Here is a 144,179-nt window from a genome sequence, read left to right as displayed (position 1 = left end):
TTGGAGGTGCTTTCCTGGGCTCAGGCAATTTATAAATCAAATCAAATCCTGCCCTCCAGTTGCAGTTTTTCCATTCCAAATTCTCCCTTCTGAATTTCCTCTCTGTCCCCAAATAGTAGTGGAGTTTTCCTTATATATGTTTGTGCAATATGCCCTTAATCTACAATCTCCTTAGTAGTATGCCTAATGTATACCTGTAATGTATACGTCCTATCCTAAATTACTATTGAAGCACCAACATTTTTCATTAAAAAAACAACTGTTTTACCGCAACATCTCCTCTCTCGGTTTTGACTCTTGGAATGATTTCATTCCACGTTCACCTTCACCAAAAGAAAATTTTACACAGGTTGAGAAGCCTTGCCTCTCCTATTTTTCTCATCTATTTTTTTTTAATGAATTGCAAATGTATTGTTTAAAGTTGGGGCAAACAATATTATGCCTTACTTCCAGGAGCTGTCTCTCTGGAAGCACCTTCTGCCTTTTAAGGGAGAAAAAGGCAATACCAGAAGATATTCAACAGGTTGAGACAAGCATCAGAGACAGATGTGTTTGTTCAAGCAGTGGAGAATCTCTTGATCTGCATTGGGCCAAGCTGGTGAAAGTGCTGGTTGGCTATACCACAACCATCTTCTCTGACCTGAATTATTCTGCTTTTAAATATGGAGAGGGAGACTGGCAGGCTTATATTTCTTGCCACAAATGCAAGAAATAGATATTATCTTTTCCGACAAACAATCTCCTCAGAGCAGAATAATATTCTCCTATTTGCTTCTGAAATTCCAACAAATGTTAGCACTGGGCATTGATGATCCCCAGTTCTGAGTTTAGCTGTTAAATTAAGGCTATTGCAGCTACATGGAGGGATGTATGCAGTGGGGTATCCTAAGCAGAGGTGAATTCAGCACATTCTGACAGGTTCTGGAGAACCATTAGCGGAAATTTTGAGTAGTTTGGAGAACCGGCAAATACCACCTCTGGCTGGCCCCAGAATGGGGAGGGAATGGAGATTTTGCAGTATCCTTCCCCTGCCATGCCCACCAAACTACACCCACAGAACTGATAGTAAAAAAAAATTTGAATTTCACCACTGACCCCAAGTCTCTTTTAGGCCCATTACTCTTCAACATCTTCATAAATGATTTGGATGAGGGGATAAATGGGGAACTCATCAAATTTGCAGATGACACCAAGCTGGCAGGAATAGCCAGCACTCCAGAAGACAAGCTTAAGATACAGAAGTATCTTGACAAACTTGAACATTGGGCACTATCTAACAAAATGAAATTCAATGGTGAAAAGAGTAAGGTTCTACATGTAGGGAAGAAAAACAAAATGTACAGGAACAGTATATGTGGTAGTAACTGCGAGAAGGATCTTGGAGTCCTAGTGGACAACCATTTAAATATGAGCCACCAGTGTGCAGAAGCTGCCAAAAAAGCCAACACAGTTCTAGGCCGCATAAACAGAGGGATAGAATCAAGATCACGTGAAGAAGTGTTAGTACCACTTTATAAATGTTAGTACCACTTTATAATGCCACACTTGTAAGGCCACACTTGGAATACTGCATCCAGTTTTGGTTGCCATGATGTAAAAAAGATGTTGAGACTTTAGAAAGAGTGCAGAGAAGATCAACAAAGATGATTAGAGGACTGGAGGCTAATATGAGGAAGGACTAGGGGAGACATGCTAGCAGTGTTCCTATATCCCAGGGGCTGCCACAAAGTAGAGGGGGTCAAGCTATTTTCCAAAGCACCTGAGGGCAGGACAAGAAGCAATGGGTGGAAACTAATTAAGGAGAGAAGCAACTTAGAACCAAGGAGAAATTTCCTGACAGTTAGAACAATTTATCAGTGGAACAACTTGCCTCCAGAAGTTGTAAATGCTCCAACACTGGAAGTTTTTAAGAAGATGTTGGATAACAATTTGTCTGAATTGGTGTAACGTTTCCTGCCTAAGCAGGGGGTTGGACTAGAAGACCTCCAAGGTCCCTCCCAACTCTGTTCTATTCTACTGGAAAATCCAACCTTTTCACATCTTGCAGAAGACTCCCCCCCCCTCCACTCTTTCCTTGCTGCTTTCCAGGAAGGCTGAAATAATCCTGATCTCCGCCCCCCCCCCCCCCAGAGAGAGAGAGAGAGAGAGAGAGAGAGAGAGAGAGAGAGAGAGAGAGAGAGAGAGAGAGAGCCAAAGAAGCAAGATTTAGCTCCAATCTCTGAGCTTCTGACTTGGACTTTTAATATTTTAATTGAGTGAATTGGCCCAGAGTAGTCTATTGAACTCTACCTGACCCTTTAAATAACAGGTCAAGGATTTAGCTTTTGTGGCTTTGACCCCTTCCCTTATCTGCTAAGGCTGCTCCTCTCTCAATTAGCTGCCTGCCCCTCACTTGGCAAAAGTTTGAATCTCTTTGCAGGCGCCTGAATGGCTTCCCATCGTATGCCACGTGGGCTGTATACAACTGTGACCGTGCAACACCAATAATTCACAGGGGCCTGAGTGGTTTGCTGCTGCTGTTTCCTAGGCTCCAGTGATGGAACCCACCCATTTCAAGTCTTCCCAACTTTCTAGCTTGGCTGCAACCATGAACATTGGAAGATACAGAGGAAGCCAAATATTTTCACTAAACTGAACCCATCATCTTTGGTGTTACATGCTCTTATTCAACAGGTTTGTTTAGTATGATTTATTTCATTTATAACCCATCAATAAACCAAGACGAGTTCTAGGGTTTGACCATCCATTTTATCCTTAAAAGGTTTTGGCAGGGTAGATTAAGAGATAAAAATTGGGCTAAAATGATCAAGAACCTAAAACGTTGTGGACTTGATGCTGGGTAATCCTCAACTCCACTCTGATCTATTCAAGCTGTGTGTGTGTGTGTGTGTGTGTGTGTGTGTGTGTGTGTGTGTATGTATGTATGTATGTAATGTAATGTAATGTATGTATGTATATATATATATATATGTGTGTGTGTGTGTGTGTGTGTGTGTGTGTGTGTGTGTGTTTTATTTGTGCTGATAAATAAATAAAGGGAGACTTATCAGCACAAATACAACACAAATGTAACAAAGGCAACAGTAAAAATATTGGGTTTCTGTCGTGATGGTCTCTTGTGACGAGCCGATAGACAGATAATGGAAGCAGTTAGCTTCCTCCCATACCAGGGGTTGTGACACTATATATATATATATATATATATATATATATATATATATATATATATGTATGTATGTATGTATGTATGTATGTATGTATGTATGTATGTATGTATGTACGTACGTACGTATATACATCACACACACACATACACACACAAACGCACACACATTTTGGTATTCTGAAGGTTGAAATACACTTAGCTGGTTAGGAAATCATCAGGGTTCTCTTTAAAACTAGTTTTGCGTGGTGGCATTTTTTTTTTTTTTTGCAAGACATTCGTCACCTAACACAGTAAAAATTGGCTTTCAGCTATGGGATTCAAAAGAGAGCATAACATTTTATCCAGCTCTGTTTCTCCATCTCAATTTATAAAACTAGTGACTTTTGGACTAACAGATATTTTGCTGGACAACTCATGAGATAGACATCATCACAATGTCTGTAAATAGGGTTTATAGCAGGTCTAAGTTTGCAAGTGAAGAAACTCAAGGGGCAGAGAACATTTCTAAGACAATCCAATTTGGAGCTAGCCTTTGAGCTGAATTGCTTCATCACTCAATTTTACTATTAATGTTTTTTTACAAGAGATGATAAGACTGAACATCAACAGTCTCTCTCTCTGTGTGTATGCTGGTCTTGTTGTATTCAGGTCTTTTCCCGTGTAAGATCGAGATTGAATATATATATTGTCAAGCATGTATAGGATAATAAATATAAGTATATACATGATTATGAGTACATGAAATGGATACAAATAAATGGGGTGGTTAGGACAGGGACGGTAGGCACATTGGTGCGCTTATGCACGCCCCCATACAGACCTCTTAGGAATGGGGTGAGAATGACAGTAAACAGTCTAAGGTTAAAGTTTTGGGGATTTGGGGAAGAAACCTCTGAGTCAGGTAGAGCATTCCAGGCATTGACCACTCTGTTGCTGAAGTCGTATTTTCTGCAATTGAGTTTGGAACCATTTACCTTAACATTTGTATCTATTGTGCACTCGTGTATTGTTGTGGTTGAAGCTGAAGTATTCATTGACAGGTAGAACATTGTAATAGATAATTTTATGTGCTACGCTTAGGTCAAACTGAAGGCAGTGTAGTTCTAAGTTGTCTAAACCCAAAATTTCAAGTCTGGTGGCATAAGGTATTCTGTTGCGAGCAGAGGAGCAGACGACTCTTCTCGTGAAATATTTCTGGACTCGCTCAATTGTATTAATGTCCGATATGCAGTGCGGGTTCCAGACAGAAGAGCTGTATTCAAGAATTGGTCTAGCAAATGTTTTGTATGCTCTGGTTAGTAGTACAGTCTTACCAGAGAAGAAGCTCTGCAGGATTAGGTTAACAACTCTTAATGACTTTTTGACAATGTTGTTACAGTGGACTTTGGGGGTTAAATCATTAGAGATGAGTACTCCAAGATCCTTGACAGAGTGGGGGTTGTCTACAAGGTCGTACCCACCCAACTTATATTTTGTGTTCTGTTTTTTTAATTTTTTTCTTTAACTATTTTTTAATTTTTAATTTTAAAAATCCATTGACTATTAATGAAGAGCAATGCAGATCCTCTGCACATACTCAATCCTTCTTAAACATTATTCATTACTTCAAGCCATTAATCATACATTTAAAAAATATTTCAAGTAGAGAGGTCCACGTTATTAGAACCAGAGAAAGTTTCAATCTCACCATGACAGCCATTGTCCCGATTTTACTTATCACCTCTATAGACACTCCTGTTATGAAATAAGATCTAGAATATTAGAGTTTGATATAGAAACTTCCTCTGTGAAGTTTGATTGGTAGCACTGGCAGAGTTGTTGTTTTCAGCACCGAGTATCATAAAGAGTGGTAGGCAGCATAAGCTGCTATACTCATGAAACTACTCGCAAATCTGTTTGTTGTGAAGTTTTCTGATGGATCTTTAAATGGAAGTTCATAGATGGGGAAAAGTTGTGTTAAAGTTATGGTATTGCCATTGTTTTTGGCATTCAGATACTTAAGAGAGATCTACCTATAGTATGAGAATCCTCTTGATTAGGAAAATAAAATAAAAAATGCACATGTATGGAATGCAATACTCTATTCCAGAAGAATTATTGGTACCTGTTTGAAGACTGGTCACAGGCTCTTCCATACAACTGTATGGATGAATATTTATCTAGTCCCTAACTTGTCAGAGAGTAAACTGAATTACCCCAGCATACTGCCTAATAACGATGAAAAGATCCATTGTGCAGCTTTGAGGTGGGATAATTTGAGGGCAACAATCGATAAATTCTCTTGGTTGTGCTTCTCTTCCCAACCATCTGTGATCTGCTAATGGGAAAAACAATTCTCGGTTGCAGTCCTTAATGTTTGGTAGGATAGGTTTGGATGGGCACACAGGGGCGACTTGAATGGAGGGTTCCATCCCCCACCCTCGCTTCCGATTTGCCCAACTGACAGGAAGCCAATACCGAGGTTCTCTACACAGGTGTTTATCAACTTTGACCATTTTAAGATGGGTGGACTTCAACTCCCAGGAGTTCTGGGAGTTGAAGTCCACCCATCTTAAAAGTTGCCAAGGTTGAGAAACACTACTCTACACTGATGCCATTTCATTCTGGCTAGAGATTCTGGAAGAGCACTCCACTCATGTTCAAAAATAGCCTGGCTGATAAGTTTGTGGAATGGAGCACTTGAGATATATCATCTGTATGTTTTAGAACTATCGGGTGAGGTTTCAACCAGGGAGTCCTGTGTGTGGCTGTATCTTTTAGGGAGAGAGTGCCACGTGGCCACATTTATTTGGGATCCATAACAATCCACAAATATTTTTGAGTGCCATCAGCCATCAGGACAGAACTAAACCTGTTGGAGCATGAGTCATAGATAAAACTTGCTCATTATCTCTCACTCCCTCTTGCTTCAGAATTATTAACAGCATAAGTGGAAAGCCATTGGAGAGATTAGGGGCTCAGCCAACAGGAAGATATAACAAGATCACAGGAGAGGGCCTGCAGGAATATTGGTGGCGGCAGTGAAAGCTACTGGGAAGAGCAGAGAATACATCCAAGCCAGTTGCTGATTGACTTAAGCAGTCTGCTATTGTGTCTTCCATTTTTCAACAGCTACAAACAATATGTACACTTTTGAAACTTGTACAAAATTGCCATCTAATCTTGATGATTTGAGGGATCCAAACTGGAAAGTTAAAGATGAAATCCTCCTATAGGGTATAAAGATAGTACAGTACTGTAAAACATCCCCTTAAATGTTTCATCTGTCTTCTTGGAACTTCTATATAAGGATGGCATCAGTTGCCCATAAGAAGGGATACTGTTGTTTCACTGGAAATGTATAACTTGTTGTTAAAACCTTTTGGGAGAACAGTTGTGTAGGAATGCCCATGTTTCCTGGAATCGTCAGGGCTCAAAGCTCAGAAAATTATCATACTTTTCATAGTGTTCTCATTTTACAGCCTCTCAGGCCCATTTTAAAAATTGCATAGTTCAATCTGTCTTCTCCCCTGAATGCAATTGTGTGTACATGTGTAGTGCATCTGTACGTGAAAAAATAAAATACGTTGCAGAAAGCGTTGAGCTCTCGACAGCAGAAAATGAGATTCTCATAAAATTTAATAAGATTTGCTTTTTTTGTACTGTTATTAAAAGTTTTAAAAACAACCAAACTAATACCAACTAATAAAAAGTAAAAAAAGAAAGCTAAAAGTCTGCATTTAAATAAAATATTTAATACACAATTATTTCTTATTTCTTATTCACAATTATTTCGTATTTCTTATTCACAAAAATGTATTTATTTATTTCTTATTCACAAAAACAATGCTACCTTCCACATTTCTGTTATGGGCTTGTCAGAGTCTGGGAAAGGGTAAAACAGTTTGCCAAAATTACTACTTTGAAACATTTGCATGAGCATGAAGATGAAGAAAGAAAGAAAGAAAGAAAGAAAGAAAGAAAGAAAGAAAGAAAGAAAGAAAGAAAGAAAAGGGATACAAAGAAGTGGCTTCTGATCTTTTTAAAAAATATGATTATAAATTTATTTATTTCTCTAAAGTCAAGTCATTACTCCCTTTCTATAATATATTCTGTCTGATCATTAGAACCATTCATCCTCAATTTACATTTTTCTGTTTTATGCAAAAAGTCTATAAGAGGTTTTCAGCAAGAGCAATAAATGTCGATTTCATCTTTTCTCTAATCAAACAAATCAATTTGGCCATCTCAGCAAGTTCCATCTTTATAGCAATAGCAATAGCAGTTAGACTTATATACCGCTTCATAGGGCTTTCAGCCCTCTCTAAGCGGTTTACAGAGTCAGCATATTGCCCCCAACAACAATCCGGGTCCTCATTTTACCCACCTCGGAAGGATGGAAGGCTGAGTCAACCCTGAGCCGGTGAGATTTGAACAGCCGAACTGCAGAACTGCAGTCAGCTGAAGTAGCCTGTAGTGCTGCATTTAACCACTGCGCCACCTCGGCTCTTTACCAATCATTCCTCCATTGTAGGAATTGCCAAAGCTTTCCATCTTTGTGCCTACTGCACAAAGCAGTAATCTCGCTGTTCTAATATAGTTCTAATATATATAAAAACAAAGTTCCATAACTTTTTTTATTTTTTAATTTTTTTTAAATGAACACAGACAAAAAAAAAAAATACAAAACCATTTTCCATTACAAATTGTAGAAAGTGTGATGGTTGGCTACAAAAACTTCCGTGTGTCCCTTCCACAGTCATCACCTATAATTCATATCAAATCACATATTTTTAAATCAAGTATGCAGTATTTATATACATTGCTTTCATCATACCTCAGCCTTTGACTGCAATTGTTTTTACATCCTTTTATATGAAATATTCCAATTTAAAGCAAAACCACATAATGGCATTCCATTAACTCCTCCCAACATCCTACAATAAAATTGCATCTTTATAACCAGTGACGTGCAGTGAGGTTTATGGCTGGTGAGGCACTGACACAATTTTTTTTAGACTTGTGGACTTCAACTCCCAGAATTCCACAGCCAGGCATGCTCAGTTCCGATTTAAAGCAACAGCATTTGTTTTTCTCCTTTGTGAAATAAGTTTCCTGCTTTCTTTTTCTTTTTCTTCTCCCTTCCCCCTTCCTCCCTCTCTCTCCCCCCTCACCCCCTCTCAAACACACACACACACACACACAGGGAGAAGTTGGATTGGACTATCTCTCCTACCCCCTTCCCTCTCTCACTCAAACAAACTCTCTCTCAAACAAGCACACAGACACACAGACACACACACACACAAGTTGGATTGGTGGGAGTCAGGGAGACCACAGGAGGAGGCAGGAAGCCAGTCAAAGAGCCATACTGGAGTGCACACACACTTTCCCCCAGCCCCGGAAGGATCCAGCCCAGCTTCACTGATTACAGGTTTGAAAAGACAATGTGGCTCTGCCTGCAATCAAACTACACTTGGGGAGGGAGAGCACTTCCCTTCAGCCTTTGCCCAAAGCCCCACACCAGGAGGATGAAGTTTGAATTCCTCCCCCTCCCTCCGACCCACACGTACCTTTTCCAGCTGTTTCAGAGAGGATTTCAACTCTGCTCTTGCCTGTCATCATGAAAAGAAAAAAAAAAGTAAAAGGAAAAAGGCGAGAGCTGAGGTCAGGCTGAGCTAGTTGCTCCCTCATTGTGGATGACTCTGCTTAACTGTTTAAAAAAGTCTCTAAAAAGCGCCCTCTACAGGAGGAGGCAGGAGAACGACGTGTCTCACCTACATCAGGAATTTTTAGGTTTTTAACCCTTGCTTAACTCTGCTCAAGTGATCATAAAACGCCTAAAGTCAGATTAGATGATGCACATCGTTCTCCTGCCTCCTTCTGTAGAGGGCACTTTTAAGATACTTTTTTAAACAGTTAAGCACTAAGCAGAGTCATCCACGGTGACTCTGGCAGCAACTAGCTCAGCCTGACCTCAGCTCTTGCCTTTTTCCTTTTACATTTTTTTCTTTTCATGATGACAGTGGTGAGACTCTACCTCCCCTGCCTCCCCTGACTTCACGTCACTGTTTATAACATGTTCTAAATAAAAAAATTGATTATGTTTAATTTCTAAACTTCCTTTCATAGTCTCCATTTGAAATTTATATAGAATTTCCTCTTATCAAACCAATACATATATATGCATTATTATCATTATCAATCATTTATTTAACTATAACCATTATTCATTTTATACATAATACTCTAAATTTAACTAAATTTTACTTAATTTTTATTATCAACTTTCATTATATCAACCTGTGTCTTTCCAGTAAAAGTGCAATCTTATGTCTTTTGCCATTTGTAGCATTAGCATTCTGATTAATTTCTTGGTAAGTCTTATATAGATTTCTCTTCGCAAGTTATTGTTCATTTCATTTCTTATGTAAACTCGAAACCCTCCATTTGTTTCTTCAATCAGCTTACCTTTAGTTATCACTCATGCTTCTGATAAAGTTTCTCTCCTTACTTCCATCAATTTTTCTCTCTTTTCTTCTTCTGTACTTTGAAATCTGGGATAGAGTTCGAGTCCATCTATCTCCCCTTTCTATATTCCACTCTTTTCATTTCCAGCCAGGCTCAGTTTACTCTCAATATCAACAGTTTTCTTGTTTCTTTGATTATTTTTCCCTTCAATTTTTAGAACTCTGTCCTCCACTTTTTCCATTTGATAAACATCCTCAATTTTTTCATCAAATTTTACAGTGCTGCGTTCTATATTCTCCAATCTCTTCTCAATTTTTTCTGTTACTGCTAAGATCTTTTGAATTCCAAACATAATCATTTGCAATGTTAAAGTTTCTTTTTCTTGTTGCACCATTTTCCAATTTGTAAACACTGCCACTATAATATTCAAAGCTTTTTGTTAGATTTGAAGTGAGTTCATTTATAATCTTTCAAAGTCAAGGTCTCTCCTCTCTCCACTCCAGCTATTGAAAGAGCTCCCAAAGAGCAGCTGTATAAACAACCCATGCTCTTCCCACTATCACTCACAGTAAACAAGCTGAGAGATCTTGAAGTGTAAAACAAATAATCAAAGGGAAAAAAACAATATTTCCAGCCTCCAGTCTTCAAGTGGCAGTGTTACTTCCCTTCCTTCTATTGTTACAGACCTCTTTGTATTCCTTTTAATATCTTCTTTATAATCCAAACTTACAGAGAAAAGAAAACAAACTTCTTAAATGAAAAAACAACAACATCCAGTCCAGCATTGTAAAAATAAAGGAAAAAATTCTTAATCCATTGGTATATAAAAAGAAATAAAAAGTAGTAGAAGAAAAACTAATCCATTCAGTTTAAAAAATAGGAAATATTTGCAAAAGTTCCATCCATGAAAAAGATTTTTAAAAAACAAGGATAACACTGTCTAACATAGTTCAATTTTGCCGCTTACTTTCTTTTGTTTTCAAATTTAATTTAACTTTGATTTTTTGGGGTAATCTCTTGTCTAATAATAAAATTTCCTCACCAAACGGCACACTTCCTCTTTCCGCTTTCCTCCCATTCCAGAGCTGTCCCAACTTCAGCAGCTTCAGTGGCTGTGCTTCTGTCGCCAGCAAGAAGAGGTTTTCTTGGATCAATCAGGGACTTTGCGGTGTCCCTGAGATCAGCAGGATGTACTCTTCCCTATCACCATCTCTTCAGGATGGTTTAGGTCCAAAAGGACCATCCAGCGGCAAAAGTATTGACTGCAATCTTGGAGCTCTAAGATCACACGTCATCTCAGCTCCTCCTCTCAAAGTTTCATGACTTTTTTTGTTTTAACTATTTGCCTATCAGTCCCAAGAGGAACACTTCTGGTCTCAAAATACTTATTAATTAGATCTACTGAAAGGAAAAAGGATTCAATTGGAGATATCTCAGAACCTGGATACTTTCAAGTTTTCTATGGCAGAGAATTCTTCATTCTCTTGCAAATGTTCCAAGGTAGTAGAGCCCTGGGCTGCACCACTCAATCCTTCCTTCGAGCTTGTCATATTTATAATAGATTAACAGAGTTGGAAGGGACTTTGTAGGTCATCTAGTCTAACCCCCTGCTCAAGCAGGAGATCTTACACTGTCTCTGAAAATGGCATTCCAATATCTTCTTGAAAGTCTCAAGATATGGAGCTCTCATAACTTCTGAAGGCAACTTCTGTTCCATGGGTTGATTGTTTTCACTGAAGTTCCTCCTTATTTTTAGGTTGAATCTCTCCTTGGTCAGTTTCCATCCATTATTCCTTGGCTGGCCTTCAGGTGCTTTTCAAAATAGATTGACCCCACTCTTCTCTTTGGCAGCTCCTCAAATATTGGAACACTGCTATCATCTCTCCCCTGGTCCTTCTCTTCACTAGAGTAGCCATGCCCAGTTCCTGCAACTGTTCTTCATATATTTTAGTCTCCAGTCCCCTAATCATCCTGGTTGCTCTTCTCTGCACTTTTTCTAGAGTCTCAACATCTTTTTTATAGTGTGGTGACCAAAACTGGATGCAGTGCTCTAGGTATGATCTTACTACGGCTTTATAGAGTGATATTAGTGTGTGTGTGTGTGTGTGTGTGTGTGTGTGTGTGTGTGTGTGTGTGTATGTGTATGTATTTATGTATGTGTGTATATGTATGTATGTATGTGTGTATATGTATGTATGTGTATACATATATATACATACATACATACATACATATACACATACATACATATACACATACATACATATACACATACATACATATACACATACATACATACAGAGACACAGACACAGACAAAGACACTTTAGCATACGGTAAAGCACTCTATCCCAAATTTTGCCATTTTCTTAGAATCTCATTGGAGGCTTTGTCAAATACGTTGCTGAAGTCAAAATATAATACGTCCCATGGTCAATCATATAGGTCACTCAGTTAGAAAAGGACTATCATTCCTCTCCAAGTGTCAGTCTTTTTGAGGTAGTCCACGCAAGAAGAACCAACTATGAGTACTAACGTTATCATTACTGTAAGATTTTACTAACAAAATGTTACAAATCTGAAAGTACCTTTCCTATTGTGAAGTTCCCAGAAGATGACCTAATTAATTTATGAGCCTCAAGACAAAGTTCAAAAGAAATCCATTCATTCATTAGAATCAACATTCTGGCGTGTACTCCTGCGGCACCAAAACTGCTTCCGCTTAATTGCGTTTGAACTTTACTCCTCTATCTCCTTCCTTCTCTCATGCATCATAGATCATATTCACGAACTAGGTTGTAGAAATATGAGATCCAACTCTGGCCGAAGGTATGCATGGAATCCTCCCTCGAATGCCAACCTGATAATAGTTATGGCAATGCCTTACAAATTGACATCTGGCTCCCCTCACTTCCCGAAAGCCACCTATGTAAAACCAAGCAATTTGAGTACAGGTGTACAACTTTGGGATGCATTCCTCCCCTAGCAGGAGCTTCGCCAACCGCAGAAATGTGCCCTGAGGCTGGGATCCAAGGTGCGTTTAACTAGGCGAGGAACTTGTGCAGACCCGCCGGGGTGTGGGAACTGAGGAAAAGAATGGAGGGGAGGGGGCGCGTGTGGAGAAGAAGAAGCGTGTCGAGCTGTTATCAGGGCTGCTGAAGCTTGCGAGGGAGATCTTGAAGCAGAGGATCCCAGGGCTGCGGACGCGGAGCTTTGATCTGGTGATTCTGGGATCAGCAGCCACGAGAAATTGGCGAGGATGACCGGTGCTTTTTTCCTCAGCTATGAACTGGGTTTGATTCCCAGCATGCCTCTTGATCGGCTGAAGAGAATGTGATCCAAAAAGAAAAATGTCTGAATTAGGACAGGCAAAGACAAGAATTCCCGCTTGAGGGAAGCCCGGTGGGTTTAAATTGAAGTTCACCTGTTCTTCGTGGAAGCTGCCCTCAGTTAGTGATCCCATCTAATTCAAGAGATCTTAATCCATTAATTGGCCATTTTAATGGCAGATGGGATCCCTGGGTGGGGAAGCTGCTTGTTTGTCAGTCTGGGATTCTTTGGTGTGTGTGTGTGTGTGTGTATGTGACGGACATACCGCCAGAGTGGCCAAAAGCCTCTTTCTTGACAGCACTTGACAGCGTTGTTGGGGCCTGCAGGCGAAAGAAAGCACTTTAATCAGTGGGGTGCATGCTGGGAGGAATCTCTCCTCTCCTCCTGGCATGCACCCACTGACTAAAGCAATTCCTTTCTCCCGCCCGAGCTCGGCTGCGGGCGAAAGAAAGCACTTTAATCAGTGGGGTGCGTGCCAGGAGGAGAGGAGAGAGTCCTCCCAGCACGCACCCCACTGATTAAAGTGCTTTCTTTCGCCCGCATCAGAGCTTGGGCGGGCGAAAGAAAGCACTTTAATCAGTGGGGTGCCGGGGGAGAGGACTGCGTCATGCATTCTTTCCAAAAATTGGGACTTTTTAAAAACGCCGTGGGACACGGGACAAATTGTTAGAAATCGGGACTATCCTGACAAAAGCGGGACGTCTGGTCACCTTAACTATAAGGAGACTTCACATTTTACACTGCAGCCATTTTGTAGCTCCATTCAGAATACCCCCCCCCATATTCCTAAAGTATCCATGGCACCAAATGGTTCAGAATGTCTAACCCAACTGATGGTGCCTATGACAACCCGTGGATCATCCAAGACCTGGTTTGAGTGCCTCCCCCATTTCAGTGGCTGTTGTGCTTTGTCAGCCCAACCAAAAAATCACCAAGACCCCTCCCACCAACACTGATAGGGCAAGCCACTAGTGACATATAAAATAAGAGCAAGCCCCACTCTTTTTTTAATAAAGTGTTTTATTTATTTTCAATTTTAAAAATATAAGCAATCCAACTTTCCATAAGCAGTGTGTCGTCAGTACAAATATTTCTGTGCAACATTCTTCCATAAGTTATAATACATTGATTATTTAAAACATTGTAAAGCTCTAGTTAACAATTTCTTCTTAACATATCTTCTAATAAAAATACAATAATAACATTAAACAAAGTTATTCTCATAATACTGGTACTAACAATTGTCATTTTACTCTTATCTCTATCTTGATATATTTTCTATTCTTCTTTTTACCTTTTTTTATTTCCAATTTCCTTTTTTATTCTCTAACCATTGATAAAACACTTCAGGTATCATATAATAATCATTGCTCTTTCTCCGATGCCAATATTAGTCTATTCATTTCTGCACATTCTAATATTTTCCTAATCACCTTCTCCCCACTCTTTAGTTGCACTGATGATGTTACCTAGTTTGGGTAATGAAATGTCTGCAAAAAAACAACAAAACTCAGAGAGCACCAAGGTTGCCTCCTCATTGTCAGAGACAATATTGGTTTTGGAAGATTGAAGATGATTCATTAGAGAGAATTGCCTTCTTGCCACTGCTAGATAGGTTTGATTGCAATTTTTGAATATGATTTCAAAAACCTGCCAATCGTTTTTTGATCCAAAATGGGGATAAAAGAAGTAAACATCTCTTATTTATTTTGAATTGCACCCCCTCCCTAATGCTTGTAAGCCGCCCTGAGTCCCCTCAGGGAAAAGGGCGGCCTATAAATCCTAATAAAATATTAAATATTTTTTAAAAAATTAACCACTCCCCTTCTTCCATGCTGCGTTTCTCTTTTTGTGCAATTTATAATCCGGCATTTTTACTTAGTCTTCACCCAATGTTCATTTCAAAAGGTGACTCAGCCAGAGGCATGAAAGCTATCTCGACCTTTTAATAGATCACATTTGCAGTTTATAGATTCATTCTTTCTTTATGTATTTTTTTTTTAAAAAGAAAGGCAAATAAGCTTTTAACTTATAAGAGTTTGGGCTATTTGACTGTAAGCAATTATTGCTGCCTTTTTGGTCAACATCTGGAAAAAGTCCTAAGTAAGAAAATAATAATAAAAAGTGGAGGAGGAGGGGGGCACATAAATGTTCTTCTTAGTTGCGGCTCCTGTGACAAGCTGTAATAATAAATGCTGTGTGCTGATATCCATGACATCTGGGCACCTCTGTTCATCTAGTAAGATTTTTTCCATCAAGCCAACAACAGACCTACTGTGCTGCAAAATAAGCACACTGTATGGTCTCCTGCAGGAGGATGGCGTGGAGGGAGGGAGGGAAGTGGGAGAGAAATCTTTCTCTCCTTTGCCTTGGGCTTTCCAGTCATGCTGCAACACTTCCAATTTTGTCTCCATCGCATTTCTCATTAGTGGCAGCTGGCCTGTCCATTCAAGTGGTCAGTGAATTTCCAGGGATTGTCAATTCAGCCTTTTACAGGGGATAGGAGGGAGAGAAGGGGACAAATGCCAGGATTTGTAAGCTCCATAAACCTCGCCTGTCCCAGTTTTATCTCTATGTCAAGCCAGTGAGGAGAGTAGCTTTTGGTCACCCAGGGCCTATTAAATTAGCACCGGGCCCCGCATTCCACAGTATAAATATATGCCATTGTAACGCTCAGGAATGCAAGTGTGTTGGAGTCTAAAATTAAAGAGCCAAGAATAACGCTTCTCGAGTTACCAGAAACAAGACTCCATTGTGTCCCCCTTGGGCTCTGCTGGCCTGATACAGGAGCGTTGCCTGTTCGAGTTTAGAGACCACTCCAGCTTAGAATCAGGATACACATCTTTAATTGAAACCCTCTTGACGCCATGGTTATGCTGCTTGCAAGAACCGTGTTGCCATTTTGGGACACTTGCTCTCAAGCCTGCCATTTGTCACGGTGCATTCATGAATGGCCATGGAAAGGGTGGGTGGATGGATGGTTAAATAGATAAGGTACTGGGTGTCTTTTTTCATCTCATGTATCTTATTGCTCTGACCTAGGCTTCCTGAGACAGTAAAAATCACACGCTTAGTCCCCAAAACCCTCTTTTTATTTCAACGGCTGTGAATTATGTTCATTCGTAGCCCTTAATGAGTCACAAATAGTTTGTAAAGAGTCGGACAGCAGTCTGCCACAGTCTTTCGGGATAAGGCTGATAAGCACCCACCTTTAACTCCCTTGAAACCTAATTACCAATTAGCTTTGCAAGGCCAAACACAGAGTCAAAATGGAGCTTCAGAGTTTAAACTGACCAGAATGAACGAAGTTGCTTCCTGCAAGGGCTCACGTGCCTTTGCTCCTCCTTTACGTCTTATGGAAGGGGCCAATCATCTCCAAGCCTTATTACTGAGTCAGTCCTTTTGTCTTAACTGTTCTTGCCTTCTGGCAGCTCTGTGCATGGGTACACTGGGAAAAGGCTCCTCCTGTTCCTCTGCCCTGCTGATGTCCGGAAGCAGCACATAACTCCCAGATGGCCCTGCCCCCGTGTCTGCCTCCAACACAGAGCCCTCATCCGAGCCTTCCCCAGACTCCAGGACTGGCCCATGTTCCTCCACAACCTCCTCGCTGTCCAACTCTGCTGCCAGCTCCACAGGCTGCTGGTGGACCACAACAATTATAAGATCCTCAATCTTCCAGAAGTAGAATCAAGAAAGCTTCACATCCAAATCATGAAGAACACTTAGAGTCTTTCTGAAACTGATGGACTAATCTATTGCGTTTGGCTCTTTTTCTCCACCCTGAGAATTATCTCTGGAAGAGGTGGTTTTTTTTCTTCAGTTTACAATACTAGCTGGGCTCCCATGCTAATTCTGTATCTCATATTGAAATGGCTCTCCTCCTGTGGCAGGTAGCGAGATAAAATCAGGTGGTGAGTAGAGATCAGTGGCTACTGAAGAGCAACCAAAGGATGTCAGCTCCAAGGATGACAAAGGCATGGGGTCAATATCAGCTCCTCATTGGTCCATACCATACCAGGCCCTGCCATCATTGTGCTAGTCAGAATAGCAGCCAAACGATTGGGTCAGTGGGCATGTAACTTTGCAGCTCAGCTCAGTTGGTTCCTGCCTGAGCCCATCCAGTGTTTGAAGGAGGGCATAAAGGTGAAGAAATCCTTAATCTGTACATTCTGTTCCTTCACCCTTTCCATTTTCCACCTATTTGTATTTCAACCCCCTCATCGTAGCTCTATAGGGACAGTAATTCAGAGGACAGGGGGACTGACACAAAAGGTGACTGATTCTTCTGTTGCAAATTGTTGAAGATTAAATACCACTTATAAACACCATAGCACTTGACCCTGCAAGCATCCTTAGCTATAAGTGTGTGCGTGTGTGTCCGTCCATGTGGGCACTACATGGATCACTAATTGTCAAATCTACTCACTTAATAATTGCTTAGGTTAACGAATTAGTTTAAGCCGAATGCTTTTATAGAGGGTCAAGGACCACCTCCTTAATTAACACACTCTGCCCATTAGTGAAAAAGGATTCTTTGTCTGCTTCTCCATAATTCTCTCTCTCAGTTCAGTTTGGGAAAAGGCAGGCAGTGTGCATTCCTAACTTTCCCCCCATGTGGACCATTCAGGGCCCACATACATCCTTATTTAGATGCCCATGGATGTCTGGAGAACTATCCGGGTTCTCTGGGCTTTGCTGCCCAGATTTGATAGTCCTAACACTCTGGCTAGGCATAGAAACTGCTGGGGAGTCTAGTGCTCCATCCTGAACATTTACGGCATGCATTCCCAGCACTCTGATAATCCTAGCTTGCTTCTTCACACCTCAAGATACCAGGGAATTTTGTTGCAGGTTCACGAATGTTGTAAATTAAATGCCATTTAGCTGCAATCCTGTGGAATTCGGTGGAATTGACTTTTAGACTTGACTCATGCTGTTAATACAGGCTGTCCTCAACTTACAACCACAATTGAGCCCAAAATTGATGTTGCTAAGTGAGACATTTGTCAAGTGATTTTTGCCCATTTTGCGACTTTTCTTGCCACATTTGTTAAGTGAATCACTGCAGTTGTTAAATGAGTAACCCAGTGGTGGAGTCAATCTGGCTTGCCCATCGACTTTGCTTGTCAGACAGTTGCAAAAGGTCATCACATGACCCCAGGACACTGCAACAATCATAAATATGAGTCAGTTGATGGGCACCTGAATTTTGATCACATGACCGTGGGGATGCTGCAATGGCCATAAGTATGAAAAATGGTCATAAGTCACTTTTTTCAGTGCTGTTGTAACTTCAAACGGTCACTTCAACACACTGTCGTAAGTTGTGAACTACGTGTAATGGCCCTTAAGGTGGGGGGTGGGAGGGGTGTGTGACAGACATACCATATTTTTGGGACTATAAGACTCACGGGTGTATAAGACACACCAAGATTTTGAAGAGGTAAGTAAGAAATTTTTTTTTTTGCCTTCCCCGTTTCTGCCTTGCCCCAGCCCTACTGAAGCCTGGAGAGTGCTGCTGGGGACTAAGGGAAGGCAAAAAAGCCTCAGTTTTTGCAAAAAAAATGCCTTGTTTTTTGCAAAAATGGGATACGGGGGTGGGGCTTCAGGAGGCCAAAAATGGCTGTATTCAGACTATAAGACGCCCCAACATTTCCACGCTCTTTTAGGAGGGGGGAAAGTGTGTCTTATACTCCAAAAAATATGGTATATACCCACAGATACACCATTTTTTCCCCGCAGCCGATTTCCCCTTCCGTGCCATTTTTTTGGGTAAGCCCCAAATTTCCAAAATTACTGCATATGCATACACATTATAAATCGATACTATACAGTTAGCAAGCTGTGCTTTTGAGCCTTTCATGAATTCTTCAGATATTGGAAGCAAATACATAGATGAATCATGAGTAAAGGAACCATTTGAAATACATGAAATCAGATCAGGCCAGCCCGCTTCCTTCTTCTCTGGCAGTTCTATTTTAAGTTGTACAATTGAACTCTTATTCATAAAGCCATAAACACAAGTTGGTCATGTGCATTCCAGAAAGGTTCTTGGTTCCTATCAACATTTTTTGGGGGTGCTACCTTTGTTTGCCTGTTTTCCAAAGGCTGCGACTTCTCGGGGATGCATCTGTACTTCCAGGGCCTCTGGCTTCAGCATTCTGCTTTATCAGTGTACTGAGAGGTTTATTTCCCTCCTCTCCCCCCCTCCCCTCCTTATCTGCAAGGCAGCGCATCCTCCCCCATGAGCTACATGCATTTTAAGTACAACCAGATGTGTGAGGTGAGGCTGATGAACCCCACTGCTTTCTTGCCTGCTCTCTAAGGAGATTCTTATGGGAGAGTTACGGTCTCAAAATTTTCTTCTCTTACTTTTTTTTTCCTGGGGTGGGGGGTGGGGAGGTGGAGGTGTTTAAAATCAGAAACTTTATTCATTCCAGAAGGCAATGAAGCCGGGTGTATATATTGCCCTGACAGGAACAGAATTGGTTCAGGATGTTTAAAAACGGCTGTGTGGGAAAAGTGATTGTTTTGGTAAATGCAATAGATACATTTTTAAAAAATGAGTTGAATAGCTCAAACCAACATACTTTTTTTTTTAATGTACGTATTCGAATGTTTCACCGGAGTAAACGTACACAAAACCAGACCAAATCAAAATAGAAAGTAAGAAAAAGAAAAGAATGAAAAGAGAAGAAAACATATAGTCATGCCTTCTGCCCTTCTTTCTATCACATAATTATTTTATTCTTTTCCTCTATCATCTTTGGTCATTTTAAATGTCCAAATCCAGACACCATTAATTCAGAATAACATGCATTGGCAACGCAGGGGATTTATTCACAACCTTTTGCTTTGCCTCCACTATTTCTAACTCAACCGCACGTTTTTATTAATGGAAATTCCTTATAATGAAAGGACTACTGAATTATTATTTTTTTAAAGTCCCCTTTGAAAGCTAGCATATATTAGTGGATGAAATCACACTTGTAAAAATCACCCAGTGTATAGGGTTATTTTTAATCACTATTGTACATGTGTCCCTTTTTTCATGTTTTACATTATTCCCTCTTTGGATTCACACAACCATGGCAAGCTTTGCAAAAGTCCAAATGACAACTAACTGCTGCCATCTAGAATTTTACCCAGTTTTGCCACCCAACATGGTAGATCTACACATTATACTTATTGGGTTTTGGCTAGCCTGTTGTATCTACTTAACTACTATGATCATATTGCCTCACAGATTATGTCTTATTCAACAAATCATGGTTAGAATAAATCCTGCTGAAGGTTGTATTAAGGTATGCAATGGGTGTTATTTACTTCCTGCTTGATTGTTTGGGATGTCCTCAGGAAGCCAAGTTAAGTAGCTCTATCATCTGTTCTCTGGAGATTATGAACATGTTTCTCCCCTGCTTAATCAAAGAATGACTGAATTATTTTTTTTTAAAAACCCTTCACCACTCTTGCCCTTTCTGAAAATCAAAATGATATTTTGGGAGCTGTGTCTATGGAAGAAACTGAAATAATGATGTAGATTGCTTGAGGGCTAATGGAGAGATGGCAAGAAAAGTTATTTATTTGACATTTTATATATAGGAGGTTCCCCTTCCCCACCTCTACTGCATTGGGATAATTGTTAAAAACATGCAAATCTACTTTTGCCTGAGTCTAAAGTCCACAGGTAGTTTCATCTATATGGAATCAGTAAGAAGAAACAGAAAGCTAGTATGGTGTAGTATGGTTAAGGTATCAGGCTAGAAATCAGGAGACTGTGAGTTCTAGTCCTGCCTGCCTTAGGAAGCCAGCTGGGTGATCCTGGCCCAGTCCTTCTCTTTCAGCCTAGGAATGAGGCAAGGGCAAACCACTTCTGAAAAAGCTTGCCAAGAAAATTGGCAGTCACCAGGAATCAGCCCACTGGCTTGAAGTTGTGTGTATGTACACACACACACACACACATACATGTGCGCACACGCACGCACACACACAAACACAACTTCAAGACAGTGTGTTAACTCCTGGCAACTGCCAGACAAAAGAATAAGAGATTATTTTCAGTCAGCCAATATATCTCAAAACAACTGTGCTCTGGTATGCTTCGGAAACCAGCCCTAATGTTTAATTTTGGAATAAAGTAGGAAAATGTTTAATGTACCAATATTATAGTAACATAATATTAATTAATATATTATTTACATAATACTAAAGTTATATTTTTAAATTATAGTTATATAAAGGTAAAGGTTTCCTTTGTCCAGTCGGGTCCGACTCTAGGCGGCAGAGCTCATCTCCATTTCTTAGCTGAGGAAACAAAGTGTTGTCCCAAGACATTTTTGTGGTCATGATTATATGCCAAGGGACACGGAACACTGTTACCTTCCCACCGAAATGGTACCTATTTATCTACTTGCACTTGCATGCTTTCAAACTGCTTGGTGGGCTGGAGCTGGGACAAGTAATGGCAGCTCACCCTGTCTTGCAGGGTGAATACGGGTCTCGAACCCATACAGTCTCGAACCCATACCGGGGTCTCGAGCCTATACCCAGGTCTTGAATCCGTACTGTCAACTTTCCCGCATCTTTAAATGCTAAGCCATCACACCCACACTTATAATTGTACATATATTTTCATATCAACCACAGTATAATTAATTAGGGTGTATTAATACAATCTCTTTGCTTTATTTTTTTCTAATTTATCCAGCATCATTTAACCATCCCCTAGGCCAGGGCTGTCAAACTTGCAGCCCACGGGCCAGATACATCATGCGCTGCCCATGCCCACGTCCAGGTTTAGCGAAGGGGAACAAAATCCCGATACGCCACATGACACTGCTATGATGATGAGTTGAGTTTGACACCACTACCCTAATCCAAGGGAAATTTCACTCAAATCTTTGATGAAATGTAGCACCTTTTAAAGATTTACACAGTTCTACCAGGTTTTTTTTAAAAAAATTCCCTCTATTATGTATGCCACTTCAATTCTAGACAATCATAGTATAATGGCAGTTATCTTCCTCTTGTTTAAACATGTTTCACCTTTAGAGATTGTCCAAAATATACAGAACAAAATATTTCCAGTTCTAATTTGGGGGCTGCATTTAGTAGTTAAAATTACTACATTTAGAATGTAGTATACAACAAACTCATACACAACAGTGTAATTTATCTGCTTTTGCCTTATGAAATTCATCTATGTATACTTAATTCAATAAAAGATGGTTAAACACTGCTGTGATGTGCAATTCAGCCCAAATGTGCTGTCCATGTCATTTCCCCCTCTGCAGTCAGACTGACCATATATATATAAGAATGATATCCGCAGTTCACTTGTGCATGTAGGAAACAGCCCATTGCAACCTCAGCGTTGAAATAAAATGATTTTTTTTTTTGCTTCTAAAGGCAAATTATTTTTCTTGCAATTGTAATGTTGCATTTTACAGGATGCACCATCGATGAATCTGCTTGCATCATTTAAGCATCTTCTGAAGTTTGGGCATCATACCAACTTGGCTTTAATCAAGCACAATAGTTGAGCTTGCTGCCAATTTTCACTGGAATGACAGCTGAGTTTCATTTGATTTAGGGAGAAAGGTAACATGAACTTCTTTGCCTGTGAAATGTAGAAGAGTATCAAAATGTGCTTTAAAAAGGGTAAAGGGAAGAGCACATAGTTAGAACCAGTACTTTAATTTCAAAGTCTTTGAAGCAGGAGATCAGCTTCATCAGGCCCATATGTGAACTATTGCTGATGTTGTCAAAGAAATAAATGTATCCAATCAAATTTGAATGGAGGCAAGATTAAGTAGGCCTTACTCCAACCAACCAACTCTTCTTCCATTCTTTCCTTTTTAGAGTCCCATAGGCTTGCTCCAACTTCCTTGCCTCTCTATTTTTTTTTAAACTGCTAAATGATGTGGAAGGTATGGGAGGGAACGTGAAGCTGAGACTGAAGAAAATGGATTTGCTTTCATAACATGTTCCTGCAGGGATAATCCTTCGGCCCTTCAGGATTTATTCCCGTGCATTAAGCCCCAAGTGGTATTCCACAGCATCGTACCTACAGAGGCTGCGGTAGGGGCAACATCAATATAATATCATCCCAGCTAGTACCGAAAAGACTCCTTTTCATCTTTGCTTTCGGACAGAATTCCAGAATGAAAGACAAAGCCTTCTCTGAGATGCTTGCTGAGTTTTTGAAAATGGGAATTTCCCTTCAGGCCCTGCTATGCCGATTAGTATGACAAAGCAGGAATAAGACATGAGGGTTTTAATTTTCCTATTTCGATTGGTTTTGAACTATTTTAACTCACGAGTGTGTTTCCTTTCCAAATCATTTCTCCATCACACAGCATTCTATGGTGATTTTTGTATTAGTGCCCAAACTGATTTGCCCTCTCTTTAGCATGTATTTGATGGTGCAATGTATTGCCAAACTGGGCTGTTTAACAAGTGCAGAAGGTTGGTGGCCCTCCAAATGTTGGTGATCTATAGCTCCCAGCACCCATCATTATTGGCCATGCTGGCTTGAGCTACTGAAGACTGGGGAGTCCTAATATCTGAGTTTCCCCTCCCCTCCCTTTCTTTTTCCTTTTGGAACATCTAGGAAAATTAGACATTTGCTGTGACCTATCTACATCTATCCCCCCAAGGTGTTTTTTTTTTTAAAGAAATCACATATAACTCTAAAGATAACCAATTCAGCATGGACAGATCTATTTGTCTTGCAAGCAACATGAGCAAGTTATCACCTTTTGTTTGCTTTCTTAAAGCAACAGTTTGCAAACTAGATGTCTGACTACTAATTTGATGTGAAAAGGTGAGGAAGTCTTGGATAATTAACATAAAACCCACAAAGCTTGAAAAAGGTGATGTTGCTTTAAGGAATCTATTTGTCAAAGACCATGGAATTCTTAAAGCAGCAATCTCTCTCTCTCTCTCTCTCTCTCTCTCTCTCTCTCTCTCTCTCTCTCTCTCTCTCTCTCTCTCTCTCTCTCTCTCTCTCTCTCCCTCCCTCCCTCCCACCCTCCCTCCCTCCCTCCCTCCCTCTCTCTCTCTCTCTCTCAACTTGGGTATAAACTGAGAAAAATCAAGCTGCTGTAATGAACAGCAGATAGGTGCTATATTTACATATAAGGTAAAGATTCCCCTTGCACATATGTGCTAGTCGTTCCCGACTCTAGGGGAAGGTGCTCATCTCTGTTTCAAAGCTAAAGAGCCAGCGCTGTCCAAAGATGTCTCTGTGGTCATGTGGCCAGCATGACTAAATGCCAAAGGCGCATGGAATGCTGTTACCTTCCCACCAAAGGTGGTTCCTATTTTTCTACTTGCATTTTTATGTGCTTTTGAACTGCTAGATTGGCAGAAGCTGGGACAAGTAACGGACATCCATTACGCGGCACTAGGGATTCAAACCACCGAACTGCCAACATTTCTGATTGACAAGTTCAGCATCTTAGTCACTGAGCCACTGCATTCCCCGATTTACATAAAAATGACACCAAAAGCATTTCTTCTGAACAATCTTTTAAGCAGGCAAGGCCTTACTAACCACCTATTTAACATACTACTGTTGCTGCTACTACTATTAATAATAGCGAAGGCAGTCTAAGTGGATAATAGTTTAAAAAAAGAACTTTTCCTACGGGGAGGAAACAAGATGTTTCATAGAGTTGGTACCTACAATCCCTTTCTTTTTGCAAATGCTTGTTAATGAAAACAAATGTTTAAAATCTGCTATCGATTATCTAGAGGTACTTTGTAAGTTAACTAGGTGATTAAATCTGTTAATAGATCAAACTGAGCATTCCTGATGTACAGAAATGGAAGATCTTGGATTCTTCCAAAGGACCTTGACAGTGGCATCTGTTACCAATCCCAAGGCTGCCCCCCTGAACTCTGAGTCCCAGGATTCCATGAGGGGCGCATCTAAACTGCTTTGAGTTTCATCTTCTACTCTTCCCCTCCCCTCCCACATCTAAATAAAAATCAACCTCCAGGTAGGTAATGATGACAGGTTGGATTCCCACATTGTCATATGCTAAGAAGGTCAATCTATGCATTTGGGGCTTGGGGAAAACATGCAAACTCTGTTGACTGTGCCTCATAAAATAAGGAAGTAGTGTAGTCTGTGAATTAAATTGCAAGGAACCTAATCTAGTCTCCAAAATTGCAAGCATCTGGCAGTGGAACATCTAATTTATGAAAATAAGTAGAATGCTTTGGAAGGGCTAAGTGCTTTATGATTACCAAACGTCACTGCAGTCTCTAGAACAGAGTAGCCGGGAAAAGGTAGTAGCACATGTTGAATCAGGACTGGAGGTATCAAACAGGAATCTACCTATCTACCTATCTACTTACCATCCGACTGACTGATATGTCTGCCTGTCTACCTACGTGTCTGTCTGTCTGTCTGTCTGTCTATCTATATCTACCCAGCTACCTACTACCTCTCTATCCATCCATCCATCCATCCGTCTGTCCATCCATCAATCCATCCATCCATCCATCCATCTCCTGCCTTTATTATTTTTTATAAACAACTTAAGATGCTGAAATCTAAAACCCCTACTTTCTGCTCTTTCCTCCATAACAATGACCCAGTGAGGTGAATTGGTCTGAGAAAGGGACTGACCCAAGCCCACATGGCTGGCTTTCATCCATGGCTTTCATCCATGGCTTTCATCCATGGCTAAGGCAGGATTAGAACTCACACCTTCCCTGTTTCTAGTCTGGTGCCTTAACCACTAGATCAAAATGGTTCTCTCTATATGAAGTCTGGTGGAATAACGGTGCTTTGTGTCCAAAGTAGTTATATTTGGATGGATGAGATTAAGAACAACAATGGATAAACCCTAAGAGTTTCTGGGTCCTGAATTCTTTTAAATTTATTTCTAAAGCAGAAATTAAGCTTGCTTTAGGATTTACAATGCAGTTTTGGTCTGTTGCCACTCAAAATATTGGGAAAATGTTAATACAATTTTCCAGCAAGAATGGGTGTAGAGGAGGCTGTTGGGTCAGCAAAAATAAGGGGGCTAGTTGGGGAAGCAGGCTATTCATATGCTTACTCAGACTGTGTGGTGTAGATCAGTCCTCACTGAATCTCCATGAACAGAGAAGTCCAGAGTGGAATGGACAGATTTGAGCATATCCCCTTCTTCTAACAGAGAATTCCTGATTCCTCTTAAAAGAATATGGTGGGACATGATGGTGATCGCAATCTCTTTGGCAGGACGCAGATTGTTTAAAATCTTCTGGGAAAATTCTTTCGGTTCATTGGAATAGGGCTTCTGACTCCCACTTCAGTGTACTGAGCTCAATGCGCTTTTTTTTGGTAAACTATAAGCAGTGACTCAAGGCCTGTTCTCTGAATAGCTGCACAGCTATAAAGCAGGTCTTAATAGGCTCATCAATTAGCAGAAATGAGTGTTAAGTGTGACCGGTCTTTGACCAACAAGTTAGGAACCTCCTGAGCTAAAAGCGCTAATGTTTGCAGTTCGAACAGAGAAGTCAGAGGCTGTGAAAATCAAAATGATATGTCATCCTCTTTCAAGCCCTTGTCACTGATTCGGTGCCCTCTATATGGAGAAAAAAGACCCATACTTGTACATGATGCTGTACAAGCAAGGAAAAACGGGATTCCTGACAATGTAGCCTCATTTTGCCAGGCAGCTTTGTCATGTCCCCCACCCCCCACAAGGAGCAAAGCTGCTCTTTCTATATAATTTTAACTACCCACTGTTTGCAGAAATGTAATTTAAGTTGTTGATGGGACAATCCCAGGTAAATCAACATACAGAAAAAGAACTGGTAGTGAGGGGGAAAGAATCATTTTACATATGTTTTACTTTCTCTAAAAAGGAAAATAAATGCCATATTTTTAAAACCCTGGAGCTAAGATTGTCATAATTTCTCAGCTAAACCACTAATGAGCTTAGAGGAATGTCAGCTTCCCCATGGGGTCAACTGATGGGTACTCTTAACAGGAAGGTGTCAGCCAGATTTCTGCTGATGGTGTCTATCCCTGATCCAGTAGAGAGTAATTAACCAGGAGAAATGTTTTAACCATTGTTTTGCTTAGGAAGCAGATCAGGGGGAGGAGAAAGCTTTGGCAAATACAGACACACTTCATCCCCTGTTCTATAATGAATTTTTAAGTGAATTGGCCTTAATTTAGTCTTACGTTGCTCTATAGCTACTGATTGTTACCCTCATCTGCAAATTTACGGAGAACCATATCCCATTCACAGGTAACATGAACATTAACAATCATTATACCAACTTTTGAACCAGACCATACATTAATGCTGTTCTACCATCTTTATGAAATTTTCTGTCCTGCTCCCTGCAAATGTCACTTTGCAGTCATTTAGGAGTCCAGGATGAGAAATCCATGGCCCTTCTGGGACTCCTGCTGAATTCAAGACACATGGAATAGATTTTATCAATGGCTGGAAACACAAAGTGGGAGTCGGAAGCCGAAAAAAATAATGCATTGTCTTTTATTTTGTCAACTTTTAGATCTGTAGTTAGGCCAACTATCCCATATCCTGGGAGCTCAGACCAGCAGCTGCCAAGAGCCAGTTCAACATTTAATTCTTTTTATGGGAAGAAGCACCAAAGTTTTGATTCAATACATAATAGTCGAGTGATGATTCATGTTTCGATTGTTTGGGAGAGGATTTCAACAGATCATAAAAGTGACTATGCAAACCTCTGCTTCTTTATGAGTTCTTTCTGGGATATCCTGCTTTTGTACTTTGTCCTCTTGCCAGTAATTCCCCATCTTCCACTTCCAAACTATTTTAGACATGCTGTATGCTGTGTCTTTGTTAAACCTCTAGCCAAAGTTTGCTAAGATGCAGATAAAATGGGGAATATTTGGCCTGTGGGGTGAAGGGCTGGGGATAGAGTGAGATGGGAGCCTGAAGATGGTGGGGTTAGCTGCATTAGAGGAATGGCTGTGGGGCTCAGTTTGTCTTGTGCTCTCCTGCATTTTGGTTGCCTTTTTTTTACTGTTTTGAGCCAGTTAGAATTGTTTTTCTTAAGATAGGTAAAGGTAAAGGTGCACATATGTGCTAGTCGTTCCTGACTCTAGCGGGCGGTGCTCATCTCCGTTTCAAAGCTGAAGAGCCAGCGCTGTCCAAAGACGTCTCCATGATCATGTGGCCAGCATGATTAAATTCCGAAGGTGCATGGAATCCTATTACCTTCCCACCAAAGGTGGTCCCTATTTTTCTACTTGCATTTTTACGTGTTTTTGAACTGCTAGGTTGGCAGAAGCTGGGAAATGTAACGGGGGCTCACTCCATTATGCAGTGCTAGGGATTCAAAGCGCGCCGAATTGCCAATATTTCTGATTGACAAGCTTAGCCACTGAGCCACCGTGTCCCTGTTTCTTAAGATGGATGTCAATAAAATAATCAAAACAATAAAATAATAATAATTAAAAAAACCTAAACTAAAAATCTTCATTATGCAGCTAGAGGTCAGAAATCTCCTGGCAAGACCATGAATTAGAAACAGTCTTTCAGGATATCACTCCAATTGCTCTGTTCTATGGCTGCTTCGTAAGATGTAAAACTCCTGTAGTTTCTGATCATTAACGGAAATGCTACCCTTAGTTATTAATGGGCTCTCAGATTAGGAAGACCCTGTCTTGATGAAGGGCCCAATCACAACTCTTAGAAAATTGTTTGGTATTGGTATAGTTGTTTTGAAACTGCTCATGAAACCAGTCCATCGTCTTCCTTATCATCATCTGTGCTGTTTCACGGACGCCTTCCAGTTTTGCAATATTTTGCTACTTGCTGCTATTATATAGTTATTCTGATGATTTCCCCCTTGGCATAATCCTTCCATGCTCTTTCCCCTGCCTCTCCTTCTGGGGATCCACTCCTGTTTCTATGGAGACAACCCATAAATATGAAGTCTTAGCCTTCATTCATTGAGGCCAGAGGCAAAGCTGCTTCTGATTTTGACTGCAGCAGCACATTACAATCTTTCCTGGTATCCTTCCATGGATGGGAAGACGGTTTCCGTAAAGCACAACACTGATGATTTTCATGAGCATCGTGTGGACAATTCACAATGAACGCAGCTGAAATCAAAAGTGTTGTTTCAGTCTAAGCACTATTAATTTTTAAATTGCTCTTTTTTAGGATAGCAAAGTAAAAATATTTAGTCCAGTGTCTTCTTTAAACCTATCTATTTTTAACACGATTGGTGGGCATGCTAAATGAAACCAGTTTAAAAAAAAAATTCCCTTGGGGGATCAGCAGATACCCACTTCTTGTATTGCTGTGAAGGGTGGTTAAAAGAGGGATTTGCTGTGTTTCAGAGGTTACTTTTCCAATCCTTATTCATTAGGCTTCCAAGCATGTGGGTTGTGTGTGTGCAGTGCAAGCTATAGCCAGCAATGGGGGAGGGGAACTGGAATTGGGAAAAGAGAAAGGAAATCGCACAAGCTTAAACAGGCATCAGTTAAATACTGTATGTTTAAGCAAGCCTAGTTAATATTTTACATGATAATCAGCATTCTAATGAAATAAAATAAAAATGATGCAAATGCCATTGCTTTCTTTTGTGTTTTGTTTTGTCCAGAATACCGTGGGTGGGTTTAAAGTTTGTTAGGGAATCGTGGCACCGAATATAGACCACCATATTTTTTGAGTAAAATCTCTGTTGAAGGAAAGACATTTTACAAAATGAACATTTAAAACCAGGGGGTTGGAACAAGGCTATCCCATCCCTGGCTACCCTGGGAATTTAGCAGAACAAAACGGAGCCAAAGGTAATACTGCAATTAATTTCAACCGCGAGTGAGGTATAATTTTATATTCCGATGTTCTATTCCACCGGGGATATTTAATAGAGGCCTTTTCATCTGCCCCAGCAGATGCTCTGCTAAATGCCATCCGTGGTAAGGAATTTCGCCTGATGCAAAGGAAGGAGAAAGGACCCCATTCTTCCATTCCTTCCCCACCCTCCATTCCACTTGATCAGGTATTGTCTGTGATGATAGCTGGCCTGGCTCCCTTCTGGAAGCCCAACGCCTGGAATATTATTGAAGAGAGTACAGAAACCCTTTAACACTCACTAACTACCTGAATAAATATGAGATCACCTTTAGCCCTGTGGCTTTGACCCCTCTTGAATAGCTTGGTTAGTCCTTAATAAGCTGTCTTGGTCATGGACTGTCCTGAAGAAGATGCTTAAAAAAAGTTAAATGTTTTTTTTTTAAAGGAAGAAAGGCATGGATGGATGGACACAGGGAAAAATGAAAAAAATAACCATATTCCTGATGATATACAGTTTCATTCATAGTCTTTATCAATCTTTCTCAGGGTGAGCTCTTTGGTTCCCCAGAGGGCTATGCCAGACCTTTGCCAGACCAATTCTTGAATACAGCTCGTCTGCCTGGAATCCACACTGTATATCGGACATTAATACGATTGATTGAGTCCAGAGTTACTTCACAAGAAAAGTCCTCCACTCCTCTGCTCACAATAGAATCCCTTATGCCACCAGGCTTGAAATTTTGGGCTTGGATAACCTGGAACTACATCGCCTGTGGTCTAACCTAAGCATAGTACACAAAATTGTCTGCTACAACGTCTTACCTGTCAACAACTTCTTCACCTTCAACCTCAATAATACACGGGCAAACAATCGATACAAACTCAAGGTAAACCACTCAAAACTTGATTGCAGAAAATACGACTTCAGCAACAGAGTGGTCAACGCCTGGAATGCTCTACTTGATTCCGTTGTTACATCCTCAAACCCCCCACAGCTTCAACCTCAAACTGTCCACCATGGACCTCACTCCATTCCTAAGAGCTCTGTAAAGGGGTCATGCATAAGTGCACCAACGTGCCTACTGTCCCTGTCCTACTGTCCTCATTTATTTGTATTCATTTCCTTCGTTCATGTCCATGTTCATAATTATACCTGCTATCTTATGCATGTTTGACAAACTAAATAAATACAATAAAATATATATTTCTAGGGGGCCACCCTAACTTTCAAAGGAGACCACCCATATTTAACTACCAGACCTACAATAAATTTGCTATAATCCTCACATCTCATTGTCTGTGCTAATTTCAGCAGCATAAAACATTGAAAATTACTAATTCACAATAAATAACATTGCCTATGCTGTAATAAGTAATAAGGCTCAGAAGGGGGCCACGAATAAAGGAAGAGCAAGACCTGTAGGGCAGAGCTACAAGATGCAAAAAGCAAAGCAGTCTTGACTCTAGGGCTGTTTCTGCAGTCAGAAGGAATCCATCATCTTGACTGTGTGGGTGTCAACTCAGAATATATTTATTGAAATCGTCTTGTTTAAGTGAGAGATTTACAGTATGCATTGCACTCCTAAGAAAAGAGCATGTCAGGGCTGTAGTCACAGTATGTATGTCAGTATGTATCTCCAATCTGAAGGAGTGTGGTGGTGATTTCTTACTAACTGCTTAAGTATAACTTAAACCAGTGGTCACCAACCAGTGGTCTGCGAGAAAATTTTGGTGGTCTGCTGAAAAATTATTTGCACTTTTTAATATTGCACTAAATACTATTTTTCTTTTAAAAAAATCATATTAGTGGTCTGCGGGATTTAAAATTATGAATTTAGTGGTCTCTGAGATCCGAAAGGTTGGTGACCCCTAACTTAAACCACCCCACACCCTAAACTGGAAATGGAAATTTAAGGACAAGAAGTTCTTTCTTGGTTCCCAAATGGAGATGAGCAAAGTTGAAAGAATGAAAGGCAGCATCCTGCAAGAAAATGCCCTTTTTCATGGATCACAACCACCCTTTCCCATACCAAAAGCAGCTGAGCTAACAGCAATTCACATTTTGGGGGGAAAGCACTCTTTCTGCTTTTAAAACCCTGACTCAAAATAGTGAGAACTTTTGAAGGACTTTTTTTTGGCATTGCTTCTGCACATCCTGGACTCGTGGATGCAAAAGCGCACACCGTGGATTCAAAAGCGCGCATTGTTTCCCACTGTTGCGACTCCTTGGGAGAAACCAGCATTCCCGAGGTGGTCCTCCGGCCTTCATTAGTCAGGTGTGGGAGGCTTGTGCTAAGTTCTGTAGGTGATTGTGAATTTTGATCCTGCCAAGCCCTTTCAGCTTAGGAGGGCCTGACTTCAACCCAGTTCCTTGGCAGATGGTTTCCAAAAGGCCTCTTCTTCCCTAATGGACCTGGGTTTGCATTTTGGGGGGGAATTCAAGAACCCATCTCTTTTTAGAGAAAGAAAGACAGAACATATTTCAATGAAAACAAGATTATTAATAGCAGAATCATAAGGATTGAAGGGTTGGGAAAATATTAAATATATAAAAATGTGATGAACAATGCATTTACATTAAATGCTTGAAAGATCATGGTTGAAGTTAGAAGTGCATATTGAAATAGTGAATAATGAAAAGAGGGAGGATCACCTCTTTGAATGTTGGAGTGATAAGGGAAGGGGGTAAAAAAGCACTAAAACAGAGGTAGAAATAAGAGGGGATAAATAGTAAAAACAGATGTTAAGATGATACAACATATGGCAGAACTATGAAAAGGTTTAGAATTGAAGGAGGCTCGGAGAAGTCACGTGTTAGTGAAACTAAAAATGAAATGTAATTATTAGGAATAATACTGTTATGTTTATTTGTATCAAAGTGTATGACAACCAGGAATCAAACCATTCAAGCAATGGGATGTCTATAAAAAAACTTTATGTGTGTAAAAAAAGAACCCATCTCTTTGCCTGGAACCGCGAGGAGATGAACCGGCGCCTCCAGGGAGCGGGGCCGGTGCAAAGTCTTAGAGATCGTAGAAGGCGGGGAAGGTCAGCGCGGCAGCAAAGAGGAGCCGAGAGCCGAGCCGGAGGGAAGGGGAGGGACGTGGGCAGGGCGCTGGAGACAGGGGGAGGATCCGGGGCGGAGGGAAGCGGGAGGCAGCGAGGGGCGGCGCGCAGCCTGGAACTGCTCGCTTGACTGGCCGAAGGAGCAGCAATCCCGGCGGCTCGGGTGCTGCATCGTCCCAGCCGGGTGGCAAAGAGGATGCGGAGTCCCGCGGCCGCCCACAGCGCCGCAGCGCCCGGCCCCGCAGCTGAAGCGCCCCGGCCACGCGGACCAGGTGGCTGCGCCGGGTTCCGCTAGGGACAGGCAGGGATGAGTAGGTGAGTGGCAGCGGAAGGTGCTGTCAGGGGGCCCGCGGGGACGAGGAACGGGGCTGGGTTGGGAACTGGACGCCAGCTCGGAGGCCGGCCGATGCGGGGATGCGCGCCCGCTCGGACAAGGAGGCCCCTCCGTGAGACGGGACCTAAAGCGTTTGGGCATTTCCCAGGATAACCAGGGAGCGGGGTTGGCTTTGACTTGCGAAAAATCAACGGGTGGGAGAGAACGGTCGCGATTTCTGGACGTGGCTGCCCGAGATGCTGCTGCTCCTACGATCACCCAACCCTCCCCACGGACAGTTCGGAGGCTTAATTGGAAAGTGGAAAACGAGCCGGTTGCGGTGGAGGAGGATCGGGGTGGGTTTTCCTTCGGGGCGCCCCGTGAGAAAGTGGTGATGGTAAGACACACGCGCGCGCGCGCGTGCGTGGGGGGCCGTGAGAGAGGAAAGCGAGGGTCCGGCTGCCCGAGACCCACGGAGCTGATATTCCTTCGGGTCGGGGAGGGGCTGAGATCAGCGTTGAGGAATGCGAGGGTACAGACATAGGAGCGGAGGTATTGTGTGGAGGAAGCTGGTACGCGTCCCTCGCGTGTCCAAAGCGGGCTGAGCAAAAACCTCACACTCTTCTCCCACCCACCCCACCCCATCCCCGGCTCCCGAAAGCACAACCGTTATTTGGTGCGTGACTCAAAGCGTCCCAGCCCTCTGGGACCCCACGGGATCTCCATTGTGTTTCGTGGAGCCTTAGTTTGCTTCCTCGAAGGCTTTTCTTCGGCGCTGGCAGGGGCGGGCCTGGGGGGGGGGTTGCGTTCCTGGAGGGAGGGGCCTGCCTGCCTGCCTGCCGCTGAGGCGTAAATCCTGCCCGCGAGAGCAAAGGTTGTCTGCTGGTGCTTTGAAAAGCAGTGCGTGTACCGGGGGGCTTCGGGGTGGGTTGAGTGTCCACCTTCGGTCTGTGGGGGGGGGGGGGAAGGAGGGGGGATCGGCTTCCCACCCTCTGGACAAAAAAGTTTCACTTGCGGGGAGTTGCACAGGCAGGCTGGGGCTTGGAAAGGGGCCGGCAAGAAAAGCTTGCGGCGTCGCGCGCGTAGCTCCTTTGCCCGCGCTTGGAGAGAGAGAAGGGGGGGGGGGTCGCGCTAAAAAGGCGGTTTGTATATATCGGGGAGCAACGCGAAAGCGGTGCCCTTTGTTTGATGCGGTGACCCCTGGGGGCTCGAGGAGCAGCGTCTCTTGAGGAATTTTGATTCGGCGTGGCAATGGCTCTTGCTTTTTCTATGGCCTGTCCGGGGTCTCTATTTTGCAGGCACAGGGGAGGGAGGGAGGGGCGTTAAAAAGTGGTAGCGCCCTCTCCGCACATACGTTTCCTATTGATTGCCTCGCCCCCCCCCCAAAAAAAAATCCCCTCAGGTTGTCGGTTTAGTGAGCTGTCAATTAGCCAAACTTGCAGGGGGCAAGGCAGAGCGGCTTCTACAACCCTTGTCAGTTTGAGGCAGCGTCGGCCTCATCATCCGTGACGTTTATTTTGCACGCTCCAGAAATGCAACTCCCGGGGCAAGGGACGGGGGTGGAAGGAAGAACCTTGCTGGATTCTCTGCCCAGGAATGGGGCTTCTTTGGATGTTACTCCTCCCATCCACGCATAACCCTTCGGAAATTTGATCCAGGTTGATCCTCAGCGCGTTTGTAAGCCTTCAAGATCAGACACAAAAGCACAGGAGACGAAGCTCAAACTTTAGGGCTTGCAAGAAAAGCTTGGTTTGTTTCAAGCCATGTAATAGCTTTGCAGGATTAAAAGGTAAAGGTAAAGGTTCCCCTAGTTGTTCCTGACTGTAGGGGGCGGTGCTCATCTCCGTTTCAAAGCCGAAGAGCCAGCGCTGTCCAAAGACGTCTCCGTGGTCATGTGGCCGGCATGACTAAATGCCGAAGGTGCACGGAATGCTATTACCTTCCCACCAAAGGTGGTCCCTATTTCTCTACTTGCATTTTTACGTGCTTTCGAACTACTAGGTTGGCAGAAGCTGAAACAAATAACGGGAGCTCACTCCATTACATGGCACTAGGTCTTCGAACCGCGGAACTGCTGACCTTTCTGATCAACAAGCTCAGCGTCTTAGCCACTGAGCCACCACGTCCCTTTTTGCAGGATTACCCTGGCGCTAAGCAAAAATGTCCTAACTTTGCTGTGAACTGGAGGACAGACAGTTCCTCACATTATAATCCTCTTCTAACTGCAGATTAACATTGCTTGCCTTTCTAAGCACACCTGTATTCTTCTTAGCAATTTTCATCTGACACCTGCTGGGTGCATTGAACTAATACTTCTCCCACCATCTTTTAGTGATATGATGGCCAGAGTCAGAGTTGTTGCATTACAGCTCAGTTTGGCCACCACTTTGTTGCGGGGGGGGGGGGCAACTAAATGGTATCCACTCAAATTTCTAATTCCTTTTTTGGTGAGGTGAGAAAAAAAGCAGCATGAAAGCCAACCTTTGGCATCAAAATGCCTTCTCAAAACAGTGGCATTGCTTGGGCCAAGCTATTTAACATGGGTGTTCCCTGCCACTTGTCTTAGCCATGCCTTCCGTTCTTCTCTCGAAAAGGATGGGGACTACTGAATAATTGAGGGTTGTGGTTTATTTTAGCAAATTTAACCCACCTTGAATTGGGTTACAGGTAAACCTTGACTTACGACCGCAATTGGGCCCAAAATTTCTGTTGCTAAGTGAGATGTTTGTTAAGTGAATTTTGCCCCATTTTATGACCTTTCTTGCTACAGTTGTTAAATGAATCACTGCAGCTGTTATAGTGAGTAACAGTTGTTAAGTGAATCTGTCTTCCTCACTGACTTTACTTGTTGGAAGGTTGCAAAAGGTGATCACATGACCTGGGACTCTGCAATGGTCATAAATACGAGTCAGTTGCTAAGCATCTGAATTTTTATTACACGACTAAGGGATGCAGCACCAGTTATAAATAGGAAAAACGGTCATAAGTCACTTTTTTCAGTTTTATTGTAACTTTGGTCACTAAACAAACTGTTGTAAGTCGAAGACTGCTTATATAGAGTCTGCTCTGAAATCAAGGAGGATTGGACAGTAGACTCAATCCAAAGAGATTTATCGTATCTCTTTTTGCTGCCAGCATCCTCGAAGCACATAATTCCAGAGCAGTTTCTCTCTTTGTTTCTGGGAAAGATATTTATGACTCCAGTCAACACCAATATCCAGGTTTTCTTCCTGTTTTTTGGACATGTATTTCTCCAAAGCAAAGGAACACTTATCCTTCTTGCGTTTTCTTAAGGTCAGAGCCTAGACCTAAGCAAAAAAGTAATACAAAATGATGCAATAAAGTTATAGTGATAGAATATAAAATAACAATGATCATGAAGCCAATCAAACATGATTCATTTTTTTAAAAGTCTAGTATTGGAATAATCGGGATGTGGTGGCTCAGCGGCTAAGATGCTGAGCTTGTTGATCAGAAAGGTCGGGGGTTCGAATCCCTAGCACCCCGTAGCGAAGTGAGCTCCCGTTACTTGTCCTAGCTTCTGCCAACCTAACAGTTCAAAAACATGTAAAAATGCAAGTAGAAAAATAGGGATCAGATTTGGTGGGAAGATATCGTTTCATGCGCTTTCGGTCATGCCGGCCACATGACCATGGAGACGTCTTCAGACAGTGCTGGCTCTTCGGCTTTGAAATAGAGGTGAGCACCGCCCCCTAGAGTCGGGAACGACTAGCACATATATGCGAGGGGAACGTTTAGTATTGGAGTATTGTAAATGCGCGGGTGAACAACAATATGATTTAAATCACTATTGGATTTATTTTCAAAATTGATAATGGATAAAAAATTAGAGGATATGTCACTACAATAGTTACTTAAGACTTCAGTTTTCAATGCCTTTCATTCTATTCTCAAATTGGTCCTTTTAGTTTGTTTGAAGAAATGCTGTCTAATATTGTAACAGCACTTCTGATGTAACAGCAACCATATAGCAATTTGGATTGTTAAATTGTGGAACTATTCAGTTAGCAAGTCCACTGATTCAGATTCCACTGATGAAATCTCCTTTGATTGCTTTCAGTGTGACTTGTGAATGCTGAATATTTAAAATTTAGGCTGCAAGCTTTAACTCCTTTAATCAGTAGATTGATCCATAAAAATGTTTTAGTTGATTTATTGGTGGAGCCAATTGTAATCAGTGAGACTCTGGATTAAGGTCACAATTGCCCATTTTTTGAAGTGGCTTGCTTCCGAGGCATCACGATGGTGTAATATAAAAATAGTGAAGATGAATGAAATCATCTACTGTATGTATTAAGTTGAAATGTATTAAGTATACCCCAGTCCCAATCTTTAAACGCATTATAATTATATCTAAAATCAAATTGTTGAAAAGAAGATAAAACATTCAGCTAAAAAAATATTAAATTGAGAGGCACTTTTTCATTGAAAACAGAAGTAATTATGGGCACTCTTACTTGGAAATACATTCCATTGATCTGAGTAAGATTTATGACTGAATAAGCATCCTTAAAATTGTGTTATGAATGCCCCCCCCCCTTTTAAGGACATTTACATAAACGTTTTCTGGAGATAGAGATGGAAGGAATTCTAAAAGACCAGATTTACATTTTGAAGAACGCATATCCCAGAGATTCTGCAGAAAGGATTTCCTATAGTTGGCCCTTTGTTTCTTCAACCCAAAGCATTTTTGGGAAAGCCTACATGGAAGCATTTCTCCCATTTTAACATTGCTCTGAATTCAGGAGTGATCAGTATAGTGATACATAGAATGCAGGCTGCCCTTTAAACTGTATTTAGCTTGTATTTTATTCAGCAACAAAAATATTCATCCTTTGTTGTGTGGCTCTTTGATTGTGAGTAGTGGCAAATATGGGCTTTGCAGCATAAACATGCACGCCTGTGTGCCTTACACGGGCATATCCTTGAGGGCAGAAGAAGGGCAAACATTCCTCTCACAGTCTGGATATTTTAAAACTGTAGTCACACAATCAAAAGTTGCTCAGTTTGTACTCCTTTTTGGTGAGTTTCTTAAAAACTCACTTCTAGATTTCCTGAAAAATCTTGTGTTTGGTGATATTTTTGTGTAGGAAAAATTATTTGGGAGGGGGGCTGTTCACCCTTGGATATTCCATTGAGTGGGAAAGCGGGGGGACAGCTGCTGTTTGTGGAGCGTAAACTGCAAAGAAACAGAATAGGGCAACTCCTTCCGTGTGACTTTTAACTCCACTCTACAGAAATTTTTACTAGCAGTCTTTGTCCTGGCTCCCATTCTCTGCTGGGGACCCCAACCACTGTCCTGCTCTCTCCCCTCCCCTCGCATTTTTCCCAATTCCCATTATCATTTTGGTTAAACAGAAAGGCAAGTTGTGTACCATATGGATCATGTTAACAATGGCTTATCTAAGAGCCCTCGGGTTTTCTGCCCCTCCCCGCAGTTCCTTACAGCCTGTTCTTTTCCAAAGAGCATCTTCAATTGCTGCCTGCAGAGAAGGGGTGAAATCCAGCAGGTTCTGACAGGTTCTGGAGAACTGGTAGCGGAAATTTTGAGTAGTTCAGAGAACCAGCAAATGCCACTTCTGGCTGGCCCCAGAGCAGGGTGGGAATGGAGATTTTGTGGTATCCTTCTCCTGCCATGCCCACCAAGCTACACCACGTCCACCAAGCCACGCCCACAGATCCGGTAGTAAAAAAATTGAATTTCAGAGCTAGTTTGGCCAAAGTCCTGGAAGAGTCCGAAGAGGTGCACAGGCTTAAATGCCTTTCTTCCTGTCTGTATTTTCTGCCCCTTTCTAATGGAAGAGATTTGTTTTCTGTTCTTCCATGTGGATCTGGTTAGCAGTGAATTAGTCTGTTAAAGCGTTAAATTCATCTGGAAGAGGATAAGAGCAGCCTAGCATTTCCTTTACTTAGTGCCACATTTTTGGCTCAGAAAACATCACACAGAACTCTAAAAGTGCAAAGCTTAAAAGAAAGTTTAGATTTACAAATATCACCAGCAGTTCCTGGAAAGGGACAGACTTGGCAGCTCCTGGTGGCCTTCTACTTGTTACCAAGGTAGACAATATGGGAGGGATGCCCTATGCAAGGAAGCAAAACGTGTCCCAGTTTTTTTTGGGGGGGGGGAACAGCCAGGGATTATTTAGTAGGGTGGTGCCTCCTAGGAAAAAGGATCTGGAGAAATTCTCCAAAAACACTAGCTCCCTCGACTGTGAGTATGAAAAGAACAAGGTGTGAAAATAGAGCATCAGATGTCATGGTTAGACACAACACAGATTGCATTTACAACATTTCACTGCTAATCTCTTCTTGCAAAAAATAAAAAGAGAGAGACCAAGAACCTTAGAGTTAAAAGAGAAAATACATACAAAATGCAACTACAATATCATAACCCTAGAATTAAAAGGGAGAAAAAACGGCAACAACAATTCACCCCCTTGCTTTTCTTCTTTAAGAAGGAATCTGGGAGGGTTGTCTCCCATCTAGTCAGAGAATGCTTTTGACAGATGTCCAAGTCTCATGCTTTCCTCTGCCCCACTCCTAGTTTTTTCCAGCTTGCTTTCTCCCCAGCGATGACGTATGCTTCACATGCTCCCTAGGCCAGTCCTTGCAGCCTCTTTCTAGGACCTTCCGCCCATTGTGATGCTGACCTCTCTCTCTCCCTATTGCACAGAACACGTGTTCCTCTCTCCTTCGGCCAATGATCTGTTGTGCAACCGGCATCTATTTTGCCCAGATGTTTGACAAAAATGGGAATCCTGGAGAATCTTACTTCCCAGTGCAATTGGGAGGGCTGGCATGGATGTGATACTTGCTATAGGAGGCACTGCCTTGAAGTAGGATCTGATTAAGAGATGCTAAGGGCCATTTGCTTAAACTGTGTAGCTAAAGAGAATGTAGGGCTGACTGAAGACAACTTAATCCTCAAATTGCCCCGTCCTCCTTGCTCTCTTTTCTGACTGCAGCACTGTTACATGCATTCGTGGTTTAACCAGGATGTGGCTTCACTGATACGACTAAGTTAATGAATAGGCAAGCCTTGTTTGTTGCACAGTTCATCCTTAAGTAGACGGAGCTGTGACCGGGGCTTTGTTCTCTCCCTTGCCATGATGATGTCTGCAAAATGTCACCCTCTGAAGTTATTCTGGGTGGCAAAGGGCCGGGGATATGTGGGCTGTCCCTCCTCTGCCTCTTCCCCCTCCCCTCCCTCCCAGTTACAGATAGCTCCTGTCTCCTGTGATGGATTTCTTCTTAGCAGACGAAGCTGCTCTTTGAGGATGATTCAGTTTAATTGTACAGGTTTTGCTCATGATCTGTGTCTTCACTGTGCTCATCTGAGGGTTGGAGGACTGTAGACACCCCTCCTGGGGTGATGGAGGCTTCCACTTTTCCTAGATGGTAAAAGTTCAGAAGAACCAGTCTCCTCTACTTGTGGTGGCAATCAGGATTCTCAAAGGAAGGGCTGGCTGAGCAATTCTGGTAGTTGGCCCATCCATCTTAAAGTGGTCAAAGTTGAGAAACACTGGTCCAGACAATGGAAGCCCTATGGTGTGACCATTTCAAAATAGAGATGTCCTTCTCAGTTTGCTTCCTTGCCCCCCAGCCATTTAAACGGATGCCTTAAATATAGGTTGGACTTCATCTCCCACAATTCACAGCCAGCAAAAGCCCATGCTAGCTTTGTTGGGCTCCTTCTTGCTTGTCTGAGCCTTTTTCAGGTTGTGTTCAACTTGCTTCTTTCTAGCCATGGTGGAAGTAACATTCTGGAATTCAGGCTGAGGACAGTAGGCATCGTCTTCCTCTTGGTCCTGTCTAAGTCCCCCCGCTCATCTCCCAAAAGCTGCTCTTCATGAAACACGTAAGTTAGCCAGGAGGAGAATGGACCACTCTTCCGCAGCCCCAGGCCCCTGGTGGGATTCTCCTTTCCTGCTTTTAAATTTCAACCTCCGGGCAGGAAATCTGATAGGGGGTTTCCTGTCATTGGCCCTGAGTTTGTCCAGTAAAAATGCCTCTTGTGTGCAGCTAAAACTCTCTATCCTATGACTGTTCCCGTTTCCCCCCCTCTTCTGAACCCACCATCCTGTGAATGATACATTCTACATTTGTTTCATCTCTATTCTCCAAGCCAGCATTTTTTGTTTTTAATGACATCTGATTTGCTAGCCAAGATGTTGCTTTATTTACTCTAATTCATACATTGTGCATATTTTCCCCATTTTTTTCCAGTGGCAAACATCCTTAGATGGCATTACAAAAAGAGCAGAATGGCAGTAAAATCTAAAGTAAAAGCCCTGCTGATTTCATCAGTGATCAATGGGCAACGGGTTCATGTGAACCCATTTCATTAGCTAACCTACTTTGGATTGGGATCTCTTGGTCAGGAATTCCAGGACCAATCTGAATGCTCACTCATATTTGTTTATGGTTTTCTTTTAGTCAAAAGAAACAACAAGTAGTAGTAGTTATGATCTTGATTAGGTGGAAATCAAGTCGGCCATGCAAGATCATTAGCTCAGCCTACCACACTGGGTTATGGTAGAAGGGAAAAATAGCAGGGAGTGTGCATTTTATCACCATAAGCTTCTTGAAGAAAGGCAGAGTATATAAATTGAATTATTTTGTAATAGCAATAGCACTTAGACTTATATACCACTTCACAGTGCTTCACAGTCCTCTCTAAGCAGTTTACACAGTCAGCATATTTTCCCCAACAATCTGGCTCCTACTTTTACCCACCTTGGAATGATGGAAGGCTGGGTCAACCTTGAGCCTGGTGAGATTTGAACTGCCAAATTGCAGGCAGTTCGCAGTCAACAGAAGTAGCTTGCAGTACTGCACTCTAAGCACTGCGCCACCGCAGCTCATCAGTGTAAGATATGATAATGAATATATGTAACATTTCTGGGTTCTTCCAAAATTAGAGGATTACAGGGGTCATCTTTTCCTAAAACAAGAGTGTGACTCAGTCTGGTTCTTTCTTTGAGAACTAACTACTAATGAACACAGGCCATCACTGTATCCTTGCAGTGGGAGGAAGAAATAGGATGCTAAGGTGGGGCTAATAGTCAAAAATACAGAGCTCCCTCACCCCTATTTCCCCAAGATGCTCTCTACTGATCCAGAGACCACATTCTCAAATAACATTCTGGCTTTTGCACAGACTGACTCTGTTTTCTGAGAATGTCCTTGTGCCTAGAAAGGACCTGGTAGAAAGAAGTCTGATGCTTGTTCACAGCTTTGTGGCAGTTTCTAAAACCAAGGATCCCATCAGCTCATCAACCCCTTCATGATGTTTTAAGATTATTCATTGAAACCTCCCCCCCCCATTTATTGGTTAACAATTTAACATATGACTAGCACAGATGATGTTACCTAGTTAGGGTAATTAAACATCTGGAAACATCTGCAAAAAAAGAAGGAAACTCAGAGAGAACCAAGGACCCCTCATTTCAACCCTGAATTACAAATATTCTCCTTTATTGGTAACATTTATTGTACAGAAATAATTTTATACTATCAACTAACAGTACTACAAATAACTTTCTAGTACCTATCTGTTCCCACTTATGACTATAACCATGTTGCTTGTATCTTTAATATGTATATTGTTTTATTTGTTTCCTAGTATGATTTGATTGCTTATTAGTAACCTATGACTATCACTAAGTGTTGTATCTTATGATTCTTGAAGAATTTATTCTATTTTATTTTTCTTTATCGACACTAAGAGCATATGCACCAAAGACAAATTCCTTGTGTGTCCAATCACACTTGGCCAATAAAGAAATCTGTTCTGTTCTGTTCTACTCTACTCTACTCGACTCGACTCGACTCGACTCGACTCGACTCGACTCTACTCTACTCTACTCTACTCTACTCTACTCTACTCTACTCTACTCTACTCTACTCTATTCCAATGAAAACAACAACTGCCCCTTGGATAGCCGTTAACCCTTGAAGGTCAATATTGACCACTTTGGAGAACCCTGCTCCACAAGGACATTTGACGTCAAGAGAGATGCCAAGGGGTCTTGGCTAGGAGACTCACCTAGGTCTGATGGAAAGAAACTGCAGCTTGGAGGACCAAGGGTGTTGGAGCTGAGGACCACTTCTCTGCTTCAGAGTATATTGAACAATTGGATGCGGTAAAGTTGCTTGGTTTCAGAGGAGGCTGCTTCTTGCGGTGTTGTGCAAATGCTTGCTGTGGGTTTCTTTCAATCAGGGCATGGACAGCCCTAATATAGAAACTCAAGGATGGACAAATGTGTACCATTGCCTTTGAGTCAGTATGTTGACTCCTGATGACTGCCTGAACAAGTCCCTGCAAATTTCTTGGCAAGATATTGAAAGTGGTTTGCCATTGCGTGTTTTCTGGGGCTGAATGGGTCCAAGATCACCCAGCTGGCTTTCATGGCTGAGGTAGGACTAGAACTCACAGTCTTCTAGCCTAGTGCCTTAACCTCTACCTCATGTTGACTTGCCCCTCTAATCAAGCCTGCCAAATTCCCAAGCAGTTAAACCAGAGCAAAAGTCATAATTAGCTACTTTTCACAGGTAAAGCTTGGGGTTGTGGTTTTTGTGCTTCCGGTGCAAGCCAAATGAAAACAAATTTTGGCAGATTGTTAAATCTGGGCTCCCTTAAGCAAAGGAAGAGCCTAGGTTTAGCCACTGCTCCCTACCTGGCCTAGGCAACCTATGTTTTGAAGACCTTTGCTATGTGCTGAAAGCTTTTTAGTTTTAAGATTCTGCAAAGGAGATGGGCAAAAATCAAACGGATGAGGAGCAAAATAAATGAGATGAGAGTGTGTCTAAGTGGATAAATGAAATCTGAAAGAATCATTTAGACCTGTTTGACAGCAGCTGTGGGCTCATTTAGTTCTTTCAACAGCTAGGTTTATTGCACATTGGTTTTAGGGGTTTAATTCTCAGGCTTTGTAAGCCACTTAGAAACAGAAGAGTAACTGGGATCTAAAGGTGGTGTTGTGTGGCAGAATGGGAATAACTATTATCTACGAGAGCAAAATACAACAGAGTGACATTTGATTGTCAGATGAGAAGACCCTCTGAAGTATCTTTCTCAGGGGTGGGCTTCAAAATTTTTAGCAAGGGGTTCTCTACCCAGTTTCTGGGTGGGTGTGGCCATTGTGGGCGTGGCCTAGTCGGCCTCTTGCACCATGACCCCCTGGGGGGGGGATTTTTGCCCTTCTTGGACTCCGGAGGCTTTGCTTGAGCCTCCAGGAGGGTGAAAACGGCTTCCACAGGCTCCAGAGGCCCTCTGGAGGCCAGAAATAGGCCTGTTCTGGCCTTCCCAAACTTCTGGTAGGCCCGTTTTTCACCCTCCCCGAGCCTCCATGCGTGCCCTCCACTTGCCTACATTGAAAATGGGCCATGTGGGGACTCCTGGAAGGGGCGGGGTGGGCGTGACCAGCCAGGAGTCAGATTTTGGGGTTCTTCGAATTGTACAGAATCTTAACTAGAGGTTCTCCCGAACCCCTGCGAACTCCCAACAGCCCGCCCCTGATTCTTTCTGGGTTGCTTTACTGGATGTGCTGGGCTGCGGAGAGGTAGAAGCTAAGCAACATGACTTTTGGAATCCCACGGAAGTATTTCTCTCTTATTTTGAAGACAACCCAATAACAATATCTTATTGTCTTGCTTCCTTTCAAGGACAAGGGAGAGAATGTCCCATTCTGTTTTTGCCATTTACCTCCTTAGAATTATCTTAGCATCCTGAATAATCCAAGGCTTGACTTAAGATGGTCATTCTGAGTTTCATGTATTAGATTACTGGAAAGCTGTGTAATTTTGTTCAGAATGCCAGAATACTCTGCTGGATCAAATCTCCAAGTCCCCAAAATCCAACATTTTGTTTCTGATTGTGGCCAGCTTAGACAACCAGTGGGAATGGGACAATCATGATGTGAAGGTGGTTACCCTCACCCTTTGTATATCCTTAGCACCTGTAATTTTAACAGTAGACTGCAGCTGGTGGTTGTATTTTGCTCTCGTAGATAATAGCTATTCCCATTCTGCCACACCACACCACCTTTAGTTCCCAGTTACTCTTCTGTTTCTAAGTGGCTTACAAAGCCTGAGAATTAAACCCCTAAAACCAATGTGCAATAAACCTAGCTGTTGAAAGAACTAAATGAGCCCGTAGCTGCTGTCAAACAGGTCTAAATGATTCTTTAAAGAAGGTTGTTTTCATCAGGGGCAGTCAGGATGAGTTACAAGAGGCGTGCTTCTAGAGCAACTTCCCTCAAAGAGCATAAAACCTGGTTTCCTCTTATCAGGAGACACTGATCTTTATGGTCGGGCTTACACACACACACACACACACACACACACACACACACACACACACACACACCCCATAGACATAGGCTGAATACACTTTTTTTCAGTTCCCAAACTATAAATGTTGCCTTTCCTCTTTAAAAAGGCAGCTGTTTCCGCATGCACACTAGCCCAGGTTTTTTTTTATTTACCCAGTTCATCTTCCCTTTTGCATGCTTTCTTTCCCTTTTGCTTTCTGCTCTTCTTCAGGATGGTCAATCAAGCATTGCTTTTCTCCTTTACTGTATTTTGATCCCAAAGCCACTTAATGGCATTACAATCCTCCGCATTATTTATTCCAAAGTATAAGGTATGTTAGGTTCAACAGGGGCTTAATACTGCAGTACTGGTCTGCAAAAAACATCCAAGGACTTGAAAGGTAAGTGTAAAGGAAGTGGCTCTTACATATGAGTCAGTGGTGGTTGCAAATATTTTTACTACTGGTTCGGGTTTGCTCCTGTGCGTGCTCGCACACGTGCGCAATGCATCTACGCATGTGCAGAAGCGGGTGGGCGGGCCCTCCCGATGCTGCTAACGGTTCGGTTGACCGGGCACAACTCACCACTGATTTGAGTAAACGTGCACTTTCTGTCTCAACAGAACATATACTATGAGTAAATGCCCTGTTGACATTTACTCAAAAATAAAGACCCTATAGGTCTAGAAGTCTTTGTTTCACTCTCCCTCCCTCTCCCTCCTTCTCTGTTTCTCTCTCTGTTTCTGTTTCTTTCTCTGTTTCTCTCTCTCTCTCCCTCCCTCCCTCTCTCTGTTTCTCCCTCTGCCTCTCCCTGGAAAACGTACTTTTGAGACTTTTCTTTGGTCTCACTGACACTAGTTTTCACTAGTGCTGTTCTTGATGTTTGATCAGTCCCAGAACATGCCTCTGTTTTCTTTCTGTGAGGGCCATTTTCTTTTCTTTTTTTTACTGTTTGTTTACATGCTTAGCAGAAGGAAAGCAAACATTAAACAGCCTTCTGGCCTGTCGGGGGTAGGGTGTGAGGAACTCTTTAACCATGCCCCTCCCCCTTTCTCTTGGGACAAAGGCCGTTTTCTGCAGAGATCATTGCGCCAGTAATCTGGGTAAATCTGGAAGGCCTGGCAATGAAAGGCTTTCCCCCTGCTTTGGGTCGGGAAAGAAATTACTGAGAGAAAACTCTCCCTTGAAAAATAGTGGAATGGCAACATTCCCTCCTCCATAAGCCTTTGCTCTTTCTAATCATGCAGCATTAGAAACAAGGTGAAGAAAAACCACGTTGGCGCCCGATCAGGCTGAATAAGACATGTCTCTATCTCTTTAAACTGAAAATGGGTCAGAGCTCCCTCATGTTTTATTTCTTTATCAATCCATGAATTGAAACTACAAGTGCTGGAGTTAAAATTTTGAAATAGGTTTTTTTCCCCATCAACAGGAAAATAAGTTTAAGCAGCAGCTACTCTAAAAACAGATACAATATAGTTGTTAAAAGTGTCCAGAATGATTCTGCCCAAGTGTTCCCCCCCCCCTGACGAATCACGAAAGCTAAAAAAGATCTTGTTTAAATTAAAAAGAAGGGAATTGTCTGTGGACATGCTGTTCAAATATTTATTTATTCAGTTTCTATAGCTGCCCATATCAATAACTGGGTGGCTTACAATTAAAAAAATATGCCACGGTTCAAAAAAATCAAAAACATTTAAAAACTGAAAACAATTTAAAAATTCAAAATATACACAACAGCAGTAGGAAGTATTCTCAGATCTTTAGTGTTTGTGGCAGAATCATTTTGCTGTGCAGTACAGCAAGGGTTCAGTTCACAATCCCACAATCTCATTTATTTTCCCCAAACTCGGGGGAAACACCCAGGGCCACCAGTGATCTCAAATGAATTCCTGTTATTTCTGTCCAAATCAAACCAGATTCTTCTTTGACATGGTTGCACTCATACATACACTCTACTCCCTGAATGCAAATAAAAAAATCCAGAGTCAGTCCAGTGGTTTGGAAGATTTTCTCTCTGCTGAGTGAAAGAGGAGATGGGCCCTCTTGGCTTCTCACCGCTGACCACTGATTGACCACTAGTTCAAGAATTGCCACCCATGAGAGACTAGATAGAGATAGAGAGAAAGAAGTTCTTACAGATAAGTCGGATTCGATTTGTGTGTCAAAAAACTGGAATTTGCCAAGCCATTTCTTGCAATGGGTTCCTTATGTGGCATGTGACCACGGGATAGCAGCCTGCTAGGAACAACTTTGAGTAGGCTATTTTCATGAAAAGTCTTATCTTCCCAATGAAGGATACTGTATTAATTTAATTTAAATGCATGAGGACAGGACCATCCCTATATTTGTTTCTAAGTTTAGTCAGGGTTCCTAGTAACTCCCCCAATGAAAGAAGACTCAGGCTTGAGCTGCGTCAAAATTCCATTTTATTACAGATGTCATATTGGCACATCTGGGAGAACCTGAATATGAAAGTTTCCAGGTTTCTCCACCCGTTGAAAGTTCAAGTCCCTGCCCAGCACCCACATGTTCATCACATGGTCCAATCAGGCACCGTCCCAACTGGAGATGCCTCCCAGTCACACCACTCCAGGTGCAGGGCAGTATGTCCTTGACTCTCTGAGAAAGAAATGTTATTTTGACCATACCTCCCATACTCCATATAATCCCCTACTTCATATAATCCCCCCTCCCAGTTTCCCACATCTAATGTTGCAGGCCTGAAGGCCCAGTGCAAAAGATGACTTGACAGTATATTCAGTCCAAAGGTGGGATTCAAAATGTTTCTACTACCGGTTTTCTTCAAAAACATATCAATCACTCTTTGGAGGACAGTTTTTTTTTAAAAAAAATGGGATATTAAAACATTCTTTTCTAAAAATCTTAGCCCAAAAACAGTGGCATGAAACAGCTTTAAAGCATTTTTGGAAATATATCAAAGTAATATATTTATGAAATTCGTTAAAAAATAGTCATGTACTGAAAGAGTGAGTTGGAGAATAATAATGGAATAATGAGCCAATGTTAGTATATTTCTCCGGGCAATTCTAAGTCCTGTTATCTTCAGTAGCCACGTAGGGTGAAGATCCGCCCAACTCTCTTCAATTGACAGGTAAAGGAGAGAAGGCTTAAGTGCCTCATTGCTTACTACCCTCCTAAAGCCTTTTATTTTATTTTTTTGCTCCCTCCCTCCCTCCCTCTTTGAGGGAATGGGATAAAGCTCCAGTAATTGATGGCAGCAGGATTAATGGTTGCAAAGATGTGTAATTAAAGGGCCAGGGGTGATGCACTGCTAACCCGATCAGTGCAAAGGAGGTTATGGAGGTTGAGTGTTTCAAGGGTGATGTGTCTTCTCTAGAGTCGTAGCTTCGATGGACGTTGGGGGAGCTTGTTCCAATCCCCTGCTTCTGTTCAGCGCTGGATGATGTGCTTAAATATACAGCCGCAAAATAGCTGAGTTGAACAAGTGAGATAACTGATTCTCTATGGTCCTTTTGTAAAGGCGGGCTTTATGCCAAAGGGTTTCTTTTCTTTTTTTTTAAATCATTACAAAAAAGCCGGCTCCTGGTTTTCTTGCTGAGTTACCCTATTTGGGAGTGGGAATTTAGAAATGAGTGGTCTTATCACCATGGCTTGGATGATCTGGGGTGGTGTCAATTTTGCATAGGGAGAAGAATCTCCACAGGGTCGATGCATGGATTGGGTGTTAACAGGTCTCCCATCAGATGGATTAGGCTCCCAGATAGAAAAGAAAGGCAAGGAACCTATGCAGCATTTAGAGCTCAAGACATTTTTCTAAGATAACATTACAGCCAACACAGGAGAATATTTGTAGCTCAGGGTTGAAATGAAGGGTCCTTGGTGCTCTCTGAACTTGGTTGTTTTCTTGCAGATGTTGCATTACCCAAACTAGGTAGTGACTAGCACTGATGAAGTTAACAAGTTAGGGTAATGAAACGCTTACAAGAAAACAAGCAAGCTCAGAGAGCACCAAGGACCCCTCATAAGACTCAGCCTTCCATCTTCCGAGGAGGGTAAAATGAAGACCCAGGTTGTTCGGGGCAATATGCCGACTCTGTCAACCGCTTAGAGAGGGCTGTAAAGCACTGTGAAGCGGTATGTAAGTCTATGTGCTATTGCTATATCGGGTTCTTTGCTGATTTAATCCTCACAGAAGCATACTTGTGAAGGGCTGAATGTGACTGGCCCATAGTGTAGTGAGCTCAGTGATTAACTGAATCTAGGTCTCTTTGATCCAGGCCCAACACTGCCTTAAAATAGATGTGATAAATAGATCCAGCCCATCTCTTCTTTTGCACTCTGCTCTTCTGCTATTCTCAACAATGTTTGCAGAATAATACCATTGGGATACATTTAAAAAAAAACATCCGGCCAAGATCTCTGTTAGTGCTGGATCTTCTACCATATCCTAATTTCATAAAGAAATAATACTGCTTCTAAATAAGAATGGCTCTGTGGCTAAGATGCTGAGCTTATTGATCAGAAAGATTGGCAGTTTGGCGGTTCAAATCCCTAGCACCGTGTAATGGACTGAGCTCCTGTTACTTGTCCCAGCTTCTGCCAACCTAGCTGTTCTAAAGCATGTAAAAATGCAAATAGAAAAATAGGGACCACCTTTGGTGGGAAAGTAACAGTGTTCCGTGCGCCTTTGGCGTTTAGTCATGCCGGCCACATGACCACGGAGACGTCTTTGGACAGCGCTCTTCAGCTTTGAAATGGAGATGAGCACCACCCTCTAGAGTCAGGAACAACTCGCACATATGTGCGAGGGGAACCTTTACCTTAAATAAGAATAACCTTATTGGCAGTGGAATCCTTGGCATTCAAAATTATATTTCTGCACAGAGTCTGCAACTCCCAAAAATTCACCAGCTTCAATTTTCAGGGCAGCTCCAACCTGCCCTATCAGTGTGGACAGTGATCCTGATTTTTTCCCCTTCTGCCTAATGAATTTATTGTTTTATTTTGTCAGTAGCCTGGCATAGATGTTACATAGAGGTGGGGGAAACAGTTTAGCTACAGCTATTTCTTGACAGATTGCATACAAGAGGATACCTATCTGAATGCATATTCTAATCCACTATCAGGTATCCAGCCCCACATAGTTTCATGTATTCTAGACTTGAGCACACACAGAAGCAAAATATGCCTTGTTAGCAAGCAAAACAGTCATTATTTTGTTTCAACAGCTGGCTTTTTCATACTGGCCTTTGATTTTCTATTCTCAAATTGTTCAGATACTTGAACATCAAGGCAAGCAGCAACACTGATTTGAAACTGTTATAATGGTTATGAGTGCAGGTAAAGAAAATGTGCTTTTTTCAGGGAAAACTAATAAAGGAATCCTTGTGTGTAGAAGTTCTTCAGAATAAGAACATAAAGCGATATCTGAGAGCACAGGAAGCAAAAGAAAAGAGTTTAGAGTCCTGCAGGATGTTAGCAGAATGGAGAAGTGGGGCTTTAATTCAATACTTAAAATATTTACTATATTGAACATATTTCTGATTCACCAATAATATAACTAGAAAAGTGATTATGGAGCTCTCAATATCACAGTTACTATAAAATGCTACTATGTTTGTCTAACGATTTTATTAATCAAAACTCCCATTTTATTCATCTAAAAATCTGATTTTTTAAAAAAAGTTTATTTATTTAGATTATTAGTTTTATAACCTAATGTTCTCCAAATGGTTGTCTCCCAGGTATGTTGTATTACAATTCTCATAATCTCAAATCAGTATAGAATAAGGAAAATATAGTTTGGGCTTAGAGGAAAACAGAATGGGGTAGATAATGATAGCCAAAATATGCAGAGTGATACACACACACTATATATGTATGTGTATATATACATAGTGTGTATGTGTGTGTGTGTGTGTGTGTGTGTGTGTGTGTATGAATGATACATTCAATAAAATACAATTGAATAACAGCAATAAAGTGCTATTTATTAAACAGGTAATAATTATAAAAGATGACAACTACAAAATGTTTATAAAGAAGCTTCTGAAGAAAGGGAATTCTAGAACAAAAATTAGATACACAACAAGGGTCATCCAATGTGGGCTGCAAAATTCAGACAACCCTCTGGATTCCTGCAGCCCAGATCTGGTAGCTCTAATATAAGTGGGCACTAAAACACTGAAGAAGTTAAGAGCGCTGGGAGAATAAAAAAAAGATCTCATTCTGGTTCCGAAAGGTTAACAATGAAGAATCCAATTGGCCTTTACAAGGAGGGTGTATACAGTTGAGAAGTCAGTGGAAAGAGTGGTAAATAATTAAAAACAAAGCTTGCAGAATCTCAAGCCTATTGACATCACAAAAGCTCTTGGCTGAAATGATACCAATGAACCACTTTAAGCAAATTAAATCTTGCAAGGTGGCAGCTCTTTAATGAGCAGCTGCTGAAATAGATGAAATGCATGTAAATATATTAGTTCTAGAGAGTTTAAGTAGGAAGGGAAGGGGAAGGGGAAGTAAAGGAAAGGAAAGATAAGATTGAGAGGAAGCTGAATTTTGCAACCAGTACTTCATCCCGGAAATCTTTTATGGTCCTTTAAAACCACTATATGTGCATGCAGAGTTCTGCCTGTAAGGAAAGAATCACAGTTTATTGACTACAATATGCAATTTATATTTGGTATCTATTGCCACAAATGATAAATGTATATGACATACCAGCATTTTTGAGGCCAACAGAAGGAGTAATCAATTGCTCCATAGACTCTCCATTCTCTTCTGAATAATGTTAGTTTTAGTTGCAAATATAATGTAATAAACAATAGATCCTATGCAGTACATTGGATTTAGGCTCCAAAAATGTTTTTGAGTATACAGGATCATGAATGTAGCACATGGAGCAGCTGCTTTAAGGCAATGCAGATAGATGTTCAATTTGTGCTCCAAAACGTTGTTCAGAGATTTAATCCAAAGCACTGCGCTGCATCTACCAAACAGACTTGGCTAAGTCAGATTACATTGCAATCCAAATAACCTGATTATAAATGCTAATAAAGCATACATTATGGAAAGTTTGCAATTATTTTGGACAGTGACTCTAAGGGCTTGTGGTGCCAGATAATGAGCAGAGGACTGGATAAGTAAGCAGGTTTTCAAAACCACATTGACTGGTTGATTGATTGATTGTGTTTACATGTCACTGCAATCAATTTGACTCTTTATTTGTAACAAAGTATATTATTCTGCCTTTCTGTGAAACCTAGACACAATGTGGCAAACACTTAACAAAATAAAACAGTGTATCAACAAGGTAATTGCAAATGCAATTAACATTTAGTCAAAGATTATATAGTGAGACAATAAAAAGAGAAGCAGTAGACCTCCTTGGCTAAAAATGCTGGGCAAGAACATCCAATAAAATAGCGTCTTAAAAGCATATATGTTTAAAAGCAGGAAATTGGACCAAAAGTAGTATCTCTGGGGTGGTCAGTAATCTGGATAACACACACACACACACACACAAAATGATCCCTCCTTTGTTCCCACTAAGCAAATCTCTGTAGCAGCCATCAACCATGAAGCTCAAATTTAAATTCTGCTAACCTGGGATGATGGCATCTGGGCTGCCAAAACCTGAATGACCATGAGAGATGCATTATGTTTGGGTTTTTTGCTACCACCTAGTGGCTCTCTGGGTTTTTGCAGCCCAGGTGAATTTGCCTTACCTAATACTGTATCTAAAATAAAAACAAGGTGAAAACGCATCCAGCAGCTTAACCTATATTGGTGCCAGGGAGGAAATAAGTGCAACTCCCTGGAGGAAGGGAAGTTGGAGAAAGGGCATCCTGCCAAATTCTTTGCAATATCTTAAGCCAATTCTGTGTTGGACCAATGGAAAGCAGCAGGCGCAGACAGTAAGACCGACCTGCTGACGGAGCTAAGAAAGAAAAAGTCAGGGCTTCTCTGGAAAAAAACATCAACAAATGGAGCAGAGCAGCACTGAAGGCCTTTCAGCTCATAGAGGTGGCATTTAGAAAAGAGCTGTCAGTCAGGGAACAAAGGCAGCCTGGCGAGGCCTAAACAGCCCTAACATGAGCCAGATTGAACACGTTATGCTGGGAGGCACTCTGAAGGGGTGGCGGCACTGGAGGCTGAAAGCTTCCCCCTCTTCAAGGGGAAGGCCTGGAGCTTTGGGAATATGAGATTGCTTTTGAACTCCTCCTTCTGCGGAAAGGCTGATCTGAGGGGTGGGTGAGGGGCATCATCTTTGCAGGGGCTGGTCCCCAAGGCAGGCAGGCAGGCAGGCAGGCAGTATCCCAAAGTAGAGGGCTTTGTGGAGGATCTAGAGTAGAGCTTCTTTGGGCCACCCTCAGCTATGGATGCTTTGGGATGGTTGTTCTTATGAGTATGCTAGAACTAAGATGGCAAAGTTGATTTATCCTATGGCAACCATAGGGAGGTCCTGCAGCTGCTTTGTTCTTGAATGAGAATGTTCTTCAGATCAATGCTCTTTTGCTCCAGGGGGAGGGGGAAGGAAGCACATTCATATCATGCTTTACTCATACCATAACTTTTATATTAAGACAGCGTTTTTAAGCTTTACATTTTGAACAACACTGTCATATTACCTACTAAGACTGTATTACTATTCTTCTTCTCTTCCTTCCTAGTACCTATCTCTTTCCACTTATGACTATAACCATGTGGCTTGTATCTTTAAAATTTATATTGTTTTGTTTGTTTCCTAGTATAATTTGATTGCCATTAGCAACCTATGACTATCACTAAGTGTTGTATCTTATGATTCTTGATGAATGTATTCTATTTTTTTATGTACACTGAGAACCTATGCACCAAAGACAAATTCCTTGTGTGTCCAATCACACTTGGCCAATAAACAATTCTATTCTATTGAATTGATTTTGTAATGAAGCTACAAATCCCAGCTCCTATGAAATTATAGGGAGGAAAGGCTAAAAAACCTGATCAGCTTAATTGTAGTTACTTATGGAAGCAGAATGAGAAGGACTGAGGAGACCACGTGCTCGTAAAATCACCAGTTACATTTACGAGTCAGGAGCCAAAATTGTGTCTGGGCCAGATTATTAGAGAAATACCGGTACATTGTTCATTCCTTATGTCAATGAATGAATAAGGATAGTTTAACATAATTATTCCCAGCTTTTCCTTCGCAGATGGTTGTTTCAAAGCCAAGTAAGGCCTACAACAAACAAACACACACCATCTTCATGGAGTTTTCAAACAGACAGTGGTTTCAAATGTTATGCCTCCACATGCAAGGTTGCAATGCTTCTGACATCATCTGACTGCAGCATAAGCTTCCAAAACTCAACATTTTGCATGTTTCTCCCCATGCTGGTTTCTCTTGCCTGTCCAATCCCACTAAACCATTGGTAATAATGGCTTTTGATTTCTAGGCTGCTGCTGTTTTCCCTTGATCAAACATGATGCTGTAGCAAAACTGGAGCAGAGGAACAGTTTGTGATGTCCTAAGTTGACAAACAGACATTTGCAATGTCTCTTCCTCTCAATTGCTATTACAGAGAGGGAAAGATGTGCTGCAAAGTGCAATGGTCCTCTCAGTGAATGCTTACCTACTTTCTTTGGACAGCCTGTGCTTGTATAGATGAAGCCCATTTTTGCTTCTTAATACTTCCTAGAACTCAGTAGCCCTCTCCATATATCCCTTGTATGCAAGTTAACCATGGATGCCAAAGGAGCAGAATCCTGTTGTTTCAGATGACCATGTGCGCTTTGTTAGGCTCCCTTCTTGAACCATCCATGTCTCGGCGTGCATTGCTCTTCTCTGTAACTTCTGTACCGTAGGTTAATAGCAATAGCAATAGCACTTAGACTTACCGTATCTTTCGGAGTATAAGACGCACTGGTGTATAAGACATGCCAAGATTTTGAAGGGGCAAATTTAAAAACAAGTTTTTGCACTCTGCAGACCTACCAAAACAGCCCATTTTTTGCAAAAATGGGCCTGTTGTATTTTTTTTCAAAAAAAAAAAAAGAGGCATGAATAGCCTTTAGGAGGCTTGTAGGCTGCTCCTGGGGGGGTGGGGGGTGCCAAAAACGAGCAAAAAAAGGCCCAATTTTCATGAAATCAGCCCCATTTTTCATCAAAAAAGGGCATGCTGGAGAATTCTGGGAGTTGAAGTCCTCAAGTCTTAAAGTTGCCAAGTTTGAAGACCTCTGGTTGACACTGAGCACAAAGAGCTTTGCTTCTTGGAGAACATACTCAAAGTGGTTGTTAATTCATTTCAGTCACATGAACATCTACAGAGGTGTTTTTCTTTCTTTGATCACTTGAACACTCCTGGGTTAATTTACTCACTATTGATTCCTATTGGGAGGTAGGCTGTCGATATTTGATGTGATTTGTGACTTTCTGCTGGAATTTTACTCAGACCCAGGCAGTTGGAGAGAAGACAAATTTCAATATTGGTATTTGCCTTTCATTGTTTTATGAGCAATGCTATATGCCATCATTCATTGTGGTTTTGTGATTTCCCAATTTTCCGTGGTTGATTGACTTTGTGTTGCTTTTAAATCTTGCCTTTTGTCTTCAGAATTCAGTGCCTTTCACGGAGGGAGTGGTCTTCCATAATTTTATTCCCACAATAGTCCCATAAAATAGTTGTGTGTGAGAGAGAGTGATTGGCTCAGACACACCTGGGGAATTCTGGTCAAATGCTTGCCATTTGTATGTTTCAGGAGAATCTGTATCGATTGAATTCCTTGGTTGGAATTCTGTTGTTTCCCCTTTTTCCAAGCTGAAATTTGGTGTGTCAGACTTTTCTACTTCTTCTAGCGTATCAATTGTGAGAGTGCACAGTGGGGTGTAAAAGAGACAGCTGCTTAATAAAGAAGGCCCATAGTCATATTAGCAATGGATGGATGTGGAGGGGATCTACATAAACCATAGAACTGTGATAGGTAGATTTAAACATGCCCTTTGGAGAATTTTCAGATTTGAAAGAATTACTGGAAAGCTGGGATTTCCAGTCTAATGGGATGAAAACATGGAATAATGTATGTTTCCACCGGCTGAGAACACTTCCTTTTTCAATCTATTGATTGGCTTAACAATATTTGTAGGCCTCCCTAAATCTGTACAGATTCTGGGCAGCAAACAGCAATGGACAATACAATTAAAACAATATTATTAACAATAAAAAGCTACTCATGAGAGTCACAGAAAAATCACTAAGACTGCTACAGAACTAATTTTACTTGTTTTCCCAAAGCAAGGAACATCCTATACCTCCAGGTGTTGCATTGAGTGGGGGCTTGTCACTACTGTGCAAGGAAGGGGTTTTTGTACAGGTGCTCTTGAGGAATAAACAGAAATAAATCTGGATAAACAGATTCTGCTTTGGCTAAGCTAGGGGTTGGCAACCTTAAGCACACAGAGCCACAAAAGTCCTAACCAGAAGCCCCCTGTTCAATTCTGGAGCTAATTGGAAGTCCGGTTCCCCCACCATAGAGTCTCCTCCTAGCGCGGCATCATTTTTCCTCCACCTGTCCTAATCGAAAGCCCTCTCAATCGTGGAGCCACTGGAAAACCCACCCCTTGCCATAGTCTCCTCCTGGTACACCGTGCTTCCCCCCCACCCCAAACCGGAAGCTCCTCTCAAAACTGGCATTGACCACCAACAGGGAGCCATAGCAGAGGGATGAAAGAGCCACATGCGGCTCCAGAGCCAGAGGTTGCCGACCCCTGGCCTAAGTGTGGCCCAATGTAACCCAGTGCTTGGTTTGATGGCCTCTGACTTGTTCTGCACTAAATCATTATTTGCTTTAATTCTAGCTTGTAGAATAAACCCAGATGGGAAATTTCTGCATTTATTTTTTTCCAAATAATGTTTATGCAAATAATTATGTAATCCATAAACCGTGGCTTAACATTCACAATACTTAGCTCCTTACAGCCTCCTGGTCCAAAAACAAGCTCATCACATTATGGATTAGTGCAATGGATCTAGTAGTTATAATGATTTAGCATCCCTTTATTTATGGAGGACCAAGGAGTGCTGAGCTGGAAATCAACCAGGGGAACATGACCAAATCTTGGGAGTAGCTTTTAATTAAAAAAAGCTTTTAACTGCAACCTATGATGAAGACTTTAGTTTTATGATTTACAAATGTTAACAGTGATACAGGACCAAAAAGTACATAATAATAGCTCAAGACAAGACTTGTGCGAGATGATAGAAGACAAAACAAATATTGCTCACTGCCCAAACTTTTCTTAGTTTGGCCCAGAGTCACTGATAGCTTCAGTGAGATTGATCTAAAAGTATTCCTTGCACATCGATCTAGAGTCAGGAGAGAAAAGGTTAATTCTTACTGAAAGCTAGCACAGCCTGTGAGTCAGGTTTTACAGGTAGGATGGGTCTGTCAAATTATCCAGCCTTTCTTCAAAAGGCGTTTCCAATACCCTAAGGTAGAGTTGCCAGATGTCCTTGTTTTTAAATGTTGTCAATTATTTTAGAAAAATTTTCTTTTTTTCACTCCAGAGTATAAACCCTTCATAGAAGAAGCTTGTTCAATGTTTTTAGCAAGTTGCTTCTCATTGTGAAGCTTTGAGCTTCCTATTGGCTGAATGGCTGGGAATGTCCTGGAATGTTCCTGCCTGTTCCGATCAAAAGGGCAAAGCGACAGTCCAAGAACTGGAATCTCCCATGAGTTCTGAAAGTTGTAAAGAGCTTTAAATGGCGCTAAACCGAAGGATATACAGTATTCAGTCTATTGGTGAGGAACAGAGAGTATATGGAGTCACCCAGAGGTGGTATTCAGCAGGTTCTGACCAGTTCTGGAGAACCGGTAGCGGAAATTTTGAGTAGTTCAGAGAACCGGTAAATACAACCTCTGACTCGCCCCCATCTATTCTCTGCCTCCTGAGTCCCAGCTGATTGGGAGGAAATGGGGATTTTGCAGTAACCTTCCCCTGCCACACCCACAAAGCCACGCCCACAGAACCAGTAGTAAAAATGTTTGGATCCCACCACTGATCATGTAGACATCCCTGGCCAAAGAAGGACAGCTATGGGGCAGGGGAAAAACAAGGGCTCACATCAACTTTTACAGTCGTCCTAATGACTTTCCAGTTTTCAATCTCAGAATATTTTGTTTAAATAAATATCTTTTATAAATATTGTTTTCATCAAATCCCTCTCTGGGTGGTTGCTTCCAGGCTTTTGAACTACCATTTGTGGGGGGCTGGGTGGGGTGCTGGATGTACAGGTAGTCCTCGATTTACAACAATTCATTTAGTGACTGTTCAAAGTTACAACGGCACTGAAAAAAGTGACTTATGATCGATTTTCACACAATCATTTCAGCATCCCCATGGTCACATGATCAAAATTCAAAGGCTTTGCAAGTGACTCATATTTATGACAGCTGCAGTGTCATGTGACCCCCTTTTCGACCTTTTGATAAGCAGAGTCAATGGGGAAGAGATTCACTTAACAACCTTGAGAAACCACATCTGACTAGTTGACTGGCCCCGCCCCCATCTATTCTCTGCCTACCGAATCCCAGCTGATCGGAAGGGAATGGGGATTTTGCAGTATCCTTCCCCTGACACACCAACAAGTCATGCCCACCAAGCCACGCCCACAGAACCGGTAGTAAAATAATTTGAATCCCACAACTGGAGTCACCAGTAAAATTTGTTGAATAAGACAGTAGAAATTATGAATTAAAAAGTTTGCCTAGCTGCTTGGGTCTTGTGTTAAAAGGTTCACATTGAAATACTTTTTAAGATTCAGAGAGCTATACATTTTAGAGGCACCCCACTCTGCTTTCTGTAAAATCCACATTTATTTCTTTTCTGTTGCATATGTATTTTGTCATGACTTACAAAGCTATTTTAGAAGAGAGCTGCAGGCATGGATCAGACACTGCGAAGCTGCAATCAGATACCCAGAGCAGAAGACCTGAATTGCTTAGGACCCAGCTATGTATGCCCATGTTATACTGTAAATCTGCTTATGCGTTAAGTTCAGTGGTGGGATTCAATTTTTTTTACTACCGGTTCTGTGGGCGTGGCTTGGTGGGTGTGGCATGGCTTGATGGGCATGGCATGGCTTGATGGGCGTGACAGGGGAAGGATACTGCAAAATCCCCATTTCCTCCCGATCAGCTGGGACTCGGGAGGCGGAGAATAGATGGGGGCAGGGCCAGCCAGAGGTGGTATTTACCGGTTCTCTGAACTACTCAAAATTTCCACTACCGGTTCTCCAGAACTGGTCAGAACTTGCTGAATACCACCTCTGGTTCTAGACGTCCCTAGAAGATGTCTTTCTCAGGATGCCTTTGCATTCAGAAGTCCACTGATTAGGCAAGCAAGAGAGGCAGGTTTCTCTTGCATCACTTCCAAGGTATGCAATGCACAGCTTTGGGAGTTGTATTTGCATTTGCTGCTCATTGAACTCTTAAGGGAAAAAAAGCAAAGTCCTTTCTTTTTAGCCGGATCTTTTTAGGGAGGAGTAAAGTTAAGTTGAAATAAGCAATCAACTAAAACAGAGCTCCCCAACCCCCCACTCCCAGCTGTGGCTCAATACTGGACTTCAGCTCATTGGGAACTGGTCCATGCAAGTGATGGGCGAGTGGGCAAGTGTGAAAAACTCCATTTGCACAAGCAGCAGGCGCACACACTCATGTGCAAAGCTCCATTTGTGCTGAACCATCCACGGTCTGCCCCACTACCACTGTCACTGGCGGCTGTCCGCAGAGTCAAAAAGGTTGGGGACCCCTGAATTAAAGGATGTTGGAGGCAGTCAGTGTGGGACAGTCTTTGGTAGGTACAGTTATAATTTTCATCCAACTGTTTCCTAGAAAGCTTCTCCATCATAGCATCATGGTGTTGTTGATATACTGTATAAGTTGGATAAGAATCTTCTTATTGTTCCGAGGTCCTTGAAGGAGGGGACAGGACCTTGAAAATATATGTCAGACTTTAAATTATTGGGACATTATTAATCTAAAAGTAAGCTTGTGATAGGAGCGAGGTAATTCTGATGACTTGCCCATCACCTTTGTCCTGTGCCCCTCTCAAACCTCCACCACATTGCCCTTTAGCAGAAAATTGACACTAAGCAACCCCAACTTCAATTAGTCTGGTGCTATAAAGAGGAATGCTATCTGATGTGGCTGCAGTGTCCTTCTTCATCAATATCTTTTACTCTCCCCAATAACAATAATGATAATGATAATGATATTTATTGATGTCACATACAATTTATTGACATCACGGTACCAGGAGATGCCAGAGTTGAAGAAAAAATCACGAAATACCGCAACCTGGCCATCGAAACTACATGATTATGGATGAAACATGTAAGAGTGATGATACCCATTGTCAATGGGGCACTTGGTACCATGTCCAAGAATTTTATAAGATACATCAACAAATTGCACCTTCCTGCAACAACACCAGCGGAGCTGGAAAAACTGTGCTACTCGGAACATCGTATATTTTAAGAAGGTACCTGGTTAATACCTAGGACTCTGGAAGCAACCCGTATCAAACATTAGCACCAGTCAGTGGTATTTATGATGCATTTTTGAATGTTCAGTTGACTGAGTTTCATGTTTAATGAATAAAGAATAATAATGATGATGATGCCATGGTGGCTCAGTGGCTAAGAGGCTTAGTTTGGCGATCAGAAAGGTCAGCAGTTTGGCGGTTCAAATCCCTAGCGTTGCATAACGGAGCTCCCGTTACTTGTTCCAGCTTCTGCCAACCTACCAGTTTGAAATCATGTAAAAATGTAAGTAGTAAAATAGGGATCACCTTTGGTGGGAAAGTAACAGCATTTTGTGCGCCTTCGATGTTTAGTCATGCCGGCCACATGACCACAGAGACATCTTTGGACAGCACTGGCTCTTCGGCTTTGAAACGGATATGAGCACCGCCCCCTAGAGTCGGGAACATATGTGCAAGGGGAACCTTTACCTTTAATAACACAAGTGTTCCAGGAACACTGAGGAGAGTTCTCTTTATAGTGGTAGACTTTTTTAAATAAAAAAAAATCAAAGGAGGAAAAGATAGCTTCAGTTGCAATGGGAACTCAGCATCCTGGTATTCCCTCATTGTGGTGCCACCTCCTAGTTGACTTCGGCTGATGTCCCTACTCCAAAGCTGAGCAGAGTTGAAAGTGGCACTGGAAAACTGCCACAAATCTCAGGGCTGTAGCTTAGACCAGATGATCAAAAAGCAGACTGGAACAAGGAAGTGGCAAAGCAGGTCCGCTGGATATCAAGAAAATGATGAACATATTGACATCCTCTCAAGGAGCTTTGCTCAAATGGAAGGAGTTTTGACTTTTATTAAGTCCTATCTCAAAGGAGCCTAAATTAAGAAGTTATGCTGGCCCAGCAAGTTTGTGTTTCTTGAATTAGAAGTATTGGAATAAGAAAACGAGCGATGAGCTAATTATGAAGAAAAGTATTTGTGGCTTAACTTCATAAGTTTCTTCAGTCCCCCTCACCCCAATATAATAACTTGCATGAATAAACCAACTTTCAATAATGAAAGTCATATATTTTATTTATTATTGCGTGTGCAAATCCTTGTAGAAGGTTAAGATGTTTCCTCAAGTATTACCACAGCTCCACAGAAGATAATTCTGTCTGTTTAACTTAACATCATTTTTAACTGGGATTTTTTAAAACTTCTAGTCTAAAAATGACAGTATTTTAGCTTTGATGGCAGAAAGATGTTACTGGTAGATGTGAAATTATTGAGTAATTCCAGGAGAAATTCCAGCTTCTATAATAAGTTGCAAACAGGTTTGATTCTGAATCGTTGCTCAGCTCAGGAAATAGCTCCTTATTCACTATAAAACTCATGATTACTTTCTGCCAAATGTTATACAGGCACCTGATTTTAAAATAAATCATGCTGTCCTTTTGGATTAAGACTCATAGGCAGACAGGCTTTATGGGAAATCCATTAAATTGATAGTGGGGAGGTCTGCAATTCTTGATAGTTAGCATTTTTCTCATTCTTTAGCATTCTTCAAGGTTAACTGCATCTCTCTCTCCCATCCAACATTCTTCAATTCTAGGTCTGGATTGTTCTTTCAGTACTTTTGAAAGATGCTCTGTATTCTTCGTTCATTGATCTGGAAGCATTATATCCTTTATTCTTTCTGTGAGGTGCTTTTCGTTGACTACAAGTATTTTCCATTATTTCCTCTTGTAAACAAGAATGCTTTTCCTTCTACAAGTAGGGAAAGAGATTGACTAGGCTTAAGGAAGACTCCGTGGCTTGCTTGGCATATTGCTTGGTTTTGGTGCAATATATTGACAATATAGTTGGTATATTTTATGACCCTTGCAGTGTCCTGGGGTCATGGGATCCCCTTTTGTGAGCTTCTGACAATCAAAGACAATGGGGAAGCCAGATTCACTTAACAACTGTGTTCCTAACTTAACAATTGTAATGATTCACTTAATAACTGCGGCAAGAAAGGTCGTGAAATGGAACAAAACTCACTTAACAAATAACTCATTTAACGACAGAAATGTTGGTCCTCAGTCGAGGACTACCTGCACTTTTTTTAAAATAGCGCAAAGTCCTGCAGTGGGTGGGCTGTGAGACTGGCCAGCTATAGGAAACCTTCCGTTTCATTTTCAGCTCGCATTCTGAACTTTGGAGATCTTGGAAATTTAGTATGGGATGCTTGATTTTTGTTCTGCTAGTGTACCTCGCTAAAATAGATTCATGTTTGTGTTGGATTTGATTTTTTCCCCTCTGGCTCAGAGATGTTTGACATATCTGCTTCTACGTTCAGAAAACAATCTTCAGATTTGTTTCTTCACTGAACAACTGTGGCTTTGAAATTAATTAAGGTGTCTGAGATATCTTGGGGAAGGGTAGGATTCTAGCAAAAGAAAATTCTCCATAAAATGAAAAGTATTACCTATCCTAAATAAAATGTAAAGGGATGGACAATATGAAAACCAAAAGCTTTGAACAGCATGTGTATGTGTTCCTTCTTGCTTTTAAGTACCTTCTAAGGAGATCTTGAGAGCTGTACCCTGGCCATGCCAGAATCTATCTAACAGAAAAAAGGCAGTTCTCTTTATAGATCTGTGGAATCTCCCAAGTGCAGCATCCATTGATAAAACAGAAGAGGGAATCTGAGCTGCGGGGGTGGTTTTTCTCTTCCCCCTTGATCTGTTCCCTTGTTTGACAGGGATTCCCTCCCAAAGCCTTCATTTTAGCTTTTTAAATAGCTGCTTGTCATCTGAGCTTTGGCAGGCAAAGCTTTAAGCTTTCATCCAAGTCACAGATTATCTGCATATCAGGATTTACACTTTAGTTACATTCTGTCTTGCAAAGAGCCAAAACTTGGTTTTAACTCCCCCCCCCCCCCAGAGTCATGATATGCCCTGAGAACAGAAATGACTGCTAAGGTTGTTTCAAAGAGCTAACCTGTGTGCTACTTGGATCTTCTTCCATGTGCTTATGGATGGGATTAAGCTTTTCTATAAGTCTTGATAAAAAACAAGTTTCTCTTGGATCTTCCTAACCCCAACAATTTTCAACTACTTACTGTAAGAAATGATGCTTGACAATTCCTTCTTTTTTTGTTCCATATTATTTTTTCTGATTGTAATTCATCATTTTTTTTATTTTGAATGCTCCAATGAAATGTATTCAAAAGCCATCTTATTGTCATGAATGTAAACCAGTGGTGGGATTCAAATTTTTTTACTACTGGTTCTGTGGGCATGGCTTGGTAAGACGTGGCGTGACTTAGTGGGAGTGACTTGATGGGCATGGCAAGTGAAGGTTACTGCAAAATCCCCATTCCCTCCCGATCAGCTGGGACTCGGGAGGCAGAGAATAGATGGGGGCGGGGCCAGTCAACCAGTGAGACATGGTTTCTAAAGGTTGTTAAGTGAATCTCTTCCCTATTGACTCTGCTTATCAAAACGTCGAAAAGGGGATCACATGACCCCAGGACACTGCAGCCGTCATAAATATGAGTCACTTGCCAAGCCTTTGAATTTTACTACTGGTTCTGTGGGCGTGGCTTGGTGGGTGTGGCATGGCTTGATGGGCATGGCAGGGCTTGGTGGCGTAACAGGGGAAGGATACTGCAAAATCCCCATTTCCTCCCGATCAGCTGGGACTCGGGAGGCAGAGAATAGATGGGGGCGGGGCCAGTCAGAGGTGGTATTTACCAGTTCTCCGAACTACTCAAAATTTCCGTTATCAGTTCTCCAGAACAGGTCAGAACCTGCTGAATACCACCTCTGATGTAAACCACGCTGGGATATCTAGGTGGGGGGTGCTGGTTACAGCAGTGTTATTATGAATGTAGCATGGTGGAAGAAGAAATATATATGGTATATAAAAAGTCCTGCATTTTAGCATAGGGCTAGTATGCTAGTGGGGAAATTGCAACCAACAACCCCCTGAAATTTTGTGTATGCCTACTTTAATCTGAAAAGTAGCATGAACAGGTTATAAATAAACATTGCCAAATGTACCATTTTAGCAATGTCTGCAGGCTTTGTGTATCTATGTGTGTGTGTCAAAAAAAAATAAGATAGTGATTGCAATGTCACAATTCAAGCTTACTACATGCATGTACAAAGGATGTCCACTCTTTGGTACATGCATATGATGTCAGAATAACCGAGTTGTAAGGGATCTTGGAGGTTTTCTAGTCCAACCCCCTACCCCCTAGCAGGAAACCCTATACCATTTCAGACAATGGTTATCTAATCTCTTCTTAAAAACCTCCAGTGTTGGAACATTCACAACTTCTGGAGGCAACTTTTTCCACTGATCAATTGTTCTCTCAGGAAATTTCTCCATAGTTCTAGGTTGGTTCTCTCCTTGATTAGTTTCCACCCATGGCTTCTTGCCCTTCTTGCCCTGCATGCAGGTATTTTGTCAATGTATAAATGGAGTAGAGCTTGGGTCTCAATGCTGTTTCTACCATCTTGCCTCCTTTAATTCCCTCCATTGGTAGATGTTTTAGGGCCTACATACAGTGCAGGGAATTCTTAATGATGGCCTAGTTAAATTTTATTTTGGTGCACAATATTAATGTTTATTGTATTCACCTGTGCCACTGCTATGAATTTCAGAGGTTTCAGTAGTTTCAGTGAATTCATCTGCCCTGCAATTTTGTAGATTCCACAAGTGAAGTAGCTTGTGCAGGAGTTGGGGAATTACTTTGCCTGCCCAAAAAGATATACTTTAGAAAAACAGGAAGATTTCTCTCTGTCCATCTGTTGCTAGGAAGTGGCTAGTATTGTATGCCCGCTTCACTGCCAATTCTGATCTCACAGAAGAGCATCTGTGATAAAGCCTCCATGCAGGGATTTTAGAGTTTTGTGCACATCCTTAAAAACCCTTGCATTCTTGTAAAGGAATAAGAAGGGTGGAGAAACACAATGTACTTAATAGGCAGCACGTAGCCTGCACTGGACCTGTGGAACCTGTACAGTTGGTCTGTGGGGCTCTGGGCTCTGTCCCTTCACCCCCTGCCCTCATGTGGTTATTATTTCTAGGCTTTGATATTTATGGCAGTTGCTAGGGCCCTCTGCTAGGCCACAGTGACCTTAGAAATAGATGTTTATAAAAAAAACAGGACAACAGATCTATGGAATTAAGGTGCTGAATGTCAGGTCAAAACTGGACTGAGCCCACTTTCCAGCAAGGCTGGGAAAAAATCATAGTCCTCTCTCGCATGTAATAGAAAGTTTCCTTGGGAACTGTGATGGGGAATGTGATGTAGGTACAGTGGTGGGTTCTGGCTCCTGTTGCAACCGGTACGCTGCAATGGGGATGGGCGTCCAACATGTGCAGGCATGCAGCGCGTGCATGCGCAACTACCGCCTGCGATGCTTCATCTGCTGGACGGAGGGTCGCACAGGCGCCGTACGCTTGATGTGCGTATACAAATGCCCCAGTCAGCTCAAATAGAGGTAAGGAGAGTGGCTGGGTGGGCGGGCCCTCCAGAGCACCATACGGGAACGGTACCTGGTGCTCCCAGCAGGCATTGGTACTCCCGTACAGGGACGTACCGGTCATATGCCACCACTGTTTAGGTAGGAACAGATTGTTCTATTAAGGGAAGGTCCTGTGGTGGTGGTGGTGCTCTCTCATTTTGCAATGAAATATGTTGTGTAACTTGCAAATTGGGATGAAAATTAAGGTAGCTTTCTTTCTCTCTCCCCCCCCTTCCTTTTCTCCTTCTCTTTCACAAACACCTACATAAACATTTTGAACTGTTCCTGGCCTCTACTTGAAAGAGTTGGGTCTCCTTAATTATGTATGATCATCACTGCAGTTAGATAGGGTAATGGCAGAGAGAAGACAGAAGAAAAACGATGTTTGCTTCAAGGTTATTCATAACACAAATGAAGTTTGGTTCTTATACTAAACTACTTAAATTTGCATTGATTAAATCTATGTATCTAAGCCCCCAATATGGCATCTTTCATATAGATACCACCCTAGGATCCTGCCAGGCTCCTTGCTTTTCCCTTTTAAGAGGATTTTTTTTTTTAAAAAAGGAAGCTGACATAGTGCAAAACAAAGAACCAGCCTCTCCCGGGGTCCCATTCCCCACCCCCACTGTCTCTATACCAGAGGGGGGTTGCTCCTGGTTCGGCCCAGATTGGGCAAACCGGTGGTAGCGGTAGCAGGAGGTTCCGCCCACCTGCCCAGACGTTTCTGCCCATGTGCAGAAGCATCGCGCGCGCATGAGCTAACCAGTAGTAAAGAAATTGGAAACCCACCATTGTTCTACGCCCCAAATGAGTCCAAGAATTTTTCTCAAAAAATATACCCAAATGTTTGTTCAAAAGTGGGTCAATCTGTCCAGAAAAAGAACATTACAGAAGACGACGACAACTATGAGTGTGGTAAACCAATATTACAGCTTTTGAAGCAGCCATTTTGTGAATAAGTATCCCCCTAGCAGCCATTTTACAAGAATTGCCCCAATGTATTTTCAAATTTTGAAGTGCATTCTCACAAAATGATCTCTGTTATTCTACTTTAGATATATTGTTATGTTTCTATATAGTATTGCAAGTTGAAAATGTCTTCTTTCTGCATTTGTGCCTTCAGTGAAAAGAGTTCCATGACTAATTTATCAACCTTTCCCTTATGTGTCCTTGATAAAAATTCTCTTTCCATTTCAGCTAGTGATTTCTAGTCAGTCTGAAGAATGAAGCAATTTGCTTTTCTCTATGAAAAAATAAGATAGAATTTACATGCAAAAGATGCAGCAGGGTTTTTAAATTTTGTTTTTGTTTTGTTTTTAAGGAAGAGAATATTTGTAGCTCAGGGTTGAACTGTGAAATTCTTGGTACGCTCTAACCTTGATTGTTTTCTTGTAGACGTTTCATTACCAAACTAGGCAACATCTCAAAGCCCTGATGATGTTGCCTAGTTTGGTAATGAAATATCCGCAAGAAAACAATCCAACTCAGAGCACCAAGAATAAGGGTTGCTTCCCCCCCACCCCCCGGGATTGGCGGGGTGGTGGGATGTGGTGTTTCATGCAGCAATTTTCAGAATGGACACTGAAAGCGGGATCAAATTCATAACAGGAGGATTGTCACCGTTTCCTTTGTTTGTGCTTGTTTGAAAAGTGTACAATTCCCACTTTTCCCTCACTGGGTTCCTACTTTCATGTCCATATTGTCTCTTAGATCAGCAATGATGGACAAGCATCTTTGAAGTACAGTTAACTTTCTCATCATGTGCTGCTATCAGGACTGGTTCTCAATTCATGCTGAATGCTTGCCCTATGCCAAGTGGCTATAGTTTATCACTGCCCTTAGATTTGTAGGAGTTCAGAATTTGAGATTTCATTAATACACAAACAGACGCACATCAAGAATGCTGAATCCTGCCACAACTATTCTCCGGCAATGCAGCATTGTCAGGGACTGTTAATCTTGAATTCATGACCATTCACAAAATATGCAATCTGGACGCAGCATATCCAATGTCTCCTACCCCAAGATTTGTTAGGAAAAAAATGCATTTTTAAAATAAACTATTTTACTTTAGAATAGAGATTTATTTCAGTTAGCATCGCTGGATTCCATTGGCTGTCAGAGGTTTTTGCAGATGGGAAGAATGGGCTGGCTGATTAAAACTTTTGAGCCCCCATTCGCCTTCAATGGCCTACATCTATTAGAGTTATAGATTTTTTTCCAGAAAATTTATATGGTCTCGAATAGGAACCATTGACTGGATTTCTGGATTTCACACATCGGATTGATCTACCGTACAGTTTGCTTAGTTTTAGTTCCATACAATGTGCAAACCTAGACCTTGAAGTTTGTAAACCATACTTTATGTCTTAGTCATGCATACATCTAGCCAATTTTAGTTCCTCCAAGGGATAAGCCAAAGTAAATGTTTGATGTGGAGTGTGAATTTTTTTTATGTGTTACATTGGGAGTGTCCAGGTTGACCCTGCAAGGCAAATATTTTGCTCACTCTCTCTTGCTTGTGTTTGGCCAAGATTATCTGCTGTCAGGCTGACAGATGGGTAATGCTCAGCTGCTGGCCACATATAAATGGATACATATTAATTTTTTAGTTGCCGGACAGATACAAAAACGGCACAGATGGGGAATGGCCTACTGGTCACTCAAGTGCCCAGCTGCTGTGCCCTTGTTATATGAGTGGACAGGGAGTGGACATGAGAGAGCCACAGGGCTCACAGAAGCAAAACAGACAAAAAGAGAAGAGTTGAAATCTGATTCCAGGCAGGGGTGGACATGGAATATGGGCTCCATTGAAGTTAGCCTCAATCCTTTTAGCATATGTACATTGACCCTGCTTTGATTGCAAAACCATCCTTCCTTTTGTCAACAAGGATCACGAGATGTGCATTGTGCGGTGCACCAATTGGGCAAAGCAAGCATTGCTTGTTTGTTTTTCGTCTCCAACTCCTACAGTATGAGCCTTGGGAGGTTTTAATTTTAAAATGTTGCCTTCCTGCCCAGCAATAATCACTATGGCCTGGGGGATCGAAGAACTGAAGAGGCTATACATTGATATGCTTGTGTGTTCCTGGTTCAAGCTGGTGAGGTGGTGAGGAGGGGCAGTCTGAGGATTTTAGGGCATGTCTACAGCTGCCTATGCTGGTATTTGGACAATACAGTGCACCGCTAAAAGTGGAGAAAATTTCCTTGGAAAGGCAAGTATTTTCTCCATAGTGAGGGGGGAGGAGTATCCAGGATGGGTGTTGACTTTGTCCTCTCATGATTGGATGAGTCAGATAAGCTCTTTGGGTAACGCCCCCTGACCAGCAGGACTACCCATTCTTCTGACTCATCTCCTCAAGGAAAAGTTGCACTACTCAGTAACTCCAGTAATTTACAAAGGAGTAAGGAAAATAAACTTGGATCCGGCGAATCCTGCCTCCCTTCATCGAACACAGCCTCCTCCTGCAAGGACTGGACTGCCACAAGCCCCCTGGGGCGGCACGCTGCCCTGGCCACTGAGTGAGACGGAGTCACTCAGGGAGGACAATTGCCGGGCAGGCAGGAGGAGAGGGCAATATGCTTCCTAGAAGCAGCCCTTGATGCAGAGGCTAATCAGGAGCAGAAGCGCTCCTCTGCTCCCCTCGGGTTGAGCCACGAAGCTGGCTAAAATACCCTGGAACACCTGTGCTGGCAGCCGACAAGGTGAGAGCCGGAAAGGCTTAGAGCTGCGGAAGACAGGGGAGAGAGCTGCAACCATGGCAAGCCTGCAAAGGCAAAAGCCATTTCCATGTGCTCCAGCAAGGAGGAGCCGTTTGAATTTGGAGCCGGGGCCATCTTGAAACCACATGGTCCAAAATGGCTGCCCCCAGCAGCTCAGAGCCTCAAATCTCAGCCCTCCAGCCACAACCGGAGGCTTGTGGAGCCCTTGAAAGGTGAGAAACCATCGCAGAGGCATTAGCCAAGGGCGGGGGATGCAGCAAAGGGCCAACAGGAGGCTTGTTAAGGGAGTTAGAGGCAGGCGGTGGATCTCCCCCCCCCTACTTCCTAGATGAATCAAGACTGCACGAACCCCCCCCCCCCAACCTGAGAACTCCTCACCTCCCAGAGGAGGATTCCCTTCGGCTTGGTGCTTCATAAATCCTGCCTAAAAGCCCGTTCTCTCCCTTTCTAACTGCATAGTAACAGGGAAAGCCCCCCCCCACCCTTAAGGACATCTCCTTTAAGGAGGAGAAAGAGACTTGGCGAGAATGCCATCAGAAAAAGGCTTCCAGCAAGAGCTGTGTTTTTTGGGGGGGGGCTAAGTCTCCTTCACCCTTAAGAAAATTCTCCTTGAGTAGGAGAAGGAGGGGGGAGGGGCGGGAAGTCCCTGAGTAGGAGGCAAAACAAAAGCTGTTTTTTTGTGGCTAAGTTCTGAGGGCGGGGCGATGGCAATTGCCTTGCAAAACCATTTGGAAAGAAGGGGGGAGGGGCCCCACGTGGCCAAGCCGAGGAAGAGTATTCAGCCCCCAGGGAGAGACAGAAGAACCTCCAATCAGGTTAGAGATTACCCCCCTCCCCCAAGGCTTTCCAAGGGTGGGGGTGAATAGGCAAAGAGCAAATGCTATACAATACAATACTATGCAATACAATAGCAGAAGGGGCAGGAACCTGGTAGGTCTTCTAGCCCAACCCCTCGCCTAAGCAGAAATTCCTACACCATTTCAGACAAATGGCTATCATTACTAGTCAGCCCTGTAGCTCAATGGTTAACAGCTGACTCTGTAAACCACTTAGGGCTGAAAGCCCTATGAAGCAGTATATAATTCTAACTGCTATTGCTATTACCATCCAACAGCTGCTTAAAAAATCTTCCACTGTTGGGGCATTCACAACGTCCGGAGGCAGGTTGTTCCACTGATTAATTGTCTAACTGTCAGGAAATTTCTCCCCAGTTCTAAGTTGCTTCTCTCCTTATTAGATTCCACCCAGTACTTCTAATTCTGCACTCAGATGCCTTGGAGGATAATCAGGTTGCCTCTTCCCTGTGGCAACCCCTGAGATATTGGAACACTGCTATCACGTCTCCACTAGTCTTTCCTTCAGTAAACTAGACCTGCCCAATTCCTGCAACCGTTCTTCATAGGCTTTAGCCTCCAGCCTGATCCCTCTGTTGCTCTTCTCTGCACTCTCCCTAGAACCCCCACATCCTTTCTACATCATGGTGACCAAATTGAATGCAGAATTCCAATCTGGCCTTTCCAAGGCCTTATAAGGTGGAATGAACACTTCACGGGAGCTTGATTCTATTCCTCTGTTTATGCAGCCAAAAACTGTGTTAGGTTTTCTGGCAGCTATTGCACACCGCTGGCTCATATTAAAGGGTGGTCCACCAGGACTCCAAGATCCCCTTCACAGTTACTACTGTGGAGCAAGGTATTCTGTACCTGTGCACTTCACCTTCGTTGCCTAAAGGTAGAACCTTACCTCTTTGAATCCCATTTCCCTAGGTAGTGCCCAATGTTCAAGGGTACCAAGATCCTTCTGTATCTTTAGCCTGTATTCTGAAGTGTTGGCTATTCCTGCCAGCTTGGGGTCACCTGCTAACCTGATGACCCCCCCCCCATCAGCATTTAACAAACAGAGAGCTAACAGTCATTCTGGCTCCTTCTCATGACCGCTTAAAGAAACAGTTCTACTATCATGGCATTTATTTTGCTATCCCAAATGTTAGCTTACACACCTAACACCCTCATTCAAATCACTGATGAAGATGTTGAAGAGTACTGGGCTCAACACTCAGCCTTGGGGGACTCACTGCACTCTTCCTTCCATGAAGAGGCAGTCCCATTGAGGAGTACAGGTGTGTACACCAGTTACCAAGGCACCTGGTGTGACTAGGTCTAATCCTCAGTCTTCTACTTTATCTAGTAGTAGATAAAGTAGTAGTAGGTTATGGTCTACCTTATCAGGACTTGCTGAAGTCCAAGTTAACTATATCAATGGCATTCCTATGGTCCACTAGGGTTGTCACCGTAATCTAAGAAGATTTGTAGATTTAGATTTATTGAACATTTATAGACCGCCCTTTTCCCTGAGGGGACTCAGGGCGGCTTACAACAATGGGGGAAGGGAGTGCAAAACAAGACATAAAAGAAACGTGAATAAAAAATTAACTATAAAACACAACATTCATTATGGCTAATCTAGTATGATCTGTTTTTGACAAACCCATGTTGGCTTTGGGCTCTCGAGCCGGTTTTCTCACTTTCTGAAGGGGGGGAATCACATCAGCAATTCTATAGTGGTTCTCCGGTACTCCAGGAGCTCTGATAGATATAGTTTCAGTTGTTTGGAGATCTCATCCGCCAGCTCCTTCAGATCCCTGGGGTGTAACCCGGTCCTGGGAATTGGACCTTGCCTAAGATAGACAGGCTACCATTTCTTCCCTATCTCATCTTGGGTCCCTAATCTGAATTTGGGGTGCTGTTTTTGATAGGTTGGATAGTTTATCCCTGCTGGTAAAGACAGATGCCAAGCACGAGTTAAATAGTTCGGCTCTACCCCTGCTGCCTGTCACCTTCGGGCCACTTTCTCCCAGCAAGGGACCAATTGTTTCCTTAAGCTTTCTTGGTTTTATCAGGCGGGAAGATGCCCCCCTTTTTGTATTTTATTTTATTATTATTATTGTTGTTGTGATTCTTGTTATTATTATTATTTTACCTTTGTGGCAGGCCTTTATTGTGAGCCTTAGCTTCCCTCTCTTCATCGTTACACACACTCTAGTGGCCGCCCATTAAACTCCATCGGTGTTTACATTCAGAATATCTCTGCGCTAATCCTAGCCATAGAATCATAGCACCCTTATGGCCGGGGGGAAAAAAGGGTCAGATAGGCTGGTCCCCATGCCAGAACCCACCACAAACTCAGAATGGGATGCCCGACTATGAGAGATCGCAGAAGCACCTCAGATAGCCTATGAATTTAGACAACTTTCGCTGAGGGCAGAACATATAGCAGGGGTGGGATACATCAGAGCCGACTGGCTCAGCCGGACCAAGGGGACAGTTTGGAGCGGAAGCTGCAGCCAGCAATCTTCAAGGAAATGGCAGAGTGCTTCGGACACCCGGAGATCGACTTATCCGCCACGCCCTCAACGCTCAGCTCCTGAGGGTCATCTCCAGGTACCAGACATGGGGGGGGGGGCAGAAGGGGCGGACGATCTGCGAAGCCCCTGGACCAGGGGTTGTCGGTATGCCTTCCGCCCTTACCCCTGATCCCCAGGGTCATATGGGAAACCCTTCGGGAGGGGGCAGAAGGGGTTCTCTTGGTGCCTCTCTGGCCCCGGAGACTGTGGTTGCAGAGCTCCAGTCGCCTTCAACGGAGAGGCCATGGAGATTCCCCCTGGAGGGAATATCCCTTAACCAGGGGTCGCTGGAGCACCCAGACCGTCAATGGCTCCAGCTGACCGCTTAGCTCTTGGAACGGAGCATCCTGGGGAAAGACCCTCCCCCCCCCCAGGGTGATGCAGACTATCCAGACTGCCCGCACACCTTCCACAGAGCGTATATATGGCTCCATGTGGCAGGCCTCTGCCTCATGGTGTAATTCCCTGGGGCACAATCCTAGCCAGGCCTCAGTGCCTCAGATTCTGGACCTCTTCCAGGCAGGCCGGGACAGAGGGTTAGCTTCTAACACAATTAGGAGACAGGTCCCAGACTTCTCGCCAGTTGTCCTGCGTGGCAGGAACCAGAGCTTGACTCACCTTCCTGTGGTCAGACAATTCCTCAAGGGGCCTTCCAACCCCAAACCGCACGCAGCGTTCAAGTACCATTCCCGGGACTTACACAGGGTAGGGGACACTCCAATAGGTGCTCCATCTGAGCCTTTACGAACAGCTTCCCTTAAGTTCCTGATTCTCACGGTGGCCTTTCTGGTGGCCATCCCCCCCGCCAGGCAGATATATGAACTGCAAGCTCTCCACCGGGGAGGGTCTCTGCTTCCCCCACTAAGACAGAGTGGGGTTACGCCCTTCATCCCAAGGTGGGCTTCTGCTTCCATCAAACCCAGGAACTGATTTGCCCAACTTCTGTCCAGACGGGGGGAAAGAAGGGGCTCACTCTGGGCATAAGGAGGGCCCTGAGGATTCTCTCAGGAGAACCAGGCCAGTCAGGAAATCCGAAGCTCTGTTTGTTTCCTTCCAAATAGGGGCCTGGGTAACAGGGTGACTTCCACCACAATAGGTAGGTGGTTGCAAACCTGCGTTGCCACTGCATACCAATCACAGGGCTTACAGACACCAATCATATCACAGCTCACTCCACGCGGAGCGCAGCCACATCCAGGGCCTGGGCCACGTAGACAGCCCTGGCCGGAATCTGCAGGGCAGCCACGTGGGCTTCCCCCTCTCCCTTTGCTAGGAACCATAAACTGGACTCTTTACCCCGCAGGGCAAAAGCCTCTTGGACGCAGGGCCTCTTGGACGCAGGGCGTTGCAGGTGGTTCACAGGGCGGAGCCCACGCCTCAACTGGCACAAGCGGGGGACATGGGGCCTCTGGGGTCTCCCTCCCTAGGGACGTGCAGGCTTTGGTACGTCCCATCCTGGATACTCCTCCCCCCTCACTATGGAGAAAGGGCGTTGGTACTTACCTGATACGCCTCTTCTCATAGTGGGGGGAGGAGTATCCAGTCCCTCCCTGACTATGTTTGTACGACTAAGTTTTATGTTCACAGTTTTATGAAGTTATATAAGTATTGATGTTGAAGACGATAAAAGCTAAGAACTGAATTAAGAGTCTGGAGTGAATGGTGCAACGAGTCGGATGGAGCTCTTCGTCAAAAGAATGGGTAGTCCTGCTGGTCAGGGGGCGTTACCCAAAGAGCTTATCTGACTCATCCAATCATGAGAGGACAAAGTCAACACCCATCCTGGATACTCCTCCCCCCACTATGAGAAGAGGCGTATCAGGTAAGTACCAACGCCCTTTTTCCCCCTCCTGGAATGTCTTCACTCTGAGAGCAGAAAGCTGATTTTCTAAGATCTAGGATGGTCAGTAATGTGCTCAGCTCTTCTTTCTGATATTCTTTATCTATAAGAATAGGACAAACTTGTTTGAATGCAAAACATATCACATTCAAAGCAGTCAGTTTGTTTTGAATGCAATATATAAATACATGCACTTTTACAAATCAGATCAATGTTCGATGTACTGTAATATAATTCTTATCAGGGCTGGGACGAGGGTTAAATTCACAGAGTGCAAGCATTCTTAATCCCCAAAGGTTCCTCAAATATTATTTGCTGCGCTGTTCATTATTTCAAACAAGGCTGTGTGATTAAATAGGTAAAAAAGAGATTGGCAGCTGAAAGCAAAGTGGCTACTTAAATACAGGTAGCTCTCAACTTGTGACCACAATTGGGACTACAATTTCCATTGCTAGAAAACATTGTTATTAAGTGAGTCATGCCTGATTTTACAACCTTTTTTGCCGTGGTTGTTAAATGGTTTACTGCAGTTGTTAAGTGAATCACACTGTCAATAAAGGAATCTGACTTCCTCCATTGACTTTGCCAGCTGGGAGAGTCTCAAATGCCAATCACATGACCCCAGGACATTATAACCATCAAATGTTGATTGCCAAGCGCTTGAATTTTTATCATGTGACCTTGTTGTGATGGTCATAAATATGAGGACTTATCATAAGTGATTTTTTTAGTGCTGTTGTAACTTTGAATGGTCGCCAAATGAATGGCTGTAAATAGAGGACTACCCGGGAAAAATGGGAGAATAAAGAGGATAGCATTTTCTTTTTTTTTTACAATCATCTATATAAATTTCGGAATGCATATTCACATGTATAAAATACAGAAATGCAACACATCTCGCAGAAGGAAAAATTGCAACAAGGTAATCTTGGACATGTTGAATCGTTATGAATAGCTCTAATGTCCTTTGTTGCTCTCTATTTTTAAAGTTCTTTGTCTCTAAGCAGAATATACGTATTTTTCAGAGTATAAGATGCACCTTTTTCCCTCAAAAAAGAGGGTGAAAATCTGGGTGCATCTTATACACTGAATACAGCATTTTTGGCCTCCTGAAACCCCACCCCCTTTGCAAAAATGGCCATGCATAGCCTTTAGGAGGCTTCCAGAGTGCTTCTGGGGCCTGGGGAGGGCAAAAATGAGCAAAAAATGGGCCGTTTTTTGCTCGTTTTCCCGCACCCCACCCCCCTCAGGAGCACTGTATAAGCCTCCTAATGGCTATTCATGCCCTTTTTTTTGACAAAAAACAGGCCCGTTTTAGCAAAAAACATGCTGTTTTGGGGAGGTCTGCAGAGTGCAAAAACTTTTTTAAAAAATTTGCATCTTCAAAATCTTGGTGCATCTTATACTCCGAAAAATATGGTATATGGGGAAGCCCCTCAGATAGACCTCTGGAAGCCTTTCCAGGACAGAAAAACCAAACCTTCCTCCTGAAGGGCATAAACTTGGCTGCCAGCTGCCTGAAATGGCATATGAAAGGAGTCAAGTCATTGTGGCCATGAGATGGTTCCTAGATAGATAGATAGATAGATAGATAGATAGATAGATAGATAGATAGATAGATAGATAGATAGATAGATAGATAGACAGACAGACAGACAGACAGACAGACAGACAGACAGACACACACACACACACACACACACACACACACACACAAACACACACACACACGACCTGCCAGTTTCTCACCAAGCAAGATTAGTCACTGGTCTTGAAACTCAATAAGCCTTGCTCCAGGGATGAGTTAGGGCAAAGGATGAAAACCCATGACAAGGGGTGCTTTTATGAAGATAAGTACAAATAAATAAAGCAGACTTGCGCATGAAAGATGCAATTTACTTGATGGAAAAGTTATTGCTGAAACCGAGAAAGGTTCATTGTTAAATCCCAACATGCTACTTGACATCTCTTTTCCAGTTATAATACTATCCCAGTGAACTTTCTGAAGATTCATAGTTTTCAACCCATAGAAGTCTTGAAATCTGACTTAAAATATGTGGCTTACGTTTAAACTCCTCTGTTTTTTTTTTTAATTAAAAATGAACGCACCATCCCTTTAAAATGTCAAGTAGACAACCTTGACATCAAATATGTATATTGGATAGAATTCTAATATACCTATTTGCTATAAACATGGAAAGATGTCTAGGTAGCATACATGGCTAGGGCCTCGCTTTTTGCCTGGCTGATTCAGTCTGTTAAAATTGGCATACACTGGGTTTCTTTGGTTAAATAATGACCAGAAATGCACCTTCTCTGTAGCAACATTTGCCTTCTGGAATGGGGCTTCTCTTCAGATCCCAATAGCCCCAATCCTGTTGATATTTCATAGGGCATACCCAAAGAAAAATGGACTGTCACATTCCTAAAACGACACTGATGATTTTTTATCCAGATACAGATTACATGGAGATTTGCATCATGGGATATTTTAACCTAGAACTGAAAAACAGTGACTTGGTCTTCAGGCAGGAGTATTGCGAAGTTGGCTATTTATTTCAAATACAAGCAGATGTTTTCTGCTGCTGATTCAGAATTAATGTCCAGACAAGCATTCAAAAAAAGGTCTGATGAGCTTGTTGAAATGTTTCTCTTCATTATTTGATTGCCTTTCCTCTGTATGATCTGAAAAGTATACACAAGAATATGTATCATTTATGGATAGCAGTCTATGAATTGTTAAACTGGATGAAAATTGACATGATATCCCATGTCTTCTAACAGAAGCTGTAGGGGAAACATAAGAAACAAAATAAATTGTGACTATCTCAGTCTGCTTATCTGTGACAAAGGTCTTAGAATAATTGTGATGAGAATATAGTAAACTTTGTAGAACCCCAACTTTTCATACTAAGTTTTCAAATGCTGAATTGTCTACAAGAGCTAGTAAATAGACCCAATCATTTCATGCATTTAAAAAAAAGGCTTGAATTCTAAACTTACAAGGTAAGCTGAAATTTTATATTATCATAGCTGGGTCTAGTGCAGTGATGGCCAACCTTTTTCTAAAGGTGTGCCAAAATTGTCCGTGCTTGCACGCTATTGCGCGCCCATGCCCACCTGTGAATGCATGGACGACCCACCCACACATGCGTGAATGACACACACATCATGCATGTGTGCGCGACCCCCACGCAGGGGGGAATTTTCACCCTCCCCAAGGTGGGGGGGGGGGCAGGGGAGACCGTTATTGCCCTTCCTAGGCTTCAGAAAAGCCTCTGGAGCCTTGGGAGGGCAGAAAGCAGACCCAACAGGAAACAAACTTCCAGTTGACACATTGGGCCTATTTTTCACCCTCTCTAGGCTCCAGAGGATTTCCTGAAACCTGGGGAGGGCAGAAAATGGCCCAATGGCCCAACTGGAGCTGAGGGCTGCCGTGCGAGGAAATATGGCTCCGTGTGCCACCTGTGGCATGCATGCCATAAGTTCGCCATCCCGGGTTTAGTGGTTAAGGCACCAGACTAGAAGGCAGGAGACTCTGAGTTCTAGTCCAGTCTTAGCCATGAAAACCAGCTGGGTGGCTTTCAGAGGTGGGTTGCTCCTGGTTTTACTACCGGTTTGCTTCGCTTGCGTGCCAGACATGCACTGTGCACACATGTGCAGTTCAATGAAATTGTTTTTCGCACACACACAGAACAATTTACAGTGAACTGCGCATGCGCGTGCACTACTAAACAACATGCCGGCAATGGTGACCGGGGAACTGGTTTGGGGGCATGGCCAGCCTGGGTTGCTGCTGACTCTGCAACCCAGGCCAAAATATTGATTCAGCCGAACTAGAAGCAACCCACCTCTGGTGGCTTTGGGACAGTTATTTTCTCTCAGCCCAGCTCATCTCACAGGGTTGCTGGGGAAAGTAAGGGGAGGAAGTAATATTGTGCGTGTTCGCCACCTTAAGTTATTTATACAAGCAATACATGTGGGTATAAATAAATAAATAAAAATCCTCCTCCTTTTATATGAATCATAGTATCTTTTCTTGCTAGGAATGGTAGTCAGCAGCTTCTATTACTTAATTTAAAACTCTGCTCCTTTTTAAAAGCGGAGGGGGGGCATAAAGTTTTGAAAAACAATATTTTGGTGAGGCTGGTATAGCCCTCCATTCAAGGAATAGGGTTCCCCTGAACTCAGACTGAAGTCCACTTCAGTTTTTCCTGCAAATATTATTCATTTAAGGAGCATTAATTTGGGTGATGCAGTGATGGACAAGAAAATCTTATCAATGCTGTTGTCAAAGTTTTTGCTCTTCCGTTGCTGATCATGCAGAGATCTACTAGATAGTCTCTTTTTTTTTTTTTTTTTGCTCCCATATGGTGCCTTTTGGTACAGCAGGCAATAAGAGATAAAACTTTCCACACTGGGCATTTGTATATGAGTCTGGATTCAACTTCATCCTTACATGATCTCCTGCTATGGTCCGTGTTTGGGAACATTGTCACTTATTTCCAGCTCAGTGGTGATCTGTCTGGAATTGCAACAGAGCTCTGCAGCTCTGCGGGGTTTCTAGGGTATTCTCCCAGGCAGCTCCTGGGCTCAGGCCAGCTTCTCCACTTCCTGACAGAGGTTCAACAAACACAAGAGAGTGAAAGTACCTTGGCTGTTTTTCATCTCCCTCTCTAACCACCATTCACTTTTGGAGAGTTGGGGGGAGGGCTTTCATTGACTGCTTTTTATGTTGCCTCTTATTGGACAGTTGGATAAAAGAACTAATGAGTTCATGCTGTTTAGAATTTAAGACTCCTTACCCTGGTGAGATGGGTGGTAAACAAACCTAATAGATAATCAATCAATCAATCAATCAATCTTGGTATTCTGGATACTCCATACCAACAGACTTGCAACATCTGAAGCATCACTTGAACACCACTGGCATTGAGATTCTCACCATTGGTCAATTGCAAAAGGCAGCTTTACTTGGAACAGCTTACATCCTGCATCTATATCTTTTAACACCATCAAACAACAAGATCTGCTTATCCTGGGTCTTTGGAAAGGATGCAATACGTGGATGAAAATGCCAAGTGTAGTCTAAACATCTGGTTGACTATATGACCAACTATAATAATGTATTAATAAATATACGTGCCACCCGGCTGCCAGTGACTCTGGACAGCTTACAATTTGTTAAAACATCTAAAGACAAAGAACAATAGAAAAATTACACCACAAAAACAGCACAAGAGACGAAGGAGCAATTATGACCCAAAAGAAACAAGCCCAGAAAGGAAGAAAGGGGCACCAGTCATTACAGAATATGGCATATGGCTAAGTTTGTTATACCACTTAGGTTACAGTTTATCATGGAACAGGTTTTCTTGGATTACAGGAATCTTGACTTTAACTACTGTAATATTAGTGTTTCCATTTCCATATTGTGTGTGGTGTTAATCTTCTAATAGATTAAATGGTAACCAACCTGTGAAATAAAAAAAAGCTATTATCCACTTCCAATCTCAGAGTTTTAAAGTTGATTGCTGGAGGGGTTTCACATTGGGACATAAACGAAGAGGCTTAGGGGTCTTCAGGTGGCACAAAAATAAAAAATAACACATATATGTTGTACGCCATGTACAAAGAAGCAAATATCACTTAACGAGAAAAAAGTATTCATTCTTTTTTTTAAAAAAGTATGGACGGGGGAGATAACATTAAGGCTATGATGAGGAGCATTTTTAGCTAATTAACAGCAATAAATAAAAGCACTTGCTTTATACTGAACTAAAGGGGATGTCAGATGAACCAGCTAAGGATTTCATGCATTTTCCTTTTTCCTTGTCAGTGGTAGTTCTGGGGAGCCTTAGCCAAGAATGTTTTTAGGAAGATAAGCTAGTCTCCTAACTGTAAGCGAGATGTCCCTATTGTTAAGCAGCTGAGCAGTAGAAGAGTCTATGCATAGAAACATTTTGTATCCCCACCCCCACTGCTAGGCACATCTGACTTCCTGGGGTGCCTTCCTGGGGTGTGTCTGTTGTACGCACGCATGCTGATCTTCCTGTGTATCTGTTCCTCCAGAGCACGATGCAAGAGCATCTTATAACATTTATGCACGCAGATTTAAGAGGGACAATGGTCACATATGCCTGTGTGGTGCCTGTGAACTGCAGAATGGGGGTTGCCGGCAGAATAAAACGGTCCTGGGGTGTGGGCTGTGTGGGGGGTTGTATCCATAATGGCTGACTGTTGACATCAGAGGATGTTAAAGGCAGCTGATGACTCGGTTAGGAATTGATGGCCAGGCCTTGTTTTTTAAAATGTGGTAGTGGGAGTAAGAGAAAAGATTGTGGGGTTGTTTTTTTTTTTGTTGTTGTTTTGTTTACTGTGGAAGAAGATACAGCCAGGATCTGGGGAACAGCAGGGGTATGGGCTGGGGGAGAGGGTATCTGCTTAAAACTCTGAATAGTTGGAAACCTTTTTTGCAAGCTTTGGCCAAAAGAGTCTCCACCACCATCACCACTCCCCGGCAGCAAACCCAGTCCAGTCCATAGTTGCTCCTGAATAGATTAACCAGATTTCCATAATTAGAGTGCAAGGGGACAATGGGATTCTCTCCTCAGTAGCCCCCCCTCCTTCCTTTTGTCTTGGGCTTTAGATAATGGGCCAGCCGAGAGGGTGGGAAACTGACAGGCTATTTGGTCACTGGACAGTAATTTTCTCACACTGCCAAGGGAGCGCATTGAAACATCTGCCTTCTTTGGGAATGCTCATTCACGTTCCATTTCAAATGTCTGACAACTTCTCTCTCTCTTCCTCCCCCCCACCCCACAATTTCTTTTCTTCTTCTCCTTTTTTTTAAAACGAAAGGTAAGAGATTGGTTTAGATATGTTGCCTTTTGTCCCTAGCATTTATCCACCATAAATACGGCTGGGTAGTTTTTCCTTACTTTGCGATAGGCTTTCCTTTCCTAAAATTTAATTTAATGGAGAGCCAGATACCGTTTATAGCCTGACTATCTAGCAAAGATCCTATGGGTGAATCAAAAATCAGCTCCAAAGGTTTGTGTTTAATCTAAAAGCAAAGCAATAAGCCATGCTGTATTTGGAACAGTGCAGATGATTTAGAATTTACCCTGCGGGGACCTTGGTTAATAACTCTCACTGTTAAATATATTAACAACTCTCACTGTTAGATATATGAGTTCCTGCTTTGATTATTCTCTTCATTACTTAAATGCTTGACCTAAATTTGCTTTTTAAGGGAGATTTTTTTCAAAAGTCCTGCTCATTTCTGTGTGTGTGGATATGGCATTCAGTGGGATGCATTATCTGACAATGCCCATAAGATTGAATTCGGCTTTAATATTCATTGCTGGCTGGGGAATTCTAGGCGTTAACGTCCATACATCTTAAAATTGCCAAGATTGAGAAACACTGGGTTATTAAGTAATTTCTCCATTTAAATAACTTAAGCTCTGAGGGTATAATAGCAGTCCCCAAAGCGTTAGCCATACCCCTGGAGTAGGACCTTTGCAGTAAAAGAGAATTAAACAAATCAAGATTGTGGTCTTTGCTGTGCAAGTAAAGCCACCACCCCCTTTCATGCACATCTTATGATGGATGTAAAAAGGGGAGTGGTTTCAATCCTTTCCTCACAATACAATACAATACAATACAATACAATACAATACAATACAATACAATACAATACAATACAATACAATACAATACAATACAATACAATAGCAGAGTTGGAAGGGACCTTAGAGGTCTTCTAGTCCAACCCCCTGCCTAGGCAGGAAAACCTATTTCCAGACAAATGGCTATCCAACATCTTCTTAAAGACTTCCAGTGTTGGGGCATTCACAACTTCTGGAGGCAAATTGTTCCACTGATTAATTGTTCTAACTGTCAGGAAATTTCTTCTCAGTTCTAAATTGCTTCTCTCCTTGATTATTTTCCACCCATTGCTTTTTGTTCTGCCCTCAGGTGCCTTGGAGAATAGCTTGACTCCCTCTTCTTTGTGGCAGCCCCTGAGATATTGGAACACTGCTATCATGTCTCCCCTAGTCCTTATTTTCATTAAACTAGACATACCCAGTTCCTGCAACCGTTCTTCATATGTTTTAGTCTCCAGTCGCCTAATCACCTAATCAATGTCTGCCTCGAGCATTTTGAACAGCTCATCTCAGACAGCTTTGCTGCAGAGCCCTTCCAAAACTCTCATGAAATTGAAGTAAAAGGAGAAAATTGCAAAATATGTTGCATAATAATTTGATTTACTAAAGCATTGTATTTAATTGAAATCCATTTTTGTCTTGACCTCATTGACATTTTTCATCCCAACAAACTGCTCAGGGGTTTTGGAATTTAGGATTTTAACTGGGTGGAATGTGCGCAAACAGGATTCAGTTTGTTAGATGTCGTAATTTCTTTCTTCCTTAATATTTTTAGTATTGTAATTCTATTTTTCAAGATCTGGCTTAGACACTCTAGAAATTATTTATAAAAAACTGGATAATCAGGCCTTAATCCATTTAAATGAAATTCTCATGGTTGGTTCTTACTAAAGCTATCAAAAAGTTAAATATAAATATCGCCATACTTTCAATGGAACTGGCCACAATTAACCTTTTCTTGGTTTAAGGCCTCTGTTTTGGGAATTAGAATTTTTCTGTGGAATCTTTTGCAGCTGAGAGTGCAAATGAACTACATTTTGTTAAACCCACAAGGCATTAGTCTTTCGCAATATACCAAATAAAACCCAAAGTCAATTATAATTTTGCAAAACACTTATGCTACATCCTTCCCCTGGAGACTATGTTCCTAGCTGATTTTTAAAAATAATTATTTTATGTACTGTTGTCTCTTGAAATCTTAAAATTTACAAATCATAGAACAAAAAAAAATAATGCTTTAGGGAGTTACTTAAATTGTTTTGCAACTTGCTGAAGTTCGGATGTATTTATTTGATTCACATTCTGCCTTTCATTTAATTCTATGAGCTGTCAAGAAATTTCATGCACTGAATTTCCAGCAAACTAAAATCAAAGCCACAAAAGCTTTTTTTTTTAAAAAAAAAACCCAAATAAATGAAAGTAGAGTATAATTGTTAAAAATTAACTTAGACATTTATTGTGGGAAATATATATGTGATGTTGTTTTTAGAACATTTGGATGGATATAAATACCAGGTATCTCTCAGTTAGTCTAGAGACTATTTATTCCATTTCACCATTTTAGAATGTTTTAATTTGTGCTTTTCTTCATAATGTCTTATAAGAAGAAAAAAGCTGTAGTTTGTTAACAAATTGTTCATGCAGTATTTGGACAGTGGCAGCACAAAACAAAAAGATCTGTTTTCTTTCCAACCAATCTTCTCTTTCATATCTATTTATTTTCCTTTAGTATCTCATGTTTTCTCCATGATCTCCCCTCCTCCCCACATCATTTGGTAAAGTGCTGAGGTAATCATTCTAAGAATCATCAGTTGTTTGACAGCCTAATAGGTATAGGAAAAATATCATCTGCATAATTTATGTTTGTGTTCTCTGTGGCCTCAAAGCTTTAGGGTAAAATTTAGCTAGATGCAGAGGTGGATGGAAGGAGATTGCAATCTCTAGATAGATCTCTAGGTGAAATACATTGCAATTGTTTAACAGAAAAAGGAAAATAGCTCCCCAGCTAAACAAACAAAGTGAAGAATACTGAAATGTGAAGGGCAGTCAGAAAAGGAATTTTGCCTATGTCACTCTGGGAGCATAATTCAGTTTGGCAACACAGAAAATATTCCCGATTTTATAATTTATTCATTGCAAGTAGTATTGGGTTTTTTTTTAAATGTGACTTTAGTTTACGCACACACAAAATATATCCCAAAGCTGAAAGTTTCTGCTCCTCTGAAAAAGCATGATGATATCAGTAAGATGCTGTGATTAGTCTCCAAATATTAATGAGTTCTCTCTGGGGCTAGAAAATGCAAATGATTAAAATTTATTGAGCACAACTTGGCAAATGGGTGCCCATCAGTGGTGGTTTCCGGCTCCCATTGCAACCGGTACACTGCAGTGGGGCCAGGCATCCACCACATGTACGCACGCAGCAGGCACATGCGTACCCACTGATGATGACGCTCCAGCTGCTCGGTGGAGCATTGCACAGGCGCTGTACGCTCTATGTGCGTGCACAAATGCCCCAGTTGGCTCAAATAGAGGTAAGAAGAGTGGGCGGGCGGGTGGGCCCTCCGGAGCACCATACCGGAATGGTACCTGGTGGTCTGGTACGCCCGTACCGGAGGGGGTACCAGTCATACCACACCACTGGTGCCCATATAAACTGAATAAAGATTATTTTCGGAAAAGCCAGAAAAGGGAGCAGTTTCTTCTTTTTAAGATCAGTTACCCAGTGGTGGGTTCCTAACCGGTTTACTACTGGTTTGCTGAGAGGGTGCGCCAATGGTGCTGCGCATGTGCAATTGACTTAAAACTGTTCTGTGCATGCGCAGAAACATGCAGAACCGGCAGAAGAGACCAGGAACCTGTTCGGGGGTGTGGCAGGCCTGGGTCACTGCCGCTTCCAGCGACCCAGGCCGCCATACCACTACCGGTTCAGCCGAACTGGTCCGAACCAGTAAGAACCCACCACTGCAATTACCTCATCTCATTCTTTTAATTTAGCAAAAGAAAGCTACTTGATGCCTTGCTTTTGCCAAATAACTGTACCAGAATGAGGGAGGGAGGGAGGGAGGGAGGGAAGGAAGGAAGGAAGGAAGGAAGGAAGGAAGGAAGGAAGGAAGGAAGGAAGGAAGGAGGAAGGAAAGAGACTTGATTTCCGAAAAACACATTTTCAGTCATTAAAAAGCCAAATGTTAATATTTTTAATCACTCTGAAGCTTATTTTTTTCTTGTATTCTTTAGTCAATTTACATGGGGACCCACTTGCCAAGCTGTGCACAGTAAATTTTAATTATTTGAATTTTCCAGTCCCAGAGTGAACTTATTAATACTTGGGCCATAGCCACCATGAACTAAAGCATCTTATGCTGGGTTCCTTTTACTGAATTGGAATAACCACCACATTTTTCCTGATACCCCCGAGATGCCCTTTCCTTTAATAATTTACCGCTGCTGTTAATGCAGGGCAGAAGTCTTTGCTGCTACTTCAGCAAGTGACATCATTCTCTCCTTCCCCCTCCCCAAAAACATCCTACCCCACATAGAGCTTCCTTGGAACTGAGTATTTAAAGGGAGGGTTTCCTGGGAGGTTTCCCTTTCTTTTGTCTTTCTCTTTCCAAAGCTCTCCCAGCGGAGGCCTTCTTTAAATTCCCTATCATTCCTTTATTTATTTATTTGGCTGGGGGGGGGGAGTTATGGATGGGACTTGGCGACAGAGATATTTGTGGCAAGAATGCCCCTCCGTGGACCCTGCCTCCTTGTGCCTTTTAATATAATAGCGAGCAAAGGCAGGCAGGATGCTGAAGAAAAGCCCGGTGAAACCTGCCATTTAAATCCTCTTGTGTAAGTTTGATATTCAAAGTGGAAGGACAAATGCCATATAAGTCAATTAAAGCATTAGGTAATCTAATTGTGCTGTGGTCACCAAGTGGCTTAAAGGCTGAATGGAGGCCGGGCTCCCCGCCCTCCCCCGCCACCCCCTCCCCACCTCAGCCTTCCCCTGAGGCCCTTGCAAATGAAGAGAGGAGGAGAAACCCTGCCCAGGGAAGGGGGAGCAAGAACACACACACACACAACCACGCACCAACAATAAAAATGAAAGACCCAGTGCTGGAAAGCTACGGTTGCAACCACAAAGCCACCCCAGAGGGTTGGAATAGGGTATAAATATTACAAAATACATCTGCAAAGAGAGAGTGGCATGAAAGGAGGTATTTGCCTGGATAATGTGGAAAATGTTGAGGGCCTCAGCCTCTCACCCCAGCGCTCCATTTTGTTTTGTTTTCTACCTTCTGGAGCCTGGAAGGCTTTTGGAATTTGCTTAGATCCTCAGCAAGGCTTCTGAAATGTCTTTGCTCATTAGGCTAGGAGGATGAGAAGCCCACAGGCCTGGAGTAAAAAAAAAAACAAACAACCACAAAAAAGTGGGTGATTTGAGGGGGGTGGGCAGCGGCTAGGGAGAAAAGAACGCCAAAACCAGCCCAGAGCAATTAAAGTTACTTAAGTCAGGACGAATGATGTACTGCTAGCATTCCTCCAGCTTGGCGCTTGATTGCTTCATTGTGTGCATTCCTCTGCCGAGTTGTGATGGAAGCAGCTGAGCCCAGAGGAGGAGGAGGGAAGGGCCGGGGGGGGGGGGGCTTTCTTGGCGTCACTCTGCCAGGTTAAAAGAGCTCTGGCTGGCTTGCCTGCAGACTTCCTCAACCAGGAAGCTTCCAGATGGGTCGGACTCTATCTCCCATTATCCCCAAATGATGGTGTGCTAGATGATGAAATAGAAATCCAACCCAATTTGTAGCCACTGGTTTAAGAAAAGGCTGCCCGATGGGTGTGGAGTATAAAAAGCAGCTCTTTTAGGCAGGGACAATACTGTTAAGTGGGCCTGGCTACACCTCTATTTTTCTCATAATTTAAGAAAATAGGCACGCATATTTTCGCTTCAGGACATACTTACCGGCAATCATCAGCTTATAACCACAGTTGGGACCTGGATTTCCATGGCTAAGAGATGTGGCCCTTAAATAAGTCCCTTCCAATTTTATTATCTTTGTTGCATGGTCATTAACCAAATTTGGCTTCCCGTACTGACTGCTTGTCAGAAACTCCCTGGGAAGGTCATAAAAGGTGATCACATGACCCTGGGATGCTGCAACCCTTGTAAATATATGCTAGGTTGCCAAGAATTTGGATTTTGATCATGTGACTGTGGGAATGTCTGTGGGGACCACTTGTGAGTCACTTTCCCCCCATTGTATCTTCAAACTTCCATTGTTAAGCAAATAGTCAGAAATCGGGGACTACCTATAAATACATATGCTGACTCCGTAAAACCCCTTAGAGAGGGCTGTAAAGCACTCTGAAGCAGTATATAAGTCTAAGTGATATTGGTATTGCTATCTACATTCATACACCACCTCTATCTATAAAAGAGGAAAGAGAGTAAAGAGTTATCTTAAGAATGGTGCTCCTTCCCTGCTTGATGTACCTTGATGGATATCTGAATCACTTCTGGATGGAAATCGTGCCAGAGCCTCTCCTGGGAATTAGTTCAGGAACTGCCCTGAGTACTTACTGCTGCCTCAAGCTAATTCTGAAACAACTTGGCCTCTTTTATCATGTGTCTGAATTAGTTCAAGATGCTGAATTTTACATTTAAAAACTTACAATAATTTGACTTTCCAAATGACTCCAGCTTCCATATCAACCTCACCCCGCCCCCCACTTTTAAAATCAGAGTTCCCTAATATTTTTGGCTTTGTGGATCAGCAGGGGAGAGGAGAGGGGATGGTTCCGCGCATAGCGGGCAAGTATGTGTATACGCAGTTTGTCTGCTGCTCACGCAAGTGGGAATGCATATACTCGCCCACCACTTCCGCGGCTTAGTTCTGAAAGGCTCAAGGCCAGAGGTGGTATTCAGCCGGTTCCCTCCTGTTCAGGCAAACCAGTAGTGGCGGCTGCGGGAGGCTCTGCTCACCCGCCCCGACATAATGTGTGACCTGTGCATGTGAAAAAGGCAATCGCTTGCGCAGATGCAGTGTACGCAAGAAAGCGTGCATGTGTGCACGCACGCTCAAATTTGCGAACTGATAGGGAAGATTTTCATAGCAGTGGGAATTTAGTTATAAATGCCCTTCCCATAACATTTTGCATGGGGGCTAATGTTATTGTAATTTACAGCGTTTTGATTTACCCAAACACTTAGTAGTTGCTGTAATTTTTATAGGCACGTAGTTAGGTAGTTGCTATTAGGGCTTTATTCTTTTGGTTGCATTTTCTAGCCTTGTACTGCACCCTCAAGCAGATGTTGTTGAATTCTCACTGGTAGGACCCTGGCCAGCATTTTCAAAGATATTGGAAATTGAAATTTAGTAAAAGTGCTGTACTACCTAAGGTAGTAGAGTCCCTGGATTGTGATATGGTAGAAACTAGGATACATAAAGTTTTAAACTGAAATAGATACTTTTGTTGAGCATTTATAAATTATTTTCTATTCTTGTTAGGAAATACTGCCTCCATATTAATGATTGTAAATCATGAGTTATAAGCTACAGCTTTATGACTATGAATGCTCTGAATTAATGACAAATCGTTGCAAAAGAAAACATCTCCTATATATTTAGATCACACTGCCTATGAATACATCTTTAAAGAACGAATGCTGAGTTGCAAGCTATTAGGGATTGGAAACATCTTTAGGTACTAGGTGCCATCATCACCTGATCCTATGCATGGCAAAGGAATCAAGATGCCCTATAAAAATAACATCAAGAATTTGGATGAAGATCATCACTACAAGTACATGGGCATCATTCAACATCAAGCGCACGAAAGTCAAGAAGAAGATTAGATCATAAGAATGAAGTTCTTAAAATTCAAACACAGTGGAGGAAATACCACCGAGGCAATTAACACAGGCAATTCCAGTCATTAGACACATAGCTGTAATAGTGGACTGTACTCAAGCAGAACTCAAAGCCATGAATAGGAAGATAGGAAAATTGACAGTCATATATCATGCCCTTCATCCACACACCAATGTTGACAGACTTTGTTAACCAAGGAAAATAGGTGAGATAGTGTTATTTCCATAGAACATCTTGATTTCTTCAGTTTTAACCATTTCCCCCCTTTTTCTGGTAAGGGTGGCTTGTTTGTCCAGTGCAAGCTCCATAAAAGTATCTTGGCTATATATAAGGACATTGTTGGCAATGATTCTATTTGAAATGGGTTTTTTCCCCCCATACATCTTTAGATCATCCACATAAAGGAGGTGGGATAGTCTGGTAGATATTTTTGCTATTTGATTTCTGTGGCCGGAATTATTCAGCATTGTTGATAGAGGAATCAGTGCAATAACAAACAGAAGTGGTGATAGTGTGTTTCCTTGAAAGATAGAACATAGATTCCTGTTCTGATATTAACTTCTCCTAGTCTAACACCATTGAGCAACAATTGTCTCTTCATAGTTTCATTAATCATGGCACAAAGCTTCTGACTTCTGTTATTTCTAGCCATGTGATTATCCAATCATGTGGCAGAGAGTTGAATGCCTTTTTGTAGTCAATCCATGTTACATTCAAATTGGTCTTCCTTCTCTTGCAGTTTTCCAAAATCATTTTGTCAGTTAGGGCAGTGATCACAAAGCTATGATATACGTTCCCGAAGTGACACGCGGAACCATGTTACCTGGCATGCATGGCGTCGCCCATTCTTCTTCCGGGTTTCTGGCACACGTGTACATGACGATCAGCTGGTGTTCATGCATGCGACAGTGTCAGAAACTGGAAGAGCTGGTTTTCCATTTTCTGGCGTGAGCATGCATGCAGCCCAGCTGATTATCGCACACTTATGCGCACCAGTAACCGGAAGACTAGCTGGCCAGCATGCATACGTGCACTGGAAACCAGAAGTTCATTTTCTGACATGCGCATGCCCCCTGGGCAGCTCCTCTTTCGGGTTGGGCCCAGACGAGTGCACACGCCTGTGCGCGCTCCCTTTTTGGCACTCGGTGCCACCACTGAATTAGGGGTTGATCTTTTGTTCCTCTGCTGTTTCGGCAGTTTCCTTTCTGCTCAAGTTGAAAGAGCTTGTTTTCAACTAGAAGCTATTGGATTGCGTCAGCTACCACATCAGTTAGCAATTTCAAAAGTTGTTGGTAAGCAGGTAATTGGTCAGTAGTTGCCAGATGCTACCTCTTTTGTTGGATCTTTCATTATCAGGTAGGTTTTGCCAGATGTTAACCAATCTTCAATTTCTTCTTGTTATTAAACTGCTTGGCAATGAGTGGATGTAGCCTCAGATATCCTCTTCTTGTTGGACTTGAAGATTAGGATTTATTCTTCTCTGTTATTGCAGTCCCAATTTTGAGCCACACTTCAACTGAATGAAGGTTCAGCTACTGTATGTTGTGGCTTTTCCTCTTATGGCCATATGGGGTGTCTGATTTAGTTTTCAGAGTTCCATGATACATATATATTTATCGATCTATCAATTTGGTCTCTCTCTCTCTGTATCTATCTATCTATCTATCTATCTATCTATCTATCTATCTATCTATCTATCTATCTATCTATCTATCACACACACAAACAAACACACACACACATATAGATAGAGAGAGTGTGAGAGAGAGTAAAAATTGCTTAGCCAGGTGAAGATTCTGAATTATGTAAAATCACCTCAATTATGCACATCAAATTATTGATTCTGTGGTCAGAGTGCCTAGAATTATTTAGAAACATGCATAAACATACTATATTCAGGATGTACATTACATTAAATACATGATATTTCAAAAGACTATTGATTGATTCATTACCAAAGGGTTCCAAGAAAACTCCTTTCCTGGATTGGATAACTATCTAAAATTTAGGAAATACAGTTAATGCATGGTTATTTTTGACAATATATAAAAATAAGCAAGGTGGATCCAAATGAAGCACTATTGCAACTAATATTGATTAATATTCACATAGGATCTGGAGTTCAAATATCTGATGTATTACGAATGAAGGCCAATATATGTGTCCCAGGATAATGTTGCAGGAGCCAATCTGGGCTGGTCACTGGGACCAGAGATTTTGTCTTCCGAGCTCTCAGACTCATTTTAGAGCCCATCTTCAGAGAACTTCTCACTGCTAGAGAAGTTCCCTAAAGATGGGCTCCAGCACGAGTCCAAAAGCTCAGAAGACAAAACCTCTGGTCCCGGTGACCAGCCCAGATTGTACCCTGCAACCTGTTGTATCCTTTGGGAATGACACCAAATTGTTCAGATAGTATAGTTTTAACCTGATGGCAAAGAGCTTCAAAAAGAATCTTTCATGGGAGGAAGATTAAGTAAGATTCTGTGAAATAAGAGTAAAATTGCAGTAGCCACTTATCCATACATCCTATGTTTGGTTATGTTTTATTGTCTAAGAATAGCCAAGGTTGACTGGCTGTTGACATACTGTAAGGTTGATCCAGCAACCTTCACATAGCAAGCTCAGAGTACATTCTTGGTTTAGACACTCCCAGCTTTTTCATCTTTTTTTCAATTTTATTTTTCCAGCTTATTCTATTTCTCCTGCTTGTTGTGAATATATATATATATATATATATATATATATATATATATATGTATGTATGTATGTATGTATGTATGTATGTATGTATGTATGTATGTGTGTGTGTATATATATATATATATATATATATATATATATATATATATATATATATGTGTGTGTGTGTGTGTGTGTGTGTGTGTGTGTGTGTGTGTGTGTATATATATATATATATATATATATGTGTGTGTGTGTGTGTGTGTGTGTGTGTGTGTGTGTGTGTGTGTGTCTGTATTTTGTGCAGTAATAATAGTAGGTAATTCTCAAATGAGCCATTGGGTTTGTTTTAGGGTACATTTCCCTTTAAATCTAAAGCTAATTCTGGTTCCTTTATTCTTTCCTTCTAGCTCTATCAAAGATGCACTGGACACCAGAGCATGCTCAGCCCCTGAATCAGTGGCCAGAGCAGCACCTCGATGTCTCCTCGACCACCTCCTCACCTGCCCACAAATCTGATCTCTACCATAGCAGTCGGCAGCGTTTCAACTATGCCTGGGCCAATGATGACATCTCTGCTCTGACTGCTTCCAACCTGCTGAAGAGGTATGCGGAGAAGTACTCAGGAGTCCTCGACTCCCCTTATGACCGGCCATCAGCACTCAACACCTATGGGGATGGTGCCTTTGGATCTCTCAATGGACAGAAGGGGGAGGTGGAGCCTTGGTCAATGGCCCACAGCGCCGAAGGAGTTTATCCTCTGACCCCAATGCATGATGGACTGCCCAGCTCCAAGGGGATTGTTCCTCCTCCTGTCACACCTGGTAACAGTCTTGGTACCTCCCCCGTGGTTTCCACTAACCTGTCTGACTCCATTTATCCCAGTAACACTTGTGGGGGACCCGCCACATCTGGCAGCCTCGGGGCATCTCAGGAGTATCCGTCGGGCTACAGTGGAGCCTACCTGCCCTCAGGCTATTGCAGCCAGCCCACTTCCGCACTTCCCCCTCCACACCCATCTACCCACCTACATAGCTCTGGCCTCTTGCAGCCCAGCCATCCTTCTACTGCTCTTGTCCCTGGATATACTTCTTCAGGACCTATGTACAATTATGCTTCAGGGAGCTACCCAGCGCAGCCCAGTTATGGTGCCATCCACCCTCCCCATCCTTCAGCCCCATATTTACCCTCAGGCATTGCTGCCCCCACACCCATTCCCCCTTCCTCTCGCCCTCCTGTGGTCCCTGGCTACAGCTACCAGAGTCCTCTCTCTGTAGCACCCTTGAGTGGCGAATCAGGGAGCTCTTTGAAAAGAAAAGCCTTTGATATCACTGGCGGGGAGGAAGATGGCGAAGGCAGGTATCGCAAATACAGCTATGAGCAACCAAAGTCCCCATATCAGATGTCCGACAACGGTGAATGTAGAGGGAATGGATTCAACCGGAGCTCAGAGGTGCCTTTCAAAGGTGGGAAAAGGCCAAGTGGAGCAGGAGTGGTGGCAACCACAGTGGCTTCCGAGGAGCCCATTGGGAAGTTCAACAACCAGGCTATGAAAGGATTGATCTCTCCAGCTTACAGTGTTAATGAAGCCCCACTGAGGGCCAATGAGAGCTTTGAGAAATTCACTCCTCCGGTTGCCAACGGGGAGCATGAGGGAGAGTCCTTTGCTCTAAGGATGCAGCCCAAAACAACAGCATTCAGTGGTGACAACAGCAGCCAGTCAGTAGAAGAACAGCTGAAAACCATGGACCCTTTCATTCTGGAACTGGTGAACGACAAAGTAATTGACTGTGGCCCTCCGGTGCAGTGGACGGACATTGCAGGACAGGTCTCTGTCAAAGCTGCCATTGAAGAAGAGCTCGTGTGGCCCATCCTGAGGCCTGGTGCATATACTGGTGCAAACCAACCACCCAGAACCATCCTGCTCTTTGGGCCCCGTGGTGTAGGGAAGACCCTGCTGAGCAGGTGCATTTCTACCCAGCTGGGATCTACCCTGTTAAAGCTCAGTGGGACAGCCTTGGTCTCCAAGTGGAAGGCTGAGGCTGAGAAAATCCTACAGACCACTTTCTTCATATCCAACTGTCGGCAGCCTGCTGTCATTCTCCTCACCGACGTGGAATCTGTCTTAGAAGACGCTGCCATCTTGAAGTCCCAGTTGCTCACCTACCTGGACAAGCTTGCTACCTCCGCTGAGCAGAATGTGGTTGTCATAGCAACCACCACCAGGCCTGGTAATCTGGATGAAGCCACCCAAAGAAGGTTTGCCAAACGTTTTTACATCTCCCCGCCAGACAGCATTGCCAGGCGGCAGATTCTGCACCACGCTTTAGCTCAGCAAAACTACTGTCTCAGCGAGAGGGAGATGGCCTCCATTGTCCAACTTACTGAAAGCTACTCGGGCAGTGAGCTCCTCCAGCTCTGTCAGCAGGCAGGGACCAACAAACTGCATAGCCTGCCAGGCCAACTTCAACCCACCTCCTACAAGGATTTTGAAAGCGTTTTCTGCAAGATCCACCCTGCTGTCTCTCAGAAGGAGCTGGACCTGTATGTGGAATGGGATAAAATGTATGGGTCTCACAATTAGTGGGGAAGCTCCTGTTCCTCTTTCCAAATAATCTTTAATCTGTTTGAGAGGAAGCCACTGGAAGCATTGAATTCTCAGTTTGCGCTTTTAAGGTTATGGGGCGCTGCAGGTTCATACCTCCTTCCGTATGAAAAGTGGGAAAGGGTGAGACGTCGTTTTCATCTCTTTTTTAAAAAAAGCCACACCAATTGGATGCAAGTCCTCCCCTAGACTGACTGACATGCAGCTTATTGTTGTTGTTTTTTAAATGAAAATGTCTGAAAGTTTGTGTGGTGGTTGTCAGGTCTCTATGTTAATGAAAAGTAGTTGCTCAATGAACTCAGGATAACCTATTTATTATTGATCTGTTTTTCTAATCAACCCTTTTCAGCCAGCATTGTAAAATATTCTGCCAGGTATTATCCCTTTCCCAGCTCCTTTTTAATGCTGCACACCTCAAACACTTTTGTCTGACTCTTCACATTTCTATTGCAGCCTCTCTCCATCTTTTTACCCTGGAGAAACCTTTGAAATAATGTTCAGGTCTCAGGGAAGCCCTGCATAAAAATAGCCAAAAAAATTACAAATACGTCACAGTTCAATTAACTTGTAACCTACCCCATCCACATTTTACAATATTTACAACAACAGCAAAATGGCAGGCTGGCAGCTACATTGTGGTGTATAAACATTCCCACCACTGTCAGGGCTGGCATTGTCTGACTCACAAAGTTCCCCAAAAACAATATTTGATATTTTTTCGAATGATGTCTGGCAGAATCCCATGATTCTGTCAAACTCTAATTAGGGAAGGCTGTCCTAAAGGTAACAACCTATAGATCATTCACTTAATATTTCTGAACAGACTCATTTTCAGAGGCAGATCTAACCATAAAGCAGATGGCATCAGTACATTTTGAGAGAAGGGGGTTGGGATTTTTTAAAATGTAGATTGTTGAATAAGCTAGGCTCTTTTTTATTTTTCTAATGTATGTAGTAGTGGTTTTTTCCCTTTTTTTAACTACTCAGGAAAAATAATTTACCTCAAAAAATAAAGAATGTTTGCATTTTTTTAACTCAAGGAAAATAAAAATGATTTGGAGGAATTACAAATGTGCTTTATAAGGTGCACAGGAGAAGGAAAAAAAGCAAGAATAAACTTGAAGTTGTTACAAAGATGAAAGTTGAATGTATTTCAGGGGCGTTTCACAATATATAATGCCATAACTTTATTCTTTTTTTTAAAGAAAGCATTTTTCCCATAGCATTTAGGTGGAATAATGTGTCTTCAAAGAATAAGAAGTATGAGTATTGAAGTTTCAAAGCCATGGCTAGTACCACTTTTTAAAGGAATCTTTCTATTACATTTCCAAATTCCCAAAGTATTTTGAGGCAAAACAAAACACAGATCTGTGGTCCCTGTCAAGATATCCCAAGGGCCATGGCATCTTCCCCAAGTTGGTTGCCTTCAAATTCCTGGTTAAGGCTTCCAGAATTTCCAGCCACTTCTGAGAATTCTAGGAACCAGACTGCGGAAACCTGGCCTGTAGGATTCAATGAATGTCTGCATACAGAGAAGGAAGTTAGTAGATGAATAAATGGCATCCTTTTAGGCTCTTCATTCAAGGTTGGGAAGCCTCTACTAAATCTAGTCCTGTGGTCCACCCCGGAGTAGGAAAGAGGTACATCAGCCATGGAGCTGGAACATTTAATTCCAACCATCCCTGCACAATTTGTGTTTTTTTCTGCCTCTTGCATTTTTGTCCCCTAACCTGGGAGTCACAATTCAAGAGGTAAATCTATGTAGGTTTGTACTCTGTACTGTTCCATTTATAGGTGCGTGTGTTTAGGTAAAGGGAGGGCATGTCTTATAAATGTTTGTGTAAGTGAATAATGTTTCCCTCTGGGTAAGCATATAAGAAATCCTGCATTTATGAAAATATGGTTGAAAATGGAGTCATGTGCACTTAGGAGAGACTTGTACCCTCTCAAGCAGGAGATACATGGCAGGAGACTCTCGTGTGCCTACTTTGCATTGTCTTGTTGTTGTTGCTATTGTTGTTGCGGTGTGTTGCCATTCTGAACAATTTTAATAGAGTGGTGTGTTTCTCAACTTCAGCAGCTTTAAGATGTGTAGACTTCAACTTCCCAGAATTCCCCAACAAGCATGCAACTTAAGGTGCAGAGGTTGAGAAACACTGAGACATCCAGACTGAGCACAAGATGAGGGCTCAATCTATACTCATTCAGGGTTAAGTCATCTTTTGTTTCCCATCTCCCCTCAAAATCCTTCAAACTAGAAGGTTAATTTTTGAGAAGAAACTCACAATTCTTGCGTCTAAATCAATGGTGGGTTGCAGGCGGTACGCCCCAGTATGGGCGTACCGGAGCCTCCCCAGAGCACCGGATACCATTCCGGTACAGGGGCCCTCCCGCCCACTCGAGCTCCTTACCGGTTTTTTAAATCTTTGGCGCTTCCGTGCACGTGGACGGCGCATAGAGCACCTGTGCGACGCTCTGCTGAGCAGCTGGAGCATCACGGAGGCTCGCAGAGGCGCTAAGATACATGCGCATGCTCCGCACGTTTATGTGGATGCCGCCGAGCCTGTTCCAACCGTACTGGTTGGAGTGGGATCCGGAAGCCACCACTGGTCTAAATATTCCCATTTTGTAAAGGTTTACAAAAACACTTCTTGGAAAATGGACAGAAATTGATCAAAGCTAAATCTCCAAATATTAAACTTACTATAGTAGATAGGAACCTTCTGACTATATTGGGATAATAAATTATAAAACAGTTTATAAAGAGTTCCAGTTGTATATTCATAGTGCAGTAAATCAAAACATAAGTTCCCTGTTTATGAGTAGGCTGGATTTTCATGGCACCCAGACCCTTTCTATGATCCCTAGAATTCTGCCTTCCCCTCAAGACTGCCTTGCCAAAATGTGATGGCAAACCTGTAATTTATTTTCCTTTCCCACAAATAGAGAGTAAAAATACATTGAAGTTTTTAGGTTCCAGAGATATGACACCTGTTTAACCTCCTCCAGAAGGAGGAGGCTTCACTCTCGGGTGAGATATACTTCTTTTGCCAAAGTACTGGTTTATAAACTGCAATGCCTTAGAGCAGTGGTCTTCAACGTTAGCAACTTTAAGACTTAAAGTTGCCAAGGTTGGAGACCACTGCCTTAGAGCATTGGCTTAATGCAAATTCTGGTACCAGCAGGTGTCTTATTTGGGATGCATCAATATCTACTCTATTCCAAATATTGCTAAACCTAGATCCAAACCAAATCCATGTGGACAGAACCAGAGAAATGTATTTGGATAAGAAACGTGGCATGAGATGGGTGGCATCTTTAAATAGGTACTTCTGAGATACTTTACAAGAATAGCTCAAGAATAATGTCAATGTAATTTGCATGAAAAACATAGCAATAATGTAGGAGACAGAACAAGCACTCACAAGTGCATTTAGCAGTCAGTGACAGGCCCCTTTGCAATGTCATACTGGTGCCTTCATACCTCTTCATTATTACTGCAAATTAATTAGCCAAAGTAAATAATGATCCCATATGGTTTAGAACAGAGGTGGGGAACTATGGCCTCTTTATGATTCGTGGACTTCAACTTCCAGAATTTCTCAGCCAGCCATGCTGGCTCAGGAATTCTAGGAGTTGAAGTCCACAGGTCATAAAAGGGCCATAGTTCCCCACCCCTTTAGTTTAGAAGAAGCCAGAATTTCCACTTAACATCTCTAAAGACCATCTCTTCTTTAATCAAAGGTGGACTCCTTTGCAAGTCTAGTCATCAGATTAGGAATTTAAATTATATAAGGGATCTGGATTTTATTTGCTGCTTAAGGATCACAGGTGAGACGATGCAGAGACAAAATCAAAGCAAATATTAACTACATGCTTCCATTTACAATCCCCTCCCGCCCCTACATCTTGAAATGAAAACATTGCTGAATTAAAAAGCTGGCTGAAAGTTGCAAATCCTACTTAGTTGTGACTCAAGCAGTCAATTGCCATTTAGGTTTCTGCTAAACCAAAGCACTTAATATCAGAAAAACAGCTGATCCCAATTCATGCAATGGGTCCCTTTGAATAAGTCACAATCGCCTAACCTCATTTTTCCCATTTAATAATGGAGATCTCTCTCTCTCTCTCAGACTTAAAGAGGATTTCATTAGGCACTTTGCATACAATAAGTACTATATTTAAAAAAGACCAACCTAAATACCTCTTCATCCATTTATCACTGAATGGAACCACTCAATAAAAGTCCTAAGTGTTGGTTTAAGAGCTGATGCTTGCCCTTCCAAGTCAGTCCTGGATGCTACACTGGACAGTATAATCATCTGCCTGGAAAATATTGCATTTGGAAGAATTTGCATAACAGAAAACTATGGGTTAAACTTTCAGTCTTCCCATTTGTTTTTCTTTTCTTTTCAACTTTTACCCTCTTTGGCTCCTTCCTGTGAAAACCAAAAATGTGGAAAAGAAAGAGGATCACAGAAGTGATCCTTGATTCTTTTATCAGGTGAAGATCTTTTATTAGATCTGTGTATTAATAGTCTATCGTACAGTTATTTAGCATGTGAATCTGAAGCTGTAAAACCCACAAAAGGAAGCTTGTATGATAAATTTAGGACAATCAAGCCCATGGTACACATTCTGGTACAGCTATGTTGATTCATAGCCATCTTTTGCCCTATCTTCTCTTAATGCATAATAATAAATGAAAGAAATCAATTGCCATCAATGTTAAAACCTTCCATAGGTTAAATAGTAATGGGAGATGGTTGATTTTCTCAGTAAGAAAATTCCATTTGATCAGTTAGCACTTTATTTTGGAATTAATGGAACATTATTGTGACCAAGGTTTATTTTTTTCTTATATTTATATTTTCCTGCCATTATTATTTCTTTGTGAAAACCTATCTCTCTTTTGCATATTCTGTCTCTTTTTTAATTCATTATAAGGTCTGTTAATTTTCCTTTTCTGATTCACATGCTCCTATTTTTTAATGAATTCTCTCAAGATCACCTAGCAATTTATAAGTCATTGTGAGCCTAGTGATTGATAAACATTTGTAGGGAATTTTCTGATTCTTTTTCTAACTGAGGAAGCAACCTGAAACATTGTATTTCCCAGAATCAAAGATCAGCTGCACATTCACTTGGCAATCATTTTTCCTGAATATTTTTTTAAATGAAGGATGGGAAGAACTAAGAAGCTATTCTTCCTTCATCTGCCCCAGTTAGACCCTGGAACTACTTCCATAAGCTGAATCATATGACTGGAATGGGGTGGGGGGGGGAACTGCCAGGAAACTAAAGGAAATAGCTGGAATGGAAGGTTTTCTAGGGAATAGCAAACTGGAAGAAGAGTTAAGTACTTCTGTTCTGTAGTTTTCTGCTACACGTAGTCCTCAACTTACAATCATTCATTTAGCGAATATTTGAAATTACAGTCGCACTTACAACCATTGCACCATCCCCATGGTCATGTGATCAAAATGTGGGCACTTAGCAGCCGGCATGGTTTACAGTGGTTGCAGCATCCTAAGACCCTGTGATCGATCACATTTGCGATCTTTCTATCCCGCTTCCAACAAGCAAATCAATGCAGGAATCCTGCTTCACTTCACGACTCACTTAACAACTGCAGCAATTTGCTGAACAACATGGTAAGTTGAGGACTACCTGAACATCCCCAGGAGAGTAGTAGGTATTTGCCTCCTTGTTTTTTATTCTATTGAAAGATTACAGACTTCTGAAGGACTGTGAAGGACATTGTCATGTTTTGGTTGAAGGGTTGTTTTTATTATCTGCTTTCCTTAAGATTGTATATTGCTGTATATATACAGACCCCGTCTTTTTCCTCCTTCAGAGGAATGGGGAGAGATTTCATCCTAGGCCTCTCTATGTTGATCATGGTCAAATGATCTCCTTCCCATGTGAAACGTCTCAATTTCTACTTTCTTCTCTGGCTGCTTTCTTTGGTTTTTCCCTTCATATTTAGCCCTCGTTATGCAAGATTGTGGCTTTTCTCTGTTCCTGGTCATCTTTGCTTCCCCTGTCTGGGATGATCATTTGTAGGTGTGACGTCAGGTATTTTTTAAAAAGTTTAACAGGAGCTAGAGGGTAAGGGGAAAACTAGTCAAGATCTCAGCACTGGAAAGCACAGGTTGATTCCCACCCCCCCACCCCTCTGTATTTCATTTGCCTAATGATGATCTTTTCCTGTCTCTTGGCTAGCGTATCCTCTGATATCACAAATTAAACTAGCACTTTCTTAAGGCTTGAATGGAAGCTTCTAACAAAGCAATATTCATCTCATATGCAATCATACTTGTATCCCCCAAGACATAAACAAACATCAGGAAAGAATCATATACATACATGATCAGATCTTGTTTGGAGATGAAGGTCCTCCCAATGTAACACTTTCCAAGGCTTGCAGTATTACTATGGAATAGTGTGATGGCACAATCCATTTTTTTCCTTTCAGTTCTATAATGAACAATTGCCAATGCATTCTCTATTTTAAAAAATCAGTGGGTTTTCTCACCTAAGCTAAAGTTTGGTGCAGTGTATCTTTTCTCTTCTACAGCACCAAATATAGTACATAGCATGGTACATTTTTCAGATAATAACATTTTGTGATAAAAGAAAATTCTTCACTCTTCAAGGTTGTGTGTTTGGAAATGAAACGGGAAATACCTTTCCTGATGACATCAATAAAATAGAATTAGCCTGCTTTTATTTTGCTGATGCATATTGGGTTCTCTCCCTTTTCTTTTTTTCTCCTCATGCTAGATAAATCTGTTTCAAGATAAATCGTGGCGAATGCATTTAGGAAACCATGCAACTATACATTTGAGCACTGACTTCAAATTTCTTTGCACGGAATACAGATTGTGTAAATAGTGTTTGGCTCCAGTGTAGAATGTCCCCTATTAGACATTCAATGGAACTACTTCTAGAAATATAATGTGTGACAGTGATTCTGTTCAGGCTCAAGGACTCCTTAGGCACCAAAGATTTAATAACCTCCTTGACCTTTGACTATCCAGTGTGAGGAGAGTCATTCACAGGCCTCCTCCTCTCAAAGACATTTTGTGGTAGTAGATTGTACAGTATTAAGATAAGAGGCAGCGGGAAGACTTGTGTCCTGGTGCATTGCACATGGTAGCCTCATAAGAATGTTGCAATTTTCTTTTTAATTTTGCCAATAAATTAACTCTATGGTGAGAATCATATTTAAATGGGGTTTGTAGGAGCTGCATCTAGTCTGATCCTAGCTATTGGGCTGCGATGATATGTGAACGTGTATACTTTGGGGGCATGGATCAAGGAAGACGGAAGGAGGCTGGCGTATAATTGGCAAATATTAGCTAGCTTTCCAGATTATTTTCTTTTGAAACAACGCAAATTTTCTTTGGTTTTCTTTAAGAAGCTTGGGAAAACAGGCAAAGTATGAAATTAGATTACCTGCCAAGAAAAGCTGGTCTAGTCTGCTTCATTAGCATGAGCGAGGGAGAAAAAATCATGTTTATTTGTTTGCCTTTCCTGAAGTGAAGCAGGAAACCCTTAATGGTGGAGGGTTTTTGGAAGGACAATTTCTGAGATTCTGAGATTAGGAAATTAATTTGTAAGAATTAACCGAAAAGTATTTGGCGTGGCTGGTGTTTGAAGTTCAGGACTCACTTCGATGGGTGTCTAGCTTTTGATCTTGGAGATGTTTCTGTTCATCTTGCTGGTTTGCCTTCCAAGAAAATAAACCCCGGGTTTCACATGTAGAAATAAATCAGACGTCTAGTTTGGAATTCAGATCCCAGATTTGAGTTTATACACCAGTTCTAGTTCTAGTCCAATTATTCATCTGACAATTATTCATTGTCAATCAGTGACAATATCCAGCTATGTATCTTCAGGAACTACCGTATATACATACATCATCCTTCCCTAGTTGTTTCTCGTCAGCACACTAGCATATGGAGATATGCTGCCTCTGAAGTTTAGTCTTCATGCTCCCATTGATACAGGAGGCTTCATTGCAACAATTTTAAATCAGAACCAGTGAAGTTGAGATAAAGTGTAGGGGTAGCAGTGATTTGTCAAATTGAAGAGGGTTTACTCTCATTTGGGGAGGGGGAGGGAGAAGCATGTGGTTATGAAGAAGAGGAAAAATATTCTGCTTCCATTCCCTGCCCCTCAGTTCATTCATGTTCAGTGATATTTGTTCCCTTTTGCTTCAGTTACCATTAATAACATCAATTCTATTTATATAAGCTTCTGATCTAGCTAGATAAGATTATTGAAAGCTGGAAGGTACTTATGCAGGCTCCAGAGGCATCAGCTCTTTGCTCATCACAGCTAAACACTTTCAATTATCCTACAGAGTGTGTGTTTGCACACATATGTACATGTACATGCATGCATATATGTGGCTGCAATTTATCACGCATTGTAAACATAACAGTTCTCCCCTAGCTTTAGACAGATATGGAATGTATCGTATCAGGGACTCAGTGAAAGTAATTCACATTTGTTGATCAGTATTTGGATTTAAAGGTTAGCCTCTAAAAACCCTATTTTCAATCTTTTGAAGCAACCTTTTTTTCTCATTTTCATTCCCTTTCCTTTCCTCTGCCCACAGATAATATTTTATCAGATTTATCAAACCACCTCTTTATAAGCAGCATGCATTTGGGAATCAGTTCGCAAACTGTGGTTCGGTCATGAATTGTAAACCTGCTATCAAAATATGCCACTTCGGATATATACTTTTGTATATCTGGTAGAGAGCACAAAACATCAATAAGACACAATCCCTGTCCACTGTTAGATGAGGGTTTCTGATCTTACAGAACATTCCCTGAGTAAATTGAAGATTTCTAAGTGTTTCATCCTCTTTCGTTGTTTTCTGGAAAATCACCTTCGGCAAGAGATGGTGGCAATGGGATCTGGGGTGGGAAAGCCCCTTTGAATGGAATTCTGCTTGGGAGATTCAATTCAGCATATTAGCTTCATGCATGAGGACTCTATTAGTTAATTCTGCTAGATTATGTCTCTTTAACCTACTTTTTTCTTTCTTTCACTAAACCACTGGCTTTCCAAATGCTTGGGAAGAACTCTGTAGACTATAACACTTAGCTGATCTTCTCTTAAAATCAAAGCTGAGGCTTTGCTGTACAGGTAGTCCTCGACTTACAACAGCTTGTTTAGTGAATGTTCAAAGTTACAACGGCACTGAAAAATGTGACATGACCGTTTTTCATAGTTACAACTTTTGCCGCATCGCTGTGGTCACGTGATCAAAATTCAGATGCTTGGCTACTGATTCATATTTACGACGGTTGCAGCATCTCGGGGTCATGTGATCCCCTTTTGCGACCCTCTGACCACAAAGTCAGTGGGGAAGCCGGATTCACTTAACAACCAGTTTACTAACATCCACTGCAGTGATTCATTTAACAGCTGTGGCAAGAGAAGTCATAAAATGGGGCAAAACTCACTTAACAAATGTCTTACTTAACAACATAAATTCTGGGCTGTTGTGGTCGTAAGTCGAGTACCACCTGTAATGTAAAGGATAAGCTTGTCCGGAACTTTGCATGTTCCTTGGTAAAACCCAGCGACGGAGAAACCTGAGCTGTGTCCTTAGATTATTCCCCCCACCACCCCCCCTCATTCATGCAGGAGAGTAAGAAAGCCCAACAGGATTAGGCAGAAATCAGTATGAATGAACAATGTGGTTTTAGAACTTGGATTCTCCCGATCTAGAAGTATCTCCCATTAAATGCATCACTAAAAACAGAATCTGGTGGCAAGAGCCTATAAAAGTCATTGTAGGAGATAAGAGAAGCTGATAGTTAATAAATCAGGATAAGTGTCCAGACAGTCATCAGATTGCAACTTCTAATGGCCCTGGATATATAAAGTTCTACAGTGTTGGTAAAGATTGTTCAGTTTTTATAACAGGAATTGGTCATAAGCAGCAGGCACAGTCTCTTTATATCATTTTAGTGCCTTCCCTGCAAACTTATCTCCTAGATAGCAATGCAATATACCTCAGGAAGATTGCTTATTTTGTCCTTTTTTTTTGTTTCCTCCAAAAAGTGGTACTGGAATTTTGAAGAGGTTTTTGTTTTTTCTAAATCGTCTTTGACTTTGTACATCCTCTGTAACCATTTCTACCTCATTTTGCAACATATTGTACATGAAATTATTTAATTCATGTCTTATTAATGTCTGAAAAGAAATGCGTTTGAACTGTAATGGTCTACCTCAGAAAATACTGTTATTTTAAAAAGAAAAATATTTCACAGTATTAAAGAGATTACAAGGAATGAAAAAGTGTTGATTGTTTTTGTTTTAATGAAAAACATTCTGGGAGCCATTATCTTCTCAATAATAGAACTGAGAATGATAATAGGAGATTTTGCCATCGGAAAAGAGCTCATGCGTTTCCCATCCTCAAAAAAGGAAAAGAAATGGATCCAGGAATCTACAAACCAATCAGCCTGACATCTACCTGGGGAAATTCTGGAAAAGATAAGCAACAGATCTGAGAACACCTAGAAGTAAACAAAGCTATTACTAGAGGTAAAAATGAGATCATGCCACACAAAACTAATTGTATTCTTTGACAAAGTGACTAAATGAGTGGACCAGCAAAATGCTGTGGAAATAGTATACTTGGACTTCAGTAAGGCATTTGACCAAGTAGACACAACATATTTCTTGGTAAGATAAAAAAAATGTGGGATAGACAGCATCACCTTCAAACAGATTTGTAACTGGCTGACAAGTGACACTCAACATGTAGTCCTCAATGCAACTGCATCAACTTGGAGGGAAGTGTGCAGTGGAGTACCCCAAGGTTCTGTCTAAGGTGCAGTACTCAACATCTTTTTAAATGGTTTATAAGGGGATAGATGGGGAACTCATCAAATTTGCAGATGGCACCAAGCTACAGGGAATAGCCAACACCTTAAGAACACAGGCGTAAGATCAAGAAGGATCTTAACTAACTTGAACACTGGATCCTATCCAACAAAATGCAATTCAGTGGTGAGGAAAGTAAGGTTTTACACTTAGGCAAGAAAAACTAAATGCACAGTTATAGAATAAGTGGTAGTTAGTTCAACAGCAGTAACTCTGAAAGGGATCTAGGAGAGTCCTAGTGGACAACCACTTAAATATGAGTCAGCAGTGTGTTGCAGAGGCCAAAAAAGCCAATGCAATCTTTGGTTGTATCAACAGAGAAATAATATCAAGATCACATGAATTATTAGTACTGCTATACACTGCTTTGGTGAGATAACACTTGGAATATCGCATCCAGTTCTGGTCACCACAATACAAAAATGTTAAGACTCCTTAGAAAGAGTGCAGAGAAGAGCAACAAAGATGTTCAGGGGTTTGAAGGCTAAAACTTGTGATGAACAGTTGCAGGAACTGGATATGTCTAGTCTATTGAAGACAAGGCCTAGGGCTGACATAATAGAAGTCTTCCAATATTTGAGAGGCTGTCATAAAGAAGAGATGGGCAACCTATTCTTCAAAGCACTTGAAAGCAGGACAAGAAGTAACAGATGGAAACATATCAAAGAAAGATCCAACCTAGAACTAAGGAGACGTTTCCCAGCAGAACCATTCATGGTTTATTTTCAGAAGCTGTGGATGCTCCAACACTGCAGGTTTTAAAGAAGAGGTTGGACAGCCATTTGTCTGGAATGGTATAGGGCAGTGTTTCTCAACCTTGGTGACTTTAAGTCCTGTGGACTTCAACTTCCAGAATCCCCCAGCCAGTTGTGGATTCTGGGAGTTGAAGTCCATAGGACTTAAAGTCACCAAGGTTGAGAAACACTGGTATAGGGTTTCCTGCTTGTGCTGGGAATTGGACTAGACCTCCAAGGTCCCTTCCAGCAATGTTATTCTGCTCTGTTATTCTCTTCTTTTTTTATAGCCTCTTCAGATGTATTCTGACCTGATGGGGTAAACAAGGCCTTGGCATTCACTGCTGACTGAATAGTCAGAGAAAAAGAAGAGGTGCTGCTCTCTGACGGCATTTACTCTCAAGGCTTACTATTCCAAGACTTGGTCAGTGAGAGCAACCTCCTCATTGTAAATGGTAACTTCCCTTGAAAACATTTTGTGGTGGGTCCTGATCATACCCTCACAATGAAAAAGTAGCTTTGGGACAAGAGCAGGGAATTTGTAATTCCGAGCACTGGGATCATGAGGCTCTTAGCCCCACTTGTCTTCCAGCGCTTCTTCCGAGTGAGCCTCTGCTGTGAGTGCTTCATTTCTCCTGGTTCCTTGACAATAGCGGATTGGCAGGAGGGCAAGAAAATGTCATTTAATTAGGTGCTCTGGGAAAGACTTTGCTTTTTGAAGGCAGCAACCAGGGATTTCCTTATAATAGTACATTCTGCTTTCTCGGCCGATCCTGAAAGTGCAACTCCCTTGATTTTGGTTTTAAGATGGTTTGAACCCAGCTGCTATAATTTATAAACCATGAATACAGCCAACCTACTCTTTGTACTGTGGTATAACAAGCCTCAGCTTAGCCAGATACTAAAAGTTGTCTTGATTACACAGAACGAGATGATGGAATTCTAAACCCAAGCTGCAGGAAGGATAGCATTTCTGAGTCCCTGGCAGGCAGGCATGCCACATTTTATGTAGAGTGTGTTTAAAATCACACCGTCCCTATCTGCAATCTCCATTTGGCTGCTGCCTTGGACACTACCTAGTGTAGTGAATAGCTGCTTCTGCTTTCTTCCCATGGCGTGCATCTCTATGCCATCCAGATATCTGGTCCTGCAGGAATACATTCTCTTGGGCCACAAAATATATCCCCATTTCTGAATGCTGTGCATCTCCTAATGTGGGAATGAAGAGAATTCAAAAGGTGGATCCCTTGAGAGATTTTGACAGGTAAAAACCATCTGCCATCTAGGGGAGAGCTGCAAAATCTGGATATCTGGATCCAACCACTAATGACAAAACCTATTGTCAATTTGCCCCACTATTTATCCATTCTTGAGCAAAGACCATCTCACTATGAAAGAAGTGGGCTGGAATGAAGGTTTGCACTGTTTCCTAAGATTTCTATTCTTACTACCACGTTATTCAGTTTTCCAACACACAAATCTGTTTTGCATCCAAGAACTGTTTTAATGGTCTCTATCAACAGGCAACCTATCTTCTGCCAACCTAGCAGTTCGAAAGCATCTAAAATGTAAGTAGACAAATAGGGACAACCTTGGTGGGAAGGTAAGCAGCACTCCGTGCACCTACAGCATTTAGTCATGCCAGCCACATGACCACAGAGACCTCTTCGGACAATGCTGGCTCTTCGGCTTTGAAATGGAGATGAGCACCGCCCCCTAGAATCGGGAACGGCTAGCACATATGTGTGAGGGGAACCTTTATCTATCAACAGGCAACGATTATGTACTTCTTGCACATCTTCAGTTTCATTCTTTTCTACACCCTGCAGCATTTGCCATTGTCTATCTCAGTTCTGAGATATATGTGTGTTCCAGTGTATCTGACAAGCAAACTATAATTCACAAAAGCCTACCATCTTAATACATGCATGTACCTTCAAGATGCTACACCCAATTATCCCTCTGGAAATTATCCACACTTGCAGAAGAACAGGGGAAAGCTCTCTAAGAGTTTGCTATAGCCATTTCCAAAGATGGGTGACTCAAGGAGGAGGGTATCTCCTTCCCTAACTGTAGTTGAGGACAAAGCATGCTTTCTTGGTCCAGAAAGTTAGAGAAGCAGCTTCGGAAATGGTCTTTTCGCCCCTTTGGAATCAATGAATGTAAGGACGAGGAAAAGCCCTTTGTGGGCCTCCTGCTCAGTCACCAACTGTGGATGATTTGTTTTCATTCCACAGCTAGGCCGTAGCTTCTTTTTTTCTTCTTTTTTAAGGGGGGTTGGGAAAGGGCGGTGGGTTACGGGTATTCCTAACAGGGAACAATGAAACCACTGTGCATTTCTAATGGGCCTGTGGGAGGTTTTTGGGGAGAAGGTGTTTCTTTCTAGTTAGCTATTTGCCAGACTTTTCCAGAAGCAGTTGTCCCAAGGGACATTTAGGAGGCAAATCTGAATTTTCAAATACTGTAGGACAAAGATGAAAATCCAAGTATTTTAAGAGCAGGCTGTGTGCTTATGTACAGATGCAGGAACAGGGAGTCCCCTCTTTTTCCTAGGGAGGTTATTCCAATCCATAAAGGTAAAGGTTCCCCTTGCACATATGTGCTAGTTGTTCCCAACTTTAGGGGGTGGTGCTCATCTCCCTTTCAAAGCCAAAAAGCCAGCGTCGTCTGAAGCTATCTCCGTGGTTATGTGGCCGGCATGACTAAAGAGCCAAGGTGGCGCAGTGGTTAAAAGCAGCACTGCAGGCTACTGCTAGATCAGCAGGTCAGCGGTTCAAATCTCACCGGCTCAGGGTTGACTCAGCCTTCCATCCTTCCGAGGTGGGTAAAATGAGGACCCAGATTGTTGGGGGCAATATGCTGACTCTCTGTAAACCGCTTAGAGAGGCCTGAAAGGCCTATGAAGCGGTATATAAGTCTACTGCTATTGCTATTGCTATGTTGAAGGTGCACGGAATGCTGTTATCTTTCCACCAAAGGTGGTCCCTATTTTTTACATGCTTTCAAACTGCTAGGTTGGCAGAAGTGGGACAAGCAATGGGAGCTCACTCCGTTACGTGGCGCTAGGGGTTTGAACCGCTGAACTGATGACCTTTCTGATTGACAAGCTCAGCATCTTAGCCAGAGTCCCTTATATTATATTCCAATCTGTAGCAAGCACATAGAGGACTAGTCTCTTAGGCGCTGGCCTTTCCGAACCTACAGCACTCCAGTGACTATAATGCCCACCATCCCAAAGAACAAATCCATGTTGCCTGATTGATGAGGGGAACTGTACTCCAACACATCTGGAAGGCTCGATTTTGAAGAAGGCCACTGTGCTCCTATACATTAAAGGAGACCGATCATACACAGAAGCAAAGAACACCAGTGGGGTGGGTAGAAACAGGAGGAATTCTTTTTCATCTTATCTCAGATGATTATTTATTTATTTCAGAGTCATAAATCCCTTACTCTAAACAGGCCCTTGTCATCTAATACTATCAGGTAATATATCTTCCAGCATACATATTATGCAACACATCTGGATGCCATTACATTAGTGAAAGGTGTTTTAAACATTGACATTATTGTTAAAAGTACTGAACTGGACTTGTGTTGCCAGCACAAATCTCTTCGCTTAAAAAAAATGGATTGTGACAGTTTCTCCAATAACCTACTCTTTTATTAGGCAACAGAAAAAGAAGTGGCTTTTAGCTAACCTTTAAATACTGTTTAAAAATAGTAATAGGTAATTGATGGATTTCTAATTTAATAAATAGATCCATTGCATAAAAATAGCACTTCAACATGTCTATAGGAAATCCTAGCTACTCGCCAAAAGCAAACAACAAGGGGACCAAATCAACTATAGTTTTATTGGAAAGATCAATGCATCCTTACAAACACAGTAAGTCCATAATTTAGCCCAGATGACTGTCAAAAATAAAGCACATAATAAAAAAGTCTTATGGGCTACTCAACACTTTATATTTTATTTTAAAATGATCCCATTTCTGTGCTTTTCATAACAATTTAACATACAAAAGTTCATAAACTGCTAACTAAATAACTTTTCTGCATTTATCTCTTAAAACAGTCTGATTGAACAATGCTAATTTTAAAATTAACATTGTTTTAATTTTAAAAGCAATTTCCAGTTGCATTGTATGGCTGTGAAGGTTGGACCATAGGAAAGGCTGAGCACCAAAGAATGGAGGCCTTTGAACTATGGTGCTGGAGAAGACTCCTGTGAGTCCCTTGGACTGCAAGGCGACCAAACCGGTCAGTCCTGGAGGAGATCAACCCTGACTGCTCTCTAGAAGGGCAGATCCTGAAGATGAAACTCAAATATTTTGGCCACCTAATGAGAAGGAAGGACTCCCTGGAGAAGAACCTAATGCTGGGAAAGATGGAGGGCAAAAGAAGAAGGGGACGACAGAGAATGAGGTGGCTGGATGGAGTCAGTGAAGCAGTCGGCATGAGCTTAAATGGACTCCAGAGGATGGTAGAGGACAGGAAGGCCCAGAGAAACGTTGTCCGTGAGGTTGTGATGGGTCGGATACGACTTCGCAACTAACAACAATTTTAAAAGCAGAGAGCTTGCAATTTTAACCTACATCTTTTGAGCCACTTTACTGAAAGCACAGAATTGCCACTACTTCTCAGCTATTAAGTCTTGCTCTGAAGACCATTATGTTCCAGTTTTGTATTAAAGGGAGGGATATCTCTTTAGAAAGAGCACTAATTCAGGGCCAGAAGTAACATTTTTGGATGTCCCTGAGTGAAAGTGAAGGCTATTGATAAATCACTTTCTACTTTTAATTTTTGGGGTTATGCTGCCATCTGCTGATCCAGAGCTACAAGATGCAAAAAAAGCAGGCTTTTCTTCACTTAGCCACATCAGGAACAAGCCTTAGCAATCTTTTGTTCCGGTCATGTCCTCATGAGGCTGCCTCCTACTTGTCCCCAACCCATCTCTGAGGCATCTTAAAGTCAGCCATAACCATTTCGGTGTGGAGGTCATGATTTGAACTTGGGCTATTTTACATGTTGGGCAGTTATAATAACCTCTAAGCCACAAACTCTCCTCTTATCAGCTGACATACACACATACATACATACATTTGTGTTGTATTTGTGCTGATAAATAAATAAAGGGAGACTAGTATAGATCTATTTCAAGCTATTTAGCTCTCATCAGCTAGCCATGCCCTTACTGGGATTCGAACCTGGGCTGTATTACATATTAGGCAGATGTGTTAACCACTAAGCCACAAGGTTCTCCTCCTTTATCAGCTAAGCCAGGGAAATAGGTATGTATTTAGTGTCACAACCCCTGGTATGCCCAAATATGGGAGGACGTCTAGCACAAATACAACACAAATGTAACAAAGGCAACAGTAAAAATATTGGGTTTCTGTCTGGATGGTCTCTTGTGACGAGCCGATAAGACAGAGAATGGAAGCAGATTATTTCCTCCCATATTTGGGATAATATATGTGTGTGTGTGTGTATGTGTATGTAAATTCTCTTTACCACGCAATTCCTACATGTACTCGATACTGATGCAGGTTTCTCTTTTTCCTGTCACACACCCCTCCCCGTCCCTAAAGTGGATAGGAAAAGAGGGGCAACCTTTATTACCCCATAGCAATAAGGATTGCTCAATGGAGCAGGGACTCTCTTGTTTTTCACCCAGTGGTCCCTGCCACCTCATGGATCCCATGTTGGGAGAAAACTGATCAGTGAATCTGGAGAGTTGTTTCATACACATTACAGCAGTGTTTCTCAACCTTGGCAACTTGAAGATGTCCGGACTTCAACTCCCAGAATTCCCCAGCCAGCGAATGCTGGCTGGGGAATTCTGGGAGTTGAAGTCCGGACATCTTCAAGTTGCTAAGGTTGAGAAACACTGCATTACAGGATCCCATGAACCAAAGAAAGGGGATGGAAGTAGAACCTTTGGCTGAATCTCTATGACATCATAGTCGCTCAAGGAGGTTTTAAGATTCCACAGAAAAAAGCTTTACACTATTTCAAGAAATGCCTCTTGTTCTGGAAGTCACTTCAGGTAACTGGCAATATTTGTTCCTACTTTTAGGGCAGCTTTTCCCAACCTGAAGCCCTGCAAATGTTTTGGAAATGAACTCCCATCATTTTCAGCCTTCAAATCATGCCGATAGGGTTAGAATATTATTTTAGTTTCTGGTATTTTTGTTGCTTTGGAGCTTCAACTTGAACATTTCCCCTAATCTAAACATGTTGTAAAATCTGTATATTATTAAATTGGTGGATATCTCAGGCAGTTATTATAGGCAATTCCCGAAAATTAGGGAGACCCAGTAGTTGTAGTTCACATCCCGTGTAGCTCTAGAGTTACCCGTACTATGATTTCTTCAATTAAATCTATTACAGAGTCCTCAACTTACAACAGTTCATTTAGTGTCTGTTCAAAGTTACAATGACACTGAAAAAAGTGACTTAGGACCTTTTTCCAAGTTTATGACCATCCGTATGGCCACATGATCAAAATTCAGATGCTTGGCAACTGGTTCCTATTTATGACGGTTGCAGTGTCCTGGGGTCATGTGATACGCTTTTGCGACCTTCTGACAAAGTCAATGGAGAATCCAAATTCACTTAACAACCGTGTTACTAAACTTAACAAGTACAATGATTCATTTAACAACTGTGGCAAGAAAGGTCATAAACTGGGGCGAACTGACTTAACCAATGTTTCCCTTAGCAACATAAATTTTGGGCTCAATTGTGGTCGTAACTGAAGGACTTACCTGTATCTGGATTAGCACAATACATCAAAACATTAACTAATTAATTGCAGACTTGGTTTGTCTGACACAAGGACTCTCAAATTAGGCCCAGCACATTATAGCCTACTGGGGGTGAGACTACAGCCAGGGAATCTGAGATTTAAAAGCAAAGGAGGATATTACAGACCAAACAAAGGTTCCTCTTTAGCCTTGTGTTTCCTCATTTTAGGATACTACTTTCCTCTGGCCATGAACAGAGTGCCATTCTTTTGTCACCAAGCTATCCTAGTTATTCCACATTTGTTGTATGACAACACAGGATAGTGTGCTGTTTCCAGAGAGGTTTGGGTATATTTATATTTCTTTCACCTTGTGTTAATTTGGAACTAGCAAGGAAAGGAAATAGATGCTTTACATCTCTTCCCTGAGCCAAAATATTCAATCTGGCTTTAATAAGCACAGATAATATAGATATGACTTCCCAACAAGTTTAACAAATATCAGTTAGATGCTGCCACCTGCCAGTAACCTGTATGCCTATGTAAATATGGTGGGGAAATTAAAACATTAAATGTAACTGGATTTCTGAAAGATTATGCCCAAAAGAGAAAAGCAAATGAATGTGTTACTCTCTCATTACACAACAATACAATTGTACCCAATAAGAAATGATTCTTCATTGAAAAAGAAAAGTCAGATAAATGGCTACACATGTGAGAGAACTTCATAAATGCTCTCCTCATTCTTCATGACATGTATTGCATTATATGATAGGGGTGTCCCTCAAATATCAAGCCACCTTTTAATATGCAAGCTAGAAATGGCAGTCTGTGTAGACTCAGAGGCACTCTTCTCTTTTGCTGCTTTAAATATGTTGAGCCTCTGGGCACTTTGAGAGTTAAGGCCAGAGTGTCAGGCCAAGGCCTCTCTCTACTGGGAGAAAGACCAGGCAGCCGTCCTTGCAGGCAAATTGAAGGTTTTTCTCCCTCATTTTCAACCTTCCGCTTTTCACAGCCTTCTGAATGCGGCCTCTGGTCGGTCTAGTCCTTTCCTTGTTAGCCCTGCCTGCCTTTTGCGATGACACGGTGGCCGACGACATCGGGGTCCACATGATGGCTCGCATCTCGGAGCTCCTGTCCCCGGAGGAATGCCAGGCCTTCCACCTCAAACTCCTGGGCCCCGAGGAGAACGTGAAAGACGAGCTGGAGCGCCTCTCCGAGAAGAATAACCCCATCAGCGGTCGGCGACGACGACGAAGGCGCCGCCGGGACATCCTCACCACCGCTCAGTGCAGAGAGACCCTGCAGCAGTGGCTGGAGACGGAGGGCGACACCATGTACTGGGACCGCTTGTCCCGGGCTCTCCAGCTGATCGGCCGCGCCGACGTCTCGCTAGAACTGGGCAAGAACCTCAACCAGGACAAGAACCTGGAGATCAAGAAGAACGTGGAGGAGTACCACGAGACGGTGAAGCACCTGACCTCCTCGCTGCTCCTGGACCAGGGCCCAGAAGGCAGCGCGCCAGGACGGCAGCGGCGCCAGGGCTCCGCGCCGCCACCGCCGCCGCCGCTCGACCAAGAGGAGTGGGACCGGCTGGAGCTGATCGTCGAGCGGAAAGCGTTGCCGCCTTACAACCGGAGCCTCTTTGAATGGGCCACGCCTCTGGCGACGGGCGTCCTCAGCGGCTTTCTGACCTCCTTCATCCTGGTGGCTTTGGCGTTCTACTCTTTCGTCTGGATCCTGAACGAAGGCAACGCCGTCTCCGCGCCGTCCCCCGGCGGCCCTTTGCCAGCCAAGTTCTTACGGCCGCCTCCCGTCAGCCGCGGAGGCATCTACTACTCGTTTCAGCCCCTCCAAAGCTACTACGGGGAGGCGGGGGATGAGGCCGAAGAAAGCTTACGTTGAGCCTCAGCCGGGCGAAGCCAACCTCTCTTCTACAGAGTGGAAGACAATAAAGGCGGCTCGTTTGTTTTGCATGATTTGTAATCCTTTTCACGACGGCGTATAATTCCGTCCGGTTGTTTGAGCCACGCGGTCGGCGCTCCTTGGGCACCGGGCGTGGGCCGTTCCTTCCTCCGCTAGAGGGATTTCCCGCTTCTCCTTTCCCACTTCCTCATCACTGCAGCCTGGAGAGCAGTGGAGTGAAAAGTCTCCTTGGCTTTGATCCTATCTGTTCCAGTCGCTCTGTTTTTCTGCCTCAAATGCAAAGGTGGGAAGGACACCAGTAGACCTAGAGCAGAGGCCTTCAAACTTGGCAACTTTAAGACTTGTGGACTTCAACTTCATGCTGGCTGGAGAATTCTGGGAGTTGAAGTCCACAAGTCTTAAAGTTGCCAAGTTTGGGGACACCCAACCTAGAGGCTTTAGACTGGACAAGGGGGGTTGTTCAGCAGATACAAGTACAATCCTTTTTAGGTGCATCAGCTACCATTCCCGCTAGTCACTCCATTAAGCCCTCTTCTGTATCAGTGATTCTCAACCTTTAAGACTTGTGGACTTCTACTCCCAGAATTCCCCAGCCAGCTGGGGATTTGAAACGGAAGTTCTGGGAATTGAAGTGCAAGCGGCTTAAAAGTTGCTAAGGATGAAAAACACTGTTCTCTTGTATAGTAATGACCATAGTTGGCTGATGGTTTGCCCCCACCCCATCACCAGGTTGTTATGAAAAGCAACCATTATAAATATACAGTGAAGAGATTTCCCAGTACATTATAATCCTGCCTTTGGGCTAGTAGTGTCTCAAGTACATTAGTCAATATTCATGTTGCCTTTGGGCTAATAGTGTCTCAAGTACATTAGTCAATATTCATGTTGCCTTTGGGCTAGTAGTGTCTCAAGTACATTAGTCAATATTCATGTAAGATCTCTGATGATTGTGAAAAAAGAAATTGCATCAAATAGATCCCCCCCCCAAGATACTCCATAGTAGAAGCAAAACCCCTGACATAATTGGATTCCATTGGTTTTCATGCTGCAATATTGGTCAAGGAGAGTTCCATCTGTCCCTCTGACAGCTTGTTCTGCTACAATGATTGTGTTTTGTAGGCAATCCTCTTTGAAGTGCCAAAACTACTGGCTGAAACTTCCTATGCATATGTCATTTTGCTAGGCTTTCTTAACCCCAAACTAACCTTTACAGCCCCATGGCTTTTATCAGGCAGTTAAGGAGATTCCTTTGCAGTTCCCTCATTTTTGAGGCAGATTTGAAATGTTAAAAACAAATTGTGGGCACGCTCACAAAATCATCAGTTGGCAATTACATACCAGAAGATACAGCAGAGAGATAATTCCTCCTCCTTCCTGCCCCACACCCACTTTTAATCCCCTGGCTTTTTTGTGGCGTTTGGGCTGACTTCCCAACCCAATACTTGAAGGCTGCAAACTTCTAGTTTTATTTTCTAAGCATGGTTGCTTTTTGGATCTAAACGGAAAGAATGGCCCTATTGGAAACCTATCAAAGAGCACCACTTTGCTTTGCAGGTATGCTTCCTTCTCATTTAAGGTCTGTTAACTAAAATATTTTAAAGAATTTAATCAGATGGGGCATTGATCACAAAGGCAAGGAAAACAAACCCCGAACAAAAAAGTAATGGGCATCAGTTTTTCTTGCCAAAGGCTTAGGTGAAGAGCCAGGTCTTTAGGGACCTTTGATATACTAGTAGAGTAGGAACAGCTTGAATTTCAGGGAAAATTTCATTCCAGAGGGCAGACGCTGCTCCAGAGAAGGCATGCTTCGGGGGTCTCTACAGATGGCAACAAGTTTTAATCAATTGGATATTCCTGCATCACTGTTTTCTGGGGCAGACAAAGCTTCAGGATTGTCTTCAAGGGGGAGCCCATATAGAGCATGTTCCAGTAGTCAAATCCTAAGGCCATCAGAGCTTGAATGATTATCTGAAGAGCACCTGTTTTAGGAAGAGGGGAATTAGTGTACCAGTTGAAGCTGGGCAAAAGCCTTTCTGGCTATGATTTCCACCTGCTCATCAGGCAATAAATGTGAGTCCAGGAATACTCCCAAATTACACACACCATCTTTGAATGGGGAAGTATAACCTCATCCAAGGTCCAAGCTGGAATATCTTCAGACCTGGGCAGTTTAAAAACCCACAGCCACTCATTCTTGGTAGGATTGGGATGGGCTTCTTGCCATCCAAACCTGTGCAGCCTCCAAGCATTGGGCCAGAATCTCAACAGTCTCACTTGGCCAGCCCAGAGTCAAAATATATAATAGAATTTTTTCAGGATGCCGATTATACAGAATCCCAAGCTAATAGATGACCATTTTCCTGGGTCTAGGACAATTCACTGCGGCCAACTCGTTGCAGCTATCTGTTGACCCATTCTGCTCTCTCCTTGCCACTGAACACTGAATGGAACTGGCCCTGGAGAAAGGAAGGAGACCATCATAAAATTGTTGTCAGGTCTGCAGCCGGTTCCTTTTGGGATCTTTGGCCTGTCACACTAATATTCTATTCTACTATGCTGTTTCATTAGTGGGGAATAGTAAGGAGTAGAATGTGTTGTTGTCAAAATAAAATTCCTTTCGAGAATTCAAGGTCATCCTTTGTCTCTACACCTCTGCACCTGACTGGAACTGGATCGGTGGAACTGCCAGCATGGCAATGGAAGATTGGACCATGTGATGGGCTTGTGGGTGTGGGGGCAAGATCATGAACTCTCAACTGGGTGGGGAAAACCAGGAAGCTTTCAGATTCGGGTTTTCACAGATGTGCCAACATGACTCTCTTAATAAATTGGAACTTTGAGCAATACTTTGCCTTGGAGTCTGATTTAATTTTGGATGTTATTTGGAACCCTGACAACCATGTCCTCAATCTCCATAGAACCAATTCTGGAGGATACCACAGTCAATGGTATCAAAAGCTGTCGAGAGGTCAAGAAGCACAAGGATGGGTGGACCGCGACCATCAACAAGCACAAACAGAGCTGTCTCAGTACTAAATCCTGGCCCGAACCTTGACTGAAATGGATCTAGTTAATCTGCTTCTTCCAGGATTCTCATCAGCAGTAGACTGACCTCCCCTCCCCACTTCTCACCAACCTTCACCCCAAAGTACTAGTTAGTAGCACATCTAAAATGGTCAGGTTCTTAATGTTCTCTGAACTTGGTTCGTTTGCTGCAGACATTTCATTACCAGACAAGGTAACATCATCAGAGCATGGCAGAACGAACTTTTTGCTAGGTCAACTGTTCAATTCTGGAATTAAATTCTTCTAACGATTGGAACATCCCAAATCTCTCTCAGACTAAAATGCCTTTCCATTTTTTAAATAGCCACTTTGGATAGCCACTCACCTCAAGGGCAGTTCAGAAATCTGTAGATTAAAAAAATTAAATAATCAGTAATTTAAATCACAAGGCATCCACACCCATGGAGGTATGTTGATGAATTGTAGTAGATTACTCAAGGAGGAACAGGCTGAATATTATTTGTTTTTAAGCTGGCTTCCTGTTTCACTACTTTCCATTACTTGGATATGAATATTTTGTTTCAAAGCAAACAGGGAATCTGCAGTACACCTGGGCCTGTTAAAAAGTAAATGAAATTGTTGATTCTTCTCTCTTTCAGCACATAATTCAGTTTGCAAAGTACGCATCTTAAAGCCACCACTGACTGATTAAATAGAGCAGTTGCAATTTATTCCAGAGATTTTAAATTTTTTTTCCAGGCTGCTGAACTTATTAGTTTAAAAAATATATCTCACAACCCCTGATCAAGAGCTTTAGAGATAGAAAATTGGCTGTGTTCAAGTGAACATTTTTTCCTGTAATTGCTCATAGAACTCTAGGGTTCTACAAATAGTTCAACACCTCCCCCCCTGCTTTATTCATTCCTATTGTGTAAAGCGCTATGGCTGGGATCTTAATTGGCCAAACACAGATTTCAAGCTTTTTCCCATTTTGTGTAACCTCTCAGGAGTGAATCTGCCCGAACAACAAAAAAAAAAAAAAGAGAGAGAAAGGTAAAAATGTTTGACTGTGATGTGTGCAGCTATAACCCAGGAAATCTATTGTCTTAACATTCCAGGAAAAAACCAGGGTAGAAAGTGTGGGGGAACCACAAGCTGTGAGCATTTTTTGCACTCTATTGCTCCTCCATTTTTACATGATTACTTTCAACCACCTAACCAGATGCTGTGGCCTCAAACCTAGATGAGAGATGGGATTGAAAGCCATAATAAAGTGAAGTTCTTGAATTTTTTTGTTTTCTAACACTTTATTTCAGAAATGGGGGTCCTAGACTCATAATTTCTAATGGATCTAGAGGTTTTAGGGTGCATCTCCATTAGCTAAGCTAGTCAAGGTTACTAGAAATTCTAATTCATTAACTATTAAAGACATAAGGTAAAGGTTCCCCTTGCACATATGTGCTAGTTTTTCCCGACTCTAGGGGGCGGTGATCATCTCTGTTTCAAAGGCAAAGAGCCAGCGCTGTCAGAAGAAACCTCTGTAGTCATGTGGCCAGCATGACTAAACGCTGAAGGCGCACGGAACACTGTTGCCTTCCCACCAAAGGTGATTCCTATTTTTCTACTTGCATTTTTTAAGGGGTTTCAAATTGCTAGGTTGGCAAAGCTGGGACAAGTAATAGGAGCTCACTCCATTACATGGCGCTAGGGATTCGAACCACCGAATTGCTGACCATTCTGATCGACAAGCTCAGTGTCTTAGCCACTAAGCCACCACGTCCCTATATTAAAGGGATAGCTATTAATATTAATTACAGGTAGTCCTTGACTTACAACAGTTCATTTAATTACCATTTGAAGTTACAATAGCACTGAGAAAAGTGACATGACAATTTTTCACACTTATGACCATTGCAGCATCAACCCTCTGGTCATATGATCAAAGTTCAGGTGCTTAGCAACTGACTCAGATTTACAACTGAGGTCATGTGACTGACCTTCTGACAAACAAGATCAATGGGGAAGCCAGATTCACTTAACAACCATGTTACTAACTTAACAACTGCAATGATTCACTCAACTATGACAAGAAAGGTTGTAAAATGAAGCCAAGCTCATTTAACAAAGATTTCACTTAGCAATGGAAATTTTAGGCTCAGTGGTGGTCATAAGTCAAGGACTACCTGGACTAAGTTGCAATTGATCAACCACTAAAAAAACATAAGCGTAGTTTATACTATGCTCCACATTTATTTCGGTAAGTTCACAAGACCCTTAAAGCAGGGGTCCCCAAGTCCCAGGTCGTTTAGTGGCAGACATTTACAGGAGGTTAAAAACCCCAGAAAAATATTATTTAGTATACAAAAATAGGGCAAAGGAAAGATATCAGTCCCCTTGCCAATTGGGATTGGTATGCTGGAAATATCTGGCATAAATCAGAACAGAGGCAGTAGGGCAGGGGTCCCCAACCCTGGCCAAAGTACTGTGCCCTGGCCCATTTGACACTGGACCATGGAAGCATTGGGTGAGTATGCAAGCGCACACAACTCCCCTTGTGTGCTCATTCATCCCTCGTGAAAACCATCCCCTCTGCCCCCCTCCTTGCCGGTCTGCAAAACTGGGAAGGTTGGGGATCATTGCAGTAGAGAACGGATAAGAAATGATGGAGGGGGGAGGGGGCAATTGACCCTTTTATTTATAATGGCAAAAGCCCTAAAGATCAGGTGATCAACAATTTCAAAATAGTCCACTCTCTGCTGAGCGGAAGGATGTGAGAATTCAAACAAGACTTGGGGCTTCTGCTCATAATCAGGATGTGAATTTGCAAAGTTATTAAAAGGGGATGATGAGGTATCAAAAGATTGACAAAGGAAGTGCTACAATTTTCACCAATCATTTGCTCTATACCCTAAGGCTGAATGGTCCTGACAGGATCTGAAGGAAAAGAATGGATTTTAGAGCACAATGATCTGAAAAGCGGACCCTGCACTTGCGGAAATATGCCAGGAAGAAAAGAAGGAAGGAGGAGGAGGAGGAAGAAGGAAGAAGAAAAAGAAGAAGGAAGAAGAAAAAGAAGAAGGAAGGGAGGAGGAGGGAGGAAGAAGAGGAGGAAGAAAGAAGAAGGAGGAGGAAGGAGGAAGAAGAAGAAGAAGGAAGAAGGAGGAGGAGGAGGAAGGAAGGAAGGAGGAGGAAGAAGAAGAAGGAAGGAGGGAGAAGGAAGAAGAAGAAGGAAGGAGGGGGAAGAAGGAAGAAGAAGAAGGAAGAAGAAGGAGCAAGGAGGAGAAGAAGGAAGAAGAAGGAGGAAGAGGAAGAAGAAAAAGAAGTAGAAGGAAGAAGAAGGAAGACTAAGAAGAAAAAGAAGGAAGAAGAAGGAAGAAGAAGGAGGAGGAAAAAGGAGGAGGAGGGGGAGGGGGAGGAGGAGGAGGAGGAGGAGGAGGAGGAGGAGGAAGAAGAAGAAGAAGAAGAAGAAGAAGAAGAAGAAGAAGAAGAAGAAGAAGAAGAAGAAGAAAGAGGAGGAGGCACTTAAGATGGCACCTGTGTACAATTCCTTAAGCCGAACATGCTTTTTCCACCCTTATGATCCTAGAAAAAGATACAGCTGCTTTAAGGAGTTGCAACCTGAGGGTCTGCAAAAACACTCCAATATGCTCTGAAGCAGTTTGTTGCCTTTGAGTCCTTTGTTGCAAAGCTCCAGTATATACTAAAATCTTCAATGACACAATTTACTACTGCTGTTTTGGGAGCACTGGAATTGGCTACCAGCTATGCACCTGAATGCTTTCTTGCTAATAATAAATGTTAAATTATCCCCCATAATAGTCAAAAGCGGGATAATATGCCAGTGATAAAACATCCTATACTAATTTTCTCTGAGTATCATGCTCAGGCTAATGTTTTCCATAGACATTCTCACTGCGGCATCTCTGCTATTGTATTCAAACTCTGCTACCATTTAATCATGCAGTCCTTGACCCGTTTGCTTTCTGAGTCATACCTGCCCAGAAGTCTATAAATACATCCTAACAAATGTTCTGAGTCACCTACAAGATTTTCAAATTTAGTCAAATGTCTCCATATTCCCCTTTGTTTCTGTAATTCTTTTGATACAATGCCACGTTGTTTGAAGATTGTGAAATCCATCAAGAAAACTGCACCATTATGAAGAAAGACTTTCAAAGGATTACTAGGCCAGTGATGAGGCAGCAGTGACGTGCGGTGAAGCTTATGGCTGGTGAGGCAAAAAGAAAGAAAGTGGCTCCCCCCCCCCGCAGCAGCTATATCCGAAGTAGAGGCGCCCCGCAGCTATGTCCGACCCAGTTGCGGGGCGCGGGGCGCCTCTATGTCAGACAGAAGCGGTGGGGCGCTTTCTTTCGGCTTTTGCACGCCCCGCAGGGTAAACACTTCCACCTTGCAGGCGCCAGAGCCGCAGGCCATCAGAAGCACGTCCCGCCCGCAGCAGAAGAGCGCCGATTCCTGCCCAGGCTGGAGCGAGAGATGAAAAGCGAAGAGGGGTGGGGTGTTCCAAGAGGCCCCCTCCCTTTTTTGCACTCCGCAATCCAGCCCCGCAGGGGCAAGAGGCTCAGCTCCGCTTCTATCGCCCCCCCCCCCTCTGCTCCAGAGAAGCCGGCCGTGGGCGAGTCTCCGCAGCCCCGGTTCCATCTCCAAGCAGCCCCGGGAGGAAACGGGCCAGCCCCGCTTCCCTCCCCGGACTTTCCGGGAGCAGAGGACCCGCATTCCACTCCCCCTTCCAAGTCCCGAGTGGCCAGCCTCGGTTCCCACCACTTTCTCCCAGAATTCCGGCAGGCCAAGGAGGAGCCCGGACAAGGCTGGAGCAAGAGCCGCAGAGGTGAAAGGCTGGCCACTTGGGGCTTGGAAGGGGGAGCATTCTGGCAGCAACTACCTTAGCCTTTTTCCTTTTAATTTAATTTAATTTTCTTTTCCTCATGACATTGGTGAGGCCTCACCTCCCCTGCCTCCCCTGACTGCATGACCCTGTGAGGCAGTAAGGCATTTCCTTATTAGATAGGGAAAGAAAAGAAAGAAATACCTATGAATCATTAATCACTCCACCTCGAAGTCTCCCCAAACACACAAGAAGGAAGGTTTCTTTAATTCCAGTGAATACACTTCCTCAATTTTCTTTTCCGATCCATCAGGAGATCAAGTAAATCTGGTATCTATTCCTTTCCAACAACCTCCATATTCTTTAGTTTGACCGGCCCTGTCATCCTGTAGTTCTTGGTGTGCTTCCCTTTCTTTAATTTATAATCCCATTTCCTATATATAATATAGGTTGTCCTCACATTCACAACTAAGCTGAAAATTTCCATTGCTAAGCAAGACAGTTGTTAAATGAGTTTTGCCCCATTTTACAACCTTTTTTTGCCAAAGTTGTTAAGTGAATCACTGCAGATGTTAAGTTAGTAATACGATTGTAAATTGAGCCTGGCTTCCCCATTGACTTCTGCTTGTCAGAAGTTTGCAAAAAGGTGGTCCAATGAATCCAGGGCATTGCAATTGTCATAAATGTAAGACAGTTGCCAAGCATCCAGATTTTGAACATGGGTCTATGCAGATGCTGCAGTGGTCATCAGAGTGAAAAAACAGTCATAAGTCATATTTTTTCAGTGCCATTGTAACTTCAAACAGTCACTAAACGAATGGCTGTAAGTCAAGGAATCCTTGAATGCCAAAACCACAAAACCCCATAATCCCTTGCGGGGTGGAGTCTGGGCAACTGAATGGAACTAGCAGAACCTTTTTATATATATAAAGTTTTTTATTTTTTCATTTTCATAACATATAACCACATGTATACTATTACATAGCCAACATTGTATTGTATTATTAAATGTTTGCATCAATTCGTCTTGCCATCAACTCCCAAAAACAATTATTGGCTCTTCTGCTCTCCATACACCATATTTGTACTTTATCCATCACTTTCTCCTCCCTCTCTCCTCCTCCTCCTCCCTACCTCCTTTCTTCCCTCTGTCGCCCTTTTCTTTTCTACTTCCCCTTCCTCTCTCCTTCTCCTCTCTCCTCTTTCCACTCCTCCTTTCTCTCCTCCTCATTCCCCCTGCCCTCTCTCCTATCCCTCTCTTCTTCCCTTACCTCTTCCCTCTACTTCACATACTTCATCTCATTTACTTGGTGTATTTCAGCTTCTGAGCAAGCTTCATTTTATGTTGATGGTATTTATAATTTCTTTTCAATGTACATATTTAATTTTAACATATATCTTCCTCCTTTTTTTAAAATAAGAGAGAGAAAAGTATGCATATATAGTCATTGTGCTTTTAACCCCACCCACCCCCAGCTTCATTTTGGCCGAAATGTAGACCTGGTTACAATTCCCAGCTATTTTCCTCATTATATTTATATAATTACTCATCCTTACACATCCCCACCTTGTGATTCTGTCTTTAAATCTCAATAGTTTCCCACTGTAAGTATATTTCATGTTCCCTCTCCATTTTTCCATATCTTGGTTTAGATTACCCTTAATTGTCTATAAATGGCAATCCTTTCTGTTCAATGTTCATTACAATTCCCTTAATCTACTAGATAAAATAACAAGCAGTACACATCTCACTTTGTTCATCATCTTAAAAGTTCTATATATGTCCATGTTTCATATATTTTGACCCATGCTTAATTTTCCTTCTATTGTCATATTCAATCAATTAGCAATTCAGTTTAATTATCCTATATAAAAATGAATCACAAACCTCTGCTTTACAATCTCCCCATATCAATTTAATATTTGTCCATATTCCATATATTTTAACCTTTATTTAATTATCTTTCCATTATCATAATCAATCAGGTAACAACTTAATTTTATTGTCATATTTAGGAGTAAACCCCTTACCTCAGCTTTGTATTTTCCCATATAACAATTTCTAATTGTTTTTTTTCCTAGTAAGTCTTTTGTCCCTCTTCTCTATTCCTGCCTTCTCCCTTTTCTTTGTTTTGACATGTCCACCCTCTTCAATTTCCCCCAAGCTACTGTCAAAGAATTCTTTTATATTTCCCTTTGTTGGGGCATAACCTCCTTCTTCATTTTCCTTATGCCACTGACAACCTTCAAAACATCTTTTGTCTGCTTTTTATTTTCTTTAAATTTTCCCTATACCACTGCCAAACCCAGTGAAGTTTTTTGTCTGCTTTTTATTTCCCACCGTTTCTACCGCTTCATTACTAGCAGAACGTTTAATGGCCAGATGCCCTTCCTGTCGTCAATGTGGAATTTTGCTCAGCAGTATTTTCAACAGGATGTTATTTTATGCTACTACAAATAAATAGTTTCAAGTATGAAAAAAAATAGTTCCTTTTAAATTGAATTATATTGTCTTTCCCAAGGTAGTCGGACTTCATTTCCCACTTTATTCTAAATTATATAAAATACTTTTTCCTAATTAAAAGATTAGATAGCAGCATTTTACAAGTGGTTGGTAAAGAATAGCCCCAATCCTCAGATTCGCAGGCCATAAAAAAGAAGGAAAAGAGGAGGAGGGAAGTGGAAAAAAAGCATCCATTTTTAAAGAGAAATATTCCTTCCAAAATCATGATTGGTGAGTACAATTGTGTAAGGAAGAATCTATGAAACTGTATTCTTCCCTTCTGTGCAAACCGATAGAGGGAGAGGGTGGAAATGAAGACAAATGTAATTGTAATCATACTTCAGTAGAAACACTGATGGAACATAAAATAAAACAAATTAAATCATTACGCCTCTTAGATCTTGCAATATTCTGCGTCCGCCTCATTAGATATGATAACATGAACATGACAGCATGCAAGAACACAAGCGAGCAGTTAGACGAGGAGACTTGAACTCATTGGTAGCCTCACACTGCAAGGAACAAGGACGCAAATTCAATTCTGCAGCTATGAAGATTGTCGGACAAGCAGGCACAAAAACAGCCAGGGATTAAAGCCTGGGAAACAGGCCCCTTGTCAGTCAAGTGCTGATTTACTATCAGCATATCAAGTACTTAGGAGGCCAGGGCTTGGCAGCATAAGCAATCAATAGCCAATGACTTAATAGCCAGTCATCAACACCACCAATCAACATCTTAAAAAGCCACATCCAATAGACACCATAAAAATACCACACACAGAACTGTGCAAAGCACACACTCTGCTAGAGAGAAGTTCCCTGAGGATGGGTTCTAGCAACAGTCCAAAAGTTCAGAAGATTAAACCTTTCCTCTGGGTGACCGACCCTGATTGGTTCCTGCAACATTAACCTGAGATACGTTGTATTCGCCTTCATTCATGGTGACTGGGCTATAAATGATCCTCCAAATTCCAAAAGTGAGCGCAAAACTAATGCAATAACAGGGGGAAATATATGGGAAAGAATCATATCAGCTGCAGTAAATTCATTTAACTTTAATTAGGTTTAAACTTGAAATCAAAGTTTGTTCTTTTTCCAGCTCCATCATTTCCCACCACTGTTTTGGAGTGCAGCCTAGAACATAGGAAAAAAAATAGTAACAACAACTACCTAAAACAAGAACTTGTAATGGGCTCCTTCAGATTGTATTATCTTGTAAAACCATCTTGTAAATGCACCGTCTTGTAAAAGAAATCCTATACCCCCTAAAAAGCACAGATACATATCCCTTTATGCAGAATTTATGGTACTCTGAGTTTGCCCTATTATATAGTATAAATAATTTATAGTATCAAGTTCTGCCAGTGGTTTCTAAAAAAAAAAAAGAAACTGCTAGTTCAGTTGGAATCAGAAGCATAAGCAGGTTTTCTCAGAAGTTTTAAGTCCTATGAGATCAATTAAATTTACTCTTTTAATGACTTGGAAGTATAGTTAGGATTGCAAAAGTTGTACTGGGGGGAGTATTTTTCAAGTTTGATGAGGTATATACAACTTCAGAATTAATTTTTTTTCTTTTTGTAATACAATCGAAAGAAAAACAATACAAATTATGTTGCTAACAAAATGTTTTCGTTGTAAAATGATGACATATAATGGTTTAAAGATTAAATGAACATACAACAGTACGCTTTTATGAAATATTGATGGAACTGGAAACGAAAAGTAATAAATTAAAAATGCAGTGAGAGAAGATCTTAAAATCAGTTTCTCATATTAAACATTGGCAATCTGCTTGTCAAACAGGTTAATGGATGTACTGAATATTGCATTTTTAAAAGAGAAAAAAAAATCAGTAAAAAAATCTCAGAGGGGTACTGCATACCAGCAAAACTGAATAAATTTTACCAATATAGAAATAATGTATGTTGAGGACATTAAAAAGTTATGAATTGAATTGAAATACTGTACATAGTTAACACAGAGCCAGTTGGTATAGGCAGAGGTGCTGGGTTAGAAACCCAGAAATCATGAGTTTTAGTCCTGCTTCAGGCACTAAGCCGACTGATGACTTTGTGCCAGTCACTCTTCCTCAAGCCTAGAAAGCAGACAAGGGCAAATCACTTCCAAACCATGATGCCAAGACAATTGCAGAGGAAACAGAAGTCAGGATTGACCAAAGGCATAAGAGAGAGGGAGGGAGGGTGGGTGGGTGGGGGGGTTAGGATGAAACAACAGAAGAGAAAGATTGGAAACAGCCCCATAATCTTTTGTGGGTGGAGTCAGAGCAACTGAATGGCACTAGCAGAATATTTAATGTCCGGATACCCTTCCTGTCACCAATGTGGAGTTTTGTTCAGCATATATATTCTCATTGTTCCCAGAGAGAGTAATATCTGCCTCTACCTAGGATCAAACTCACAGCCCCACAGATTGTGAGGCAAGAGCTCCACCTCTAGGCCACCGCACAACTCCAAATATCATCCCCAAATGGGAAAATATTTTCCAAACAGGAATGAGCCTGGTCATTTCTCAAGCTCAACAACTTTAAGAAGTGTGGACTTCAACTCCCAGAATCCCCTAGCCAGCTTCCGATTAGAATCAGGGGTGTCAAACTGGTGGCCCGCAGGCCAGATGCATCATGTGCAGGCCACCCCCACCCCAGCTCTGTGAATGGGAAAAATGTCGCAAAACGTCACATGACGTCAATGTGATGCCGCGGGGGTGACACCCATGGACTAGATCAATTATTCAAGCAAATGCACCTAGCAGATAAAGATGCTATATTGCAGTGTTGGCGAATGTTTTTGCACCGAGCATGCGCGCATGTGCATATGGCAGAAACTGCATGAGCAGCCACCCCACGCACATGTGCGCACTGGGAAGATGATCTTCTGGTTCCCGGCACGTGCATGCACACCAGAAACCAGAAGACCAGCTGGCTGGCGCACCGGAACCCAGAAGAGCAATGGATGATGGATCGCATGCCCGGAGAGATGGTTCTGCGTGCCATTTCCGGCACTCATACCATAGGTTCACCATCATGGCTATATTGTATTGCAACTAGTTTACAATTTTCTTCAACCCCCCCCCCTCCCCTTTCATCAGGTTATTCAGAATTGGCTTGGGAGTTTGAGATCTACAGCAACCAAGGGCAGGGGGTGGGAGTGTAGATTATTTCTCAGCAGCTGGGCCCTTTGCTGATCTTCCCTTTTCCTCTTTATTTTATGTTAACAACTCTGCAAACAGTAACATTTCACAAAATTTATTCATTTATTAATCACATTTATATGGCCGCTCATCTCACCGAAAGTGACTTTGGGCAGTGTACAACAAATTTTAATCAATAGATCTTTAAAATCTTCCAAAGCAAGGGCATTATTAATATTAATATGTGACATATATATTCAGTTCGCAATACTTAAAATTTTTATAGTCTCTCATAATGTGATGTAGGTGGTTGATTACAGTTTTCATTATTCCAGTAGTTCATACAATAATATATAATATATACACTGTATATTCTTTAAAAGGTTTCAATTTATATGTTAATTTATCCATTAAGGCAATAGAGCATAGTTTATCATACCAATTTTTCTTTGATGGCCCGGTTAGATAATTCCAGTATTTTGCTATGAGTAAGCTAGTAGCCATTAATAAAAACTTTAGTAGTGCCTACTTTTCTTCCCCAAAACTGCTGACAAAAGACCTAGATGTTTTTGTTAGTCTTTGATTAGTAATTAGCGCTCATTCCTGAAATACCATGTCTCTACATTGGGGGAATCACTGCATACCGTATTTTTCAGAGTATAAGACACACCTTTTTTCCTCAAAAAAGAGGCTGAAAATCTGGGTGCGTCTTATACACCGAATACAGCATTTTTTGCCTCCCGAAGCCCTGCTCCCTTCACCAAAAGGGCCGTGCATACCCTTATGGAGGCTTTCATATAGTTCCTGGGGACTGGGGAGGGCAGAAATGAGCCTAAAACAGGCCGTTTTTGCCCCCCCCAGCCCCCACTCTAGCCATAAGGCTATGCATTCAATTTTTTGACAAAAAACGGGCACGTTTTCGCAAAGAATGGGCCGTTTTTTGCTCGTTTTTGCCCCCCCCGGAGGACTCTGCAAGCCCCCCTCCCCCAAGGCTATTCATGCCTTTTTTGGAAAAAAAAACGGGCTGTTTTTGGGAGGTTTGCAGAGTGCAAAAACTTTTTTTCCCTTTTGGAAAGCTCTTTAACTGGTTGATGAAAATTACATTGATAAGTACTGTGCCAGCAGAAACACCTACCTGTCTATCCCTTTACCTACCTACCTACCTACCTACCTACCTACCTACCTACCTACCTACCTACTCTCTCTCTCTCCCTCCCTCTACCTACCTACCTACACACACTCTCTCTCTCCCTCCCTCCCTCCCTACTGTATTTCTCTCTATTTCTCTCTCTACCTACCTACCTACACACACACTCTCCCTCCCTCCCTCCCTACTGTATGTGTGTGTGTGTGTGTGTGTGTATGTATGTATGTATGTATGTATGTATGTATGTATGTATATATATATATATATATATATATATATATATATATATATATATATATATATATATATATATATATATATATATATATCCCTTTACCTACCTACCTACCTACCTGCCTACCTACCTACCTACCTATTATCTCTCCCCTTACCTACTACTGTATTTCTCTCTCTTTCTCTCCCTCTCTATCCCTCTATCTACCTACCTTCTTTTTTTAAAAAAAATGCCTCTTCAAAACCTTGGTGTGGCTTATACTCTGAAAAATATGGTAAATAAAACCTTCCCTTTACCCTGGAATCCAACAGGATTTATTTGTATTTGTTTTATCTGTTTATGAAAGTTTATGAAATGTTAGCTGGGGTGACCAGTTAGTTATGCAACAACATGAAGTCTATTTCTGTAAAGTGGGGTGGGTAAAGGAATTGGTTTTTCCATACTTATTTCCTTTCCAGTATTCTCTTTCAAAGAATTTCACTTATTTTTTAAAATATTTTTATGAAAGATTTTGATTACAATGAAAGAAAGAAAGAAAGAAAGAAAGAAAGAAAAAGAAAGAAAGAGGGAGAGAGGGAGGGAGGGAAGAAAAGGAAGGGAAGGTTGGGAAGGGAAAGGAAAAGAAGGAAAGAAGGAAAAGAAGGAAAGGAAGGAAGGAAAGGAAGGAGGGAAGGAAGGAAGGGAAGGAAGGAAAGAAGGAGGGAAGGAAGGAAAGGAAGGAAGGAAGGAAGGAAAGAAAAGGAAGGGAGGGAGGGAAGGAAGGAAGGAAAAGAGGGAGGTGGGAAGGAAAGGAAGGAAAGGAAGGAAATGAAAGGAAATAAATAAATGAAGGAAGGAAGGAAGGAAGAAAAGGAGGGTGGGAAGGAAGGGAAGGAAAGGAAAGGGGAAGGAAGGAAAAGATGCAAGGAAGAAAAAGAAAAAAGAGAAGAAAAAGAGGAAAGCAAGATAAAGAAAAAGAAAAGAAATATGCAAATAGTGGCTTCTGATCTTCATCAGTTATAAACAAGCTCTTAACCCTTATGAAATTAAACACAAATCTCTTTCCCCCTGTAACCCGTTCTTTATCAGAACTTCTCTTATCTCCTGCAAAGATTTGTTATCTCCAATTTTATTGTATTTTTATTGTATTAATAATTTATACTTTTTTGATGAATATCCATTTGTACCATTATAATATATATTGAACAGATGTCAGAATTTTGCCACCAGCCTATCTGCTTGAATGAAAATCTGCATCCTTTGTAATCAGTATAATTCAGTGCCTAATTTTTCTTTAATCCCAATTTTAAAGAGGGAAGTAGAATTAAAAGATTAGCAATACAAATCTTGAACTTTTTATTTTGGTGCCAAACCTTGATTTCTTCCAAAAGAAAAAAAAGGAAGAAACTGCTAGATTTACATTTTAATGAGAGGGGATGGCATTCCAAATTTGAAATAATATCCTTGGGCATTTTGACTGAAATACATGCTGTCTTTAATAATAAAAAAAATCCAGAGAGATGCTGGGTAAAGTTAGAAAATATTAATTTTAAGGGGAATATTTTCAAGAAAGCAATCTTTTAAGGAAAGCCTTGCAACTGATAAAACAGATACGAATGTATTTCTTCTTATTACCATTTTACTATTTCTGTTTTGTAAAAGAAGCAGAATAAACAGCATCTTGCCTTGAAAGAGAAAGGACTGAGAAAATAGATTGTTTATCTAGACCACGGGTCCCCAAACTACGGCCCATGGGCTGCATGAAGTCTACTGAAGCCATTAATCTGGCCCACGCAGGACCATGAGGCTGCCCCGAGATAGAAAGAGAGAGAGAGAAAGAAACACAGACAGAGAGAGAGTGACAGAAAGAGAGAGAGAGAGATTTCTCAAGCTCCTTGGAGCTGAGAAGAATTGCTGCAAAACTGAGTTTCCTGAAGTGGACTATTAGACTCCTAAACAACTGAAAAAATGATCTAGTAAAAAGAAAAGGCAATCAAAAGAGCAACATGCAAACAAAAGCAAATAAAACACCCCCAGGAGCAAAACAAATTCAAGTTTAATTTGTGTGCATTGTTTAATCAACTGTTAAATTAGCAATAGCAATAGCAGTTAGACTTATATACCACTTCAAAGGGCTTTCAGCCCTCTCTAAGCGGTTTACAGAGTCAGCATATCGCCCCCACAGTCTGGGTCCTCATTTCACCCACCTCGGAAGGATGGAAGGCTGAGTCAACCTTGAGCCGGTGAGATTAGAACCGCTGAACTGCAGATAACAGTCAGCTGAAGTGGCCTGCAGTACTGCACCCTAACCACTGCGCCACCTCGGCTCTATAAATTAGCCACACCTACCTAGTCACATGACCTAGCCATGCCTGCCCACCTCGTCCGTCCCCCCAACAGTTTGAGGGACCGTGAATGGTGGCCCCTTGTTTAAAAAGTTTGAGGACCCCTGATCTACACCATTTTTACTATGATTATAGCCCCGTGATGGCGAACCTATGGCATGCATGCCACAGGTGGCATGTGGAGCCATATTTGCTGGCACACCAGCTGTCAGCTCTGGAGCGCATGCATGTACCAGCCAGCTGATTTTTTGCCTTCTGGAGGACTGGGAGTGGCTGTTTTCACCCTCCCCGGGCTTCAGGAAATCCCCCAGAGGCTGGGGAGGATGAAAAGTGGCCCCAATGGGGCAACCAGTAGTTTGGAAACATTTCTGGCTCCGGAGGGCCTGCAGGGGGGTCCGGGGAAGGCCGTTTTGCCCTTCCCAGACTTCAGGAAAGCCTCTGGAGCCTGAGGAGGGATCATGCGTGCACGTATGGGGGTGGTGATGTCATGGGCGCATGCGCAGGTGTACGGGGAAGATTGAATTGGCATGGGCACGTATGCCTGCACAATAGCGAGGGTGTGCACAATTTTGGCATGCCATAAGAAAAAGGTTTGCCATCACTGTTATAGTCTGTGGCATAGTAAGGAGACAGCATCAATAATCCTCCTGTGCTGGAGCTAGGATGGGGAGATGTAACCATCTAGGTTCTTTGTCATCTCTTGGTGGCTTTCAGTACCAATTCGTCCCTGTGTCCTTCTGGACTGATTGCAGGGAGCAAGAGTGGGAGACGCCATTTCGCAGTGGTTCTTTTTCTCCTGTCTTTAGGAAGAAGAAGAGAGATACAAGTCAAAGCCCCTGGTTTGCAGGATAACTTAAGGCTTGATGCTCTCACCCCTCCTATTTAAAATCTGCATCAGGCCCTGTGTCACTTTGGATACTGGCGTTATCAGTGCCAATGATACATCACATCCCCAAGCCAGCTCAGCAATGCTGTTGAACTCAGGGCAGAAGGATGTGAATGTGGAGAAGCAAGCTCAGACTGAATCCTAAAAGGATGGACTCAGTGGTGGGATTCAATTTTTTTTACTACCTGTTCTGTGGGTGTGGCTTGGTGGGTGTGGCTAGGTGGGTGTGGCAGGGGAAGGATACTGCAAAATCCCCATTTCCTCCCCACCCCACTAACCTGCTTTCCAGTTCCGTTCTCCTGTGCAGGGCAACAGAAGAAGACCCAGCCGATCAGCTGGGACTCAGGAGGCAGTGGATAGATGGGGGCAGGACCAGTCTGAGGTGGTATTTGCTGGTTCTTCAAACTACTTAAAATTTCCACTACCAGTTCTCCAAATCTGGTCAGAACTGGCTGAATATCACCTCTGGATGGGGTGCTATGGGGGTTGGGGCCTCCTAGTGCTAGGGAGATTCTGTTTTTGGCTTTGAGCGGGGTTGCAATTCCACATTCAGTGCTGGGGTGCAACCTGGAGGTTACTCTGGATTCACAGCCCCTGCTTAATGAACAGGTGGCAAATCTGACCAAGGTGGCCTTTGCACAGCTTCACTTTGTGCACCAGTAGTGCCATTTCCTGACACTGGAGGCCCTTATGACCCCAGGCAGCCTTAACTAGCCAGCTGGGGCATGGATCTAAGAAACAGGTAACTAAGCCCACAATCATAAAGAGCCTTTCCACTTGCTCAGGTCCAACAAGTTCAAACTATTATCAGATAGTCAGACAAGACTGGCATTCAATCATCTCCAGTGGACCTGTACCAAAGCTGGGAACAAATCTGAGCAATTTGTCCAACAGATCCTTTGCAAATTTTTCCACAGAGTCCTGTAGATGAACTTTTGAGTCTTCCTTCCCCAGGAGGGCTTGAGTCACGCTACACAAGGCTGGCAGGTGACTATCTAGTATGTATGCAATAAATAGTTTATAGTTTATTTATTTGTATGCTGCCCTTTTCCCTGAGGGGACTCAGGGCGGCTCACAAGTTAGGGGAAGGGGAGGACAAAACAAGTTATGAACATAAAACAATACATTGTTAAAAGAGAACACAACATGTATGTATGCAATAAAGATAGAGAACTACAGGTAGTCCTCAACTTATGACCACAATTGAGTCCAACATTTATGTTGCTAAGTGAGAAATTTGTTAAGTGAATTTTGCCCCATTTTATGACTTTTCTCCCCACAGATGGGCTTAAGGTACAGAAGGATCTTGACAAACTTGAACATTGGGCACTATCTAACAAAATGAAATTTGAAAAAAGTAAGGTCCTACATTTAGGCAAGAAAAACAAAATGCACAGTATACACTATATGTGGTATCTTGCTCAATACTAGTAACTGTGAGAGGGATCTTGGAATCCTATTGGACAACCATTTAAATATGAGCCAGCAGTGTGCAGCAGGTGGCAAAAAAGCTAACACAGTTCTAGGCTGCATTAAAAGAGGAATAGAATCAAGATCACATGAAGTGTCAATACCACTTTATAAGGCCTTGGTAAGGCCATGCTTGGAATATTGCACCCAGTTTTGGTCACCATTATGTAAAAAAGATGTGGACACTCTAGAAAGATTGCAGAGAAAAGCAACAAAGATGATTAGGGGACTGGAGGCTAAAACATATGAAGAGCAGTTGCAGGAACTGGGTATGTCTAGTTTAATGAAAAGAAGGACTAGGGCAGACATGATAGCAGTGTTCCAATATCTCAGTGGTTGCCACAAAGAAGAGGGAGTCAAACTATTCTCCAAGGCACCTGAGGGTAGAATAAGAAGCAATGGGTGGAAACTAACCAAGGAGAGAAGCAACTTAGAACTGAGGAGGAATTTCCTGACAGTTAGAACAATTCATCAGTGGAACAGCTTGCCTCCAGGAGTTGTGAATGCCCCAACACTGGAAGATGTTGGAAAAACCATTTGTTTGAAGTGGTATAGGGTTTCCTGCCTACACAGTGGGTTGGACTAGAAGACCTCCAAGGTCCCTTCCAACTCTGTTATTCTATTCTATTCTATTCGTTAAGTGAATCACTGTGGTTCTTAAAATAGTAACATGGTTGTTAAATGAATCTGGTTTCCCCATTGACTTCCCTTGTCAGAAGATCACAAAAAAGGATCATATGACTCTGGGACACTGCTACCATCATACATGTGGGTCAGTTGTCAAGCATCCGAATATAAATCACGTGATCATGGGGATGCTGCAACAGTCACAAGTGTGAAAAATGGTCAAAAGTCTCTCTTTTCAGCGCCATCGTAACTCTGAACGGTCACTAAATGAACTGTTATAAGTTGAGGACTACTTTTATTGTCGCTTTGCTGCTTTAGTGATGCCAGAAAGGCCTTAATAGTGGCTTCCACTGTGTTTGTTCAAGTGAATCCTCCATCGATCTCCAGCAAAGCTCCAGACGCTGCTTCTCCTGCTTCATCTGCTTCTCCAAATAATGGATGACAATGAGTTACACAAAAGGAGAGTGGCTGCATGAGTGTGACCCAATCCAAAGCCTCAGCTGCCCTCTGGTTTAAGCAATGATCAAGGCCTCAGCTGGACTGGGGAACAGAACATCAGGAACAACCCCTGGTTCTCTCTAGGACAGTGTTTCTCAACCTTGTCAACTTGAAGATGTCTGGACTTCAACTCCCAGAATCCCCCAGCCAGCATTCGCTGGCTGGGGAATTCTGGGAGTTGAAGTCCAGACATCTTCAAGTTGACAAGGTTGAGAAACACTGCTCTAGGACACATCAGGGTTAGCCACTGGAGGCAGGCAAATCTAATCCCTATTAGGGCCAAGTTATTTTGTGGGATTGTCTTGTCTCCTATAATTTCTCAATAAGATCTGACACAATTGGTTTCTCCTAGTTGTTGCCTCATCTGGACGACACTATTTTGTGGGGTGCTGGTTACGCTTGATTTTTTACTATTTCTATCTGTTAATTCTGAAAGACTGAGCGACCTAGAAATATCAAATACAAATAAATTTATTTATATTCCTATGATCCATGGATGTTGACGGGAGAGGAACGCCTAAAGGAAAGAGGCTTTGATTTTTATAGAGGTGCTAATGGGCTGAGCAAGAAGCTCAGATCTGTCATTTCAACTCGGTTAACTTTGAAAAGAATTTCAAAAGGGAAAAAGCATTGGCAGTTTTAATTCTGAGGTAATCTAACCTGGGGGATTTATTTTACTGGATAGAATCAGGAAATGTAACCTCGTATTTCTTTCTCTCTTTGTTTTAAATAAGCAAACAAGTATTTTTAAAGACATTTTGAGTTCTCATCCATCAAATTAAATTGGTAATAAATGATACTGACAGACAACATAAAAAACAGCCAAAGAAAAGCACAGAATTTGACTGTGTGATGGTTCCACAATTATATTCTCTTCTCTGAGAATAAATTCCCCTAAAATATAAATGGGACTCAGCTGGACACGTTCCTTGGGCAGGACAATCTTTCCAGAACAAAAGCTTCTTGTTGACAACATAGGTTGCTAGAAAAATCGATTGGGGAGGATTGGTTTTACAACTTTCTAACAGCTTAATGTGGCTTCTAAGGCTCTCTGTGTGACTCTTGCGCTACGTTTTTTAAAAACCCTTACATAATCCCTGATAGGATTGCCACCTTCTTACCAATCCGCTTCGTGCGCCCTTAGCCTTATTAACACAAGCCCCACACTGACATTTGCAAAGTTAAGCTTCTCTCCTGTGGCTGACAATGCACTTTGCTGGAATGGTTTGGTGCGTCAGACTGCCATCCAAAGCGAGTCAATTGCCATCCAATTAAATTACTAAAATTTTACTGCTTCTATTTCCTGGTGAGAGCAACTTTCCTCACAGAAAGCCTGGCTCCTGCATCAGTGGTGGGTTTCTACCAGTTCGGACCAGTTCGGCCGAACTGGTAGTGGTATGGCAACCTGGGTCGCTGGAACCGGCAGCGACCTAGGCCTGCCACGCCCTCAAACCAGTTTCCTGGTCTCTTCTGCCGTCGCCAGCATGTTTCTGCGCATGCACAGAACAGTTTTCAGTCAACTGCGCATGTGCAGCAATGCGTGGTAAGTGCACGCCTGCAAAACGCCCTCTCAGGGAACCAGTAGTAAACCTGTTAGGAACCCACCACTGTCCTATATCACTAATAATTCCTTTAAACTGCTACTGGAAATCAAGCTGAGGTAAACAGCTGAGAGCACCACACCCCAAGCAACTGGGTACAATTGTGAGATTACATTCGATTGCATTGTGATTTTGCTCGAATGCTATTATTGGTGAAATTCCTGTGTCTGACTTTACTGGGGAGGAAGCATTGCTTGTAGGGGAGGGTGTTATTTTGCATTTGACGTGCCCCATTCTGGGAAATGTATGGAGGCAACAAAATAGGCCACTTTCCACATAAAACTCTGCTCTGCTCTCCCACACACTGCTCTTTCTTCTTCACAAGAAAGAAAATGCCGAGAAGGAAAAAGGAAACCGTGGCTCAGTGTCTTTTCATTGGAAGTGCCAGAAGCCTCCATTTCAAAACCCCTCAAAAGACGTAAAAGAATGAAAGTTTGAAAACCAGGGCAAAAGAACTCATAGGAAGAACCTGTATAGGGGACCAGCAAGCCTTTTAAGCCAGTGCGCACATTGGAAATTTTTAAACACAGATTGTAGGCGTTTTTCACAAAATGCCCCCCATAGAGAGTTTGCCTGTTACATAATGGTTGCCATGGTGGGCATAGCCAGTTACAAAAATGCCAGTTTTACAAAATGCTATTTTGGGTTCATTTAGTCAGTTCCTGTCCTGGGAAACGAGGCGTTACAAGCAGGACCTCCTTTCCAAAGGACCAGTGCAAACCATTAGTAATCCTTGACTTATGACCACAATTGACCACAATTTTGGCAACAGAAGGGGAGACAGTTGTTAAGTGAGTTTTGCTCCATTTTTTAAAAACTTTCATGCTGCAGTTGTTATATGACTAACTGCAGTTGTTAACGTGGTTGTTAAGGAATCTGGCTTCCCTATTGACTTGGCTTTCTCAGAAGATCACAAAAGGTGATCACGTGACCCAGGACATTGCAACCATCATAAATATAAACCAGTTGACAAGCAACTGCATTTTGATCATGTGACCAAGGGGATGCAGCAAAGGTCATAAATGGAAAACGGTCATAAGTCATCTTTTTTCAGTTCCGTTGCAAATTTGAATGGTGACTAAATGGATGGTTGTAATTTGAGGTCTACCTGTAGCAAGGGCCCCAACTTTCTTACACGAAATTGTTGTTGGCCCAGGCAAATGCTGGATTCATTTTTTTTTCTTTCCTGGTGCAAAGTAGACAATTATCACACCAGGTGAGAAATTGTTGCCAGTTTATTCTGCAGAGCAACAGGGAATCATGCTTGAGGGGTAAATCCACAAATTGAGAGCCCCAGTACACAAATTACCATAGTTCTTAAACACTTCTAGAAACAGTGGCACATGATCCTTGAAAAGCAATAGACGAAAAGCTGTAAATTGTTCACACCTGTGGTGGAACAGAGCCCTGGCAGAAGGTAGATTCCCTATAAAAGTGTTACAGTTGATTTGTCTGCAATAGATAAAGGGCAGTTAGCCTTGAACCGGTTAGTTCTGTTGGATAGGATGGTATGAGCTTTTTCATTAGGCTACCATAGGATTCTTCCAGGAATTTTGGGTCCTCAAATCTGAAAGCCAAAGAGAAACAAAGACAAACTTTGTTGAAATTTTAACCATTTCTGGTTAAAACTAGCTGTAAATAGCTCAGCAATTCTGTCTTCCTTTTATACTGGCAATTAAGGTCATATGGATACACTAAATTTAACTGTCTCCAACCTTGAATCTGTTCAAGGTCTACGCCCATGGTATTTCCTATCCCTCTGAACCTAAATGGCACATCTCTTCCAAGACGTCTTGACATTTAATGGGATTTCTTCTTCTTCTCAAATTTGCAGACCAAGTTTTCATCCCACATAATTTACTTTTAGAATGTGTCAATTCATCCTGTCAAACAAAAGTTATTGTTTTTTTATACATAAATAGCTGCTTTTGGCACTTTTCTGCAATGGCCCCTTGCTATTTAAAGGAACGGTACCAATAAAGAGAGACTTTGATCATGTGTTTATGTACAAATTGACATAGGATTTTTCTTCTGCTGTCTGGTTTTGCTCGGTTAAATGCTATTCTAGCCAAAGGTCTCACCCTCTTGCCTTTTATAAGGGGTTCCAAAGTTTAATTTTCCATTAGCTTTCTTTCACAGCAATAAGAGATAATTCTGAATAAATGTCTTCCCATATTCCTTCAGTGATAGAAATAAAATGTATAGGAAAACAAGAGAGAAGCAGTGGCTCAGTGGCTAAGACGCTGAGTTTGTCGATCAGAAAGGTCGGCAGTTCGGTGGTTTGAATCCCTAGCACTGCGTAATGGAGTGAGCTCCCGTTACTTGTCCCAGCTTCTGCCAACTTTAGCTTCTGCAGTTCGAAAGCACGTAAAAATGCAAGTAGAAAATTAGGGACCAGCCTTGGTGGGAAGGTAACAGCGTTCTGTGCACCTTCGGCATTTAGTCATGTCGGCCACATGACCACGGAGACGTCTTCAGACAGAGCTGGTTCTTCAGCTTTGAAATGGAGATGAGCACCACCCCCTAGAGTCATGAACGAGTAGCACATATGTGCAAGGGGAACCTTTACCTTTATGAATAAATATCTCCCCATATTCCTTCAGTGATAAAAACAAAATGTATAGGAAAACAAACTGGCCAGAGTGCAAATATAAAGATGAAGAGTTGAGCCAGCCCCTGGCATTTTGGTCAGCAAATGCAAGGAAGGGATTTCTATTGATATTTAAAACTTTTTCATCCTTTGTAAAAAGTGTATTTTTCTATACCTCTATCAGCATCAATATATATAGTAGTATCAAGATATAATTTCTAGCACAGAGGGAAGCTGAAGTTTTAGAACAAGAAAATGAGCCACAACAATTTCTTTTTTCTTTTGTCACAACAAAAGAAAAAAAGGCTTGGAGAAAGATAGTGCTAAATACCTTTGGAAGATACTCAGTTAATATTCAAGATCTTATTAAACATGCTATTTCACCATTAGCGCTTCATTGAATACTGAAGATATTTTTTAGGGCAACATAGTGACCTTATCACTTACAAAAACCATGTTATGAAATATTCTATAAATGAGGATTCAGGCGGTGTCTTTTCAGATGTACAAATGTATTAAAATGAATAAGCTTCTGTGAACTACAGCTTCCTTCATCAGATGCATGGCATAGCTAAACCCATGGAAGATTTAAATTGAGATGGGAGAAAGGGAAGATAGAATGCCTACTTTGATAAATAATTGGATTTCTGCTGATCATATTGTACAAACCAAACCATTGGCTTAACCTAATACCTGATATGGGCGAGAACCAGTTACCATGTTTCCCTGAAAATAAGATTGGGTCTTATTTTCTTTTGACTCCCGAAATAAGGGCTTGGCCATATTTTCGGGGAGGTCTTATTATTTTTGAGTTGTAGGAGGTGGCGAGCAGGTCACCTCATGGTTGTTGCTATGTTGCAATATTTTTGGGGAAGGCTTATTTTTGGGGAAGGGCTTATTTTAGTGCATGGTAAAATATTGTCTATTTTCCAGGGAAGTCTTATTTTCGGGAAAACAGGGTAGCAAAGGATACATTACAAAATTCTAAGATAAGCAACTGGAGTAACTCTCAACATATTTACTGAGAAGTAAGCCTCATTTGAATTCCATAAGATTGAGTCTCAGGTAAGTCTACAAGATTGCACTCTATAGTCTTACCTTTGACAACATGTTTGCATGCTTTTCAGTGAGACAAGGGAAGGTCTTGATTTTTTTAAGTGAAATGTAGAGTTTATTTAATAACATCCTTAAATGAAGGCTGAGAAAAAGATGTTGAGGCTTTAATTCAGAGATCATGTATGTGACTCACCTCAAGCACTTTTTTGCATATATTAAAAACACCCCGTCATGCAATAAATCCATTATGTGCCTGCATGTAATTCTTAATAATGAATTTCAGGCTGTTTGCTGGATCAAATTACTCTTTTCTCCTCAGCTGATTTTGCACCAGAATTGGCAGCCTCTCTGCTCTCATCCCAACAGCAGTTGCAGGGGATAGAAGTGAGATGCAGATTTGACTAACAATCATTTTGTAACCCGCTCCTGCTTTCTTTTCTTGCCTAAAATAAAACTGTAGAAGGCTAGCACCCACCCCAATCCTAGAAGGATGAAATATTTTAGGGAATATTTAAAAAGGCAGAATATTGTATTTTCCTAAATAAGAAATGGAAAAACATGTTTTTTTAGAGGCAGGATGCAAACTCAGTCTTAATAGCTCCCAGCAGATATTTTGTGCCCATTAAGAAAGACTGGGCCAGGCTATCTACAAAACAAAAAGACCAAATATTCCAGGACAATGGGGTAATCCTTCAGGAAAAAGCCATTAAGCCACAATAGGAATTGCCTACCACCCTTTCAGAAAGAAGCCTTCATTGCATCATCCTCAGAGCAGCCCAAACTTCAACCAAATTTAGCTCAGACAAACACCTAGGATTTGTACTTTGCCTATAGAGCCAGCTGTGTCTCCTGCATGGCCCCATGGGAATCTGACAACAGCCATTAAAATATTAAAGGACATGTTCTTGCACAGGAACAGGAAGCTCAAGTGCAAAGCTCAAAGAAGGTATAACCCCCCTAGCCCCATTTTGTCAGCTGCCCAGAACCCATGTGGTTCTGCTTTATCATTAAACCATCTTTCCTTTTTTTTCAAGTCAAGTTTTTTATTTGATACTATTTATACATATCAATGTGTGAATGGCGTGATACCTGGGTATCATACATTTCAATACAAATAGGCATAATATTATTACTCATAGTTATTCCATTCCATTTTCATTACGTAGTTTATATTGTTCAAAACTCTTTCCAATCAGCCTCCAGCCTCCATTTTGTCTCCGGTATCTTTCTCCCACTTGGAACTGAATCAGATGGATATTTCTTCCCACAAAACAATCAAGAGAGGAGAATATTCCCCCACCCTGGGAAATATTTTGGATGTTCAGCACTTGGGCAGTAATCTCCCAGCAAATGTGGGTTTCATTGCAAACCAGCTTAGTTAAAATGTCCTCTGAAATCATTCACTTGCTACGCACCCTCGACCCAGCAATCTTTTATGTCAAAACAGAAATGAAAATCAGGAGAGCACCCTCTAGTCATTTTGATATCTCGAATTGAATAGAAGAAAGGCCCAGGAAATGCTTTGGCCAATCAGTTCAGTGTCAGCCCAAGGGATGTTCTGATACTCAACAGATTTGTTGCAGAGCTAAAAAGAAGCAGCACATTGCATATTGTTGCACCTGGTGGCATTAAAATGTGTTTTTCTATCTTGTTTAAATGCATAAGGAGAGCAAGGACAGGAAATCAGAGCTCTAGCATCTAGTAGTGTGAAGAAACTAATAGGTGGTTCTTCTCCAAACGTTTAGCTGAGACGCAATACTCAAAATGCAAGAAACTGCTTTTCCAATATCTCTGGTAGAAAATTACTCTGAATGTCAAGAGAGATTTCCTTTTACAGAACTGCTGTCTTCTACAAACACTTCTCCGTTCACATCTGAAGGATCGCTATAATGTTCAAGGACTTTTAGGTGTCACTCTGGAGAGGGGCTGAAAACAGGAACAGTTTGAATACCATCTCCAAGTACCGAGAACAAAGCTAAAATTGAAGTCTTTATCTTTAAAAAAAAAACGGAAGGGAAATTTAATTAGATAATCAGCCTTCCCGATCAATGTGTAGGAGCCCGTTACCCTTCGTTCTTTAAAAACTCTCCATAGCTTACTTTTTCTTTTTTAAACAGACGAGACTATTGAAAGAAGTAACACATCCCTTTCGAATTAGAATGCAGGTGCTATTAATTAAATCTTAACTCCAAAACCACAACAAACGACCTTGAGGTTTCAAGGCATATCACCCAAGCACAGTAATCAGATCTTTCTCTCAGCGTGTTCCCCATAAGGATCAGAATTGTGGATACATTTTTCTAATAAATGCCATGTTTCTTCCTGGAATAGGCATGAAGTACCATATTTTTCAGAGTATAAGATGCACCTTTACCCTCAAAAAAAAGGTGAAAATCTGGGATTCTATGAACTGTTACATGGTAGATAGAGCATGGTGGTGTAGTGGTTAGAGTGCAGTACTGCAGGCTACTTCTGCTGATCACCGGCTGCCAGCAGTTTGGCAGATCGAATCTCACCAGGCTCAATGTTGATTCAGCCTTCCATCCTTCCGAGGTGGCAAAATGAGGACTCAGATTGTTGGGGGCTATAGGCTGACTCTGTAAACCGCTTACAGAGGGCTGTGAAATACTGTGAAGTGGTATATAAATCTAAGTGCTATTGCTAGA

General features: G+C 42.0%; 2 protein-coding genes across 2 annotated transcripts; both read left to right on the top strand.

Moving 5' to 3' along the window:
- The first annotated feature begins 32,949 nt into the window (after positions 1–32,949).
- Positions 32,950–96,707, top strand: FIGNL2 (fidgetin like 2). The gene is made up of 2 exons (XM_014075974.2): positions 32,950–33,132; positions 93,056–96,707. The coding sequence occupies exon 2, from the start codon at positions 93,067–93,069 to the stop codon at positions 95,227–95,229; it is 2,163 nt and encodes a 720-aa protein (XP_013931449.2). The 5' UTR covers positions 32,950–33,132; positions 93,056–93,066; the 3' UTR covers positions 95,230–96,707.
- Positions 96,708–114,155: 17,448 nt separating this feature from the next.
- On the top strand, positions 114,156–115,560 carry LOC148048238 (transmembrane and death domain protein 1-like). Its single transcript, XM_087708260.1, has one exon. The coding sequence runs from the start codon at positions 114,679–114,681 to the stop codon at positions 115,558–115,560; it is 882 nt and encodes a 293-aa protein (XP_087564386.1). The 5' UTR covers positions 114,156–114,678.
- The last annotated feature ends 28,619 nt before the right edge of the window (positions 115,561–144,179 follow it).

This window comes from Thamnophis sirtalis, unplaced genomic scaffold (genome assembly GCF_051295495.1).
Source record: "Thamnophis sirtalis isolate CommonGarterSnake01/CBP01778 unplaced genomic scaffold, rThaSir2_p1.2 scaffold_3, whole genome shotgun sequence".
Classification (NCBI taxonomy): domain Eukaryota; kingdom Metazoa; phylum Chordata; class Lepidosauria; order Squamata; family Natricidae; genus Thamnophis; species Thamnophis sirtalis.
This window is presented reverse-complemented; position numbering and strand designations above follow the sequence as displayed.

Excerpts from the sequence above, each read along its gene's own strand:
- FIGNL2 (XM_014075974.2), top strand. The coding sequence starts at position 93,067 with ATGCACTGGACACCAGAGCATGCTCAGCCCCTGAATCAGTGGCCAGAG.
- LOC148048238 (XM_087708260.1), top strand. The coding sequence starts at position 114,679 with ATGCGGCCTCTGGTCGGTCTAGTCCTTTCCTTGTTAGCCCTGCCTGCC.